At 48.4% G+C, this 144179-nt stretch overlaps 1 protein-coding gene across 1 annotated transcript; it reads left to right on the top strand.

The window, feature by feature from the left end:
* The first annotated feature begins 70446 nt into the window (after positions 1-70446).
* Tspan11 (tetraspanin 11) lies at positions 70447-143878 on the top strand. The gene is made up of 8 exons (XM_076852551.1): positions 70447-70728; positions 99617-99711; positions 112337-112528; positions 128452-128526; positions 129557-129661; positions 132358-132516; positions 132819-132905; positions 139325-143878. The coding sequence occupies exons 2-8, from the start codon at positions 99628-99630 to the stop codon at positions 139382-139384; spliced, it is 762 nt and encodes a 253-aa protein (XP_076708666.1). The 5' UTR covers positions 70447-70728; positions 99617-99627; the 3' UTR covers positions 139385-143878.
* Positions 143879-144179: the final 301 nt, after the last annotated feature.

The raw sequence follows: 144179 nt of genomic DNA, 5'->3' as shown, positions 1-144179 counted from the left end.
AGCTGAGGGTCAGGGGATCAGCTCTGGGAGCCCTCAAATCAAGCCATAGCGTCCCCCGAGGGAGCTGGCTGAGGTCCGTCCTCCCTGACTGTGAAAGGATGAGCTCATCTCCTCAGGATGTCCCTTGACCCTGTGCTCACCGGTTCCTGCCCCAGACATGTCATTCCTGATCCTACCTTCAGGTCCCATTGGCATATGAAATGTTCCATCTGTATTTCCCCCATGGAAGGAAAGCAAGGCCTCTGGGGTCAGAGCTGTGGTCCCCAAATGACACACTTGGACCTGGGCAGTGGCAATTTCCAAAAACCTCCAGGACACCAGCTGCCAATACCCAGCCAGCATCAGCAGCCACGGCCCTTGGGGAGTGTTTAGGAGGGCTGGGGTGACCTGTGACCATACCAAGCATGTGAAAAGAGGCCTGAATTAGAGAGTGAGGACCCTGGGGAGGGAAGGAACCGTGACCTCCCCCTTACCCTTTCTCAGCTTCTGTCTCTCCTGAAGACATTTTGAACCAGGAGGTGTCCCCCTCTGTGAGGCTTTTCCTGGTTAACACCACGCCTGTCCCAGTCCACCTGCATCCCACGTTCAGTGCCCTCTTGTCATCCTTCACTTCAATCATGTTTTCGATGACCTCATCCGAGGGTCGAACTTTTCTCCCCTGCCAGGTTGGAAGCTCTGAACAAGCAGGTATATTTTCTTTCTTCCACAGGCCAGCTAAAACTGCCATTCCGCCTCTTGGTCTTGCAGACAAGCCTCTGATTAACTTTTCTTACACCCTCCCCACCCTACATGCTGGCTTCTCAGTCCTTAGGTACTTCAGCAGCAGCCTCCAGGGGAGCCAAGACTTCCCCCTGAGGGGTCGGGGGGTAACCGGGGCTATGGTTTTGCTTCTCTTCTGCTTTGGACACTCTCCAAGATCAACCAGTTTTGAAATCCAGGTCTTCACATCCTTGGGAGACCTTATCCAGGAAGCCCAACCTGGTGAGGCAGGAGTCCTGGGACAGCAGATCAGAAGAATCCCAGAAGATAGCAGACCCTGCTCCTGGGTCAGAGGCTCCAGGCAGGACACCCTGGAAGGAAGGATCACTGCAGGGTTTTTCAGGAAATAGGTCTTTCCAGGTGCAAAGCTGCCCTGGACCTCCCAGTCCTAAGAGTGGGGGCCTTAGTCACCAGCAGATAGATCAGAGTGCAAAAGCAGCCCAAGAGACCACCAAAGTCCAGCCTCTGCCCACCCCAGGCCAGTTTCTGAACAAATCACCTTGGCTATTAACTCTTAGATCTATCTTGTGGGGCAAAAAGAAAACACATGACTAGAAGAGGAAAAGGAGTCCCCATTTTCTCAGCTCAGCTGTCTGAAAGCCAAGCAGGCCTGGCCCTGGCTTTCAAAAGAAGATTACAGGCCACCAAGAAGGAGCCCTTTCCATTTTTCACTGTCATTAATAATTTTGAACTTATTGTTCTGCCACTTTTTTTTATTTAGAGAAGCCACAACTATCTTCTCTGCTCCCCAACTGCCAGAGAAAAATGGCCCAAGTTCTCTTCTGAAACACCCGAGGCAAAATGGGTAGAAGTCAAGAGCTGTGATCAAGGAAATGAGCAGCATCAAAACCACCCGGTTAAAGCTGATCCCATGGAAAATGTTGCAGAGGCTTCCTGTAAATGAGCTCGTGTGCAATAGAAACATGGACTCCTTCAGTCAGCATAGACGCGATGGAGACTGACCGAGGGGGAAACCCAGGGGGTGCAATTTGTGAATCAGCTCCATGGGTATAAGTACAGGGCACAAAGGTGTGACTAATTAGCACATCCGGTAGCCAGCTAGAATGATTGTAGGTAGGCAACTGGAGAAAACGGCCCCTGAATGCTGGGTGGGGCAAAATCAGCCTTGCAGACCAACAGTGACTACACCCGTGATCATGAGCCATCGTCCACCCTGAAGGACATTTCTGCATGTGTACTGGACACCACGTGGGATACTTGTGAATAACAGGGTGTGGTAGAAAGAGCACTGGACTGGGAATCAGAAGACCTGGGCTCTAGGAGTGGTTCTGCCACCACTAGCTACGACACAGTTCCTTCCTCTCTCTGGGCTAAGTATGCTCATCTACAAACTGAAGGGGCTTCAATGATCTCAAGGTTCCCTTTCTGCCTGAAATTTCTAATTCACAACTATTTCCTTGGCCATTTGTGAGGCAATTGCATACATAGAACTCCATATTCAACTGTCTGGCTCTTGCAGTCATTGCATTTCATGATCAAAGTGAAACCACATTGGAGTGGACCAGCAATGTGCTCTGTGCAACCCCCAGGGACTCAAAAGCCTTTCCAGGGTCAGTGAGGTCAAAACTATTTTCACAATAAAAAGATGGTACTATTTGCCTTCGACGCTGTGTTGACACTGGCACTGATGCTGCAAAAGCAGTGGTGGGTCCAGCTGCTTTTCCTTAGCCCAAATGGAGGCAGTTCGGGAACTAGGGGTCATTGCGTTCTTCAAATCTGGGTATTTGCAGAAGTCGGGGTTGGGGGCGGGAAGCTAACTTCATTTAGGAATGTCCTTGATGAAGACACACACACATTTTTAATTTTATTAAATCTCAACTTTTTTGGTGTACTTCTTACAATATTCTTTGTGAGAATAAGAGAAGTACATATAGAACTCTTGGGTTCCATATCAAAGAAGAGTGTTTGTCTTGAGATAAAGCACTGGGTGGTCGTTTTGAGTTGCAGACTGAACCAGTAAGCCACTTTTTACGTGGAACACTATTATTTTCTGCTTGAAAGAATAATTGATAGCCTACGATTATACAGATTTTGGCATTGGATAGCCATTTCCTCAAGACTGAGTTGATCAAGAGAGATGGGTGATAATATATTTTGCCAGTGATAAAGTCTCAACTTTCAAAGGGAAAGCAGAATTTTGGGAACCTACTATTCTGACCTGTACTTAAAAACCTCTCAAACAAGATTAACAAATGTCATTTCTTTTATATCATATAGTGAGATGCACTGACATTTCAAAGACCTGCACAATTTTTTTCCAATTAACTAACATAGGATGTTATGAAACCTCACATGGGTAAAAGACCCATTCAAAGTCCAAGGTAACATATTTTAACATTTAGGAAAAGTTTATTAATGTGGTTTCAGATTCCACATTACAATTGACCTTGAAGAAACCACCACTCCCTAAATTTTGGTGTAGTAGCAAAGAAGAAGAACAGAACTTATCTAAAGGTTATTAAAATACTTCTCCCTTTCCAACCATGTATCTGTGTAAGGCTGAAATTTCATCATACGCAGATTGAGCAGACTGAATGCAGAAGCAGAGGTAAGAATCCAGATGTCTTCTATTAATCAGCACATTAAACTTGCAGAATACTCAAACAGTGGTTCTTACCCATGGTGATGTTTTCTCCCTCCCAGGGGGTGTTACACAGCTTCTGGGTTATCTTAACTGGAAGGAGGGGGTGCTAGTAACCTCTAGTGGGTAGCAACAGACAAGATGTACCACGGGGTTTCCTGCGACAAAGAAGTAGCTTGTCCAAAATTTCAATAGTGTCAAGGTTGAGAAACCCTGACATTAAAAAAAATGCCACTCACTAGCGGGTTTTTTTTTTTTTTTTTTTTTTTAAGTATCAATGGGAGGGTACAACGGGGTGGCTATCTTTAAATAAATAGTTTAAAATTGTTGCCATGTTAATTTGTGATGTGATAACTACCAATAGATTTAACTCATATAAACAAAAGCTCTTTGATGTCCTCAATCATTTTTAAAAGTTTGGTTCCAGCACCAAAAAGTTTTAAGAGGTCCTGCTATAGACAGTAGCGCAGGTGAATTCCAGAACTACATTTACTGAGCCAGCCCAGCCCTACCCATCAGCCATTACGAAAATAAGAAAGCACCATGGTAGGCTCACCCAAGCGAAGGCTTCCAGGTTGAGGTAACATCAAGAGAAGAACAGCACTTATCTAAAGGTTATCTGGCACCTCGGGCAAATGCCAGATCATCGCTTGGGTGTCAGAGCCTGATTATTGCAGGAAATGCGACCATGACTTAGATTCATTTGCTACTGTCAAAAAGCTTACTGTCTAGAAGGGAAGAGAGACAACAGGTGACGTTTTCATCAAAATCTGAGTAGGAAGAAGGCAAACCCGGTGCACAGGATGCATGAGATCAACAGAGAGGGGCCCTGGGATTGGGGGTAGAGGGCCAAAAAGGACTTCTGGGAGGAAGTGACATCTGAGCTGGGTCTTGAAGGATGAGTAGGAATTTGGTCACTGAGAGTGGGAGAGGCACCATGGGAGACAGCCATTTTCCCCGCAGCTGTGGGGACAGCAAAAACCCCCAGAGGCATAAAACAGCATGATGTGTTTGGAGAAGGCATGAAAGGGAATGGAGAAAGCAGAAAACAGACAACCTCCCTCCAACAAAATCAAAGCAGTGTCCCCAGTAAAATCAAGATTTTTAAAATTTTTTAAAAATGCCTTTTTTTTTTTCCTTTTTAAGCTGAGAGGAGTCAGGCTCCAAACTTAGGTCTGCTGATACAAACTACCTGCTTTGGAAAACAAAGTGACTCTGCTCTCCCATCTCCACGCAGAGTGAAATGATGCCACCTTCCCTCCCCGGCTCTAGCACTTCCTTTTTGTTACACCAGTTCTTTCTCTGGCTCAGGGGGCTGCCTGGGTGTTAGTGACCTGCTGATCAGAGGAGGAGGAAGGCGCCCCCTGGGGGCTCATGGCATGAACCCCAGCCACGCCCCCTACATTTGCCAGAAAGGGGATGGGGTGAGCTCTCCGTGCCACTGCAGCAGATGACGTTGTCTTTCCCACCTGAGGAGTTGGTAGAGTTGGTAGGAGTTGGTAGGTCGCATGTCAATTTCGGGAGCAGGCTATCAAGACCATGTTGAAACACGGGCTTGCCGTGCTGCAGCTCACTGGGACAGGCGGGGGTCTTGCCCATCAAGTACAACGAAAGCGGAGAGAGAAGACAAAGGGAACATTTTCCAATAATAATGAACACCCACCTATTCCCACCAGTAGCCTTCATCAAAGGTCGAACAGATCCAAAAGATACTCTGGCATTTGCCCAGGGTCCCAGGGGGAGAACCTGCCCTTTCCAACAGGTATTGGTAGGTGGCGGAAGCAGCTTATCTGACACACAATTGGGAATCTGCTTCCCATACAAGTTGGGTTGAGATCCCTTGAATCGTAGAGCTCCCAGACCCCCCCACCCCACCATACAGCAGGCCTGTGCAGGCCGACAAGGACAGCCTCAGGAGTCAAAAGGGCGTGGTTTGCCCACAACAGCAGGCCGCCAAAGCAGCACAGTGGGAGCAAGAGAGCCCCGCAAGCTGGGCAAGCTGGCTAGGGAGCTGGCAGGTGGAAAGGACAGTCGGCTCACGCGAGTCTGCAGGTCAAGCTGGTTTTACAAACAGAAGAAAAGTCAGTGGCCTCAAGAGCAGTAAAGCTGGGACTGTCCTAGAAAATTGGGGCTAAAAGTAAAAAAGTGGGAATTCCAGTGGTGAGAGAGGGAGCCCCCTTAGCCTTCCATACCAAAGAGTTCATGGACAGGTCACCCAACATAAGGGTCTCACGTTTAGGGAGCTGGGCTGGCACCCTCTTGCCAGCAATCCAGCCATCTACTGTGAAAGACTGAGTGAGTGTCCATAGGCCCAGGCATGGCAGGGCAGAGGGTGCCAAGGAGGGACAGTGGTTTTCCATTTCTCACTATCCAGGACGGGCAGGAGGCATCCCTGACAGGGATGTCTTGTCAGTCATTCTCTGATTGGAACCATGCACACAGGCCCAGGCCCCATCAGTGGGGCAGGAGGCAGTAGCCTCAGAGGCAGGCCGTGCTCAGGGAGTGCCTCCTACCTGACCCGAATGACATCACATTGGTGTTTATTGTTTTGTTTATCACCGCAAACAAGCAGGTTCTTGTTTTACCAACATGCACAGTTTGCACACGGTATGCAACAGCTACACGTCTATTGGGGGCCATTGGGGTAGATTTCATTTAGGAAAGACACTGGGGTCAGATAGTCAGGACAAATAACTGTGTCCAGGAGCAGTCACCTTACCCTTTGGTCCCCCAGGCCATCGGCATTGTCTGATTACCTGGAGTTGCACCCACACCTGTCCGTTCACAGAGACTTTCAGGGTCAGCCACAGGGCTGGGGCTGTAGCTCAGTGGCAGAGCGCTTGCCTAGCATGTGCGAGGCACTGGGTTCGATCCTTATCTGTCTATCTACAAACAAACAAACAAAAATGTTAAAAAATAAGACGGCCGAGGACACAGCTGCAATAATTATCACCATTACTATCAGAGGAATAGCTAGCAGCATCAGGCACTGTTCTATGCACTGAGCAGGCCCAGCCCTCCCAGGAGGGGAGGCAGTGAGTAAGCCACAGGCTGCTCCTCCCACCCTCCCAGGGCCTCAGGAGGTGAGCCTGTCCCCGTCTCAGCACTCAGGACAATAAGAACACAGGAGACAAAGTGGGCGCCACTCTCAGGGTTCCCAAGTCTGTTACCTGGGCCAAGTGTTGTTGATACTCGGGCCACACTTCAGATCTGATTATAAACAAGAGTGGGAGGTCCCCATACACAGCCCATAGTTCCAAATAACCCTTTTCTGCTTCACTTGGAATCTCTCCTTCGAGTAACAGTCACTCCTGTTGGTGGCATGACGCCCTCCTCCTTCTCTTCCTGAGGAGAATCAGGAGACACACAGATGGTCGGGAGCCAGGGGGCCATGTGCTATGCTCATCAGACCCCCTCCCTCCAGTGCCCTCGCCACCAGGAGGAAAGTATGCAGGGCAGCTCCAATAGGCCTTGGGGCCAGCTTGCTCAGAGGCACCCACGTCGGGCCCCTTCTCTGACGCCGTGGGGAAGGTGAACCCACCTCTGAGCCGCCTGTTTCCTTCTTGCTCTGCTCTGGCATTGCATGTCTTGAGGCCAGGACAGTTTCTCTTCCCAGTTTCTCTTTCCCTTAAATGGAAACCGGGCTACCTGGCACAACTGAGATGCCTTTCCCTTCCCTTCTCACGTGGATTTCCCCTCCGCCCCAGACTCTCACTCAACATTGACCAGGCACAAAACACATCTAATGGAAACAGACTGCTTGCCTGAACAGTTCCTTTAAAAAAAAAAAAAAAAAAAGACTAGAAAGTGGGTGACTTTGGAGGGAAGCTTCTTGCCTCTCTCCCCAGGACTTTGCTCTAGCAAGGTGGATTCTGGGGCTGCTGAGGACAGGGTCCCAAGACTGTCCCAAGGGATGTGTCTTGTTACCCCTCCCCTTAGAGTCCTACAATCCAAAAGAGTGCAAAAGCAGGAAGACAGACCAAGAGTGGAGAAAATACCTGGATTAGAGGCATGAGGGCTGGAAAAGCCTTGCATTCAGGGCAGGAGTGTTCACTGGGCATTTGGGAAGAGGACTTTCCTTGATCCAGAATGACTGAAGCTTTAAAAGCTTCATAAGCACATCTGATAAGAAAGGAAATTAACTCAAATCCTTGTCTGGGCTCTCAGAGAAGAGGAAACAGGACAAAGGATGAGTCCCATGACTGCTCGTTTCTACAGATGTTTGGAAATGCACGGAGACTTTTGGATCACCTTGCACGTGACATGTTGAAAATAGAACAGGGAGATGTGGAATGAATGGTGGAAACCTTGGATTGGATCCGAAGAGATGATGCTTATGCTGAGTCTGACAATTAAAAGCAATTCATTGTCTTTTGGGGGGGGCAGGGGTACACATTGCCAGAGAAGGGGATAATGCAAGTCTCTGAGGCAGGATCAAATTTGGGGAAGAGACAAAGGGTGTTTGGGGCTGAAGCCTGCTGTGTGAGCGGGAGGATGGCCAGGGTAGATAGATGCTGGAGGGGTCAGCAGGGGCTGGCCCCATGCAGCCTTCCTGGGAAAGGAGTCTGGATTTTATTTCAAACCATATGGACAACCCTGGGAAGGTTCTAACCTGGAGGGTGAATTGATCAGTTTACATTTAGAAAAATTAAAAGTCTATGGGGCACACCTGAAGGCAACAAAAAGCAGACATGTAAAGAGACCCCGTGAGAGGCCTATAGTAACCCAGGCAGGAAGTGAGAGGGTGGCTTTGACCTGGTGGACAGCCGTGGATGTGGGGCGGCAGGGAGGACCACATCAACTTGGAAAGTGTTTCAGAGATCGTCTTGACAAGACTTTCTGGTGGACTGGATGTGAGTTAGACAGAAGGGGATGGAGGATGGATGCCAAGGGGACGGGGGTACCACTTAGATGGAGAAGAGAAGCCAAGCACTTTGGGGTGGATCATTACGAACCTTGCTTTGGGACACGGTACACATGAGTATTAATGGCTTATAAAATGTGATGCTATCATAGGACCCATTGTGACTCCCAGGAACTTTGACTCTTCCCCTGAGGTTTTAACCAATTATGTCCCATCATCCTATTTAAACAAATTGTCCCATAAAAACAAATTGACCAACAAAGATACCACTTATGGCCACTTTGAAATAAATGTGTTTTTAGAGGTTTTTTTTATTGATTTTTTTGAAAAAAGTAATGCATGAATGATTAGTGTTTGGAAATATATATATATGTTTTGTGGAACATATACAGAGGATATATAAGCTCTAGATTATGGTTTCCAGCATATTTCAATGTACCTGTGCCAGTTTTGTTGAAATAGTCACAGAATTGAAAACGTGGACTTGATGGGTTGAACTCTACTAGGAAACCATGGGCAGAGTTCATGAAGATCAGCAATGACCTTGTCTGGTCACTCATCCATTCATTCATTCCACAAACACACACATGTACCTCCCATAAGAAAGGTCTGCACTTTCCTCAGTCTTCATAATAACCAACCTACAGAGGCCTTTCGATCCAGAACCCTGTCATTGTATTTTTCAAAACTGATTTTTTTTTTTTTTTAGTAAATAAAAGCACAGAAAAACAAAAACAAGACCAAAGCATGGCTTCCCATCCTCACGTACAGGAAATGCATCCAAAGAGTGGCTCCTGCCCAGGCCCCCCAGCCTCATATCACCTCCAGGCCCAGTCCTAGTGTCCCCTCCACTGTCAACCTATATGGGAATTTTCTATTTCCTGCCCCAGGAAACAAGGAGAGCTAGGCTGATTACATGGGGTGGGGGGTTGTGTGTGACATTACATAGGAGCTGAGGGCTGACAGGTCCCGGCCAGGGCCAGTTGGCAATCAGGAGTCTGGACAAGAGCTGCCATCAGCCAGTTCTCCTTCCCTCCTCCTCCTCCTCCTCCTCCTCCTCCTCCTCCCTGCACAGAGTTCTGGAAGGCAGGCTCTGAATAGTTGTTTTCCTCTATGTCTTTGGTTTTCTATTTTCTCATTTTCAATTTTATCTTTCTGCCTCTTCTGTGTAACCGAAAAAAATAGTAGTCACCCTATGATTAGCTCTTCAATCATTCCATCCAGCTTTCAGGTTTTCATAGGCCTAAAACTTTTTGTCTCCGGATAATTTCCATTGCTCTGCTTTCCTTGTGATTCTTTTTTAACCACATGTGCAACTCTCCAGCTCACTTCCACATACCGGACGTGAATTATAAGTTATAAATGCTATAGTCCTTTTTGAGCAACATTAACTCTATGGCAGAGATTTTGATATGTGTTGTCTAATTTTTTAGGTTCAGTTTTAATGATCCTCTAACCCCCTGTGTTCATTTAGGGGAATTTTTAGACTTCCATGATAGCTATTTTGACTTTTGTTTTTTGTTGATCCCCATTAAAGAATTTTATTTTTCAAACAATGCTGAGGTTCTTTATAGTGTGAAGGGCAGATTTTGAGGAATGGTATGTGAATACCCAATGTTTATTTGTTAAATATTTTCAGTTTTACTGCACGAATATCCCACATTCTCAAGAGTTTTAAACCCTCCTGGCAGAATGCTCTGCTAAGCCTCAGAAGATTAGAGAGACCCTCGGGGAGTATCTCTCCCTCATTGGCTCATTCATTCATCCATTCATTCATCCACTGAGTACCCAGTTGGTCCCGGGGCCCCTTGTAGAGTCACAGGCTATGAGGTCCGGTGGGTCCGGTGGGCGTGTGCCTGCAAGTCGTCCCTGAGAGCCACTTTCCAAGGAGAGAGAACAGCTTACCCAGAGGATGGGGAGGTTGGTTTCTCAGGGCAGGACTGAGGCACCATGAGCACTTTGTTTCTGTCCTCCCTACTCTCTCCGGGCATGTTCTGCTCTAGCTTTCTGGTGGTCCTGGGATAAACCATGTAGAGCAATCTTCATGGTCTCTGTGACCCAGCAGGCTCTGGTGGCCACAAGGTGTTGGGTGGCAGCCTAGAGCCCTGGGGAGGAGCCCTACCTACCCTACTGTGGATCCTTCTGTTGGAGAAGCTGCAGAGTTTTATGGAAGGACTGCATGGTGGTGCGACCCAGGCCTGCTGGCCTCTCTGGGTGTCAGTGGGCCATGGCATTTCTTGTTAGCAGTGTTCCGGACGTTAGGCAGAATTATCCTACAAGTGAAAATTTTTCCATGCAGAGAGATGAATACAGAATTTTAACAGCTCAACACTAATTAGTTCTAGTAAATTATAAAGCCCTGCTAAAGTTTCATCCTTCAATGGAAAAAAACTCTAACCCAACAGTGCCCATATTTATGTCATTGGTGAGACCAATGTGGTAGAATTTACATGGTTTAAAAAAAAAAAAAAACTTGAAATTACACTTTGAGATACATCAAATATCTCAACTATCAAACTTCTGATACATCAATTCAAAAGTTCCCTTGATTTTCATGCTTTCTTTTAGTGACTTAGTGACTGTCAGAGCTGGAAGAGACCTCATAAAGACAGTGGGCACACCACGCAGAGTGTGCTGGTAACAAGAGGAAGGAAGTCCATATTTTTAAAGCTTGGAGAACTGGGATATTTTAAGTCAACTTCTTGTCTGATCCAATTATATCTTCATTGTTTTTAGTGCATAATGAATACTGACGGGGAGACTATTCCAGGCCCAGCACCAGGGTTGATTCTGCCATTTTCTTGCTGTTTCCTTGACCTTGCGTAATCACTGTGATCTTCAGCCCACCTGTTTCCTTACAGGAATCTTGAAGTTACTCATCCATTTTACGAAGGGTAACTGGATCCAGACCATGTTATGTTGTAATGGAGCTCACGTAAACTGCAAAAGGTAGCTTTGTGCTGAAGGCTAACCAGCTGGCCAGGCTAACGAGCTGGTCAGGACACCTGTGATGATGAACCTCCCTTCCCTCAGTAACATGCACGCCACGTGGGGGCCTGGCTTCACACCAGTCACTGTCCAGATTCTTCAGAGGATAAAATAACTACCAAATAACAGCGTTTTGCACCTCAGTGGTTTATGGGGTACCTCCATGTGGAGAACGACCAATTTGTCTTCCAGATGCCGAAGATGAGGCAAGACTTGCTCCAGGTCACATGCTTAAACATCATGGTCAGCATGAGAGCTCAGTGCTCCAGAGGCCCAGGGCTTGCTCCGCATTTCCAGGTGCCCAAGGGGGCTGCTCCACAAGACCTCTCTGCATTTCCAGCCCTATTTGAGACCCATGATCCCCAAGGGAAACAACAAATGCTCCAAAATGAAAGCAGTGCTGTGACCCAGGGGAGTCATGGAGTAGATGACAGCAAATTTACCTGTGGCAGCAAAGGCAATGTAGACGGCACCGGTTTGGGGTTACTATCAAGTTAAGGTTGGGTCTCCTAAAGTCACCCCCATCTGCTTTTCATACCAATCACTCTGAGTCAATGGGGACAACCGTTGCTGTAATTGGAAGTTTTAATGTTGAATTAGCGACTATTGAAAAGCACGAGTTATAATAGCAGCTGTTGAGAGTAAACATTGTGACCTCAAAGGAACAAGGGGATTTGATGCTAATGAATGGATCAGGAAAGACCCTGGTTTGTATGCTGAGAAAGAGAAGCCAAAGGGACTCAAGAAATAAGGAAGTTATTAGGAGACGCATTAGTTTGGTTTGTTTTTAATGGATCACGGAATAAAAGACGATATACCCAGGTGTGCCAATGACCTGTCTGGAGTTTCTATAAAGTGTGATAGGACAATGAACCTAGGCATTGAAACCAGCTGAGAGAAGCCATCCAGAACAGTATTCACCAGTCACTTGTCTTTTAAAGAAAATTTAAGTTCTAAAAAGTTCACCTACGGGGCTGGGGATGTGGCTCAAGTGGTAGCGCGCTCGCCTGGCATGCGTGCGGCCCGGGTTCGATTCTCAGCACCACGTACAAAGATGTTGTGTCTGCCGATAACTAAAAAGAAATAAATATCAAAAAATTCTCTCTCTCTCTCTCTCCTCTCAAAAAAAAAAAAAAATGTAAAAAAAAAAAAAAGTTCACCTACGTAGGGTTGCCTCTTTTTAAATTTATCATAATCGGGGTATAGGTAGGGGGAACCAATAAATTTAAGTCTTATTAAACATTAAGTGAAAACAAATTGTCTGAATTGGAGAAAAATGTAAAATGGAGTTAGATTTATTTTCATGGCTTTTATTATTTAAGTGGTGAAAAGAATTGAATGTGTATGCATGAAATAGCAACTATACATCAAATAGCATACACGAGATGTAAAATTAGTGATGCTTGTGACATTTCTGCAAATGTTTTTCTTAAGGGGTAATGCTTTTAATATAATGTATCTTGTTTTTTTTAATTTTTTATTTGTTATTTTTAGGTATACATGACAATAGAGTATATTTTGACATATTATACATACATGGAATATAACATATTCTAATTAGGAATCTCATTCCTGTGGCTGTACATGATGTGGAGTTAATACTGCTCATGTATTCACATATGAACATAGGAATTTATTCCACTGTCTTTCTATTCCCATCTCCCTCCCTTCCCATCTCCCTCCCCTTTGTCTAATCCAATGAACTTCTATCCACCTCTCCCTCCTTTACTATGTGTTAACATCCCAAATGACCAAAGTCCAAATGTTCTCTCTGATGTGCAGATGCTAACACATAATAAGGGTGAGGGAGCATAGAACTTTGTTGGATTAGACAAAGGGGAATGAAGGGAAGGGAGGAGGCACGGGAATAATGTATCTTGTAAATCAACATAAAAGACATTAACATTCATTGAAAATATGGATAGATTCATTAGCAGAAAAATCATAGAAATTAACTTTAAAATATCACTGAAAATTTAAAAATGTGTCCATTTGTAAAAGGAACCACCATCATTTTTTCCACCATCATTTTTAAAAGGACATTCCAATGCCCCAAAAGTCATCTCTAAATCTCAAAGGGTACAAGGGCAGCCTCATAAGTGGAATATGCTTAGCTTTCTGAAAACTCATCACTCTGTTCTTATTTTTCTCATTTCACCATGAACCAGTGTCTGAAGCCAGTCTGGGGACCACTGTTTGGACCATTGATCTGGAAAACTCTGAGCACGTAGCTCAGCCTGTGCCAAATGATGAAGAGGCCTAATGTGCACACACACACCAGGGTCAGCTGGGACGACTCCTGGGAGAGAGGAAAGACTTCAGTGGGATTGCCCACCTTGCCCGTGGACCCTAGTGAAGCCACTCTGTCAGATCTCCTTGACAGTATCTGGGTGGATGGGAGATGCCAGCTGGTAAAAGTGGGTGTGGCAAGAAGCAGCTCTGCCTAGGAGGGCTGGGGAGCAAGGTGAGCTTCATGGCACTCGAGGGCTTGAGTGATAATCCCAGAGACTCCAGGCAACCAGCCCTCAGGGACAAGAGCCAGTGGCTCTGGGCACTCGGGTGGTGGTACTAGCTGAAGCCTACCAGGTACACGGCAAGACCACAAGGTTCCTGAACATGACTAAACTGGAGAGGGTCCTCCACCAAGTGGCCTCCTCCACTTCTCTGAACACAACCCCCCCCCCCATAGGACAAGTAGAACCCTTCAAAAGTGGGCGGTTCACCTAATAAGCAGAGAGAGGAGACCTACCGCCTTCCTAAGGTGGCCTCGGAACACCTCCAGGATCCACCCCCTCTGAGGATGCTGTCCCTGTTTCTGCAGAGGATGTAGACTCAGGTCAAGCTGGAAGAACATTTCTCCAGTGACTTCTTCTGAGAGCCCCAGGCCCTGTAGAGAACTATCCTTAATGTACAACAGTGAGAATTCTGGCAAGATGGAGGAGGACTTCCAAACCCCAAGTCACCATGAGGGCTAACTGTTCTGTCTTACAGAGACCCAGCGCACATCATCTCCACCAATCCTCACCCTGTCACTGTGAGCTGGTGACTGCTGCCATTTTGCAGTTGAAGGCATTGAAGCTCGAAGAGTTTCAAGGAGGTCCCGAGGGTCACTCACTAAATGGCAGAAGTGGAATTCAAACTCAGTTCTGTCTACTCCCAAAGCCCCCTCTTAACCCCACTACATCCCAGAAAGAGTAGCTGAGAGGGAAAAAAAAGCAGAAAAAGAAAAACCCTAGAAAACAAGCTGAACATAGACCAGAAGAGGAATGATTCAATGCCTTATGTATATTCTGCTCATGAACGGTTAGGCAGGTATACAAAGAAATAAGTTACATTTATATGTATGAACCTAGAGATGTTTCATATATGGTTTGGGGGGAGCAGAATATATGTCCTATCATTCCAATTTTCTTCCTGTAAAAGTCCAACCTCTGTGAATTTGTTTGTAGAAGCACAGAACTTATAGAGCAGCCCCGTAATATGGACTCAACCTCAGATACCTCTGGGGAGGGTTGAAAGGGGAGGAGAGTGACCTTCCCACTTATCATTGGAATTGTCAGAACAAGCACATCTCAACTTCCTAATTGAAAAGAAAGAAAGAAGACCCTTGGTTTCATGTCCTCTATACAACCCAGTAAGAGGTGAGCAATTTTTTGCCAAAATGAGCCAAAGTGAAGTAGCAGAGCCCTCCCAGTTCACTGGGAACTCTCCACTAGTTGGGCAGGCTGCCCGGAAGCAGGGAGGTAGGACCAGCACTTCCAAAGATAAAGGGTCCCTCTGCCACCAAGCCAAGAGGGCCCATGGAAGGAGAGCAGGCTCCCCTGTTCAATCCATCCATCTCTCCCCCTCGACCCAGGCCTTGGCACTGTCGGGAAACGCTGCACTGATCACCTGGAAATAACTTCACCTTGACGTTGAGTGGATTCGGGGCTTTTGCATTTCCAGGCAACCCAATCGTATTAGCAGTCCCCAAACCCAATTATGGCCACACACAACCTCAAAACATCTCCCTGCAAAAGGGGACAGCTGAGCCCAGTTGGCTTCATTACTGGCTCCTCTTGGAAAAATCACTGGCAGCATGAAATCTTTAGTCTATTAATAGAGGTTTCCTATACCCTGACAATAGCAGCTCATAGAAAAAGAGAGCGAGAGAGAGGAGTGGCTACCGAGGTTCTGATGGATGGAACCGGAATTGGATCACAGAGGCTCAGCCCCTGGCTTACTTGAGGTTCCAGCCTTGAAGAGACAGAAGGCTTTTGCCTTTCAAAGGCATGGACTTGAAAGTGTTCTGTGGAAACTGTGGGAAGGTGTTTTAAAAGCGAGTGAACGTCAAAGACAAATTGGATAAAGATGTGCGGCAAGAAAGCCAGGTGTTTCTGTAGGACTTCAGATGAACTCAGGACATAATTGGATCCTAACAATCCTTGCAGAATAACCGAGGGGAGGGTGGCAGGCATGTGGCGTTTTTTTAGGTGAGGAGCCCCGTGACCTTCACTCAAAGTCACAGGGAGGAGATGGAGGCCTCGACTTAGACCAGGGACAGCAGAGCCATGGGCTCACCCTTCTGATCTCAAAGCGTCTCCCTTATGCCCCCAGATTACTTCTTTTAAGAAGCAATAAAAGGGGTATCAGGACTGACAGGGAGTCATCTGGGACCAGTCCTTTGACGTCCTACAACTGAAATATACCAAACATAATTCCCCATCCTACAAGGACCCACAGCCTGGGAGATTCGGAGAGCGAGCGTTTGGTTCCACACCCAGGCCTGATGGTTCTCGATAGCCAAAGGCACTTTACAGTGTGGGAAGCACTCCGCAGGTTGAACTTCACAAACCACCCTGGCCAGGCAGGACTGGCCTGACGATTCCTGTTTAATACACAAAAGCCTCAGACAGCGGGCTACAGGCAGAGCCCACTCTAGCAACTTCCAGTCCCCAACCCGACACTCTTCTTGTCCAATGTGAAGAGCAAAATCAAGCAGGGTCTCCACCGCGGACACCTTTGCCTGGCCATGGAGTGAGGTAGTCCACCAATCCTCAGCAGTCATGCACTGGACTGGGGACACTTCCTCCCGAGGGCCCCGCAGTCAGGCCATGGCTTCACATGCACAGTGGGAGTCTCAGCTGAAATCACAGAAAAATGAATAAATTAATTAAAAGGTGGGCAATTCATCCATCCATGTTCATCATCCCCTCAAACCCCTTGGCTTCCTGGCACACTGTCTAGGGACAGGCACAGGGATCTTTTCTCCAAGATTCCTTCTGTAACTTTTGCTGATCAGCCAGTGCCCATGGCCAGAGGGGAAGGACACCAAGGAAGCCGCGGAGCTTCTGGAAGCCGTGCCATTTTATGGCGTGTTTAAATAGCTTTTGCTCCCTAATTTGGTGTCGCTTAGGGTTATGTTAAAATTAGCATGTCCAGGAAATAGCAGCGAGGAAAGATGGCCCAGAAACCTTTTTTAGAATAGGAAAGAGAATGTTGGCCTGCTTTTAAGGGACAGACTACAAAGTGAAGGGGAATTGACGAACTGTACGTCTCCCTGCGCACTTTGTCTTGGTTGTGCCTCGTGAGTGGGGTCCACGGAGGGCCCCCGCCCCCGGACACCCCGGTGCCAGCTTTCCCATCCGTAAGCCACCTCGCCTGGGTTCCTCAGCCAGTCCCAGTGGGTTTTAATGGCTGCGGCTCCCTCGTGGCTGCCAGCTGCAGTTTAGATTTCCTCGGGCTTTCCGGGTCACTGCCCACCCCCTGGTCACAGCTCTGTGGCGGACCTCCCCTTCTTCCTTCGTCCTCCCTCCTCACTCCTATCTATAGGAGTGACAGCCCACTCACATGTCCTTGGAATTGTGTCCTCTTGCAGGAGGATACCTCGTTTTTCGTGAATATACGGGCTGTTATTATATAAGAGTGGTATCACACGGTGCATCTCACTCCTTCATTCAACGCTACATTTGTAAGATCTTGTCACTAAATCTAGCTGGTGGTTTCTGACTGCTACAGAGCATCCCTCCCCACCCCCTGTCTGCGGGAGATGCCTTCCAAGACCCCCGGCGGGTGCCTGAAGAATCGTGGATGGTCTCCACCCCGTCTGCTATGTTTTTTTTCGTACACATAGAGGCCAATGATAAAGTTTAATTGATAAATTAGGCACAGCAAGAGATAAACAATGACTAATAATGAAATAGAACAATCATAACAATATACTGTAATAAAAGTCATGTGAACCTAGTCTCTCTGTTTCTCTCTCTCTCTCAATATCTGACTGCACTGTGGCCACCCCTCTTCCTCTTCCTGTGTTGTTATGACATGGACACAAAGTCCCTGTGCTGAGATGAAGTGGGGTGAGTGACACAGGGTGGTGGTGTAGTGCCAGGCTACTAAGTAAGGGTCACTTGAACACGAGCCCTGGGAGAACTGTGGCTCATAAGTCAGTCTGATAACCCAGACACCTACCGATTGACTAATGGGCAGTGCAGGCAGCATGGACATGCTGATGATTCACATTCCCGGCAGGTCAGGGCAAGGTGGACCAAGATTTCATCACAGTACTCAGGACAGTGTGCAATTTTAAATTTATGAATTGTTTATTTCTGGAATTTTCCATGTAATATTTCCAATCAGCAGTTGCCTCAGGTGACTGAAACCTCAGAAAGCAAAACATCAGATGGGGTAGGGAAGGGAGTAGCTACTGCATTCCACTCTCTCACCCCACTGTATCACAGTTCTGCCTCTTGCTAGCTGTGTGACCTTGGGCAACTTACTTAACCACTCTGTGCCTCAGGTTCCTAATACATAAAATCAAGACAGCAAAAAGGGCCTATGTTACAAGATTTAATAAGTTTTAATATATCCTAATAGTTGAGAAAAACTTGGCACCTAATAAGTGCTTTAAAAAACTCTAGCTACATTATTATTTATTTCTTCCCAATTCTCCCAGTGAAGGGTGTGTGGGATAGACAACTCTCTGCAAACACAAATAATACTGCCATGGGCATCTTTGTTCATGTTCCCGCATATTATTTTCCATTAATTTCTCTGGGACGCATACCCAGCAGTGGGTTTGCTGAAATACAGGGCGTGTGAATAATTTCAAAAAGAGAGGCCAGGCTGCCCTCCAGGATGTCCAGTTTGCAGAAGTCTTGAGACCTCTTGCTCCCACAGCCCTCTGACACGGGGAGCATCCTGCCTTCCAGTGGCTGCTAACCTGATGGGTGTTGTCCCGTGTGTCTCTGGGCACTAAGTGGGTTTGCACATCTCTCCATAAGCCTGGGAGTCTCCTGGGAATTCATCCTTTGCCCAATGTCCTGAAGAGCTTCTTGTCTTTTCCTTCTTGGTTTGTGGTCATCCCGCCATATTCTCATCTCCTTGTCGGTTCTAAGCCTTATCTGCAATTCTATCACCAATCGGTTTCCTTGGTCTGCGGTGTCTTTTACTAAGCAGAAATTCTTAATGTGGTCACATCCATCCATTTTTCCCTTTGTAATCTGTACTATGTTAGTAATGCTTAAAAAGTCTTTTTAGAAAACACAACACACACACACAAAATCACCTTCATCTTCCCGTGTAGATGTACAATCCAAACTGATTCTTGAACATGACCGAAGATAGAGATCTGGATTGTTTTTCTTCAGTAGCAAGCCCGTTTCCCACCTAGCACCCGTGGATGCACACACCATCCATTCTCTGCTGATGTGCTTGCCACCTCTCTCAGAACGGAACCGATGCAGGGGACGAGGGATTCCTGTAATCCGTGGTGTTGTATTGATCTCATTGATCCCACACCAGGAATACACTCACCACATTTGCAGGCTCTTGTAGCACATTTGCAGCACCAGGCAGGGGGAAGCCTCTATTTCCTCTTTTTCAAAACTGTCTTAGGAATTGATGGATGTTTATTATTTCACCCGCATGTTAGAATAAGTTTGTTAAGCCAGTCCCCAGATTCTACCATTTACTCTGGTTGAAGTGTCGTGGCATTTATTTGAGGAGAATTTACATTTTCAGCATCCAGTATTAAACACTTATCTAAGTCTTATAATAACCTTTAAGAGAGTTATTTTTTTAAAAGGTCTGGAAGGTTCTTTGCAAGACATTTTCCTAGGTACTTCATCATGTTGCTTCTGAAAATAGTCTCTTTTCTCCTGTTCATATGCTAATTGGTTATAAAGATTACTACTGATTTTTGTAAGTTATTTTGTATCCAATAACTTTGCTAACATTTATTGTTAGTTCTAATGGTTTGCCTGTTGATTCCGTTGAGTTTTTCATGTCTGTAGATGAGTTTCTGTCCCCTCCCTCTCTATCTTTGTTCTTCTAATTCCTTTTTCATGAATTATCATATCGGTCAGGACCTCCAGTAATACATTGAAGAGTTACAATATTTTGTAGGCATCTTGTATTATTCCAGACTGTGAATTCCAGACTGAATTGTTTCCCTGTTAATATCATTGTTCATGGTAAATTCTTCATGCATACGCTTCCTCAAAGAAGTTCTATTCCCAGGGTGTGACTATTTATTTTGGTATATTTTTATGTTTTTGAGTGATCCTTGATTTTTCATGATCTTATTTCTGGATTAAATCTTCTGGCCACTAGACCTTTCTAAATACTCTTGGATTCAGTGAGTTAATATTTCATTGGGAAATCCAAATAGACTATAATCTTAATTTTCTAAAACAATTTGCTTTCTTTAAAGTTTTGAGTTTTACAGGCTCTTTTTTTTAAAAACCAATCTGAGCCTTTTTTATGACTTTAGTTTTCAGTTCCTTCAATGGTTATGGTTCTTTTCAAATTTTCTGTTTCTTGGGTTGTAATACACCCAACTCAAATTGTATGTAGGTTTTTAAAAGTCTTGTTTTCTAGAAAATTGATAATTAGAATGGTAACTCTAATCAATTATGTAGGCATTCACTTCCTCTTCCTGATGCTTGGAATATTATCTATTCATGGTCATTTTTTGCCAGAAGATTTGTTTTTCAGAGAACATGCTTTCAGTTTGGTTATTTCTCCTCTGCTGCATTTACATATGCCCTCATCTTTTTATTCTGTCTTATTTGCATCTTGTAATTCCGTCAGTCTTTTCTAAATACCCTGAGTTGGAGGTTGAGCTTGTTTGTTTTCAAACTTTTTTTTTACTGGATGATAAATGTAGTATTGGAAGCTCTACTCTTCTAAGTACCAGTTAGCTACATCTCCTAAATGTCACTTTATGGCACTTTTGAGTTTTGTTCATCACTATTTGGTATTTTCCTGTAAGTATTCCTCTTTAAATAGTGATATCACCAGAGAGGTGGGAATTCTTGTAAGCACCATTATTAGTAATTGCTAATTATTAGTAATTGCTAATTTCTTGGCATTGAGGTCAGAGAATAGTATCTCTCTTCATCCCCATAACCATGGGAGCATCCTCTACGGTCATATAGTTAGACCTCTGTCTTCTAGGTTTCTTTTAACACTTTGAAAATGCTATTTGGTTTTCTTGAAATCAGTGTTCCTGTTGAGAAGATGGATGTCAATTTGATTCTTGTTTTGTTTTCTGATTGTGTGTGTGTGTGTGTTGTTTTGTTTTTTGGGGGGGGGGGGGTTGTTTGCCTTTTCTCTCTGGAAGTACTGTACACTTAAATTGCACCACAGATTTGTCTACTAGTGTTTTATATTTTTACCTATATTGTCCAGCACTCTCTAACCCCATTCAATTTTAAGTCTTATATTTATCTTTGGTTCTTAGAAAAAAATCTCAGTGTACATATATTTGTATCCATAAATATACGCAAATATATACCCTTTCCTCCACTGTTTTCTGAAAAGGACGCCTATTTTTCTCCTGAGACATCTGGTATGGATCTTGACATTTATTCCTCTTCCAGTCCCCCATCTCCTAGGCTTTCCTCGTCTGTCCTCCTGGATCCTGTTTCGAGACTTCCCAGACTCCACCTTCAAGTTCGTTGATTTGATCTTCAGGTGCAATCATTCTGCTACTCAACCTGCGTGCTGAGCACTTTGTCAAGTGTTATACATTTTAAGCTCAGGAATTGCAGTTGGGTATTGATAACTGCTCATTTCTGCTTCAGGCTCCCAACATCCTATCCCATTTCCTCCTATGTCCATGAGGATATTTATAAGGTTCTTGCCTACTTGATGCATCCCGCTGCCCCGCCTAACTTAGTTCGCTCACCTCCTCACAGTTTTTCCTCTAATGATTATTCTGTTTTGGCAAGTGATAGACATTTGGGAAAGGAGTGAGGTCGGGGACCCCAGCTGTGCCTTTGACAATGAACTTGAAGGAGGAGGGCCTGGCCTCAGCCAAAAGAGCCCCCATCCAGCAGGACCACCTGGCTGGCTTTGCACTCTGCAGCCCAGCGGGGAGAATCTCCCTGTTGGGCATGGGAAGAGTTGCTCCTTCTGGTGTCTGTGATTACCCAGCCCCACTGCCCACCCTCTAGGGTCTTGGGGCTGCAGGGTTGGGGAGTGAACAGTCAGGGAGTCTGCAGTTTTCCCACCTTGTGCAGATCACTCAGGGCAACAGCACCGAGAGGAAAAGCCTCATGGCAAAGCCCTTCCTTTCCTCAACCCATGCCCATCAGTGGCATCTGGTCTACCTCCTTTCTACCTGCCATTTCCCACTTTTCTCCCAGCTGAGAAACCAATTTCCCAGTCTCCCCCTAAGTTCCTTGGACCCACCGGCCTCCCTCTGGCTTTTCCTACACCCTCAAGTTGGTTTGGGGATCCAGGGCCCGCCAGCATCTCTGCTGGTTAGCCATTTCTTCTGGGAGTGAGATGGTTCCTTCCACCTGCTGATTCAAGGTCTCTGCTCTGTTTTTAATCCATCTGCACACTTCCACCATCTTGCTTTATGTGCCAAGTCCCAAGTGGCTGCATTGCTTCAAAAAAATAAAAAGAGGACGGGTCATGTCCTGAACCTGGATCCTATCACCCAGCTGTACAGACGAGAGCCAGGAAGGGAAACCCAGGTAGGTGCCAAGACGGGCAGACCCTGAGGACTCTTTCTCTTCTTCTCCGTTGCTTTCTCAAGCCATGTCAGTCTCCTAAGCAGTTTCCTAAGCCTAAGGCTGCCAGTTTTCCCTTCCAGGAATCTCAAGGGCCCACGACGGCCTTGGGATTGCAGGCCTCGCATGTAATTCCCTCTGCTTTTCAACCCTATTTGTCTCTGCCTGTCAGATTTCTCTGAATCTTGGTTTCAAAGGACTCCACTCTACACAGGCAAATGGGTAGGTTCCTCAAGGGTGTCCCTTCCTCTGTAATCAGCCATGACACTGGGTACCAGAACCACTGTCCCAAAACTTCTCAGCAGGCTGCAGTGCTGGGCCAACTTATGCCTTCTCCAAGACAGACAGGGAAACGGGGAAGGCCGGGAGCCCCCTCTGATAGTGAGACTTGTGCTGAGCAGCCCTCCTGGGTTGCCACCCTACCCCTGCCACCACCATCATGTCCCCTGCCCAAAGTCCCCTTCAACCCGGGCCTCCTCTAACATCCTAAGGATGCCACCACCATCTCTCAGGACTCTGCCGACTGGCACTCATCCCCAGAGCAGCGTCAGTCTTCTTAAAACTCTGTGGCCTGTGCCAGACTCCACTCTCTCTGTAGAAATCCCTGCCCCTCTCATGGCCTCGCGTTCTGCCGGGAACATTCTCCGGCTCCTTGGGGCTGCCAGCCAGCAACCTTGTGCTCACTCGGCAGCAGCTTCTCCTGGTTCCTCACATTCCTGGAATGTGCCCAGCCTCAGCCCACTCCCCTGAGTGCTAGCTTTCTCTTGAGAGACCCAGACCTCCTCGGAGGTGCAGACTGCACACACACACCCCCGACTTGCTCACCTCCATCTGCCCACTGAGCCCCGCCCAGGCTCTCCGGGAAAATGGTCCAGGCCAAGGTCCTCCTCCCTTAGCAGGACATGGTACTTCTCCTTCTCGAAACTCAGTCTCTCCTTGGTTTCCGGGACGCCATTCCCTAGGGGGTCTGAACCCTCTCCAGAGCCCTCCCACTGGTCACCCTTTAAACAGGAGTGTTTCCCAAGTCCCCAACTCGGCCCTTCCCCTCTGACTTCTAGCTCTTGATGTCCCAAGCTCTCCCTCATGGTGACCTCATGGTGACATCACCTGTCATCCAGACCCAGAGCCTCTGCCTTCTGGAGGTCTTGCCGAGTCTTGATTCTGCCTCAAGCCCCACATGGAAATGGCCACCAGGGACTAGAAGTTCCACCTTCCTACCATCTCTGAGGTTGGCCCCCTCCCTCCATGCCTACTGTCACTGCTTTTGACAAGGACCTCATGCTTTTCAACTCAAACCGCTGATGTAACCCCCCATCTGCTCTCACTGCCTAGTTTCTCTTTCCCCCAAGCCATCCGCTAAAATGCGGGCAAGTAGAGTTTTCTAGAACAAAACTCTGTGCCAGCTCTTCTGTTTAAGGCTATCCGATGACTCCAAAATCAATCATAAAGTCCTTAGCATGGCACCCAGGGCCCTGTAGGATCTGGACACCCCTTGTCTGGAAAGCCTTCAAGCCTCTCTAGCTAACTGGAGTGTCAAGCCCCAGCCCCAGGGCGCCTTCCCCGCATCACCCCTACCTCTGGATAGGACCTCTTCCCAGGGCCCCACGAGGACCCCTGGGCTCACTGCTCACCAACACTGCTGAACTGCACTGTCTCCCCCCTGGGATACACACTCCATGTTTTTTCTTCTGTGTTTCTAGCCACTTGTGTAGTGCTGGGTCCTTGGTGATGGATCTGGAAATGGTGGTGGGATAAATGGGTGGATGAATGAATGAATGAATGAATGAATGTTCTACCATGGGGGCAAACTTTGCCTAGAGAATACTGTATTATGGTTAGTGAATTCTTGGCACCAAACTGGAAAGGTTTAGATGATGTCAAACAGGGCCATTAAGTGACTTTATGTCACTTGACAAATTTAAAGGGGGAGGGGAACAAGGTAAGGGAAAGGGACCTACTATTTATTGGGTAGCTCCTTAGTAGGCATTTTTTAAAAAATGTTCTCTCATTTAACCTTGGTAAGAATACTCTGGAATCAATATCTTGGTTTTCTAGATCCACAATTACGGCACAGAAAAATTAGCCTCAGGCCCCCATCGTATTCCAAAATCTGTGCTTCTTCCAGGAGATTAGCCTGAAAGACCACCCAGGTAACCCTGCAGGTTGGAGGCTGAGGAGGAGGCAGAGGGGCCAGTGGCAAGGCGGCTGCAGAGGTTCTGCCAGTGGGGATGCTGAGCATGGACCCGGATGCATGGGCTGCCGTGAGCTCTAGCTTGAGGTCCAGTTGGTTTGCAGATGAGAGAAGGTAGGGAGAGGGTGATGTCAGGGACGACTGAACACCCAGAGGTGTCATTTCAGAGATTTGTCTTCTGTGGACTCTAGAGCATTATGGGGAGTCAGATTTCTGCTCCCTGATAGGAAGGACTCTCTGGCCAAGGTGAAAGGGGGGACGGGGGGTGGGGGTGGGGACACTGGCAGAAGCGAAGGAAGACACCCTGGTTCATTACCCCTAGTCTGGGACAGCAATCAGTGGGCTAGAAATATTGGTAAAGGTGGGTGATTGGGAGAACAAGCCTCAACAGGTGCATGGCTCCCTGCAGCCTGGTTCACTGGAATAGGTGGTGGATGGGTGGCAAAAAAAAATGCCTTCTCCTTAGCACCTTCTCAACGTGCACAACGGTGACAAGGATGACGCTCTCCAAAATGCAGTTTGAGAGGACGGATTTTAAAGTTGAACTACTCACTATCAGGCAAATGTGGGTGTGGCTTCCTTCCGCTTCACAGTCACAACCAGTCTGGCACTAACAAGAGGTGTTGCATTGTTTATTTTTCTACTTGGAAGAAAATGTATGAACGTTCATACTTTAAATTCAATGGTATTCTGTGTGTGATCAAATAAACTTGACTTGGTTGAAATGAAATATTTTTTAATGGTTTCTAAGGTATTTGTTTCTGTTCTGGTCTGGGTTTTTTTGTTCTTGTCTGTTTGACTTTTTTTTTTTTTCTCCCAAACAAATTGCCTTCCTGTGCTGCCTTGAACTTCGATGGTTCATCTGGGATTCGTAGATGGGCTAGCTGTGCCCAGGTGCCCTAATCAGAGTGGGCTGGGACAACAGCAGGTGGCCAGTTAACTTCCAGATAGCATGCCCAGGGGCCGCTCCACCAGCTTCCCTTGTTTATGACTCAGACTCTCTCAGGGTTCCAGCAGGGCAGATCCCCCGAGGCAGCAGGACATTTGTCCAGTGGCCTGTTGAGGACTGCAGCTTTGAAAACGCCTATTGAAATGGCTGATGAAAGAGCAGCTATGGCCCAAACCCCAGAGCCCCAGCCTGACAGCCTGGCTTCACAGACGCTTGTGGGAAACAGAGACCCACCATCGAAAAGCCAGAGTTAGAAAGAAACTTGGGAGCCATGGGGTCTTTATCCCTCATTTTACAGATGAGGAAACCAAGGCATGCACCACTTTCCGTGCCCCAGCTCGGGCCTCTCCCTCCTCACATCCCCACTCCATCCACTGCCCCCCACAAAGAGGAACGCCTGCCCGCAGGCTGTCCTCTGAAATCCCACACGGGAAGGGAGCATGCGTCTCTGAACACACATCACGGCAGTGGCACGCTAGAGTCTGGACACAGAGACATTGTTCCCTGCAGATGCAGACACCTCATGGACTCTCAACAGCAACAGTCTCAGCGTGGTCCACTGGTTTGGGCACTTAGTTCTTCGGGGGGTTAATGGCTCTGCTTCCACATCAGTCAGCCCTGACAACTTGTTCTTTCAAAATCTTTAACCATAAAAAACTGGAATCCAACACTGTATCTGCAGAGGGCCTTCTTCCCAGACAGGGGAGTGAAGGGGGAACGGGTGTCAGGGTGGGTTCGATAGCACGTCCTTTCTATCCTCAGGGGCACATTTCAGGCTCTTGGACCTGAATATTTTCAGAAGTGCAAGAAAGAGTGCCGGGGCCATGGGAGAGAAAAACACATCCATCACATCCAGCCCAGACCCGTTGATGTGAAAAACCGGCCGGTGCCTGGCCTCACGCTGGCCCTGGCGCCTGTGTCCTGAGCACTGAGGATCTAACCAAGCAGATGTGAGCGGTGGACATCCTAGCAGGGGGACAGGGCTGGAGAGCTGGTCCCCGTGGAGCTGCTGCCTCAGGGGGAAACCCACCCTTCAGCTTTAAATGTTTCCACCCCTGGAGGACGCCTGGTCGGCAGCCAGAGGAGTGACTCCCTGACCCTCCAGACCACCAAAGATGACACAAGAGGCTGCAGACACTGGGCCCAGAAAGCTGAGAGCAGGAAATAAAAAACCTGGTCCTAGATGCCAGCAGTCTCGAAATGGACATGTGCCTTACCCCAGTTTTGTTGAGACAGTTTTTAAGCTAAATTTAAGACAAGGAGGAGGCGGAGTGGGAGGGCTCTGTATTGGTAAGACAAGGAGGGCGTCTTACATTTTCCTTATCCCTTACAAAGCATATTCACAATATCTCAGCTTCACCATGGGATACCTGATACTCCACATGATTGTTTGACTTGGTCACTTTGACCATTATCGTTTCCTCTTTATTTTAAACAGGTGTGCATTGCACGCAGGATCTGGACCCAGGGCTTCCCTTCCCGCCCCCACTGAGCTGCGCTCCGACTTCTCTGAAGTCCCATCTACCCACCGCCCTAGGAAGTAGGTGAGTATTTGGGCCGAGACCCTTGGTTCTGCCCACAGAAATTGACTCTGGCCAACTTGAGAACATAAAGACAATCTACTGGGAAGAAATCCAGCAGATTCCAGAATGGACCAGAAAAATGGAAGAAAGGAACCAAGTCCATGCTACAGGGAGAGTCTGATCTGGATGAGAGAGTAACCTCCACCACTGTCATTGTCACCGTTGCCTCCATTGCGTCTACGGAGATGATTCTCCGCGTGCCCGTCTCTCTGCTCTACCCTTCAGATGCAAAGGCCCTGGCCCAGGCGGCTCACCCTCCTGGCCAGGGACCGTCCCAGCACCTGCCTTCTTCAACTTCCCAGCAGGAGACAGTGCTCCCCTCCCCCACCGTGGAGGCACACACAGTGGGGATCCCCACAAACAGAAGGCCATCCACACAGTAGGTCAGCTATTATTCCCTTCTCATAGAAGAGGAAACTGAAAGTGCTCACAGCCTCATAACAGTAAGTGACCCACCCAGCATCACATAGCTGGTACGAAATGCCATGCCTCTTAAGGGTCATCACGCTTTACTCACCACATCAGGACTGTCTGGAGAGAGAGCTGTGAGTTTGCAGACTTTAATGGAAACCACCCACCTCTGAGCCTGACCGGTGCTCCTCAGGCTGAGAATCTCCCATAGGAAAGGGCCCTTGCGTGCAGGCGGACAGTTCTGTATGGCAGGGCTCTGAGCCTCTCTCTCCCTTCCTCCCTCTCTTTCCTCTCCCTCTCCCCATTCCAGTAAAATTCTTTTAGCGCCCCTGGTCCCATCACCAAAGTTCCTACAGTGCCACCAAGTCAGGGGACTGAACTTCATTCTGTCTGGTGAGTGGTGCATGAGGCAGAACAACAGATGAGTCCAGAGAGCCAGGCAAGAGCCTGTGACAAAGTATTTGGGCTTTGTTCAAGCAGAGGCCATTGGGAGCCTTGGACGGGTTTTCAGCAGGAGTGACCCAGTCCAGTTTTAGTAATTGGAAGAACGGACAGGCTGGAATGAGGAGGAGGCATGAAGAGACTAATGAGCAGGCAATCATGGTAGACAGGTGGCCACAGTGGGGACAAGGAACAGTGGAGGGAGTCAAATACTAAGCTGATGGAATTAAAGGTCGTGGTGATTGATTTGACACAGAGTGGGTGGGAGCTGGCAAAGATTTTTGAGCAGTGGCGACGTTCTCCAGGAGAGGGAATGCTGGTAGGTGGGCAGGTCACAGAAAGCAGGAGTCTTGGGGGCTGGGGACTCAGGAAGGACGTCTATAAGCTGTGTCTGTCAGCCTTCTGTTACTATAACAAAGTACCTAAGAGAACTGATTTGTAAAAAGAAAAGCTAGATTTTGTCTCACCATTTTGGAAGTTCTATCCATGACCAGGCAATCCCTTGGCTCTGGGGGCTGTGGTGGCATATCATGGTGGGGCGCAGGTGGTAAAGCAAAGCCACTCACCCTCGTGGCAGAGAAAGGAAAGATGAGAAAAGACCAGGTCCCACAATCCCCTTCAAGGGCACACCTCCCATGACCTAACTTCCTCCCACTAGGCCCCACCCCTAAATGTGCCCCCCACACCTCTCAGTAGCACCTCAGGCAGGCCAGGATGGAAGCCTTGATCACCTGGGACATTGGAGGACATTCTAGATCCAAACTATGGCAAAAGCTGAAAGGTTCAGGACGGCCTTTTTCTGGGTCAGTGAGGGTCATTCCCTCTCTGTCCCTCTACCTAAAGGCTGTGGCCAGTCAGCCTCAGCATTCCTCCCTGGGTGTTTAAGAGTGAATTAATCAAAAGTTCTTTGCAGGTGACAGCACAATACAAGGGGACCTGGGATCTCCTGTCGGCCCCCGCAAAAAGCAAACTGTTTTTGTGACCTTGACCAAATCCTCCCTGGACCTTGGTCTCCTGGCCGTCACCCACATTCCAGGGCTTTGTGGATGAATGTTAGGGGAAGTGAAGTGCTGTGTAAATGTTGACTGCTAATAACAAACCCTACACGAAATGTCTGTATATCGCCTGGGCAACCCAACGGCTTTAAAAATCTTAAGTGGCTCTTGTTCTTCTGATTCATCGCATTCTATGCATTTAACTTCCAGAACAAATTTAGCCCTCGAAATATCTTGGTACATTTTCTACCCACCCCTTAACATTTAAATCCTCCATCTTCCATGCCACTCCACCATTCCTGCATCACCTGTTTCCCTGGAACACTCTTCTCCCTGTCCTCTTCAAGAAACCAGCCCAGCCCACCCCAGAGGTGTGGCCTTGCTGGGTCTGCTCCAGGCACATCCTGAAAGAGGAAACCAGCAAAGCATGGCAGGAGCCTGGGGAGACATGGGCAGGGCAGGGGAGAAGTTAGGACCGAGTGAAGGGCTAGAGTCCAAGGCAGCAAGCAGAATAATCCCCGGCCACCCACACACTGTAGGCATATAGCCTCAGGACTGGGGGAAGATTGCTGCAGGGTACCAACTTCTGAATCTGTTTGGAGCCATTCCAGTCCCTGGCTAGAGACCTAGCCTCATCAGGGGTGGGGCTGGACCAGCCTGGAGTCCCAGTTCTTTTGGACCAGAAACCCATCAAGGGAAGACTGAGGTCAGTGCTGTTCTCTCAGAACCATCTGCCTTAGCCACACTCAGTCCATACCTCCTCTTTCTTTAAAAGCAAAAGTTGTCTCCGTCCCTTCCAAGATGTTAAACACGAGGTTTAAAGTGAGCCTTGAAGGCGGCCAAGGCAAGGGCTGGAGAGACTTTCAAAGTGTTTGCAGCTGAGCAAGGCAGGGCAGAGCCCAGCCCTAGCTGCCGGCTCTTCTGCACTGGGCTGGGGCTGAGATGGGAAATTCTTTCAGAACAGCAGGTGCCACCACCCTGAAAGCTAATAAGAGTGATAGAAAAGATTTATTGAGCACTTGCTATGCACCAGAAGCTATTCTAAGTATTTTCACATGAATTTACTTGCTTAATGCTCACAACAGCCCTATGAAGCAGAAAAGATGATTTTCATTTGACAGAAGGGCAAATCCAAGTACAACGAGGTTAAGTGACTGGTCCTAAGTCCACAGGCTGGCAAGTAGGCAAACTGCATTTTGAAACCAGGAGGTGGTGGCATCAAGTAAGGCCACATGGATGGGATTTTTGTCTTGTTCCCACCTCTCTCTCCTCTTTCTGGGTGCTGTTCTAAGCCCTTTGGACAATGGGAAGAGGAATCCCATAAGCCTCCCTCAAGTACGATCTAAGCCACAAAATGAAACGAACACCTGATGCTGAAATCTCAGGAACTGTGGCTCCGGAGTTTGGTCATATTTTCAGCTGGGTTCAAATTACCAGCCCCCTTTAAATTGTACGATGCTGCTTCAATGATACACAAAGTTCATCTTGCCCTAGCTTCTCTTCCCTCACCCACCCCAAACATATCACAAAAATGAAACCCTTTGTACGTCCTTTAAAAACCACTTGCAAAACCCACAGGGTCCTTATTCTTTTGTAAATAACAGGAGAGCTGGAGCTCTTCAGTCCCTTGAATTAGCTTCTGGTGAGTGACCAGCTTTTCTGAAAGTTAACTCCTCCGAGCCTGGCCTCTGATAATCTGCCAAAACCCCCAGCCACAGAGAAGACCAGAATCTGTCTCTCCCCCCATGCCCATGCTGCTGTCTGACATTTGACTGTTAACACAGTTAATTCTAGCATGGTAGGCTTCAGATCCTTTTCTCCAAATAAACCTCAGTGCTGTAAAGAGATCCCCATCCCACCCAAATGTCTGAACTCCAGGTCTCTCATTCAAACGTCCTTGGATTATAAACCTTCTAGGCTTCTCCATTCAATTACACGCCTCTGCTCAAATACCTAATGGAAGCCATCAAAGACCTGAAAACTCTGGCTTCAGATCAATACAACAGTTCCCTTGATAAGGTTCCTTCTGGTAAAGAACTAGAAGTACCCTCTCAACACCCCAAGCACACTGGCTTATTATTATTTGCCACTAAAAATCTCACAGACTGTTTGTTCTCTGCCCAAACTCATGTTCCAGTTTTTTTTTTTCCTGAGACCAGTCCCCCCACCCCACCCCCCATGCCTGAGAAACTGTGCTCAGGTCTACAGGGGCCCCACCCCTTTCCGGGCAGATTCCATCTCCCCAGACCTGGGCTTCCGTTCATGCAGCTTTGTCCCCGCATTCTCTCTACCTCAAATGGCACGACTCGTTTTCCTCCTTTCCCTCCTGACTCAGGGTCCTTGTAAGTCTCTCTGAAACTGACACTAGAATCAAAAGAGGAAGGGGGAAAAAAATAGCCACAGAGAACCTTAGACAGTCTCCTTTAACCAGCTCTGAGCTGCATGCCCCTCTCTTGCCAGTTCTTTCTGGATGGGCCTCCGCCTCTCCCAAGCACGGCTACTTCAAACAGCCCCCCAGTCTCTCCACAAGCATCCACTCAGCCCATTTGTCAAGTGCATTTCGTGCAAGACGTCATCTACCGTGCCGGGGAGCATGGTGCAATGTGGAAGAATGGATTCCTGCCTTCCAGACCTTAGAGTCTCTGGGAGGGGACCAGACGCTTTCTCCAAAGTAGATGCAACTCCCGGAGAATCCTTTCTAAATGACAGCAGTGACAGCCACAGACTCCATTAGCTTGAAGAAGTTGCACCTTGAGGGGTGTATAGAATTCCCAAGCAAGAGGAACAGGAAGGATGCTTTGGAAAGGGATCAAGGGAACAAAGACATAAACTTATTTGGGGACAGTAGATTCATGACTCAGCACCAGATGACCAGAATAGGGCTGTGGGAGTTGAGAGGAGGTGTGGAAGTGGACAGATGTATGTCCCAATGCGGAGACCTGGGCAGGCTGGGAAAGGCTTTGAATGCCAGGCTAGCAAGGTGACCTGTAGGCAGTGCCATCCCTGAGGGAACCAACCTCTCCCCAACAAAATGGAAATAGGGCAAGGAGGAGGTGGCAGGGCCTCCCACCAACTCTGGTGACCCAACCAGGCTGATGCTTCACTTTTAGCTCTGGTCCTAAGTTGCAGTCCCAGCTCTGCAGGAGAACCACCTCTGACAGCCCACATTGATAGTTTTTTGTTGTTGTTGTTGTTTGCTTTTTTCTGGAAAGAGAGCAAGCCTGGGAATTGAGAGACCTGGCTCCTGCCCCGGAGCAGCCACTGACTAGAAGACAATCCATGTTGCTTTATGAGCCTCTGCTTCTTCATTTGTAGAGTGACAATGAGGGATTTGAACCAGTCCTTCAGCCCTCAGATGATATTTTACAGTCTCTCTGTGGGGCCACTTCTCTCCGCTACCCTCTTTTAAGGCTCCAGAATATATATATATATATATTTTGTTGTTGTTGTTTTAGTTGCTGGGGTATCATCTTTTTTTTTCAGTTTTCTCTCTTCTTCTATTTCCTGACAGATGTCTTTTTCTAAAAAACTTTTTTTTTAATGTGAAAAAAATTATATTTACTTTGAAAAATACAGAAAGCCTGGAGATGATAAGAGAATCTCCATCCAACCGTTCACAGAGAACCACCATGAACAACTTGGCATATTTTTCTGGTCTTTCTGTTCATATACATAAACACATTGCCATGGTTCAGATTCTGGATGTCCCCCAAAGCTCCTGTGTTGGGCAATGCAGCAAGGTTCAGCGGTGAAAAGATAGGGTCGGGAGAGCTGTGACCTCATCAGTGGAAAAATCCGACGTTTAATCATTTGAATGGACTACTGGGTGGTAACTGCGGGGAGGTGGGGTAGGACACTGAGGGTGCCCTTGGGGATTGTATCTTGTCCCTGACGCGCCTCTCTCTCTCTCTATCTCCCCCCACACTCCTCCCACACTCCCTCCCCATCCCAGTGACCATACCTGAGCAGCTCCCCTCAGCCAGGCCCTTCCACCATGATGTCCAACCCCATTTCAGGCCCAGAACAGTAAAGCCAGCCGACCATGGACGTCACCTCTGAAACTGTAAGCCCAAAATAAACTTTTCCTCCTCTAAGTTGTTCTTTGTCAGGGATTTTGGTCACAGCCATAAAAAGCTGACTAACACATACAGTTACCTGTTTTTACTCTGAATTGAGTCAGTGCCATACAACATGTACTGCTTCAAAACCTGCTTTCTTTTTTCATTTAAAAAATACATTTTGTGGAAGGATGGGGGCCGGGCTCAGCAGTAAAGTATGCACAATCAGCAATAGAAGGCCCCGCATTTGATCCTCAGAACTGCAATAAATGCATATATTTTTGAGTTCCACCTCCAGTATTGATTTTTTTTTGTTTGTTTGTTTTTGGACAATATATATCATATATATATATATATATATATATATATATATATATATATATATATATATATATATCAAGATCTTCTTGAAGATATCCAAAAGATTATCAAGGCAGTGAAATTTTGTGATGCTATGATCTGAAAGAGGAAAGAAATCAAGAAAAATGAACCCAGAATTCATTCCATGGTGGACCTCTTTATCCCTCAAAGCCACAGCTCGACTCCATAAGCAAAAACAGCACTCGAGAGGCTGAGAACTCAGTGAGCCCCAGCAGCCTTGAGAGGCTGGTGGACCCCAGTTGAAGTCCAGGGTCCACTAAGGAAGAGGAACCTGGTGAACACCCCAGGTCTTCAACCAGAACCCCAAAGGGCTTTGCCCAACTCACCAGAACTCCCAGGACCTCACCGAAACTGAAGCCGAGCTTTTAATGTGTCAATTCCTCACCGAATCTGGGTGACACCCCCACCCCCCAGGATTAGCTGACAGCCAGCCCAAATCCCCTAAATCCTCCCGGGAGGAAGATAACATCAACTGGAACCCCAAATCATCTCCACAGTTTTTCAAACACAATGTTCGGCTTTCACTACTGAACAGAATAGTTGTCACAGGTGAATGTCCCCATGGAATGCCACTAGAAAACCAAATAAAATGCAGAAGTTGTAGATGGATGGACGGAGAGCTTGAGGGACAATGAGGACCACAGAGGATGGGATTCTGGGGAGGCGAAACTGCGCAGAGAATGACCTGCAGCTGCTTGTTTTGAGGTCGCTGTCAATTCTGTGAACAGAAGAAAACACACACACACACACACACACACACACACACACACAGAGAGCTTTGCCCAGGCCATGGGGCACTGCTGGGGCCTGAGAAACCATCAGAGTTTCACGCTTTTATGAGGCTTATGGGATGACAACTGGAGACCTGAGAGGTCTCAAAAATATGGCTGGCTCATAAAGAAAATGGCAATTATGTCATCTGCAGGAAAATGGGTGGAACTTGAGACCATTATGTTAAGTAAAATAAGCCAAAGTCAGAGGGTCAAGGGTTGTATAAAAAAAAAAAAGGTAAAGGTTAAACAAACAGAAAACAGAGAGAGATAGGTAGAGCTGAGGCAGGGCACTAGGGGTTAGATATAAGGAGGAGGGGATGTGCAGGGGAGGCACACTGGCCAAATTACACTGATCTATTGTGTGCGTGTACTAATATGTAACAGTCAGTCCCAACACTGTGAACACCTGGAATGCACCAGGAACAAAGGGAAAAATATGGATGAGTTTTGCCCCTGTATATTCGCCAAAGTCTGCAACTATCCAAGAGAGAAAGCTAAAGTTCCAAACAGAGGATATGGACAGTTTAGGGCTCTGAGGAGATAAATGTTAGAATTTAGGACCAGCCAGAGAAAGGGATCTCAGTGAACTTTCCAGAGACTCGAGGGGGAAAACCTGAAGATTTATGCCCCAGTATTAAAAAAAGAAGAAAAAAAGAAAGAAAGAAAAACCCAACCAGAGGCACACAGAGCCTTGCCAGACGGCAGAGTCAGGGTTCAGCTCGGCACCTGAATGACTCAGGTGATCAGCTCCCGCTCCACCTGCCCAACTATAATGTAAGTCTGATTGGTATCTTTAAGGAAATACAAGGAAGATGGTGAAACAAGTGAAAGAATAAAGTATTTCAACTGAGAACTAGAATCTATTTTTAAAGAACCAGATAGACATTCTAGAACTCCAAACTTCAACACCTGATATTATCAGTTCAGTATCTGACATCAGTAACTCAACAAACTTTTTCCATCAAGAGCCAATGCAAAATGTTCAAACAAGATCATTTTTAAATGAAAAATACACCAAACAGCATAAACACCCAGAGGAATAGTTAGAATATTTATCTTATATGAAGTCCCATGGTAAATTAAAGAAAAAAAAAAGCAATTTTGGAAAAGAAGATGACTAAGAATTTTCCAGAATGGATAAAGAATATTTGCTCACTTATACATAGAAATATACATAAAATCTCAATGAGGTGCATCACAGGACAAGTACTGAAAGAAAAAGCAAAAAAATAAAAATGTTCAAAGAAATGTCACTAAGAAGCCCGGTGCAGTGGCGTACGCCTGTAATTCCAGGAGCTGGGAGGCTGAGACAGGAGGATTGTGAGTTCAAAGCCAGCCTCAGAAACAGCTAGGTGCAAAGCAACTCATTGAGACCCTGTGTCTAAGTAAAATACAAAATAGGGCTGGGAATATGGATCAGTGATCAAATGTCCCTGAGTTCAATCCCCCCCTTAAAAAAATGGCACTAAGATGTACATGTGACTTCTCACAGAGAGGACAGAGGCCACAACACAATGGAATACTCACTGTTAAAGTCCTAAAATGACATAATCTCCAACCTAGAAATACATGCACACCAAAACCAGTCCTTAAAAATGAAAGCAATATACAGGCATTTCAGACTAACAAAAACAGAGTTTGTTGCCACTAGGCCTGCCTTAAAAGGAACATGGAAGGTATTTATTCAAATAAAAGGACAACAGTCTCAGGTGGAAATACAGATACTTAAGAAGGAATGACTAACAGAAAAGTAAAAACATTTGCAAATATAAATGAAAATTGACTTTATGAAATAAAATAATATTAACATACTGTGGGGGTTGAGATATATATAAAATTAAAATGCATGAAGACAACAAGAAGTAAGGTTGGGAGAGAGAAAATGAAGATAAAATATTCTAAGGCCTTGCATTAGACAGAGATTAGTGAACATCATAGTTTGTATCAGAGCATAAGGAAGTCAAGTGTGCAAAGTAATCACTAAAAGAACAGTAAAAGAGCATATATCCATGAAGTTGATACAGGGGTAAAAATAAAATAATCAAAATATTTTTTCCTCCAAAAGGTGGTATGACCAGGCACTGTGGTACACGCCTGTATCCCAGCGGCTCAGGAGGCTGAGGCAGGAGGATAGCAAGTTCAGAGCCAGCCTCAGCAAAAGCAAGGTGGTAAGCAAATCAGTGAGACCTTGTCTCTAAGTAAAATACAAAAAAGGACTGGGGATGTGGCCCAGTGGTTAAGCACTCCTGAGTTCAATCCCCAATACCAAAAAAAAAAAAAAGGTGGTATGAAAGGAAAGAAAAGGTAGATAAAACAAACAGTTGAAATGGGGGGGGGGGGATATGGCAATTGGTAGATACGCAATCAAATACCACAATAGTTACAATAAATGTAAATGGACAAAACATTAAATATATATTAAATATAAAATTAAATCTACAAAGATTATGAAAGTGGATTTTGAAGATCCAGCTATATACTGCATATAAGAGGCACTCTGAATATAAGGACTGACAGAATGGCAATTATCAATAACACAAGCAACAATAAATGTTAGTAAGGATGGGGGGGGTACACTCTTACATGCTGGTGGGACTGCAAATTGGTGCAACCACTATGGAAAGCAGTATGGAGATTCCTCAGAAAACTTACATGGAACCACCATTTTTTAAAAAAATATATTTATTTTACTTTTAGTTGTAGGTGGACATAATATCTTTATTTCATTTTTATGTAATGCTGAGATTTGAATCCAGTGCCTCACATGTGCTAGGCGAGTGCTCTACCACTGAGCCACAACCCCAGCCCCATGGAACCACCATTTGACCCAGCTATCCCACTCCTTGATTTATACCCAAAGGATTTAAAATCTGCATACTATAGTGACACAGCCACATCAATGTTTATAGTAGCTCAATTCACAATAACTAAGCTATAAAACCAACCTAGGTGCTGTTCAACAGATGAATGGATAAAGAAAATGTGGAATATATGCACAGTAGAATATTACTCAGCCTTAAAGAAGAATGAAATCATGGCATTTGCTGGTAAATAGATGGAGCTGGAGACTATTGTGCTAAGCAAAATAAGCAAATTCCAAAGAACCAAAGGCCAAATGTTTTCTCTGATATGCAGATGCTAATTCACTATAAGGTCAGAGGACTAGGGAAGAATAAAAACACTTTGGATTAGACAGAAGGAAGTGAAGGGAGGGGAGGGGGTATAGGGATAGGAATGAATGATAGGATAGAATGAATTGGACATTATGACCTATGTGCATATGTGATTACATAATCTTACATCATGTGCAACCAGAAGAATGAGAAGTCATACTCCATTTGTGTGTGTGTATGTGTGTGTGTGTGTGTGTGTGTATCAGAATGGAAGATATCCAAAGACTAGACAAATGAAAATTGGTGTAGATAGCCAGATAGAAGAGAAAGCAGACTTTAAGGCAAAAACAAGAATAAAGATAAAGAAAGATGTTTCATAAAGAGATCAGTTCACCAAAGACCTACCACAATTCTAAATGTATAAGAGTGCAAAAACATGGTTTAAAATATTTAAGGCAAAAAAAAATTGACAGAATTAAGAGAAACAAGAAATCCAAATTCTTAGTGGGACAGTTTAATACATATGTAATAGTGGATCCAATAAAATCAGAAAGGAAAGAGAAGAACTAAAAAACAGAACAAATGAACTAATTGGCAAATATAGAGCACTGCATGATTCCTTCCGCATAATGTTCAAACACAGGGAAAGTGATGTCATTACAAATTGTGACAGAGGGGGACAAAAGCAGTTGTCAGAAGTGGCATGAGGGAGAGTTTCTGGAGTGAAGTAATGAATGTTCTAGAATGTTCTATTTCTTGACCTGGGTGGTAATTAGGTGGGCGTATTCTCTTAGAGATGACTCATCAAACTGCTATAATTCCTTTTTAAAGTTTATTAAGCATACTTGTGTAATTAGAATACCACATAGAACAAAACAGTGTTATCTACATATATCAAGATGAAAATTGAAGTGTGTTGGATGGAAACAGAGCACTGAAGGAGGTTAGAATTTTTTGTAAGTTATAAAAACACTACCTATTTAAATGGATCTACTACCTATACAAGCCCAGTAAAGGCAGAACTCCCGAACAGGAAGGGTAGATGCTAATCTTATTAAAATAGTTATCTCTGGGGAAGTAGAGAAGGAGGTTTGCAAAAGATGTCTCGACTGTGTCTGTCAACTTCTATTTTTTTAAACATTCCAGTAAATATGGCAGCAGGCCATCACTTATTAGATTCAGCTGGAGGGAACAGAGTTATTTGTTGCAATTGTCTGCATAAAATATTTCATGATTTTTTACTTTTTAAAAATTGTCAATGTGTTCTCATGGCCTCAGACATTCTGAAATAACAATTTTCAATGACAAATGTTACTAGGATAAACATCCTTATCTTAGATCCTTGTGGTCTCTCTGATTTCTTTGGAGACATTCTTAGGTTACTTGGATTACTAAGTCAAAGTCATGATTACTTTTTAAAGGCTCTGAAAGTGACGGCCACCCTAGCACCGTTACCCTCAACCCTGGTGGGAGAGTGGAGACCGCAAGGAATCTTCCTGTCTGGCCTGGAGTACGGTCAGATCCACTCTCTTCAGACTCTGTGGCAGCACGGCTGCAGAGGACGGAAAGTTTATTTGAGGGCTCACATTTTCAGAGGTGTTAGTCCACAGGAGGCTGGCTCCACTCCTGGGGCTCTAGGTGGGACTGAATATGGTGGTGGGAGGGGGCGTTGGAGGGAAGCAGCTCACATGGTGATCAAGGAGCACAGAGACCCCACTGGCCAGATACAGGAATAAGTGTCCCCAGCCATCACCCCAGTGCCCACCTCCTCCAGCCACACCCTAGCTCTTCAGTCACCACTCAGTTCACCCCATCAGGGGAATAGTTCACCGGATGAAGACACTCACAACCCAGTCATTTCTCCTCTAAACCTTCCTGCATTGCCTCACACGTGAGCTTTTGGGGAACACCACATCTAAACCATAACAGACCCCCATGTCCAGTCTAGCTTGTGCCCTCCCCTACACCTTGTAGTTAACCTTCACGTGATCTTCATAAAAAGTCTTCTTCATAATCTTCACCATGATCTTCATGGTGAAGGTTCTACTGAAGGTTCTAGAAGGAACAAATAGGAAGAGCTAGGTAAGCTCACCTCCTGAGCACTCAGATTGCCTGGAGACAGTGAGCCACGGTCATAGGGGACCTCCCAAGGCAGCAAGGCAGGCGATGCTGCCATGGTTGTCCCTAACTTTAATGTGAGAGAGAGCAAGATCCAGGGCCTTGGTTGGTCCGAAGAGAGCATGTCAGGTAGAGCGCTGCTCCTCATGTGGTTTTCTGTCCCCGCATGGTCATGGTGTCCCTGGGGCTCCTTTCCCTTCCACCGTGTCATTTCAGAACATTGCAGCTGAGGAATACTGCTTTGCCTTCCCCGAATTCAGGTGAAAGGAAGCCGGGGATTGCTATTAGAGATTTTTTCTCCTTCCACTCCCCTAGATCCTGGTGACTACTTAAACCCCCAGAAAGCTTGATACAGGGGTGCTCTGAGCCATTCTGCGCCTGCCTCATTCCCCACCCTTGAAAGCTATGCACTATTTAAAGCGTTGCTCCTCTGGACCTGTCCTGTGAAGCCTAAGGAAGCTCTCCAGGGACAGTAACCCTAGGTCAAAATCTCACGGGTGAATGGGGGGCGGTGGCACACGCCAGGAATCCCAGTGGCTCCCAAGGCTGAGGCAGGAGGATCCCGAGCTCAAAGCCAATCTCAACAAAGGCGAGGCGCTAAGCAATTCAGTGAGGTCCTGTCTCTAAATAAAATACAAACTAGGTCTGGGGATGTGGCTCAGTGGTCGAGTGCCTCTGAGTTCAATCCCAGGTACCCTCCAAGAAATCAAAAACAAAAAAATGTCATGGGTGAGCTGGGCTCAGGTCTGCTCCATACAGAGCAGGAGATGTGGGGTGGGGAAAGCCAGTGGGTTACCTCAGTCTGCACTGGAGCGGACAGTGACCATGTGGGACAGCCTGAGAGGTGCCATCAGGGCAGGACTGCAGGAGCCTTAGGCTGCAGCCTGGAAATGAGCCCATGGCTGCCAGCTCTCAATTAGACATGGACTCTCATCTCCATTTTAAGAGGGCCTCCCAAAGGCCTTTCCCTACCACACAGGCCACAGACTTAGGACCAGGACAGTACAAGGAAGACCTATCCCGTGGCCCCCCCTGCATTCATCCTACCTGGTGAGACATGGAAGCCTCCTAAAGCCACTCTGACTAGTCCCTGGCTTCCAGACTAGGTAGCAGTGGCGCTCCAGGCCACATCAGAACAGAGCAGAGCACGTCCCAACTCTCCACCAGCCTCCTCCAGCTCAGGAGGAGAAATCGAATAAACCCAGGAGCCTCCTGGTGGATTGACTTTACATATAGGCAGTATGGCTGGGTGAGCAGCGTAATGAAATCGTAGTTGCTCCTGAGGGGGACACAGGTGTCCATCGGAAGACACCTGAGCTAAACTGCCGAATCTCTCACAGCACCACGTCAGAGGGCTCCACAGAGGAGAGTCCCTTTGTGCCACGAACTGATAGACAGGCTCTTCCCTTCTGTGCACAACAGTATCTCCAGAAACACAATCGGCACGATGCTCAGGGCTGCACCGTGGCCACAAGGTGAGGTCCAGCCTGCCCATGTGCAGCAGCATTCTCGGCACCCTCTGCTGTCCTTGTTGGCCACAAGCCAGATCTGACTGAGCCCAGCTCAAAGGGCCGAATCCCATCCTCCAAAATGAATATACCTATGAACTCCTGCTGTGGCTCCCCACGGTCTGTAGCATGAAACCCAAACTCTTTACATGGCCAGCGAGTCGCCCCGCGCTCTGGCTCTGGTCTGGAATTCCGGCCTCCTCTCCCCCAGGAACATATCTGCCTGATTGGTTTCTTAGTTTTCTCTGCACCTTCATGCCTCCAACCCTGTGCTGCTCTTCTGTGCTCGGTCTTTGCGTTCTCTCTCTCTCTCTCTCTCTCTCTCTCTCTCTCTCTCTCTCTCTCATTCTTCCGAGCCTAGATTAACAGTCACCTTTTCCCATAAAACACATCCCTCATTTCGGAATTCACAGGTCCTTCCTCGGGGGCTGACAGTGCACCCTGTTCAATTTGTGTCCATTCCTGCATTTTTCCTGTGTCCGGTCACATTAGAGGCATGTCTGTCCCATACACAGCCCTGGGAACACATAGTGGACCAGGTTTGAGAACCTCACAGACCCTGTGGGCAGACAGTCAGGTCATGTCCCTTCTCCTCTGCCAAAGTCCCCCAGTGGCTCCCTGCCTCTCTCTGAGTGGAAGCCTACAGGACCTTCCACAGCCTGGCTCTGTTACTCCTCTGACACTTTGTCACTCTCTTTTCTCACTCTGGTGACCTCTGACTTTCCCCTGCTCCTCTAACTTCCAGCATGGTTTTGCCCCCAGGCGCAGGGCTTGGCCATCCCATCTGCCTGGACAGCTCCCTCCTCAGGTACCTGCATGACTGGCCCTTTTATTTCCTTTGGTCTCATCAAATGTCACTGCTATGGTTTGGATATGGCATAAGTGTGTCCCCAGGGGTTCATGTATTAGAAGATGGATCCCCAGTTTAGTGATGTTAAGAAGCAGTGGGGCCGTTAAGAGGTGGAGCCTTATAAGAGATCACCAGGTCACTGGGAAGGTATTAACGTAGTTCTCTTGGGACCCCTATCTTTCTTCCTATCTTGCTACATGATCTCTCTCTTTCCATGAACTCCAAACTTTGTGATGCTACCCACTATGAGGTCTTTGCCAGAACCGCTGCCAAGCTATTTGAACTTTTGGCCTCCAAAACTGTGAGCTAAACAAACCCCTTTTCTTTTATAAGTTAGCCAGCCACAGGTATTTCATTATAGTAACAGAAAATGGACTGATAATTTGCTGGCCATCTATATTCCTACCCTTCATATCCCTCTTTCTTAGCATTTTGTATGCATTATATATTTACTTACTTATCATTCATTGTTTGCTCTTCCACTGGATTGCAAATCCCATGTCAGAAGACATCTGTATCAGCCTTGACATGCCTGGAACAGCATCTGACATATAATAGGCACTCATTAAAGGTCTGTCAAGTAAAGAAATCACAGAATGAGTGCATGCTATATAAAATGCAAGTCAGGGCAAAGAAAAGAACAACTCAGTAAGTCACTCCAAACCTCTCTCCCCAGAGCCCAGAGAGCTGTCATAACTGAGAACACAGATCCAGGGAATGGCCTATATTCATTGGTTCTCATGAGCAAATTATTAAACAGGCAAAATGGCCTGATTCATGGCTTCTCATTCAGTCCAAAATATGTAGGAAGCACCTACTATGTGCCAACGATGGCGCCAGGCTCTGGGATCTCAGGGGTGAACAAGACTGGCTGGCTCCCTGCCCTTATGGAGTTTATATTCTAAATTGACCACGAAGTGAATTAGCAACATAATTAGGAATCATAACAAATGCTAGATCTCCTGTCTCAACCACATCCTCCTGAAACCGAGAGACAATTTTGCTTAATGAGTAGGAATGCAGGTTCAAAAATCACACCAATCAATTGGTGAAGTCCTGGTTCCACTATTTATTAGCTGTGTGACCTTGGGCAAGTGACATACGTCCTCTGAGCTTTGGTTTCTTTCTGCACAAAACAGGAATCTCCATAGCACCTGATTATTTGGGTCACTGTGAGGATTGAATAGGTAATCTATAAATAGTCTGGCACAGCAAAATGTCATTCGATTGTCACCGATGTTAGGGTAGGAGAAGAGCTCACTCGGAAGGTCAGCAGAGCCCAAAGCCATGCTGGGTGAGGTCATCACTCGGACTCACTGACAGGTAAGCAGATGTTCCCTAATTGGTCTGAACTGTGTAATCGGTCAACAGCAGGCACAGAATAAAAGCAGCCAGAACTTTTTTGCCTGGGTCTCATCAGCCCAGCGCACTCCTTCCTACCAGCTTGTGATGTGATTATTCCCCTGTGCGGAGCAAGATTCGGGCCTAGTTCAGATCCCGTAACTAAGGTCCATTATGCAGTGTGCTGAGCAGCCAGCGGGCAGATCAGAGGACCTCCCACGGCTGGAGCTGCAATTAGCGCCCCAGGACAGCCGTGTCCTGGCTTCTCTGTGCCCTCTCCACTTCTCCCCGCTGCTCCCGCCCCTGCCCACAAGCACAAGCCACTCTGGGCACCAGGCAGCCCTGGAGGAGGCTCTGACTGGCCCCTAAACCTTTGAACCCAGCCGAGTCAATAGCCAGGGGTCTTCTTTTGCCTCCTACCTCTGTGCCTACCATGGGCTCGGTACACAGTAAAAGGAAAACAGATGTTGGTTATAAAGAACAAACAGAGGGAAGGAAGGGAGGGGAGGAAAGGGGAAGGGAGGAGCAAACGCCTTCAAAGGACAAATCTGGTCAGGGAGGGGGTAGGTCAGGGCAGCCGAAGGACCAAGGGCGGGTTGGTTTGCTTGGACTTGGGCAAGGGCTGGACCCGAGCATAACCTGAGTGATTCTGTAGCATAATAAACGTGGAGTTCATGGTTCCCAAATCTGCCGGTCACCAACTATGACCTGGACAGTCCACCTAACATACTAGGGCTTAGTTTCTTCACCTGGGGAGTAGGGCTCAGGTGAGCTCTTTTCCAATGTTAATAGGTTCTGACTTGTTGATCCAATTCTTGGCTGGTAAATTAGATTCTACTAGAAAAATATATCCCCTGCCCCCCATCTCTGGGTCCCCCAAGTCCCCCTCTATGAAAGAACCCAGAAAAAAAAGTTCAGTATAATCAGACCTATGGGTCACATCGTGGGCTTTCTCACACTTGAATGAACCATGGCCAAGTGTAATTACCTCACTCACAACAAGACGCTGGCCAGTACTCAGGGTCCTGGACACTGTGGGATCAAATCCAAGCGGGACTCTTGAGCTCAGGAGCCGTTGGGCAAAAGCATAACTTACTGTGCTTCAGGTAATAGGGGTGAATTGAGACGCATTAGGCTTCAGGGGGAAAATATAGTGCTTAGGGAATAAGGAGAAGATGAAACAAATTGTGTCTTATGTGATCTGAAATACAACATTTCTCTTGTCTTGCCTGGAGCAAAAGAGATGAGAAACTCTACCTCCAGATAGTCGAGTGTAGTAAGTACTAAGAGGACAGGTGGCAGAGGAGGCCAGACCTGGGAGGACGCACAGCCCCGTCCCTTACGAGCAGTGTGACCCTGGTCAAGTTTCCTTTCTCTCTCTGAGACTGTTTCCTCTCAGTTAACCACTGACTGAGTACCTGACAGGGGTCCCATGAGAGGGTGTCACTGAGCGATGGCATAGCCATCCCCGTCTGTTTGAGTTTCCTCTATCATGGTCCCACGATGAGGTCATTGCCTGCAATTCATTGCTCAGAATGTGGCCCTGTCACAGGACACACGCAGTATGTGGGTAATTACAGCCTCTAAATCACAGGGTTATGGTGAGCCTCTAAAAAAATAATACATAATCATCATCAGTGGATACTGAAACTCACGGGATGAAAGACGGATGGGGTATATCCACACAACCCCAAGACCTCACTACACGGGCTACTTCTTTTTTTATTGGTTCTTTTTAGTCCTACATAGCAATAGGATTTATTTTGACATAATTATAAGAGCATGGAATAGAATTTGTCCTAATTCAGTCCCCAGTCCTTCTTCCCTTCCCCTCACCTCCTCCTTCCCCCGTTCCCTTTTCTCTACTCCACTGCTTTGTGCTATTTAAGTAAATAGCACAAAGCAGTGGAGTAGAGAAAAAAAAAAAAATATATATATATATATATATATATATATATATTATATAAAACTTATAGTTGTTTTTTTAATTAATTACATGTGGATGTCTGCAGTGGTGAGATTCTCTGTGGCATATTCATATAAGTATGTAGGAAAGTTAGTCAGATTCATTTCCTGTCTTTCCCTACTTATTAATGACAAAGGAAAAGGGCACCTCAGCCACGTGGGAACTCGGGAACCCTACCTCAGCCAGGCAAACGAGCCTCCTCAGTGAGGGACACACCGACGGGAGGAACTGAGAAGAACAGGACACTCATGCAATTCTCTTGCCAACAATATTTAACTTGAATCTTTCCATGAGGAAACATCACACAAATCCAAATGGAGGGCATTTTGCAAAACAACTCACTTAGACTCTTTGAAAACTGTCAACGAAAGGAGGAAAAATAAAAGAGGCTGAGAAACTGTTCCAATTAAGGGAGACTAGTGTGCTATGAAAAGCTAAGGCAGAGTGTGATTCTTGATTAGATCCTGGGTTGAAAGAAAAAGGAGAGGGAGGGAGAAGGGAGGGAGGGGCTGAGTGAAGGAGGAAAGAAAAGGAAGGAAGAAGGAAGGAAGGAAGGAAGGAAGGAAGGAAGGAAGGAAGGAAGGAAGGAAGGAGGCAGCAGGTGGGAAAGAAGATGATTATTAAGAAAAGTAGGGGGGAAATTTCAGGAAGGATGGCTCTGGTTTGGATTTGTCGTCTGAACTTCGTATGTTGGAAACAGTCCCTGATGCAGCAATGGAGAGAGGCAGGACTTGGAAAGGTGGTAAGATCGTTACTGCCATTATCCCAAGAGTGGCTGAGGTACTGCAGGGGCGGACTCCTGATAAAAGGATGAGCTTGGTCCCCACCCCTCACCTGTTGTCATGGGTGACACAACAAGAAGATACTCTCCAGATGGTACCTTGATCCTGGACTTCCCAACCTCCAGAACTATGAGAAGTAGATGTAATTTTCTTTATTAATTACCCACTCTGTGGAACAGACACACACACACACACACACACACACACACACACACACACTGAGAAAGACAGAAAAAATGTGAAAAGTAGGTATAAGAAATGAGGTGTGAGAAATACCAGCAAATTGTGAAACAAGAGGTTTTGTCATACAATCTTGCAACCTTTGGCAGTTTTTAAATGTTTTCAAAATGCAAAGTTGAGGGGCAGGATAATGCATGTGAAAATCTTTGGCACAGTTCAATAACTAGCAAATATGATATGCTGGTGATAATGATATTTTGATGTGACCGAAATTATGAAAATCTAACAATGCCCATCTTGTCCCCACATCTGGGTTTCTGCCATGCCACACACGGTGGCTCAAGCCACAGGCCAGTTCTGGGGTTCCCCTTTCCCATCTGTAAGCAAAGGAGATGTCAGAGCCACATGTGGAGAGCCAGGGAGAAAGGGGGGGGGGGGGGCTAAGGGGATGAAGCCTACGGTGCATAATGAGGAGATTAGACTCCTCTCAGGGTTGGGGTCAATCCCTGCACTTTATGGTAATCACGATAGTGACACCCTCTGATTATTCGTATGAACTCTATCCTGGTTTATTTTTCTCTTATTGCATCCTCTGTCATACTCTGATGAAATTATTGTCTCTCTGTGCTTTTTAAACATCCTAGCAAGGGCATTTCCAAGGAGAAAAGTGATGATAGTTTTAAAAGGCTGGAGGAGAAGACAGACCCTGTTGGAAAGATAACATAACTCTATAAACACCAGTAGGATTCCTTTCTCTTTGTCAGGCACTTGGAAGGCAAAAAGGAGCATTTTCTCTCCCTCTTGGAAGGGTTCATAAACTATCAGAGGGAAAACAGAATCAGGAAACCAAACAATCAATCAATGAGATCTCCTTGCTAAATATTGTTTGGCATGTAAAGCAGATATTATAGTTTAAATATAAGGTGTCCCCCCAAAACTCATGTAAAGATGATGCAAGATGTTCATAATGAAATGATTAGATTATGAGAGTTGTACCCTCATCAGTGGATTCATTTACTGACATGGACTAACTGCGTGGAAACTGTAAGCAAGCAGGGTTTAGTCGGAGGAAGGAGGCCACAGAGGGCAGCTGTGCCTTTAGGGTTTCTTTATTTTGTCCCTGGTGAGTAGAGCTCTCGCTTTCTCTCTCCTTCCTGGTTGCCAGGTCTTGAGCTGCTTTCCTCTGTCTTGGCCTTCCGCCACGATGTTCTGTCCCCTCAGGCCCTGAGCTACGAAGTTGGCTGACTGTGCACTGAACCTCTGAAACCAAGAACCAAAATGAACTTTCCCACCTCTCAGTTGCATTTGGTCACAGGGATGCAAAGATGACTAAACAGCATAATAAATTCATGGTAAGTAAGTATTCACTAGGGGCTGGGGCTGGGGCTCAGCGGTAGAGCGCTCACCTAGCATGCGTGAGGCCCTGGGTTCAATCCTCAGCACCACATAAAATAATGGATAAAATAAAGGTATTGTGTCCATCTACAACTAAAAAAGAAAATAAAGTATTTACTGAATCATTTTTTAATGAAATAATAGTTGAGTGGATGGATGGATGGATGGATGGATGGATAATTGGGCAGATAAAAGAATGGAGAGGACCATATGAGGAAAAAGAGAGAGAATGATTCCACATGAAGACTTGAGAAGTTTGGGGAGAGGCCACTAGTTTTTGGTATTTAAACAGCACCTCAAAGGACCAGGAAAATTTCATCTGGGATGAAAAGCATCTTAGGGGAATGGTGTTACCTAAGGAATCATTTTTCGCTTTTCAATAAAATCTGTCCCACTTAGAAGATGAAGTCAGATGAATACAATGTTAGCCATGTAATCACCAAGATAAATCTCCTCTGAATCAAAAGAGAATTACAGAACTTTCTAGAAGAAGAACACCAGTTTTTGTCCCACAAGCATTTCTGAGCCTGCACGTTTGCTGACACTGTTCATCCCGGAGACACAAAGGCAGCATGACATTGCCATGTACCTGAAGGTGCTTGGAAATAAGATCTTTTCTGTAGATTTTCCTGTCCTGCTCTACAAAAGTCCAAGTCAAGGAAGGAACCAGAGAAAAGCATTCTAAAACTAAAAACACACTTTGAGGTCAAGGTATTTTCTGCTCCCTGTGTGGCATGTAAAACGTAGTAAGTAGAAGTCAATGAATCATTGTTGAATGAGTGGATGATGGGTGGACGGACAGACAGAAGGACAGGTGGAGAGCAAGCAGATGAAAGGATGGAGAGGTTATGAATGACTCAGAATACAGGCAATGTAGGAATGCCCAGAGAATTGCCTTCCTCAGAATGAGTCTACACCCAAACTGCCAGGGGCTGTTTTGGTTCCTGGAAGCCTGGCACATTGAAAAGAGCATCACAACGCCTGGAATCACTAGAAAACATAAAAGAGTAAGGAAAGCCAAAGCTTAGAGACGGAGCCGTTGAAAACAGTGCTTGAGCGAGACAACTTATACTCATTGCCATATTTTAATTTTGCCCTAATCATATCTTTTCTTCAGAACTGCAAAACCTAGGTTATAATTAAGACATAGCCTAATAGTTAAACTGTTGATCTAATAATGAGTTTTCTTGAAAAAAAAAAGCAAAATAATATGGCTGAGTCACGCTTTTCATCTCTTACCCCTTCTCAGTCGTGGAGAACTGGAGCAGATTTATTCATCTTCCGCTGCGGTTCCTCCAATGGGCCGGGAGGCAGCGGGAAGGACAGGACCAAGCTAGGTGGAGGCACCTGCCCTCTGCAGAAGGCCTTGCTACCACCCACAACAAATGGCAGAAAAAGACAACCAAAGCTTATTTTAATCAGTACAGTGCAGCAGCCAATTTTGCTGATTGTGAAATTCAACGGGGAGGACAATCCTTAGTCTTATTTCTTAGTCTGCAATACGGGGACAATAGATTAACTATCTCATAAAGTTGTTATAAGAATTGAAATTATAAAGAATATCAATCAATGAGCATGGTGTGTCTCATAGCAAGCCCCCTCCCCAAATATTGGATATCACTGAGACATGATAAATAAAAGCCCATGGCTGGGAACCCAACCTGCAGGGTTCACTGAGCAGGCCCTGTCTCAATCGCCCCACTGGCCACCCATGGGCAGTATCCTCGCTATTCTGGGCTTCAGTGTCCTCATCTCTAAGATAATCTTCCTGATCGCCAAGGACCCTTCCAGTCTAAGCTTGTTGAGTGTTAGAACAAGATCTAACAGAGAAAGAAGGGAGCCTGGGGAAGACACCTCCCTCTCCCCTGGTCATCTTGCTCGCCACGTAGCTGGAGTTGGTGGGAAGTCGGGGTCCCTGTCGCCCCCTGGAGCTGCCCAGGGGGTAGAAAAGTAAGCACCACTGATTCCGAGGACCTGCCGAGAACACTGGGGTCTCCTGGATCTCACTGTGTCTCAGGCTCCCTTGGAATAGGCTTCCTCCCCTCCAGGAGCTAACACTGCTGGCTGGCCACCCCACAGCCAGGTCATCCTTCTTCCTTGAGATCTCACGAGGCTAAAATGGGCCCATCCCCTGGGGCTGTATCATGATTGGTCTACACTGATGGCTCTCGGTGGGAAGTGGCAATGCTCCCCAGGGGAACTTGGAAAGAAGTTGTCACCCTGACTAGAGGACTCCACTGGCTCTGAATAAGAGAGGGCAGAGATGCCAACCGTCCTGCATCAAGCTGGACAACACTGCTGTAGCAAAAGCTTGTCATCCAAAATGCCAAACGCACCCCTACTGAGAAGTGCCTTCCTAAATTGTTCTTCCCCTTGCCTTTGGCTTAGCTTAGACGTGGGCCTAATTTGACTAATAAGAATTTCTGAGAGATTTTCCTCCTGATTAAAAAAAAAAAAGGGGTGACCTTCTACTTCCTGCCTATGTGTGACACTTGGAGTCTCATCAGTCAACCTGCAGCCATGAGGGGAACCAAGAGAGTCCTGGGGCACCCAGAGCTGTGACGTCACTAAGGGTCTGAGCTAGCCAGCCTTAGGACTGCTGCCCTCAGGCCTCTTCCATAAGGGCACTTATCCCACTAGCGGGGCCTCCACCCTTACAGCCTAACCACCTCCCAGAAGCCCCACCTCCTAACACCATCACATTAGGAGATTAGATTTCCACTATGAAACACAAACATTCAGAATATATAGTTAAAAAACACTGTTGAAAGAAATCAAAGATCTAAATAAATGGAGAGACATACTGTGTTCGTGGTTTGGGAGACTCAACAGAGGAAAAATGTTAATTATCCCTCCACTGTATATACAGGTTGAATATAAGTCTATCAAAAATTCAAGCAAACTTTTAATAAATATAGACAAGCTTATTTTAAAATTTATATGGAAAGGCAAAGAAACTGAAATAACTCAAACAATTTTGAAATGAAAGAATGAAGTGGGAGGAATCAGTCTGCCCAATTTTAAGATATGATATCAAAATATACAGCTACTGTAATCAAGCCTGGATGGTATTGATGGAGGAACAGACACACAGATCCCTAGAACATAATGGAGAATCCAGAAATAGACCTGCACAAAATATGCATGAGTGATTTTTGAAACAGGTGCAAAAGCAATTCAACAGAGGAAGATAGCCGCTTTAACAAACAGCTCTGGAGCAATTGGACATTCACAGGGTAGAGAGAAATAACTTGGCATGCAGAAATTAACTCAAAATGTATCATGGACTGGTGCACAATGGTAAAACATTTTTTTAAAAAATGCAAGAGAAAATCTTCACAACCTAGAGTTGGGTAAAGAGTCTTTAGGCTTGAGACCAAAAGCCTAATCTATGAAAGCAAAAATTGCTTGTGCTCTGTGAAAGACTCCATTTAAAAGAAGATAAAACAGAAAAGCATGTATGAGGCTCTGGGTTCCATCCCCAGCACAGCAAAAGCAAAAACAAACAAGGAGAAAATATTTACAAACTATACAAACAAACATGACAGCAAAGGAGATCTGTAAATGGCAAATAAGAACGTGAAAAGAACTTCGATGACACTAATGACTAAGGAAGTGCAAATTTAAACCATCAGGATATCATACACACTTAGCAGAATGACTGAAATAAAGAATAGTGAACAAATGCAGGTGAGGAGACCGAGAAACTGGGTCCCTCACACATTCCTGGGGGGATTGTAAAATGGTCCAGCCACTTGGGAAAACAGTTTGGCAGTTTCTTTAAAAATCAAATGTGCAATTACCATATGACCCAGCAACTGTACCCCTGGGCACAGAAATGAAAATGCATGTTCACACAAAACCTGTACACAACAGTTCTTCACGTATTTCCATGAAAGCCCCAAACTGGAGCTAGCCCTCATGTCCTTCAATGAGTGAAGACTTAAACCATACCATGCCATGGATTGCTACTCAACAACAGAAAGAAATTATTGATACGTACAACAACTTGGATAAATCTCAAGGGAATCATGCTGAGTGACATGCACAGAAACAGAATTCTGTCCCAGAAGGTTGCATACTTTACTATATGATTCCGTTTGTATTGTGCCATAGTTTGGATCTTGAACGTCCTCCAGAAGCCCTTGTAGTAAAAGCTTGGTCCCCAAGGTGGCACTACTGGAGTGGTAGTATCTTTAAGAGGTAGAGCCTAGTGAGATGTCCTTAGGTCAGTGAGCTTATGCTCCTAAAGAAGATAAGGGGACCTTGGTCCCTTCCTCTTCATCTCTCTTTTGCTTCCTGGCCACAAGGTAAATGGTTTGTCTCAGTCACACACTCCACCCATACTTTGGGCCTGCCTTACCACAGGCCCAAAGTAATAGGGCCAGCTGATCATGGATTGGAAACTCCAAAACTCTGAGTGAAGATAAACTTTTTGCTTTTTAAGTTAATTACCTCAGGTATTTCATTATAGTGGCAGAAAGCTGACTAATATATATATATATATTTTCTTGAAATTATGCATTAAAGAAAAAGAATAGATAATGGTTGCCAAGGGTAATGGAGGAGGGTAGTAGGAGGGACGGAAGTCGGCATGGCTTTAAAAAGGCAACATTAAGGATCTTTGTAATGGAAGTGTTCTTTATCTTAAATATACCAACGTCATTATCCTGTTTGTGATATTTTGTGCTAGTTTTGTAAGCTGTTATCATTGAGGGAAATTGGATAAAATATGCATGGAATCTCCCTGTATCATTTCTTACAGGTGCAAACAAATTTAAATTTAAACTCATAATTAAATTAAATTAAAACTTATAAGTTAAATTGAGCCAGGCACAGCAGTGCATGCCTGTAATCCTAGCAACACAGGAGGCTAAGGCCAGAAGATCGGCAGTTCAAAGCCAGCCTCATCAACAGCGAGGTGTTAAGCAACTCAGTGAGACCCTGTCTTTAAATAAAATACAAAATAGGGCTGGGGATGTGGCTCAGTGGTTGAGTGTCCCTGAGTTCAATCCCCAGTACAAAAAAAAAAATTTAATTTAAAAAATTTTGCACAGTGTGTAGTCCACAAGTCTGTTGCACCTGAAGCCCGTAGGAGTATGGTATGGACTTAAGAAACAGAGACAAGAACAGGCTCTACAGAGGAACGAGAGGGGAAAAGCCAACAGCCCACATGGGTCAAGATAATTGTGTGTTGATATTTCACTTGCAGGGAGAAGAAAAGAAAGAAATTACCATGCAAGCTGATCTACAAAAGAAACCTCTTGCAGCCCGAATCTATTCGAAGCCAGAGGTTCCATTCAACCTGGCATGCATTCAAATTGCAAGCCCCCACCCCTCCCTGGTGCAGAAGGGGCCTCTCCAACACAGACTGAGTAATTTGATCCATTTACTCCGAGTCAGCGGTTTGGACATGTGTTTGCAATCTGAAGGCTTCCTGTGAGGTACACAGGCCCTTAATAACATTTCTTACAGGAAATGTTTGGCTGGGAGGCCAGGCCAAACTGGAGTTGGACTGAAGTCATGGTCATACATAAACAAGGGTTTTAAAGGTCAGTTCTTCAGCCAATGAGCTGGATTTGAGAACTGTGGGGGCAGGAGTGGGGGAACTGCTCTCAATGGGTTTTCTCAGAAAATGACCATTTGCACGCATTCCTCTTGTATCAGAGAAGAGAAGCCCTGGGGTGGGCAGGGACTGACTTTTCTGGTTCTCCACAACTGCTCTGATGGGAGGCAGAAGAGAGGGCTCAGAGCCCCCTCCCTGCCCGGCAGCCCACTTCTCCTGGTCCAGCCACACCTTAAGCAAAGCCATCACCCCTAGTCCTCGACCCCAGAAGGCTGCCATACCCGGCTCACCCTGGCTTTTGCATGGGGACCAATTTATATGAGTCATACCGCTGTGCAGGCGTTTCAGGTGGTTCTATAAGCACACGCAAAAATAATGTCACAAATTAGTTCGACCAATATTCCACCAGGTCTGCCCCTACTGTTCTCAACTTCTTTTTTTTTTTTTTTTTTTTTTTTTTGGCCAGGGTGGAGATGGGGAGGTACCAGGGATTAAATTCAGGGGCACTAGACCACTGAGTCACATCCCCAGCCCTAGTTTGTATTTTATTTAGAGACAAGGTCTCACTGAGTTGCTTAGTGCCTCTTTTGCTGAGGCTGGCTTTGAACTCAGGATCCTTCTGCCTCAGCCTCCCAGGCATCTGGGATTACGGGCATGCGCCACAGGCGGTCTGGCTAGTTTCAACTTCTTTAACCAATTAGAGAACAGAGATTTGGAACAGCCCATTCCTCCTCACCCCACACTAACATCCATTTAACAAGTTTATGGCCTCCTTCCACTTCAGAGTTGGACGGGACACCTCCCTTAAGCTGCAGTGCCAACAATGCCCCATCCCTTGGTCTCTTGGAGACTGTCCTCAAAGTCCAGGCTCCAGGGCAAAGGAAAGTTGACTCATTGGCAAGAGCCACTTGACCTGGGATTCCTTTTCTGCAAACTTCTAACTTAGTGGCCCTCGATCTGAGAGCTGTTGGATCATGGGAAATCAGCATGACTATATTCTCCTTCCACATGGAAACTGATTCTTCTCATCTCTTGTGCTTTGCTCCCCAGGGGCTAGGGACGGGCACAGAGAGGAGAGGAAGAAGCAGGACCAGAAAACCGACTACCCAAATGACCAAGAAGCCTGGGGCCAGAGTGGTTGTTGAACCACTAGGCTCTGGGCCCACAGGATTGACTCTCTTGTCCTGGTGAGTCCCCAGGGGAGTATCCTCCTGAGCAGGGGGACAGGCAACAGCGTGGCTATGGACTTGCTCATGGATCCTCACAACCATGCTGTGAAGGTCACCAGACACAGGAAATGCAAGGGAGCATAAAGGTACAGGGTCAAGAACTAGATTTGGGGCTCCTGAGTCTTAATTGTGGGCTCAGCTCACATTTCTAACCTGCACAATTCTTCTGTGCCTCCATTTGCTCCAAATACAGACATTAATACCCATCTCAGGACATGATGTGACAAGTCACGGTTAGGAATGTGTTTTGCTGCAAGTAACAGAAAACCCAAAAACTATGTCTTTTAAAGAATTGGGAGTTTGTTGTTGTCACTTACGAAATTCAAAGATAGCTCTTCCAGGGTTCAGACACCTATTCATTTCTTATGGATTCTAAGACCCACATTTTTTTTTTTCACATTTTAACATTCTATATGTGTATTACAAACATCAAGTTGTAGTTTAATTAGTGGTATTTTTTTATTTCCTAATGATACTTTAAAAATGGTTTATCATACAACATTGTGTTTCCAATGAAAAACAACAAGATATTAGAGGCTAGACTCTTAAATATCCTCTGTCCTTAGGCTGGTGGATGTTTTGCCTTATCCTCATGCCTTGCCTCATTGTTGCAAAATGGCTGCTGCATCTTCAAGCATCGCAAATTTTACAGGCAGGAGAAAGAGAGAAGTAGGAAGGAGACAAAGGGTTTTCTTCTGTTAAAATTCTGTCTTTGTAGTTAGACTAATACACTTTCACTTTTATACTATTGGCCAGAACTGTGTCATATGGCCATCTGCAGAGTGCTGAGAAAGTTGATTGTATAGATTTCCAGGGTCTATAAAAGAAAAAAGTAGGGCTGAGGGTGTAACTCAGTGGTTGGGAGGTATAGGAGGCCCTGGGTTTGGTGCCTAGCCCTGGAAGAGAGGGAGAGAGAAGGGAGGGGAGGCAAGAGAGAAAGAGGCTGTTGGATGGTAAGTGAGCCAACCTATTGCATCTGCCACAGTATTTACAATAACTAGCACTCTCTCTGGCATGTGGCAGAAGATCCACAAAGAACAGCCCTGTGACTCCACACACAAACAAAAATCCAAGTGGTTTGTGTTGGGGATGAGGTAAACCAGCCCACCAAACAACTTCTCTTCTTGGAGCAGTGCAATCAACACACTACAGGAATGCAAATTAGCTTTCCCAAGAAAGAGTGATAAACACACTTCTCTCCCTTCCAGCTCGGCACAGCCACTTCTGTGGGCTTATGCACCAGAAGATTCTAGTGCAAAATGAGTACACAAACTTCTTTGCTTTTCTCACAAATGGGTTCTTTTGGTTTCCTTCCACCACCACTAAGCCTGTCTCCTACTTCAGCTCTGGGGTAGACACAGCCCACAGCCCCTGGTGACTTTAGGGGGAACAATCCACAGGCTGGCACCTGTGACCCAGGCATTGGGCACTCCTGAGGGCATGCCTGAGCTTTCTAAGATAACAGGAGGGGAGCCGACAGCTATTCTGTTTTATTTATATATATATATATATATATATATATATATATATATATATATATATACACACACATACTCAGGGCATCGTCACTGCAAACTTGTGGTCCTTATATAAGCTAAGCAGTCCGACTGGCCAAAGCTAAGAGAAATTAGGAAACTGTTCCCGGTCATTCTGCTGGTAAACAAGGGACTGAGACACAAACCCAGGCCTGTCTGGTGCTGCCAATACCCATCATTTCCAGAAGTATTGCTTTCTGTTTGACTCTCAGTTTTAGGCCAGGAAAAAAAAATCATGCATCTCCTCCAACATCAGGATCCCATAGAAAGGTTGTCATAGTGACCATGCAAATAAATAGAGGAGCTACAGACACTGTTGCCCCAGAACCTCTGGTCCTCAGATGGAAGCTGGCCTCTTCTATGCAGCTGAAGGGCAGTGTGTCCTGGAATCTGACCTGAGAGACACCCAATCCAGTCCCCTCCCAGCACAGCTGGGGAATGGAGATGAGAGAGAGGCTAATGACCACAGCCAGCAAAGTACTAGGACTCAGTCCCCCTGGCTTCTAGGCCATTGCTGTTTTGCACACAACAGTCTTCAGCTGGCTTTTGGTGCTCAGATGGACACTTCCAGTCATCCGGCAAGCCAGGCTGGGAAGCCACCACGTCCTGGTGGACTTTCGTCTATTCATTTAACCCGTATCCTTGGAGTGCTCGCCAGAGGCCTAGCTCCATTCTGAGAACCAAACTGAAACCAAGGGCTATAATGATAATGCCCAGCTTTCACGGAGCCTCTTGTCCAGTGGAGCAGACAGATGAGAAGTGAGGAAATGTAGAGATATGACATGGCAGACATCAGCTAGGGACGTTAGGGTGGCATGGACTTCAGAACCAGGTCAGGGTGGCATTTGAGTGGAGACGCGAAGGATGATAAGAAAGTGGTAAAGGGAGTCGAAGACAGGAATCCATGCAGGAAGACGGGACCAGGCAGAGAACACCACAGGTCCAAAGCCCCCCAGTCAGGTGGAGGGTCGGCCGCAGGAGGGACAGGAGGAGATGCCTGGGACCTGAGCCCAGGGGCGAGGGGTGGGGAAGCCACAGGTGGGAGATACAGGCCGAGGGCAGATCCCGGGGGCCAAGCCCCTGAGCCAGGACAGGGGGTTTCATTTTGGTTCTCAGCAGTTAGAGGTCAGCAGAGGGTTTTAAGGAGACTACAGCTCAGTGAAATACGTCATGCTCTCACAGGAGCTTTGAAAAGACCATTCTGGATTCTGCGGAAGGAACCAAAAAGAGCAGCGATAAAAACAGGGAGATGAGTTGCCCAGCAATGCTGGTGGTCCACGGGGCCTGTCACCACCAAACAGCAAACCCCCCGGGTCCTCACAAGCCATCTGTGTTCATATCAAAGAAGCAAAATGAAAACACCTTTAACATCATTTTTCTACAAAAAGGTAAGGCAAACGACAAATCACTGTATCCTAAATCTGATCCCTAATAATGTAGTAATTACTATAGTAAATATGAAAAACAGTAAGATCTAAGATCGTCTTGTTATTTCCATTAACTCACATCCCTCAAAAAGCATTTTGACCCTTTGGTCATCTGGCTCAGCATTGGAAGAAGAATCACAGGTGATCAATAAAAATTGTTTATGTAACTTACATTCGGTGTGAACTGGTACCTGAGGATGAGTACTCAAAGGCAGATTGCAGCTATTTAATGGTCAGTGATATTTTGGTTCAGATCATTGTCTAAACTGAATTACGAATGTTAAAAATAAACATCTTTTTCAACAAATCTTTGCTGAGTGCCTGTTGTAGGTCAGGCCTTGCTGGGTCCTGGGGCAAATGAAAGCCAGTTTTTCCAGCATGTATGAACTTTATAGTCCAGTGGCCTGGAAAGACATTAAATAAGAAAAAACATCCTAAGAAATTGCAGTTAAAATTGTAATAAGTAGCTGAGCGCAGTGGTGCACACCTGAAACACTAGCTCCTTGGGAGGCCGAGATAGGAGGATTGCATGTTCAAGGCCAGTCCAGACAACATAGTGAGATCCTGTCTCAAAAAAAAAAAAAAAAAAAAAAAGACAAAGAAAAAAGAAAAAAAGAAAGAAAAGAAAAAGGCCTGAAGATATAGCTCGGTGGTAAAGCATTTGCCTAGCATTGGGTTATGGGAGCCTTAACCCAATCAGTGAATTGATTCCCTGTTTGGATTAACTGAATGGTGACTGAAGACAGGTAGGGTGTGGCTGGAGGAGGTGGAAATTGGGGACATGCCTGTGGGGTATATATTTTGTATCTGACAAACTCTGTATCTGAATCTCTCTCTCTGCTTCCTGATCATCATGTGAGCCACTTCCCTCCACCACACTCTTCTGCCATGATGTTCTGCCTCCCTTGAGCCCTGAGGAATGGAGCCTGCTGCCTATGGACCTAGACCTCTGATACCAGGAGCTCCCAAATGAACTTTCCCTCCTCTACAATTGCTCTTTTCAGGTCTTTGAATCACAGCAGTGAAAAAGCTGACGAAAATGTCCTCCCACCTCTTTCTCCCCTCCCATCTCTCTTCAAGCGGAGCCTAGGGCTCATTGTCTTGCCTCCTCTCGTCCCATGACCTCCAAGATGAGTCCTACATTCTCTCCCCTACAAGTGCAAGCAGATAACCCCAAGAGCCAGCATCTTCAATGAGAGAAGAGATGGAAGCCAGAGACAGCATAGAATCCCTGTCCGTTCCTCACACAGGGTCCACTGCTTTTATGAGCGTTGGGGAATCATTTCCTCTTTCCAGAAGGCTCAACTTCACCCATCTATCGAGTAGAAGGAAGCACACAGGCCCTGGAGTCCCCAGATGAGCCACCAGAGATTGACTCTGCTGCCCAGCTGTCCTTGGAGGGTCCCACGGCAGGCCAGCAGACCCCCCAGCCAGCCTGGGAGTGTGACTGAAAACCCCTCAGTCTCATCAGATGCCCCCAGGCCCTGAGCTGGCACAGGGCCAGACCCCATGCGCAGGCTTCCCAGCCTGTCTGCTGGCCCCACCTGGTCCCCTTCAAGTCTTCAGAAGCAACATTTCTGAGACAGTGGGGTGTGTGATGGAGACTGTGTGTGTGTGGCGGGGGGGAAGGGGGGGGTTGCTTCTGGATGCTGCACTTGACCCACAGCCAGATGTTAGTGGCTCCCCCTCCGTGGCAGTCCTCTCACCCAGCCGACACCCTCACCCCAGCCTCCCTCCTGGGGAGAATCTGGTGAAGAGTGCTCACAAAACCCAGCAGCACTACGTGATGTCACCAGACAGAGGCTCCATCTGGCACCCGGCTCTGCAGGCTGGGGAGGAGACCAAGCACATGGCCATGCGCTGTCCCCCTCTGCTGGGGCGTGGCTCTGCCATCTGAGAGTAGGACTGGGAACCATGGAGAGCAGCTCACAGGGAGGCTGGGGAGGGAAACTGCTGTGGGCCAGAATGAAAGGAGGGACTAAAGGCGGAACAAGATCCCAGGAGGGAGCGGCCTTGCCTGGGGATCTGGCTGCCATTCTGACTCATCGGTGACGTCACTTCCCCTCCAGGTCTCCATCTCCTGATTGTCGATGGGATTAGACGAGCTGGCCTCTACGCCAACATCCAGCTGGAGGATTTCAGATTCTCCGTGGGGCTGGTTTCTGAAACTGTGCTCATCTCACATGCACCAGGAAGGAAACCAGGCAGGGAGCCAGAGGGCGGATAAGCAGGAGGCACACGGCTGCAGTGGTGCCCAGGTCCTCTTTCCATGGCAGCCACTGGATGAATGACTCCTAGAGCCTGGCACATTCCCAAGGAGTTGTGTGAACTTCAGCACAGATATGCAGGATCCAGGGCTCTGAATGAATGGGGTGGGGTAGGCAGGACAGCTATAATTTCACCACATTATGCCAGTGAATCCCACACAACATTTAAGAACCAGCAGACCATACCAGGCACAGTGGCGCAGACTGGCAGTCTCAGCTGCTCGGGAGGCTGAGGCAGGAGGATCAAGAGTTCAAGGCCAGCCTCAGCAATGGCAAGGCACTAAGCAACTCATTGAAACCTTGTCTCTAAATAAAATACAAAATAGGGCTGGGGATGTGACTCAGTGGTCGAGGGCCCCTGAGTTCAATCCCCAGTACAAAAAAAAAAAAAAAACAGCAGACCAGATTGGAACATTTATGTTAACAACTTTATAGACCAGCCCCAAATTGTGTTGCACACCACCTATAGAGCCTCTTGATTCTTTCATAATTTATTCCACTTTTATTAAGTCCTGATACTGTTCAGCACTGGACCAAATACAGGAAGTAGAGATGGCTAGAATCCATTCCTTGCTCTCCAGCAATTCCCAACAGACCTGCTACAGCACCCCAGGAAGCCCAGAATCAGAGCATCATTAGTCCAAATGGTACCTGTTGTGTAAATTCAGAAAATGTATCCTTTCTGATCAGATGCAGTCCTGGGGGCACATAGTCTAGCAAGCACTGATTTCTCTTCCCCTTTAGCTGAGCAACGTGGTGCAGTTAACAATCTGTGCAACTGATCTTGGTGATCACAGTGGGCTGCCAAATTTCAATCCAAGCCTAATATATATTCATTTTTCTAATAGAATATGCATGTTAGCTAATGTCAGTACAAAGCAGCACAGACCCAAATGAGTCACCTGACAGTGGAGAACAGGCACACTGGCTATGAGAGGATATTAGAAATATAATAACTGGCCAACTTGGTGTTCATTGGAATATAACAAAATGGAACACGTGAGATATACCAGAGCACATATTCGGAACAGAAAACCAGTGTTAAAGGGAGAACAAGGCATAGCACAGCAACTACGATATTTTATAGTCACCGTGAGACCCCGTTACACTGCAGCAGTAATTGCATTGTAATTATTCCTGACTTGTTTAATGTGTTTTTAGTATTTTAAGGCCTTTGAGTGTGCCACAAAAAAAATATTAAAGTAAACACATACAAAAAACATTGGGAACCATCCATCTCATGGAAAGGGGGTGTGTAAAATAATTTCCACTCCACGATTAAGTTCTTCTTGGAGATGTGAGATTCAAAGAGCTACCTAGAGAGGCCAAGAAAAGCTTCCAAATGAGGTGATAACTGAAGCAAATTTTGCAATGGAGTAGGAGTTGGGGGGAAGGGCATCGCAAGCCCCCAGAGCCAATTGGACGAATATGCAGAAAAAAGAACAGGCCTTACATATCGAATGGCAAACTGTGGTGCGGACTGAAGAGGAAGTGGAAAGAGCGTTAAGAGGTGAGAGAGAAGCCAGCTCACAAAAGAACACTGGCAAGCCTGGCTCTCATCATCTCCTTCCCCCAAATCCATCCTCTTGCCCCACCCGCCCTGAGGAAAAGGCCAGAGTGTGCAGAGGCACGCACCACAGAGCTGTCTTGGGTTGTCTGTGAGGGAATGCCGCACCTCTCATTCTTTTAACTGGAGTGGGAAACGCGTAACACTAACCAAGAATTTTTAAGCAATGCCAAGACCAGGATCTGCTGAACAAACCACATTCGGAGTAGTTACTCAGTGCAAAATGAAAAGATGGAGCCTCTTTTTGTTCAAAAATCATTAGGAATTTCAAGATTGCAACAGAAAAGTGCTCAATGGAGTGCCAGACCCACCTGTGGATAGGTCCCTGTGGGACTGCACAGGATGCACACCTGGGAAGCCAGCATTGCCTGCAGTTCAGGGAGCCCAGGAGGCTCCAGCAGAACATCTCATCTCTATTGGAATGGAATTTATTTATTTGGGTAAGAGAGAAAGAGAGGTTGAGAGATCAATTCAAAGCAGTCGAAATCCTCCCCAACCCCCGTTTTTTTAGCTACACTTCCAAAAATTTGTCCTCAAAATATCCCTAATAACAAAAAGGGTCTGTGCACAGCATAGCAACCTCCCACAACCACACAATTTGTTTGAGTTCCTAAGTCATTGAAAAAAAAATACACACATATTTTGCTTTCTTCTTAATGATATATCAATGTTCATCACCATATGAAAAGTGTTGTTAGTAAGGTCACTGGTTATAAAATAAATAAACAAAACTTGACATCTGATGATGGACCAAGATGTCAGACAAGACACCATACATCCTTACCCTTAAATAGAAGAAATTTTAATTAAAAAAAAAAAAAGGATAAATTAATAATGTTGCTGGAAATTAAGGAAGGATGCTATTTGAAGACTAGAAATATTAAGGATGATTGTTTTAAGTGGGATTCAATAGATGAAGAAAAGAGAGGAAAAACAAATAAAACTCAAGCAAAAAATGAGTAGGATAAACTATACAGGGTAAGAATAGTTTCAGAGCACCCCCTAAGTTCAAAATGGTGAAGTTTGTGTGGAGAAGAAAGCTCAGGACCTCAGGAATATCAAATAATTCAGAACAGCCAGGCCAGTCGTCAGGCCTGACCCTCCTAGTCCCATACACACAGAGAAATCTGGAGACAAGGGATTCCCTCCAAACCCAAAGCTATTAGTGCTGCTTTCCAAAAGGGGAATTCTAACTGGTCAAATCTTGTGAGCTGGGACTATGAAGCAGTGCAGATCCTCAGGTAACTTGTGCCCCCAAGAGAGACAGAGAGTCCCTATCATGAAGTTCATGCTACCCACAGATTTTGCCCTGCACAGGGACCTCCCTGCTGCCACTAGGGAGGGCAGCAGTAATTAGAATAGGCAATTATTTCCATTTGCGCTGCAAAAAAACCCAAAACATTGTGCTTAAGCCAGGTGTTGTGGTACATGCCTATAATCCTAGCTGCCTGGAGGGCTGAGGCAGGAGGATCTCAAGTTCAAAGCCAGCTCAGCAAAAGTGAGGCACTAAGCAACTCAGTGAGACCCTGTCTCTAAATAAAATGCAAAATAGGGCTGGGGATGTGGTCAAGTGCCCCCGAATTCAACCCTGCTGCCAAAAAAAAAAAGAAAGAAAGAAAGAAAGAAAGAAAAAATTATGCTTAGATAGCAGCCTGTAAATTTTTGAGGTCTTTCTATGATCAGATAACTAATCAATTATAAATATTGCATGACTGAAAAGAATGTAAATTCAAATAGTTAAAAAGAATTTAAAGTAAAAATGTTTCTTTTATATAGTCCATATTCTATATAGTCCCTATTTTATTTGGTTCATATTTGTTATTTATAGTAATTTAAACCCTCTCTAGCATCGTCCATTAACAATATAGCATAAACCACGTGTTATTTGAAATTTTCTAGTAGCCACTTTACAATAAGGACTGTAAGAACAAAGGAGTAAGATTAATTTTAATAGATTTTATATCATATCTAAAATAAGATCTTTTCAACACCTAATCGATGTTTTAAAATATTAATGAAATGTTTTATATTTTTGCACCAATTCTTTGAAAATCAATGTATGTTTTCCCTTATAGCACATCTCAGTTTGGACTAGCTCTATTTGAAGCGGTGCATAACCCTGTGACTAGTGGTCATGCTGGGCAGTAGTGACTACTGTATTGGAAGTGCCCCTCTAAGTCCTTTGTGTTTTTGGCCTACTTGTGCTGTCATTTCTGCTTTGCACATTTTGAAGCCATGCACAAGGGTGCAGAGAGCCTGCCCCCACCCCCAGTTGTAGAAACAGGCTGTAAAAACTTTCTAAAGAAAACTAGAGAGGATTAGTCGCATGTTTTACATGAACCCAAATTTTCCAGCTGCACATTTTAAAGCATCTATTTTCACGTTATTTATATATTTGCTTAGCTGTCTGTATTTGTTTGCTGTATCATAACTGTGTTTTTCTGTGTTTTGCCTTAAATAAAGTTCTCCTGGGAAAGAACCAGGCTGTGAAGTCCTTCACACAGAATGTCAAGAGAGCCTGGCAAGCAATGGGACATTTGAGCAAGGCTTTCAACACTGCTGATAAGATCAATAATTATTTCAAGCACTAATTAGTGTAACTAATGTTCTTGGTGTCATTGGAAGTGTGCCTCAGAGCAGCTGAAAAACTCTTGCTTCTGGTGTAACAGCTGTCTCCTGGGAATGAGACTGAGACTGATTCCACAATCAGTTCTTTCCTTTTAATCACCTTGCAAAAACAAACAGCCTCGGCCATCAAGTTCATGGTTAAATACAGGTTGAAAATTGAAGCTAGTCTTCACTGATCAATATTTAATATCTGGTAATTTCTCAGTCCTTCCAGAAGAGGAAAAGGTGCCAGCCAGAGGCTATTTACCCATATTTCTAAGACGCATGATGAAGCCAAGGCCAGTCTCGTCTCTGCACAAGGGCAGAGACGATCTTGGGAGGCGTTTCTCCCCAGCTTTAAAGATGAAGAAACCAGTCGAGTCGGACAAGCTGTCTCTGACGATGTGTATCCAGCGGAGAGGGCTACCTGGGTGTTTCCATCTCCTAGAATGTGACTGGTTTTTCCTAGAATGGCTCAATGGAGAGTCTATACAAAGAGTCTCCCTGGGCCACTTGACGTGGCAGCAGCTTAACCAAGCAGGGCTGGCAGGCAGGAGTCGAGGTTGCCAAGGGAACCTGCATTGCCTTGCAACTCTCCTAGAGAGTGACTGGAAATCGTTCTGAAACACAGGCTTATGATCCGGGAGAGAGAATCCTGCTCCTGACCTGGGAGGACTCCTAGTACAACCTGAATGCTAGTGGGCTCTGTATCCCGGGCTTCAACAACAAGAGATCACAGTCCTCAGTGTCCCAGATGTGTGTGTGACCATCCACAAAACAAAAGCAGCACCACTATAGCCCTTTCTATGACTCCATCCCTAGAATGGATATATAGACACCATGGCTGGGGAGAAAGGATATCACCCCTGTGTAGGTATGGAGGGGTCCCACACAATCTGCCTTGTGCCTCCAAGTAGCAATACATGTGAGCCACTTTAGATAAAGGAAGGAAGTCTAAGAATGATTATTATTTCATCCCTAAAAGAGGCTCTGCAATCCAATACTCCCACATCCCGTGGCAGATGTTAAGGTTTGAATCTTAAATGTCCCACAAAGGCCCATGTGCTGAAGGCTTGGTCCCCATCTGATGGCACTAGTGGGAGGTGGTGGAACTTTAGGAGGTGGGGCCCAGTGAGAGGAAGTCAGGTCACTGCAGGCCTGCCCTTGAAGGGGATATTGCATTCCTGGCTCCTTCTTTTCTCTACTTATTCCTGATTGCCATGAAGTGAACAACTCTGCTCCACCACGAACAAGCCATTGCAATGTTCTTCCCCACCACATACACAAAAGCAATGGAACCAGCCAACAAAACATCTGAAACTATGAGCCAAAACAAAATTCCCCCTTTTAAGTTGACTATCTCAGGCATTTTGTCATAGCTTCAGAAAGCTGATCAACACAGTACATCCCTGTCTGATATTTTTAAAAAGGCATGGGATACACTGGCTGGGGTTGTGACTCAGTGGTAGAGCGCTTGCCTGGCATGTGTAAAGCACTGGGTTCAATTCTTAGCACCACATATAAATAAATAAATCAAATACAGGTCCATCAACGAAAAAAAAAAAAAAAAAAGGTATGGGATACCAGAGAGTAGACTGAAAGCAAAAATTGCAGGCACCAAGTCAGTGATGGAAGACGGGCTATGGGCCTCCAAATATGGGGTGAATATTTCTCCTTTACTGTATCTTCATATTTGGAATTTCATTGGCTACACACACACACACACACACACACACACACACACACACACACACGGGACTACGCTCTCTCTTTTGCATATGCAGTAAACCAGGTCCAAATTAAACAGCTACATCCCCATGTTTGCAACCCAGTCAAGGCTCAGAGCTCAACAGACACTATTAAAAGGGACATCACATAAGCAAGAGGGTCCTTCCTGTGTATTACTACAGTGCCCGATTCATTCAATCTCTGGAGTGTCCAACTTGACAAAGAAACCACGGTCCTCATACAAACACTAACAATCAAAATGAAATTCTTCCAACTCATCTCATTTTCCTCACTCTTCTTCTAGACTGGGTCAAACCCTCTATTCCCCTTTCATAGATGTCAGATTCTCAATCTTCTCCCTCCTCTTCTTCAAGCATGTTTGTGAAATAACATGGCACAGGTTAGGTTCTTGTTAATGGCGCAGTATTCTGGGGGAGTGGAGGCCCATTCCTCCTTGAAAGGTGAAGACAGAGCCATGACCAAACCCGGAAGTCTAGGAATTAATGGTCTAGACCTGCCCTGCTCCATTATGGTAGCCACCAGTCGCAGGGGTCCACTGAGCACTTGAGATGTGCTAAGTGCAAGTGAAGGACTAAAGTTCTAAATTTCATTCAGCTTGACTATGGAACCAGCTAGGTGTCCCTCAACAGATGAATGGATAAAGAAATCATGGTTTACATGCACAATGGAGTTTTATTCCGTCACAAAAAAAAAAAAAAATGAAATTGTGTTAATTTACAGGAACTAGAGACCGGATGTTAAACCAAATAAGTCAGATTCATAAGGTCAAGGGTCATATGTTTTCTCTGATATGCAAAAGCTAGAAAGGGAAAAGGTAAAGAAGGATGGGTTAGTCTCATAAAAATGAAAGGGAGATCAGTAGAGGGAAGGGATCTAGGGATGGGAGAAGGGAAGGGAGGGGGAAGTGCGGAGGAGGGATACTGACCAAATTATGCCTTGTGTACATGTGCAAATATGTAACAACAAATCCCATCGTTATGTACAACTATAATGCACCTATAAAATGTGGAAATTTTCATTCAACTTGAATTAACTGGAATTTAAATTCAAACACTGATCATTCAATTTAATTATTAAAAAACTCATGTCTGGAGCAACTTAACAATTTAGTAGGTTTGTAATTCTACTTCTTGTCTCTAAATGTTATGAAATCTAAATACAGATCTGGTATTCCGAGTGAAAATTCAGTGTATCATCTTAGATGAGTTGTTAATGTAAAACACTCACCAGAGTTAAAAGACTTAGGTAGGGGGGAAAAAAGTGTAAAATTCTCATTATTCATTTTTTATTTGGGCACCTAACAAAATGATAATATTTTAAATACACTATTAAAATTAATCTCACTTTTTTACATTGTGTTTTTTCTATCATATTGACAAATTGTAGTTGCATATATTTATGGGGTACAGTGATGTTATGATTTTTAATATAGCATGGAATGATTAAATAAAGCTAATTAACCTACCCTGTATCTTAAATATTTGACTTTTTGTGATGAGAACATTCAAGCTTTACCCTTAGTAACACTGAAATGTTCAGTGCTCAACTATTTGCTGCTATGGTTTGAATATAGTTGATCTTCAATAAAAGTCAGGTTGAAATATGGCTGCCAATGTAAAGGTTGGCAGATGAAGCTTCTAAAAGGGATGAAGGTCTTTCTTAAGAGATGAGATTAGTTCTTCTGGAATGGACTTGAGAGAGCGAGTTGTAATTGAGTGTCTGGCCCGGTTTGTTCACTCTCTTTTTCACATGCTCAAATTGCCTTTTGTGTTCCACCATGAATTGAAGCAGCATCTCACCAGAAACCAAGCCAATGTAGCCACTCAGTCTTGGGCTTCCTGCCTCTAAGGACTATAAGCAAAATAAACCTCTTTATAAATTATCCAGTCTCAGGTATTCTGTGATAGTAACAGAAAACTAAGACATTAGCTGTACTCATCACACTGTGCAACACATCTTTTAAAAATTTCAATGTATTCCTCCTGAGGCTTTGTACCCTTCAATTATCATCTCTCTACTGCCCCCCAACTTCTATTTTCACATTTTAAAGCATGACTCCTGGGTAAATTTTAGTTACATATTATATTTCTACTGGTTCACTACTCTAGATGTGTAATGTTACTAGGGATAGTACTAGAGAGGGAATATTATGGCCCAAAAGTTCATTTTTCACTTGCTCTCTCACATGACAAAAAAAGTCCCTTTGGGCCTTTTTCCAGCTCTCTCTTTCCCAATTGCTATTTTCTTTCTTTTAAAAAAAAAAAAATATATATATATATATATATATATATATATATATATATATATATTAAGTTTTTAGTTGGACACAATATCTTTATTTTACATTTATGTGGTGCCAGGATTGAACCCAGTGCCTCGTGCATGCTAGGCAAGTGCTCCACCACTGAGCCACAATCCCAGCCCCCCAATTGCTATTTTCAAATTATTAACTTTAAGGAACACCAATGTACCCTCATCCTTGCTCCACCCCAGCGTTCTTCCCCTGCACAAGCCTACTACCTTCTCCCCTTGGCTTCTGAACACCCATAGCCTACCGCAAATAACACCCTCTATGCTGCCCATTTCTCAGTCTTTCCTGTAACACTGCCTTCCTTGATCTTTTTTAACAACCCTTGTCTCCTGAAATGGCTTCATTACAGTTTCATCAAGGGGAAGAGCCCCCAGTCCAGGGGTTTGTCTGGCCTTCACTCCCTGGTGCTCATGCTAGGGTTATCTCACCTCTGTTTTTACTGCTATCCTACTGTTTTTCTTTGGGCCCCTCACCCTCTCTCAGTGACCCTATCTCTCAGGTTGAGTTTGTAGGACAGGGACTCTGCATGGGCAGGAGGCCAGTAGGTAGGAGGTCTACTGAAGGGTACTTCCGGGCCTAACATCTTCAGAGAGAGGAAAACAAGATTAGACAGAGAATGAACTTGAACTGAGATGAGGTTTCCACACAGGCCTCGACACATCCTTTGGGAAGCTGTGGGGTTGGGGTGACCCTTCAGAGTCCTTTGAAACTGAAGCAAGTAGATGTACATTTTTATCCCTGCATCAACCAAATGGATCCAGGATCCAGATATCCCTCCAAGGAGTGGCAAGTTAGTCCTTTCCATCACTGTGAGAAAATCTCCGAGATAAATCATTGATGAGGGAAAGATTTATTTCTGGCTCACAGATTTCGAGGTTTCAGTCCACGATCCCTTGGCTCCATAGCTCTGGACCTGTGGTGGGGCAGAATATCATGGCGGGGAGTCCATGGTGGAGCACAGCTGTTCACACATGGCATCCAGGAAGGAGGGAGAGCGAGGGAGGGAGGGAGGGGCTGGGGTCCCAATGCCCCCTTATAGGACATGCTCCTAGCAACCTGACCTCCTTCCATTAGGCCCTGCCTCCTAACGGTTGAACCACTTCCCGGCAGCACCACTGGCTGCCACCGAGCCTCCAACGTATGACCTTTGTAGAACACGTAAGATTTAAACCATAACCAGTGACCGTCTGGCTAATGCAACCCACCACTTAGCCATTATTTGGAAAGTCTGCAAAGGTCTTCTCATTTCCAAATCTAACCCCGTTTTCATGAGCCCCCTGCTCCTTGGTGTTCCTGCAGTGTGGCCCCCTGTTGAACACCCCTTCTTCTCTTGAGTTCTGTGGCCTCCCCTAGTCCTGAGCCTCCTTCATCCTCTCTCCTGAAGGATTCAACTCTTTTATTGACTTTGTTTCTTCCTTAGACCTAGGTCCTATTTTCAGTCCCTGTCTTCTCTTCCTTTTCCACATTCCATTCATCTCACCTTCTCTCATCAGCTCAGCTCCATCTCAGATGATTCCAAAATCTCCACCTTTTGCCTCAGCCCCTCTTTTAAGACCTCCAGAATCACCTGCTTCTCCAACTCAAGTAGCCACCACCGAACTCAGCTTCAGGCCAGCCAGGCCCTCCTCAGACTCCCCCAGATTACAGCACCACCATGGCCCCCTTCCTGAGATCCTGAGACACCTCCTCGCCAGCCCTCCTTCCACAGCATACTTAGAGAGGTCTGCTGACTCCCTGCCACTGTGTCTTGAGCTTCCATTCCCCTGTTCAGATCTTCATCACTCAGGAGTTATTGCAATCATCTCCTCTGAGATTCACATTGTCTTAGTCCATTTTCTGCTGCTGTAACAAAATACCTGAGACAAGCAGTTTATAAAGTTTATTTGGGTCACAGTGCTGGAGACTGAGAAGTCCAAGAATGAGCAGCCATGGCAGGGCTTCATGCCATGTCACAGCAGGAAAGGGGAAAAGGAAACCATTACCCTCAGGAGGCATAGAGGTACTGTGCTTTACAACAACTTTCTCTCCAAGGTAACTGATCCCATCCTGTAAGAACAAAAATGTTTCCAGAAAATTAGCCCAGCTCCTTGGAAGCAGCATTAGAGCCCTCATGATGCAAACACCTCCAAAGGTGCACCACTTCCCAACAAGTCACACAGGGGCCAAAGTACAACGTAATTTTTAGAGAGAACAGACCAGAGCATCCGCCTAACACTCGGTGGTAACCCTCTCTGGGCAGCTAACTGGGGTATTTAGGACACGGGTACTGCAGTACCCAATGACTCTCTCTAAGTTCCCTGCCTTCAGTGGCTTCCCTGACCTAGCAAGCTGGGGAATGGGTACCCTCGCCCACTGCAGTTACGTTTCCAAAGAGCATGGCTGGGTCCTCACCAGGCCCTGGTTCACTTGGGAAATGACACAAAATGCATGCCCCACTGCCAGAAAGCTCCCTCTGCACCTCCGCCTGGCAGGGGACCCAGGAACTCTGCTGGGTGCCCTTCCGTTTCCTTGAACTCTAGGAAGAGATCTTGATTATCCCCAGGCCAGGGAGTATAAAGGATGGTCCACAGGACTCTGAGAGGGACAGGGCAGTCCGTGGTGGAGTCTTTTGTGTGTCTGGGGTGGGGGGAGTAGAGAGGCTCCATTTGTGATTTAAAAGGTTTATCCCTAGGATGCCTCGGGAACCCCAAGAACCAACTTCTCCCAGGACGGCGGATTTCCTCACTCCACCAGGGGGCCTGACCTAAGTAGAGGACCTGGGAGTGAGAGCCAAGAAAGGGAAAGGGGTGGGGGCTGCGGGGGGCAGGGAGACGTGCACACACACCCCCATCTCTTCCCCCTGCCCCACGCCCACCCCGTAAGCTTCCCCCAGGCAACAGCACAGCTGCCCCTGATCGCACTCCGTTGCCCTGTGTGCTCTGAATGTAGAAAGGCAAACTCCCGAACAAAGAGCAGGCCCCCGCCCCCCGGGCTCTGGGCGCGTCCCGCCGGCCAGTGGAGGAGAGAGGGGCGCCTGGGAGCGGAGCCTAGCCGGGCGAGGAGCTGCAGCCAGCGGCGCGGAGCACGGGGCAGAGCGGGGCCCGCAGCAGCCGGCTCCAGGTGGAGGGAAGGAGCGCGGAGCCGACGGGCAGTGGGCGGGCGGGCGCTGGCTACGGCGCTCTTGGTCCCTGTAGGCTCGCGCTCCCTCGCGGCGTTGAGAGCCCTGCGCCCTCGGGCCTGGTAAGTCAGGTGGCCGCTGGAGAAGCGCGCCCTGAAGGGGCTGGGGAGGGGGTACCCTGGAGAGGCGCCCCTGCGGCTCCTGAGCGGGACCCCTGCGGGGACCAGGGTAGGGGCTGGCGGCAGGGGTTTAAGGTGGCTGTGGATGAGAAAAGCGGGCAGGAATCCTCCGGGCACTCACGGTGGATGCGTGCCCACATTGGTGTCTGTAGGGGTGCGCAGCACTGGGGTCCATAACTGTGTTCCGAGTCTGCCTTTCTGCACTTGTCTTTGGAGGGTAGCCTGGGCCTCCAAGGGCCTTGTGTAGTCCAGGGTTCCCCGTGCATGACTGTCCCTCCTCAAAATGTCACTCTCTTTGTCCACTCTTAATGACAGTAGCTGCCTCTTCTGTGTTAGCTGAGGCAACAGGCCCAGAGTCATCTTAGCTAGAAGTGTACAGTCCTTGGCTGCAGTACCCCAGGCAAAACAGGGTCTGCTAAATGCTGGCAGCTGCTGGGTCTGGCACAGACACAGGATTGTTCTCAGCAGTCTGTCTCCCTTCCCGGGCATGCCTGTGTATTTGTGGGTGCATGGCTCTGCAGGTCCTGTCACCTGGATCTACATGCCCATCCTCCTGCCTGCAACTGGGTGGCTCTATGGAAAGAAGGAAGAGCTGGGAACGCTCTGAGATGTGTGGTTTTCACCCACAGAATGTGCAGGGTTCACATGTGTGAATTGGCTGGAAAATAAGAAAGGAAGGAGGGCCCAGTTGGGGTGGGTAGGAAGGCATCTTAACTTGGGTCCAGACTGCTGCCAACGCAGGAAAAAGTGTCCAGAGGTCTCTAGCACATGGCACCTCTTGGGGGAAGGGAGATGTGGGAAGAAGGGAGCGGCTTCTGGAAAACTCCTAAGCATACACTAGAGGACGTAGGGTGGAAGCCGAGGGATGGGGGGAGAATGAGGGTGGTATTAGGCAGGCCTGTGTTTAATTAGTGGGCAGCTGGATTGTAATGAAAAGCAGCCGTTGGAGTCTGGAGACCTAGGTTTGAATCAGAACTTAGTGTTCATCCCTACATCATAGCACTGTTCCCTAGACAGGTCCTCTGGGGCTCGGTTGCTTTGTATAGTGGGGACCAATAATCAGGATCCTTCCTATCTCCAAGGCAGCTGGAGTTACACATTAGCAGGGCCTGAGAAAGGGATTTGGCCACAGTAAGGCTCCTGGGATGAGGGGCACTGCTGGGTGCCCAGATGCCAAGTTGGCGCTCTGGGGAGTCCTTTGGTGGTCTGGGGTTGTTTGGTCTGTGGGTGGTGGAGGGATCCATTTGCATCTTGCTTCCTGAACACTCAGCATAACAGTAGTGTCTGCCTAGAGCCCCTTTTTGTACTTTTGTTGTGGAAACTATGTGCAAGCCTGTGTGGTTTCCTGTAGTTTTTGTGCAACTGCCATCTGCAGCCAGAGGAAAACTGATGGCCTTGAGGAAAACCTTCCAGTTGCTCCCAGCACCTTGGCTTTCTACATGAACCCAGGGGACTTTATACTCTTCATCTGGCTTTTATCTTTCACACACCAAATGAAGCAGTAAGGAGCACTCCCCACAGTTTGCAGCCTGGGAGACAGGAGAAGCAGCAGCTTTCTCAACCAAAGTCACGGGTCCAGATGTCAATGTCAGGGTTCAGTCTTTTAGGGTACAGAGACTTTAGATCCAGGGCCAGTCCCCGTCCCAGCTGAGGAGAGGCAGAAGGATATTAGCACATAGGCAGCACCCCCAACACCAGGACATCATGGTTGGATGGCTTGTCCACCATTACTGTCTCCTATCACAGAGACCTTTTTGCATGTAGTAGTGTTTAGTCAACGTTTGTGGAAGGAAAAGCCCTGGGCACAGGGTCCTGGAAACCCCAGGTCAAGTGCTGGCTGGGCTCCCTGCCCACTGTGTCCTGGGGAAAGTCCCTTCACCTCTTTGGGTCTGCTTCCTCATTGGTCAAAATCAGGACATCTCCAAGATTATCTTTCTGATCTCAGCTCATGAGTGTTCCCTTGAAGCCTTTCCTGACCACTGCCCTATCTAAAGCTAGATCACAGCATCCTGATCTGTTCTCTTCATAGCACTATCTCCTGAACTTGGCTTTGCTCGATCCCACACAGTGTGAGCAGAGTGAAAGCAGGGACCACCTTTATCCTGAATCCTGCTGAATCCCCATCACCCAGTTCAAAGAGGGGCTCAAAAACTACTGTTGTGCAAGGGAGAGAGTGACCTAAGTCAATAAGGGAGATGCCCTCATGCTTTCCTGATATGTGCTGAGGAACTTCAAGTGGAAGAGCAAGCCCCACAGGCAGGGCACCAAGGGCTCACAGTTCATCCAAGTTACATGCTGGCTTCTGGGGAGGATTTCCTTTAACAAAAGTATTCTCCTACTGAGACCAAACTAGAAAATCACTGTATCACAAGACCCACAGGCATCTTTTCAGCTCCAATCTGAAATGCTAGTACTTCAACTGGAAATAAGACCTTCTTGGCCCTCCATGAAGAACAGTGATTCTGATGCCCAAAGTAGTTATTCCACAAATCATTTCTTCTTGGTCATAGAATTCATCCTATAGTTGTAGGCAACTGATTTAATATTCTGAATTTTTGGTCAAGGTCAATATCAAAATACTTTTGCATATAACACAGCATGTGGGAACTCTGGTCCATGTGTAAGACAGACACTAGACAATCAGGAAACACTGAATGTGCACAAGGTGGATAAGCCACACGTGGTTATTTGAGAACTACCTACTTAGGGTGACTTATCTGCCGTTGTCCTCCTTGGGTGTGTCCCCAGGCAGACTGCCCCTGATGTGCCTTGTCCTCAGAGTACGCCCATCATTTTCCTGAGGAGTTGGTGATGGAAGGGAAGCATTTTCTCAGTGATTACTGAGCATAGAAGGGAGCCCCACTCAATGGAATAGCCCTGACCTGTACTTACAGCAGCCACACTTTGGGCATTTCCAAACTGACCTCCATGTAAGACAGTCTCTCTTTCTATAAATACAGTTGCAAATGGAAGCATAACTGCTGGGTCTAACCTATGCCCGAGTTTTTGGCACAATGTATGTAAGGTTAGCACTGCTTTTTCTTAACCCCGTCAAAGGAGTTGGAATGACCATCCCTACAAGGGAGGAAAAGGTTTCATTATTTCACTTAGTTTGCTATAGATGGGTGGACTTGACAGGAATAGAGAGCTGGACTCTTCTGTAATTTCCCTCAGAGTGCTGTTTGTTTTTGTTGTTGTTTTGGTTTGGTTTTTGAACTGGGGATTGAACCCAGGGGCACTTAACCACTGAGCCATATCCCCAGCCCTTTTTATATTTTATTTAGAAACAGGGTCTCACTAAGTTGCTTAGGGCCTTACTAAGTTGCTGGTTTTGAAGTTGCAAAAAATCTTCCTGCCTCAGCCTCCAGAGCCACTGGGATTACAGGTATGCGCCACTGTGCCCAGCTGCCTGTGCTTCTTGCCCCTGTCTCTGCTCTGGTTGACTCTTGTAGGTTCCTGGGTTCAAACGATTTAGACTTACAAGAAAGCACACCACAGTGCAGACAGAGCTGGGCAGCGGGCTGACCATTACCAAGTGCAGGTATTCACCAAGAGTCTGCAATGAGCCTTGAACTTCCAGGTTCCTGAGAAATAATTCATAGGACCCAGCGCCTGCCCTCCAAGCTCTAATTGTTGAAATTAAACTCAATCCCAGGAAGAGATGAGAACACAGCAGAGCGCAGACTGCATGGCACACACCCAAGCCACAGCTGGAGCTCAGAGAAGCAAAGGGCGGGTGCAGGCCAAGAAAGCAAGCAGCCGGCAAGCAGAGCCCACACGGAGGCCTGCCCTGGGCGCCCTCAGCCCCAGCTTGCATCCCGGCTCTGCCCCTTCCTCTCCATGTGACCTTCCATGTGGTATGTGACCTGCTAAGCTTCAGTTTCCTCATTGTAAATCGAGGAAATGATCTCTAACTCTTGGCGGGGTGTGTGAATGCCTGGGTTCAGCCCGGAAAGCTCCACTCAGCAGAGGGGCGACAAGCCCCAAAGTATGACACCAACACCCTGGAACAGCTTGAAAAAGGGATCGTGCTGAGGAGGAGACTGCTCTCCATTGTGTCAATCTCCCCTGTCAGTCCTCAGGGAGGACTGCTGGATGCCCAGGCCAGTCAAGCACCCCTTCTCTCCCTTCAGGTCCCTTTCCAACTGGGCCATGCCCTCTCTCCACACACCTGGCCGGGCTGGGGAGGGTGAGGGGATGCAGCAGTTCTGACTTTTCCACTGTCCCCTAAGTAAGCAGATAGCCTTACTGAAAGGCTTCAGGGTCCTTGCTATAAAATACCAAGAATTTAGAGACTTTACAGAGGTTCAGGAAAGGTTACAGAAAATAGCTTTGATGGTCGAGTAGGGGTCCCTATTTGGTGAGGATGTGGGACCACCCCTCAGTGGTTTAATCTCATCCCAACTCAGGGATTCCCTCTCTCTTCCCCCACCCTCTCTCTCTCTCTCTCATATGGATTTCATGTTTTGAAAGAGGTTTGCCTGCCAACATCACATCAACACTAATGAAATTTTTGTTTATATTAAGCAAAATAATAAAAAACCACTGACTTTACTCTCCACAGTCCACCTTTCTGCTTCATATCATTTACTAACAGATTCTAGTATGTTTAAAAGGTTCAGAAGGAAAAAAAAATAACAAAGGACAGAAGTGGGCCATGTTGTCCATTTTGTTTGAAATTGGGAACACATGGCGAAAACAAGCAAAAAAAATTAAATCATTCTATTTAATTGTGTTGCTGGTATGGTAGTAGACTATCAAGCCTTCCTGGCCAGTAAAGATCCAAGTTTCTTTTTCTCTCTCTTTCTTTCTTTCTTTCTTTCTTTCTTTCTTTCTTTCTTTCTTTCTTTCTTTCTTTTCTTCCTTCCTTCCTTCCTTCCTTCCTTCCTTCCTTCCTTCCTTCTTTCTTTCTTTCATGTACTGGGGATTGAATCCAGGGGTGCTTTACTACTGAGATGCATTCCCAGCCCTTTTTTTATTTTTTATTTTGAGACAAGGTCTCACTTTGGTTGCCCAGGCTGGCCTCAAACTTGGGGTTCTCTTGGCTCAGCCTCCTGAGTAGCTAGGATTACAGATATGCACCACTATGCCTGGCTAAAGGTCCAAGTTTCTATAAGTATTCCTGAAGTATTATAAAGAGATTTCACTCTCAAGAAAGAAATTGAGATTCTGCCTTTTATAGATAGCCACTAGACTTCTGACATTTGGAGACGACTGTCCTGGTTTTTAGAAGAACATTCATTGCTACTACTTAAGGATAGAATTATATTTGTTAAGTTTTTATTCCTAACAACTCACCCAAAGCTTGGCACACAGTATGCATTCAATAAATTCTCACTGAATGGACATTTCAAGAAGGAGCTCATCAGTCATCACTGAGATTGTGTCTTAGAAAAGTTCCTCTACCAGAGCCAGCTACATAATTTGCAGACCCAGTACAGCATAAAAAAAAAAAAAAAATGACTAGAAACAACCCAAACAATCTCCGTCAAAAATCAAGAGGAGATATAAATAAAAGTACTGAAAAATAAAGCCTTTTCCTTTCTTCCCTGGTCTCTCTTGACTTGACACACTGTTTTTATCTGCTAATGTTTAATGGCATTCTAGGTAAAGAAAAATTAAGATTTTAAATTACTAACCTGACTTTTACTTTATATGGTGAAATACCAGCTTCAAAGGCAAATACAGAAGCATTTAACTCATATGTGGAATCACCAAAATTACACAATTCATATTCCATGATCGTTACCAGAAACAATGCATGAAACTAACTTGGCTGCTTTTGGTTCCCTTCCTGCTACACACATATTCCATCAGCACTCTGCCTTCAGCTAATGAGAAGGAAGGGGGAAGGGAAGAAAGGAACTGTGGACCTCTCCACCAGCCTGCCTTTTCTTTCCTTCTATGTCAGCTGCATTTTCAGTGCCAGTAGTTGGCTAATACGGGAAGTAACACACATAAGAAAGGACAGGCTATCATCAGCTGTTTCTCAGAATGCATAACTTGCCTTTTGCATTTGAACTGAGCTCTGCTTCCAACATAGACTGTGGCTTCTCAGGGCTGTCATGACCCATTTACTCTGTCACAGATGAAACAACTTACCTAGCACTAGCTTTTTTTGTTTGTTTGCAGATGCAGGGAATAGAACTCAGGGCCTCACATATGCTAGGCAAGCACTCTACCCCTGCGCTCCACTCCCAGGCTCCAGTACTTGCTTAGAGACTCTCTGAGTTTCTGTGCGTCATGGATTCCATGGAATCCTGTGTTTATGGGGAGCATGAAACTATATGCAAATGGGACAGCATAGAAGAGTGGACGCCTATATGGAGAATATCTCCTCTGCTCACATAGATATCCCACTGGTCCACTGGACTTTACTTATAAAACACAATTCAAAGTTAAAATTATTTCAAAATGCCAATGGGCAGAGCATTAAAACCAAGCTTCAGGACCCTCCTAAACTTGAGGTCCTCTGAGCCATGAAGACAACATGGCTTCAACCCGTGGCCTCCCTGTTTGGCTACATTTTTGAATGGTGACCCAGTCAGGGGAGAACAAGTCCCGTCAGTGTGTTAGAACCCTAGGATTCCAGTTAGTTGTTTATATCTTTGTAAGACAATGGAAACTTCCATTTCTTCCCCTAGGTCTCCACTCCTCTGATTCCATCATTTATATATTGGAAAAATAGCATGGGTTGTTTCTAGTCTGTTTAAAAGATTCAGAAGAAAAGAACAAAGGGTAGGAATGGAGATGATCATTGTCCATTTTGTCTGAGGTTTGCGACAGATTGAAAAGCAAAAATCTTCCAAGAGTCCTTAGGCCTGTTCAAAGATGTTCCCACGCTGTCCTAGCTAGCCCTGATCATTTTTATATCAAAGCTGAGCAGAAAGGTGGGGATGAGAGAGAGAGTGATTTAGTTATTGTGTTAGTCAGCTTCTTATTGCTGTGGCCAGAATTCCTGGCAATAGAGTAGAGGAGGAAAAGTTTCCTGGGGCTCAGAGGTTCAGGCAATGGTCAGCCGACTCTGTTGCTGTGAGCCCCAGTGAGGCAGAACATCATGGCGGAAGGGTGTGGCAGAGGAAAGCTATTCAGCTTATGGCAGCCAGGAAGCAGAGAGAGACAGAGAGGAGCCAGGGACAAGACATAGTGCCCAAGAGCATGCCCTCAGTGACCCACCTCCTCTAGCCAGCCTCACCTGCCTAGAGGTACCACCCAATAGTCCATTCACGTTATTAATCCACTAAATGAATTAATCCACTGATGAGGTTACACTTCTCATAATCCAGTCTTTTCCCCTCTGAACATGTGCATTTCCTAACGTGAGCTTTTGACATGACTTTTACTGATTCCTAGATCCAAACCATAACAGTTATCAAAGGAATGTTCTTTGGGTTAGAGAGAAGACAGACACAGGGAAGAGGGCATGTGAAAGTGCCCTCCACATTTGAGGGTGATTTTTGCACGCAGAGGCCGAGGGCAGCCACATCTTCCAGAAGATAGGAACTCCTCTGTGTCTGAGAAGAAAGGGGGAGACAGGAAGTTAGATCCAGAAGCACTGGGAGAGAAGGGAGACATTAAGGGGGCAGTTAGCACTTTCTGATTCCTCTGAACAGGTAGCTAAGGCTTTTAACTCGGCTGGAAACCTCAAGTTCCAAGCAAGTTCTGGGAAGCGAGTACTAGTATAGAAAACGGGGAAGAGAGCAAGAGATGAAAGTAAACACTTCTCTCCTTTTAATGTAGAGAAATCAAGTTAGAAAGAGCAGTGACAGATCACAACTGTAAAAATTTGTCAAGGAGAAGCCACATTGACACTGTCCTTCTGATTCCTTTAGTTCTATCTTGGTTTTAATTTATTGTGTAAAACCTGCTAGTTTTGAGTAGCTGTTTCTATCATTAAATGGGTAGATGCATGACTGGTTGATACAAGTTCCCCAGGGGTCTGTGCACTGACAACCTGCGAGCTGAAAATGAGTTTTACATATTTAAAAGACTGAAAGAAACTAAAGAAAATGTAGCAGAGGATGTAGGTAGCCCCCAAATCCTATATTAACTAGTCCTTTACAAAAAAAAAGAAAAAAAAAAAAGGTTTTCTGACTTCTAATCTATCCAGCTCAGCCTGGGATGATAGCAAAGAAGAGTCAAGATGGTCTCTCTGGGTATCACCTTCCGAGACCACAATTTAACTCACCTGAGGAGCAGCCGGGGAATTGGGTTGTTTTCAATCCTCAGAGGTTCCAGGGTGCATCTAATGTTGAATGGCACTCCCTGAGGCTGCCGGTCCCCAGTGTGAGGCGGGGACCAGCAGCATCCTCATTGCCCAGCTTGTCAGACATGTTTAATACTGTGAAAGGCAGGAAGGGCAGGAGGGTGAGGAAGGGAAGAGAACAGAAGGGGAGAAAGAAAGAAAAGGAGAGAAGGAGGGAGGAAAGAGAGGAGGAAGTAAGAAAAAGAGAAAAAGAGAAATCTAAGGCCCCACCCCAGCCTCGGCATTCTGAACAACAGTCAAGTTCAAGAACACTATTCAGAGGCTTGGTCTTTCAAACCTAAACCAGTTGGTGAAGACACACCCACTGATGGGTTTGTCTGAAGGAGAGGAAGGAAGTGAAAGTTCAAGGCCTCAGGTCTATACCTGGAGATTACTGAGACTGTTACCTTACACGTAACTGGGGCCCTGGGAGGTGACGCAGGCTGCAGGAGCCAGAACTTGGGACAAAGTAACACCACCAACAAGAGCTATAATGAATTCCTTCCCCAAAACAGTCATTTAGAATAATTTTAACTTTGGGCTGTATTTTCATTGCCACATGTATCTTAATCTTTTAATATATTAATTGCATTAACTGATTAGAAGTACCACTTTGGGTAAATGTAGGGATTTACATGCAACTTCTGAACTACACTGAAATAATTTAAACAAATATTATGCATAGCTGGGAAGTGGAGTTGGACTATTAGCTTTCACCTCACAACTGGGGAAGGACAGATTCTCACAGGATACTTCTTCCTAATTTCCTGTCCTCCAACACAGTAGAGGAGAGGTGGAGGATTTATAAGAATATAATAAGAATAAGAAGCTGTTGAATGTCGACGGTGTCCCATGCACTGCATGCGGTTTTAACATATAGTTGTCACAGCCCTACAAAGTCAGTGTTATTATCCCCATTTTATAGTTGAGGACCATACAAAGTTTGGATTGCTGGTATGCCCTTCTTAGAAAGAATTCAAGGACCAGAGGCACATGGGACAGCCAGAGATGAAGATTCCATCTTGAGCCACCAATGGCACATGCTAGTAATCCCAGCAACTCGGGAGGCTGAGGCAGGAGGATCATAAGTTGAAGACCAGCTTCATCAACTTAGCAAGGCCCTAAGAAACTTAGTGAGACTCTGTCTCATAATAAAAAAGGGTTAGGAATGTAGCTCAGTGGTAAAGTACCCCTGGTTAAACATTACTACCTTTCCTGTTAATAATGAGATCTTAAGAGATCTTCATGTCTCCAAAGCACTGTACATTCATAGCTCCTGATGTCCTAGCACTTGGCTTACAACAGAGGCAGTGGGAAATCAGAATCCAGGATGGTTGCGGGCAGCACTGTGGAGTCTGAAGCCCCTTCACACCAGTAGCATTGGACTGAGAACCAGAGATGTGTGTTCAAATCCCAGGTCGCCTCTGATGTAATCAACTTGAGAATGGAGAAATAGCTTCCACCTTCAGGATTTCTTTAGCCAAAATATGGGTATGGACTGATTTCTAAGGTTCTTTCTCCAACTGGGACATGCAGAGGGCTTTCTAAACCTTGGAAACAATGGCTAGTGATAATGGCAGTAATGATGCAATTAGTACAGGATTAGGAAACCAGTTTGGGTAATACATAGGGTATTCTGAAGCCAAATCATTTCTTTAACATCCTCCCTCCAAAACTCATGGAACCAGCCTGGCACCGTGGTGCATATATATAATCCCAGAGGCTCAGGAAGCTGAGGCAGGAAGATTGCAAGTTCAAAGCCAGCCTCAGCAACTTGGGAGGGCTCTGAGCAACTTAGTGAGAACCTGTCTCAAAATGAAAAATAAAAAAGGGCTGGGGATGTGGCTCAGTGATTAAGCAGCCCTGGGTTCAATCCCTGGTACCAAAAAAAAAAAGAAAAAAATAAGAGAAAAGAAAGAAAGTAAGAAGGAAGGAAGGAAAGAAGGAAGGATGGGCTCATAGAACTAACGTTCTTCCTCTTCTTTTGACAGAAATAGTGTAACAATGTGGGGGTTGTTGGCTAGTTGCCATGTGAGTAAAAGATTTTCTTGCCCCAAAAGGTCAGATATCTTTTTAAAAGACAGGCATCTTATGTGCTTTACCCACCTGTGAGAAGATTCTAATGCTTTGCAAAAGGGTTATTAAGTCACTAAAAAATATGTGTTCATTGACCTGAAATGAAGAAACATGATTTATTTATCAGGGAGTTTAACAGCTTCCAAGCTTTCTGCAATGAATCACATCACCTTCTAGACTTAAGACCTAACAGATTTACATCCAAGTCCCAAAGTGAACATTGGAATTTAAGTGTGAATGCCTGAGTGTTCTCTCCCTCCCCTTGGCACACACAGGCACACCGACTGGTCAGTCCTTGTGGCAGGGCAGACTGCAAGTCAAGCCGGGAGTCTGTACATGTGGGCATGAGGCTCCAGCTCTGCCTCCACCTCTGGTAGCATCCCTGGGCCCACTGGGCCTTCAACCCCCAGATCATGGCCCTTCTCTTGGGAGTTGATAGTCCAAGATTTGTCTGTGGCTACCCCAAAACAGATGTTTAACCATCAGAGTGGGGGAGTCACAAACCTCTCTAAGAATCCCACCTATGAAGCCCTAGCACATCACTGGTAAAATCTTTCCACACAACTTCCAGGGCCCCCCAAGTTACCAAGCTCTCAGGAAGGAAAGGTCTTTTAGGCTTACAGCTAAGCCATGGTATCTTGTTCCAAAGAAAAGACAGGCACTATTTTGAAAGCAAATGAGAAATTGTACAAATCCTGCTGTCTGGGAAAGGAAATGAGTTTTTATGTCATTTGGACACTTTTTTTTTTTTTCATTACCTACCACCTGGAAGGGAGTATCTATGCCTCCCTGATCCCAGCAGGCAAGGTGTGCCTATCCTTAAGCATGAAATGATGTGTACAATAATGAGGGCTTTACAGGGAGAGCCCCTCCCTCACCCCAGAGCAAACTCTCCTCCAGCCTGGCTCGTCCCTGCCAGAGCCACAGAGCTACAAACTGCCATCATTCCTCTTGCTGCTGCTGCTGCTGCCATGGGAAGGGGCAGGTATGTAGCAGGAATTCAGGTACAGGCTTGGGCCATGATGTCTTGGTGACCCTCACCCTCTTATTCCTGCTGGGCAGAGAAGGACATTGGCTCAAGTAGGTTAGATGAACTAGTGAAGTTCTAGCAGCCAGCGAGGATAACCTCAATGTATGTGACCCCCCCAACCAAACATCAGAGAACCAGGCTCATGTTAATGAGCAGGATGGAGGAGGAAGGAAAGCTCCCCTACTGTCTGTCCTCGGGGCTACATGTAAGCTCACCATACAGGAGAAATTCTTCCCTGAAGCTGGTAGATATCCTCTGCAGTCTCCAACCAGTGACATTTCTTACCCAACTCTCAGAAATCCAGGTCATTCAAATAGCTTAGCCATGGAGCTGGGAAGAGGCTGGCTTCTAGGATCCTGACCTTGGGGCTACAGAGTTGTTGTGGATCCTGAGTCAAGTCTGGTGGTAAGCCCTTAGTTCAGATGGAGTCTAAGAGCTGTGACATCATTGATTTGGGATCTGGAGTGGCTCCCACATGTTCTAGAGTTGCTCCTAGGAGCCATATCATATGCCTCTTCTGACCTCCATAAGCAGAGATGTCCTGTGTACTCAAGCCCCGGTCTGACTCTAAACCCAAACTTGGGAAGGCCCCTGGGCATGAAGTGTCATCTATTTAGGCCTGGCTTCTAGGGGAGTATGGATGTGGGCTCTCAGGGTCACAGTCACTGAGCCCTTTTGCCCCTCTTGGATTTCCACAAGGCAGTAGCACAAGCTGAGGGTGGACAGCAGGGCAGAACTGCTTCTGATGCTCCTGTCCTGACTCTTCACCTGCAGGGGTACAGCAGAACCAAGTGGAAAGGGCATCCTGCTCTGGACCTACCTGTAACTGTCAGTGTGATCTGCCTGGTCATGGTGACATGAAGTCAGATCCCAAGGCTCAAAGAGTGGTCCAGATCAGAGCTGCTGGACTGAGTATGGGGTCCAGAAAGCCATGACAATAGCATGAGTCTAGATGTCCAGAAGTTGCCTTGATAAGAAGGAAGTGAGCTAGGATCAATTCCTCACCCAGTGTCACCAGCGCCCAAGCTGAGGACGCAGAGCAGGGCTGGCTATGCCAGAAGCTTCCTAGGCAGAGGTAGTTCTCAGCATCAAATGAGAGCTGGGCTCCATCAGAGAAGCCTAATGCAATGATAGAAACTGGAAAACAGCCCACCCTCAGCACACAAACAAGAACGTGTTCCTGGGAGGCAGCACCAGGAGCCTGGGCAGACTGTCTCCAAGCCAGGCTCCTCCTGAGCAGTGCACAGAATGGTTCAGAGGGTGGATTCCATTTCAGACAATGCTGCATGTCCTTGAGTAGGTTTCCTCATGTGTTTAGGGGGATCCCAAGAGGGTTTACCTCTTAATTACAGTGAGAACTACCCAGATGCTGCTATTATTATTCCCATTTATGAAGTAACCAGCAAGCTACAGCCTGGAGGAAAGAAACTCACTGGCTCCATTGCCCAGCTCCCAAGATCTCCTGCCATTGTCTGATGGGGGGACCCACTGGGCCAGGGCAGAAACCATACTCAAAAAATGGAGTGAACCTATGGGATACACTTTGGCTCAGTAAATTAAACATAGAGTTACTATATGACCTAGCAATTCCATTCTGGAGTATCACCTAAAGGAGTTAAAAACAGGCGTCCAAACCTGTACGTGAACTTGTACTGTTCTTGGCAGCTCTGTTCCACAAGAGCCAAGGGTAGAAACAACCCAAATGCCCATCAAGAGATGAATGGATAAGCAAAGAGTGGCATGTGTGTGCAACAGGATGCTACCCAGCTGTGGAAAGGAGTGAAGTACCCATACATGCCACAAATGTGAATGAGCCTTGAAAACATGTTAAATGAGAGAAGCCAGACACCAAAGATCATATATTGCATGATTCCATTGATATATTAAGACTAGGAAAATCTATAGAGATTGAAAGCAGGTTAGTGGTTTCTAGAAGCTGGGGGGAGAGGAGGGAGGTAGGACTGCTTCATGAGGTTTCCCTCTGGGGTGATGAGAATTTCTGGAACTGGACATGGCAATAGTTGCACAACATTATGAACATACTTGATGCCACTTAATTGCACACTTGAAAACGGTTCTAGTGGCAAATTTAATGTTGTGTGTATTTTGTCAGGATAAAAAGGAAAAGAAAACATGAAGCGGGGTCGGGGCCAGGTGGGGGTCAGCCAAAGACTAACTGCCTATAAAATGAAGGCTTCTCAGATGACCTCAGAGGTTGCTTTGGGTTCTAAAAATACTTTGTGGGTCTGGAAGAGAGTCTCAGCTCTTCCCTGGGTCATTTTGACCATGGGCAAGTGTGGGGTGATGATATCCAATTGTAGAATAAAAAAGCTGATGTCTACACATGGATCTCTGAGTGATAGAGCGGGTTGGTTTTTGTTTGTTTGTTTTATCTCAGCTTTAGGGTGGGTGGGAGAGGAAGACAGTGATCAGAGGGACTTAAATAGAGGGGAGGGACTTCACATGCCCCTTCCACCAGAGAAGCTCTGCTTTATCTAACATTGTATAGACTGAGGGTGACATAAAACTTGAACAGCCAGAGTACCAACCTTCTCATCGTACCGGTAAAGAAACTAAGGCCCCAAGATGGACACTGACTTGCCCAAACTGAGGGATCTCCTGAATCTAGATGCCTGCCAACACCCTGACCTCTGCTTGACCTCCCCAAGCCCCACCCACCATGCACTGCTGCCTTTCTGAATGCCCCACGCACCTGTCAGGGGACATCCACCACATCTCTTTGCCAAGTCTCCTTTTTTGGGTAGCCATGGGATGGGAAGCGAGGACATCCCTCACCCTGGCCCTCTCCAGGAACACAGGCTGCCCCCAGCCAAATTCCCCCGCCAAGCACCAGCCCACCCCCTGGGTAGTGAGCCAGAAGGGAACAGGACCCTCTTCTGTGTCCCCACCAGGGCAAAGAAAAAAGCAGCTTTTTCCTTGAGGAAATCATAGATGTGTTCATTCAAGAGGGTCAGGGAAATTGTAATATAGATCTTCTCTGAGTGTAGGGAAAAAGCATAGACTCTATTCCTTATTATAATTAGCCTAGTGTTAGAAGGAGTGCTAAGTGTATCTGCAATGTGCTGACCTTTTTGAAGGGCGCTATTGAGAACTGGTGTGTCAAGATTAAATCCCCGTTAGCTCTTGGTTCTGAGACAGTGGTCCTTCTTCCTGGGGTTTCACTTCTCACATCAGCCCTCTGCTCTCTTACCTGGGTCCACTCCTGTGGTTAGGCAGTCTCAGGAACAGTTACTGGGGGACTGACAGTAGCTGGGCTAGATTTGAATGTCCTAGAGAACACGGTCCCTGCCATGTCGAACAGAGCCACAGGAAATCAATTAACAAGTGCCTGATTCTCACATCAGATAACTGGGCTCCTGGGTGTATTTTTAGAATTCATCTAAATGAATGCTCAATCCCCAGTCCCAGACTCTGGTTCCATAACCTGCTAAACCATTAGCATTATTTAATTTAACCTCATAACTGCTGAGTCTAATTCTGATGCTCTGGGTCAGAAGGTCTCGTGGTTTCCCATTGCTTACAAAGTAAAAAAATCTATACCTTTCTCGTAACCATTGTGCCAATTTCTGCTCATCCTCTCAAACTCTTGTCCATAGTTCCCTCTTCAACACTCCTATAAGCATCTTTATTTTTCTCCTTGAACTTCATAATTGTGTGAAAGTGATGTTGATCTGTCTCCCCAGCCTTGACCTCTTTAAGATTAGGAACTGTTTCATTCATTCTTTTCTCCATCTTTATTTTTAATCTCCAGCTCCTAGGACATTGTGTGCCACATATGAGACCTCAGGTGTTCAATGGATTAATAGAGTGATCAGTTAGTTCATCTCAGAGGGCAAAACAGATACACGGACAACTGTCCAGACCACTGCAGCAACATGGGGAGGGGGCCTTAGGGAGGCAGTAGGCATTGGGCAGACTCGATGATGCTGATTCGGGAGGCTGCAGAAGGGCGTGTCTTGGTAAAGTACTACAGGTCTGGTGGGAGCTGGTGACTGAGAAAAAGGAATATGCACTGGACAAAGGATGGAGAGTCACTTGCTGAGTTGAGGACCATGGGATGGGTGGGTTGCAGGGGAAACCCAGTTGGGACATGCTGAAGATTAAGGACGTGGAACCACATGAGGGAGCCTAGAGCTCCCTGGCCCCTGGTCATCAGGTTCTTGGCTCATTCCCCACCTTACCCTGCAGGGAGCCAGGCTTAAATGGCTGAGCCCAGAGGAGGGTCCGACTGAGGAGACAGGCAGAGAAGACCAAGCTATAGACTTTGGCGGTTCTGAGATTCGGTGTCTTCGTCTATTTTATGCTGCTGTGACAGAATATCACAAACTGGGTCATTTATAATGAGCAGAAATTTCTTTGGCTCATGGTTCTGGAAGTTAGAAGTCCAAGAGCATGGTGCTGGCATCTGTCAAGGGCCTTTGGGCTAGGTCATCTCAGGGCAGTGGACAGAAGGGCAAGAGAGAGCAAAGGAACAAGAGGGGCCCAAACTTGCTTTTAAAATAAACCTCTTCTCCTGGTAATGACATTAATCCATTGGCGAGGACAGAGCCCTCATGATCGAATTGCTTCCTGTTAGCCTCCACCTCTCCACACGGTTGAGATTGGGGATCTCAACTGTTGCAGTGGGGATTGACCTTCTAACACAGGAACTTTGATTTGGGGGTCATGTTCAAACGTGGCATTCAGATTAAGGCAATTGGAGACCCAGAAGAATCAGGAGATAGTGGCACTGTGAAGTAAAGCTGAAAGGGAGCTTCAGGAAGAAGGGGTGATCAGGGGCTGGGGGTGTAGCTCAGTGGTAGAGCCCTTCTCTAGCATGCAAGAGGCCTTGGTCCGTCCCTAGTACCGAAAAACAAATGTGACCCACGTTTCACGTTCAACAGAGGTGAAGCTGAAGGAGGTTGAAAGCCACCTTTGTCTTGGGCAAGGCGTGATTAGGGACGAGTGAAGGGGTGGAAGTCAGACAGCCATGGGTACAGAAGGACTGGACGGGAAGCTGAAGCTTCAGACCTTGGTGTGAAGAGAAGGAAAAAGATCAGGCCAGGACTTAAGAGGGACAGGGGATGGAGGCACACGTGGGAAGTTTAAGAACTAGCATGCATTATGATGAGATGGAGCCTTGGAATCTTACACCTGACGCTGCACCCTGGCTCTGTGTCCTAAGTCATTAAGAACCAAATCATTGCTTCTAGAAGTGGAACTGGAGTAGGAATTTTTTCTTCTTTTTTGAAAGGGGCATTATCTCTAATTCCCAGAGATACAATCCAGTTAGAGAAAAGACTGAGCTGCTTTGTCCAAGACTGAACAGTTCAGTGGCTTAAAGTATAAAGAAGTTTCTTTTTCTCTCATGTAGAAGTCCAGGGTGAGCACGGTTCTGCTCCATGCTGCATGGAAGGATCCAGGTTTCTGCTGTCTTATTTCTCCTCCATCCCAAGAGCAGCATGCATTCTCAAAATGTGGTCCCCAAACCAGAAGCAGCAGCAGCATCTGGACACTTGGAAATGCAGGGGTTCAGGCCCCACCCCAGACTTCCTGAATCAGAATCTCCAGAGGTGGGACCTAGCTCCCTGTGCTTTTGAGAGCATTCAAGGTGATTCTAAGGCACCTTGAGTTTGAGAACCATTGTCTGCATGGTTGATGGGCTTCAGACACATCTGTGTTTCAGCTGTTGGGAAGGGGAAAGATGGTGGAGATGTGTCAGAGCAATGCTTTAAGACCCAGGTGTGAAGGGACGCTTCCACTAATGCTTCATTGTCAAGGATTACTGTATAGCCAGATCTTTTAGCTTGGAGGGGGAAGTTGAGTACCTATGTACCCAGCTACAACTCCATTATAAAACAAGGGGACAATGTTTGTTAGATCACCAGCAGTCTTGCCTACCTTATGGATCAAACTTAATTAAGTAAGTTTAATGCTGCTACCACCCATCCCCTGCAAGACAGCAGAGGATGTCTATGTACAGATGGAAATTAAGGATACAGATGGATTCTCTGTTTAAGGATCCATTTTTTCTTTTAATCTCATGTACCAGCCCCCAAATGTCTGTTTCCCTCACAGGGCTTGGGCAGCCCAGACCTTAGACACCTGCCTTACCTGCTCAGCCCATTAGATATTGTACTATATATAGTGGTTAATCCCGGCTTAGCAACTTCCAGCAAAGGTCAGGATTTCATCCAGCTGGTTGCATCAGAAGGCGGGTACCCAGGCTGGGTAGGGAAGGGTGGGAAGCAAGGGGGAGTGCTGATTTACTGGAAATGAGGCCAGAAGAAAGATAAGCCGTTTGGCACCCGAGCAGCTGTGCACAGCTGTGCAGATGGCACCCCACACAGTTCTAGGGGTGACCATTCACATGGACCATGATGTGGAGCTCCCCCTGGAGTTGGAGGACAGAGCCACCTGTCTTTGTCTCATCCCCAGGTCCCCCTTCCCTCCTGAACCCAACACCCCGGGCTCTTGGGCCTTCCTGAGGTTGCTGCTCTGAACCTTACAGACCCAGCCTTGCGCTCACCCTGAATGAGCCACCTCTGAAACCTCCATCCTTCCCTGAGTGGCTTCTCGGAAGGGAGCTCAGTGCTTCGAAGATCAAACTTAGAGAAACCAGTTCTGGGTGGGAGCAAGTTTTCTTTGCTTCTCAAAGCCACCCCTTACAACCCAGAAACCCACAACCTGAGAGAGCTGGACTGGAACCTCCCAGCCCCAGGGCCTGATCCCCATGTGGGCCGGAGGAGCCTCAGCTTACTTGTATATAGAACAGAAGCCACGGCTCCTCCTCGGGCTTGTTGAGACAATGAAATGAGACCCCAGGACCAGGGAAGGACCCTCCCCCACGGCGGATGCTGTAGGGGCTAGGGATCCAAGCTCCTGACCAGGGAGTCTGGGAGAGCTGCTGGGGCCAGAGGTGGTTCCTTAGGGCCCTGGAACACTTCATTTCAGGAATGTATGATCCCCATCCTGGAAACAGAGGCAAAGTGACCTGCCTTCCTGGGATCTGGTGTTTGTGTATTTAACAAGCTATACTTCTCTCTCTCTTTCTCTCTCTCTCTCTCTCTCTCTCTCTCTCTCTCTCTCTCTCATGTGCATGCTCCATCTCTCAGCTCTGCTGCCTCTGCGAGCTCCGCAGGAAGAGGGGAAGGGAGCTCGTGTGGGTCAGTGCTAAAACCCCGCCTGTGGAAGGCCTCGGGGCTGCAGGCTTTCCCAGCCTGTGCCCTAGATCCAGTTTTAAGGGCTAGAGCAACAGCAACAAAAAGAGGGTGGGGTGGCTGGGAGGCGGGGCAGACTGCACACCCATTCTCTTGATCCGTCAAAGCCGGCCACTGCTGCTGGGCTTCCTTCTGCACTCTGGCCCCTCTGGGCAGTGCCTGATTGTCCTCACAGGTGTTTCCCATCCATGGAGGCGTCCTGTTCTCATTTGTGCCTTGTCAGGCTTATTTTCAAAAGGACTTTTTGCCTTGATGTGTGATGGACACAGGTCTGTGTTTCTTATCTGAGGCTGAAATTGAAAACCAAGGGGAAAAGAGGACACTGCAGGGAGAGCAGAGAAAGCTCAGAGAGAAAAAGACCAGGGGAACCCCCTGCAACGGCTTGAGCAAGACTCTTCCCACAGGCCCTGCTGAGAAGAATGGCCGTCGCCTGTGCTAACGCAGCTACCCAGAAATGCACAGGCACAGGCCACGACAGCCGTGGAGTGAGCTTTGCTTCTCTCCTTTCATCTTTGGCTTAGATTTCCTGGGGAACTGGCCGAGAGCTTGAGCACAGTGAGAAATATTTATGTAACTCTATAATAGAGTGCAAGAGCTTCCAGGTGATGCTTTAATACACTTGTTCCTTCCTTCCTTCCTTCAAATCCGTTGACATGCATGGCTCAGGCATGCTCTGTTGCATGTTCAGGACTCTGAAGTGAGCTCAGATTTTAGCCATTGATGGAGCTCAGGGGCACACCTGGGGCTTCATTAATGGGAGTTGGTGATCTTGGGATGTAAGAACAGGGAGTGGGTTGGAGAAACCTCCAGAGCTGGGGGAATGGCTTAGACAGATCCCGAGCTTGAGGAGTATTGACTGTTATAGACAGATGGCATGCCACAGTGGTGAAGGGCCAGGCTTTAACATCCATCTGGGACAATTTTTAGGTGAAAGGAACACAACTAATAATTAGGTCAAAATGATAGGTTTAAACTGGGGCGTTGTGTGGGAGCACCAGAACAGGTGGTCACCCTGCTGAGGGTTCACCTTGAAGCCAGTCCACCGGACTCCCACCCGCTGCTTACAAACAGCGAGACCACGGATGAGCTCTATAACTTCTGTCTCCCTTTCTGCATCTGTGACATGGGGACGATGTCCAGGCCTACATCATAGGTGATAAACACTAGCCTTTGCTATTACTAGGCACAGAATGGAGCCTTCAGTGACAGAAATGGTCAGAAATTACCACGTGGCCGTCAGACTTGGAATGGGTTAGCATTTTTACCCAGCTCCACTCTCATAGATGGGAAGAACTGAGGCCCAAGGTCACAGAGCAAGCTGGAAACAGAAGTGGGACCAGAACCCCGTCTTGGGGTGTAAATCCAGCCTTCCTTAAGTCACAGGAGGGTGTCACCCAAGCACCGAGGCAGGTGTCACCATCTAGACTTAAGGACATCATTATGCTGCTGGGATGGCAGAGGCCTCATGGGTGCTGCCCGCAGGAGCTCCAAACACAGGCACCCAGGCAATAGCCCTGCCTTTGGGCACTTCTTCCACCCCTGGGAGGAGGCGCTCCCTGTGTGCAGCAGGCTGCCGCCATGTTGAGGACAGAGGTGAGGCGCTCCATGCCCACGTCTCCGTCTCCGTTGCCTTTTCTCCCCTTCCTTCCAAGTGATCTTCCTGTCGGCACCAACTACTCTCATAAATTAAGGTCCTGATTTTTCACAAGTGGATTCTTCATGGCCACCTGAAGACAGGGTCTCCTGTAATGGACGTCTGGGTAGTGTCTGCTAGCAGGCAGAGTGGGCTGAAGTAAGAGGCCCTGAGACTGCAACCCCAGCTGTGTGATGCAGGGCCTTGGCTGACGTAGTATTTAGGATCACCTGCCTGCTCTAGTTTGATCTGGAATGTCCCCTAAAGGCCCACGTGTTGAAGGCTTGGTCCCCAGGGTGGCTCTGTTGGTAGGTGGTGGAGCCTTTAGGAGGTAGGGCCCAGGGGAAGGAACTTAGGTCATGGGGGGTGTGCCCTTGAAGAAACCCTTAGAACCCTGACCCCTTCCTCTCTCCCTCTTCTTCCTGACCTCCATGAGGTGAGTAGACCTCCTCCAGCACACTCTCCTCGCTGTGTTGTTTTGCCCCTAACAGGCCCAAAGTGACAGAGCCAAGCAATCAGGGTCTGAAACCTCTATAACCCGTGAGCCAAAATACACCTTTCCTCCTTGAAGTTGATTTATCTCAGGTATTTTGTCACAGTGACAGAAAATTAATGCCACAGGCTCTTTTTATTGTCCTTCATTCAGGAAGATCTTAGAGAGCTGGGTTTAATTGTTCCTTTAACATAACAATACAAAGGATTCTTGCAAATTCTCCTTCCTTTGGACTCTCACAGTCACCCTGCAAGGGAGAGAAACAGTCAGCTCAGCATTCTCCCCATTTGACAGAGCAGGTAACCGGGCCCTGACTTGCCAAGGGTCACTGTGATATCAGCGACAGGTGGTCTCCACACCCAGATGTTCTGACCTGCCTACCCGTGCTGTTATTTTGTCTGCTTGTTCACTGATTCTTGTCATATACACTGGGAAATCCTCATTTCATAGGTCAAACTGTAATTTGAAAAAAGGGAACCAGGAAAAACATAGCAAAAGGTGGTCACTGCCTAGAGGCAGAAGCTACAGGGCTCTGCCTATGTGTAAACAGATGTGGGACAAGGGAAAGGCCAACGACTTGCCTCAAGATGGGAGCAGAGTCCTGACAATACACACAATGCATGTTGGTTACTTGTAAATAAGTGAAAAATAGTCATGTACTTTGGAAAACAGGTCTCTCAGGGCATAGAAACTACGAATTCTTAGTGCTGGAATTCTACTTCAAGGTCTGCCTACAGCTCCATCCACATGACTCTCTAGTTAGCAGTCAAACCCTAGGTTTGACCCTAAAGAGCTGCCTGCATTCATCTACCTGCCTGCTACAAATAATGCTGATATAAAAATAAAACAAACAAACAAAAAAACCCAGTAGGTGTCCAGAGACTCACAGCTGCTGGATTCCAGGCCTCACAGTCAAGGAGACAGATGACCAGGAGAAGGGCATAGTTCCCTCCTGAAGGCTCCCCAGGGAATTGGTATCTCTGTAGTGCTGGTCATTGTGGGACTCCTGACCCAGGTCCTTCTGCCTTCCATAGCCCCCAACTGGGGTCTTTGCCCAGGATAAATCTTATCATTCTTAACTTCCACCAGAAACCACCAAGCCAAAAGACTCTCCAAGAAACCAAGCTAGACCAGCTAGGCAAAGCCAGGCCTCTGCACACTGCCCTGCAGATCTCATGTATCTGGCTCTCCACTTATTGTTCAGTGCCTCAGTTTTCTCTTCTGTAAAAGGGGATAATAATCCCACCATGGGATTAAGTAATAAATCTATTAATGCACATATAGCACTTAGAGCTCAGCATGCACTTAGCATCTAGTAAAGTTTATGGTGTTATTATTATATATCAACCAACCACAATCTTGCTGGTGGCCATGGAGAGAAGACTGGCCTGGGAGACAGGATACCAGGGACTGTAGCATGACCTGGCTTCCCCCTGCCACCCAGGACTTGGCTTCCTTTGTTCTCAAACAAAAAGGCTCAGCCAGGATCTCTTTGGCTTCCCCAGCTGTCACACTCAGAGGGTCTGAGGAAGTCCCACTTTTCTGACCACTTCAGAAAGACAGTCACATTGTCCACCTACCAGGAATGGGCCACACAAGTGGAAATTAGATAAGAGGAAAGGAGCTGGGAGCAGGGTGGCTCAGTGACAGAACACTCGCCTAGCATGTGCAAGGCCCTGGGTCGGATCCCCAACACTGCAGGAAACAAAATAAAGTCAGAGGAAGGCAAGAGCAATCGTCTGAGTGCAGAAGGAAATGCACCACGTGGGGACGGTAACCAAGTTTCATTAGAAGCCGAAATGAAGGTTTAAATTAAACCACTGAGGTTGTTTTTTCCTGTCCCACTGTGTTTGGCCATTATGCTTGCATGGCCTCTTTCTGGCCAAGAACTCAGAACTGGAAACTGGCACTTAAGTGAAGGAGTAGGGATGGGGCAGGATCTGGGTTTTCCCAGAGCAAACACACGCAAGAAGGTCTTTGTTTAACTGACAGAGAGTTGTGTAGATCGGCCACGTACCACACTGTGTTTTGAAGTGTATTGGAATGTCTAAATCTAAATACAACTTGCATAACCTCACATAGTTATCATTTCTGTGGTGACATCACTTTACATCCACTCTCTTAGCAATAGATTTCCTAAACTCAGTCTTCGTCACTAGCTGAATTTTTATGTCCTTTGGCCCATGTCTCCCTAATCCCCCCAGCCCCAGAAACCACCACTGTACTCTCTACTTCTGAAGTCCAACCATTGTGGATTCTACGGAAGAGTAAGCTCATGCAGTATTGATTCTCCTGTGCCTGGCTTATGTCACTTAACACAGGCCACTCTCAGGGACATGTCCAAAGGAGATGAAAGCAGAACGTCCAAGGGACATCTGCAATCCCATGTCCCTTGTAGCACTATTCACAATAGCTGAAAAATGGGAGCAACCTAAGTGTCCATCAACAGATGAATGGATAAAGAAAATATGGTGAGCAGACGTGATGAATAAGTCAACCATAAAAAAGGTGAGTCCATTGTTTGCAATAACATGGATGAACCTGGAGGTCATTGTGTGTTTTCATTTTAGAACTGCCAAGATCCCTGAAGCCCGCCCTAGGAATGGAGTGCTCTCCTTTCATAGAATAGAGTCAGGGCACCCCCAACCTGAGCTCTTGCTAATGGAAGCACACATACACTGGTGAGATCTTTGGAGTCAAGTAGGTGGGGAAGCGGGAGAGTCACAACTAAGTGTGGCCACCACTTTGCACAGGGACCCAGGCTGATTTCTCAGCCCAGGCCCAGGCCCACCCTCCTGGCCACCTCTAGGACTTTGCTCATACTGTCTCCCTCTTGAGTACCCTTCCCTCCTGCAGACCCTACAGAAACCCTGCCTGTCCTCAAGGACCAGATTAAATAACCCTTCCTTTTCCCACCCTCGCCCAACCTGGTAGATGAATGTCATTTCCTCTGTGCCTCCACTGGGCTTGGCCAGCATCTCTGAGAACTTGCTCCAGAACGTCAGGAGGTTATATCTGTGCCTTCACCCACCTTCCACAGTTGCCCAGACTCCTTGAAGAGTAAGGCCAGTGTGCCAGGGTGAACCAGTGAAGGGTGCACAGACCCAGGGCCTGTGCGGTCTACAGAGCCAGCTCTAGGCACTGCCCATCCCCGCTGCCCATCACATTAAAGGACTCAGCTATGCCCCCATCCAACAGCCCTGTGTGATCCTTCTGCTCCTGGGCGCTGGCCCTGGCTGGAACCTTGCCTTGCACTAGGACTTCAGATACCTCTGGGCAGTTTGTACAGGTCTGTTGTCTTCTCTGCCCTTTAAAACTCATTCACTTGGGGTGGGGGCAGGGCTTATAGTAGAAAAGATGAAAGCCCAAGTCTCACAGTCCATGATGTTACACATCTGTCCCTGATGAAAGTCACCAAAGAGCATCACTTCACCACCCAGGCATGTGCGGTTGCTTCTCTGAAAGATTCTAGGGAGTGGAGCCTTAATTTGGTATTACCAGCCTCTGGGTCTGACAGCTGCCCCTGAATCCAAGCTTTGTTCTACTGTCAGAACCATGGCCTGGAGGGGAAGCGCCCGAGGCTGCTGTGTTCTGGGAAATCTCTGGCATCTCAAGGAGAACTGTGTCTTAAATGTGGATTTTGTGTGAGAGGACACGCCCTGGTGCCCACCCCACCTCTGTCTCATGTCTGTGGCAGAATAGAGGACGCTTATATTGCGGGGCCCTGGAAATATCTGGGAGTAGGTGACCACCACCCTGGTTTGCCTGGAATGACCCAGATTTAGCAAAGTGCCATATTTAAAGAAATCCCTCTGTCCTGGGCCAATCTGGTCAACCTGGTTGGGAACAAATTCTCTACGTTTTCTCCAAATTCTCACCCTAAACCTGATGAATCAGAAGCCCCAGGTGTAGGGTCTGGCAACCTGTTTTAATAAACTGTCCAGATAATTCCAATGCAATGCATGCCCAGGAGAACATGGCCTCCCTCCGGATGCAGAAACATGGGAGGTGCTACTTGCCTAAATCCGTAGATGGCAATTAGAGGGCAGAGCCAGAAGCAGGGCCTGACTCCACTGTGCAGCTCCGCTGCCCCTCTCAGTCCTCAGGCTCAGAGCAGAGTTCCCAAGCAGGAATCAGCCTGTGAACGTAGATCAGTCACTAAGGTACTGAAATGACCCCATCAACTGCCATAGTCCAGGGCCACTGGGCCTTACCATGCGGGTCAGGCAAGATGGGGACTGCCAGCTTCCAAGAGGGTGGGATCCCTCTGAGCCTTGGCGCATTTAGATAAGCAGAAAATAGAGGAATTTCATATAAAGAAGAATGAAGTTATGGCATTTGCTGGTAAATGGATGGAACGGGAGACTACCATGCTAAGTGAAATAAGTCAGCCCCAAGAAACCAAAGGCTGAATCTTCCCTCTGATAAGTGGATGCTAACACACAATGGGGGTGGTGGGAAGAATAAAAGTGCTTAGGTTTAGACAAAGGGGAGTGAAGGGAAAGGAGAGGGGGGGTGGGAATAGGAAATACAATAGAATGAATTGGACATAACTTTCCTATGTTCATATATGAATACACGACCAGCGAATCCACATCATGTACAACCATAAGAATGGGAAGTGTTCTCCATGTATGTATGATGCTTCCAAATTCATTCTACTGCCACGTATAACTAAAAAAAAACAAAAACAAATTTAAAAAAAATACACTCTATTGTCATGTATATCTAAAAAGAACAAGTATTTTTAAAAATATTTATTTATTTTTAGTTGGACACAATACTTCACTCATTTATTTCTATGTGGTGCTGAGGATCAAACCCAGGGTCTCGCATATGTGAGGCAAGCGCTCTACCACTGAGCCACAACCCCAGTCAAGAACAAGTATTTTTAAAAAGAATATACCTGAGAAAGTATTTCATGGAAGGAAGGAAGGAAGGCAGGTAGGCAGGCAGGCAGGCAATTCAGAGTCAGGGCAGTGTGATCAAAGCCCAGAGGACACAGCATGGCCTCCAGGAGGCCCAAGGAGACAGCAGCAGCGGGGGACCTGGGGGAGCAGTTACCTCCTCTCTGTGCTCAGGCCTGGACCAGCAGGTGTCAATCACCATCCCAGGTGGGCGTCTCTGATTCGCCTGACCCCACTGCCCCCACTAGGGAAGTGACCCCACTAGGGACACTTCCTCCCATTGGCTCAGGAAGTCCAACTCCAATTCCTACGAACAGAAATAAACTCCACTTAGGAAGGCAATCTGCTTCCCAGAAATCAGAAGGCACTCCTCAGAGTTCAGAGAAAATGGCTCAGGTGGATTACCCAAAGCCCTGCTTTTCATTCACTGGCAGGGGAGATAAGACATTGGGGGGCTGTGTTTGCTTTCTCCCCTCCAGGAGCTGTGACAGCCATTACTCTGCTCTCCATGAATTATCCTCCAGCCACAGGAAAACCAGGGATCCCCTTAGGACAGTGGGAGTGGTTGCCCACTCGCCCCCTCCAGCCGGCCCCTTTCACTGAAGGCAGACCAATGCAGGGGCTGTGGACCTTCGCTCCTTTCCCAGGGAGTAAGCCTTCCTGAACCTTCCTTTTTTATAGCACAAAAGTGTTCCTTGGGCCTCGGCCTTCGGGATGCTTCCCTGGTGTTCTCATTGGATAATGTCTACTCCAGGTCTCCACTTACTCCACCCTCCCACAGGCATCCCTAACCCACCACAGGCTCCCACCAGCCTTGCCCTGGTGAAGGGTCGCTTTGCTAGTCCTCACTTGGCTGGCACCTCTTGGCAGATCTGCCGCTGTGGACGCCCCCTCTCCCCTAGCTTCTGGGACCCCACACTCCCAGGTCTCCTCTCACCCACTGCACATAAGCTTCCTCCTCACTCCTCCCTCCTCTTTTTGCTCCTTTCACGTGAGTCAGGGCTCTTGGGAGCCCCACCCTGCTTCTTCCTTGCCCAGACTACCCGCCCAGGGGACCTCCTTCTGTGCAGCAGGAATCTGTCCCCTGCTCACCCTTCAGAACTCCACCTCTTTCTTGGACTTGAGTGCCAACTTCCTAACAGTCCTCCTGTGCCCAGGGGGCCGTCCCTTTTCTTCCTCCACAGGGGACTCTTTATGAAATGTGCAGCTCAACTCAGGACTGCCTGGCCAAACACTTTCCTGGAGTTCAGTACTGGGGATTGAACTTAGGGCACTGGACCACTGAGCCACATCCCCAGCCCTATTTTGTATTTTATTTACAGACAGGGTCTCACTGAGTTGCTTAGCGATTGCCATTGCTGAGGCTGGCTTTGAACTCGTGATCCTCCTGCCTCAGCCTCTCAAGTCTCTGCACCACCTGCCCAGCCTATCTGAAGTTCTTTTTAAAAATGCATCCTTCCTTTCCTGGGTCCTGACCCCTGACTTGGAGTGAGTTTATCACGTTCCTTTTCTGTGGGTCTAGAGAAATGTCCATGGTGGGTCCACTGGACCTGGCTGGGAAGAGCCCACTGCAGGGAGACAACAGTCAGCAGCTGGGAGAGGCCAGGCCCCACAAGCTCTGTGGGGTCACTACGGGCCCGTGGGGTTCAGCAGGTCCTCAGACACAGTCTCACATCAGGGCGGATGCAGAGCACCAAGGTGTAGCTCCTACTCGGGTCCTGGCCGCCCCATCCATCGCCATGTTCACAAGCTTCCTTTTTCTCCTCTGTCTCTTTCAGTATTTCTTCCACTGCCTCTCAGACTAATTGGAGAAAAATGGGTTTTGTCTTCTTTTTGACACAAAGGCTAAAAGTCTTGAATTACCTTCTTCAAGATCTGCAAATAGAAATCCCAGAGAAGACAGCCACCTTTTTTATCTCCCTCTCCCCCTCTCTCTGTCTCCAGGAGCCTCAGAGCTTTGAAGTAAGAGACAGAGCCGTGCTCAGGAGGAAGAAGCCTGGCCTGGGCCCAGCCCCAGCCCAGGAGATGAGGGAGGGACAAGAGCAGGGCCTGGCTGGGACCGGGAGTGATGGAGGGTGACATGGAAATGGGCTCATTGCTTGTGGTTCTGAAACAAAAAGAGGTTCCCTGGAAGGAGACCATTTCTGAAGGAGCACCCACTCCGTGAACGTGGGCCAGAGGAGAAGGAGGAACCGTGGAGGCTTCAGGCTTGCTGAGGTCCAGTCTAGCTGAGAAGCAAACAGGAGTAGCAGGCATACTGGGCCTTCTCTACTTTTGTCACCACCAATGATGTCACAGCTCCCAGGTGTCCATCAATGTGTCAGAACAAGAGAGAAAGCTTGGTGCTAAAGACTGGCTATTTTAGGACAGGAGTCTTGATTTCTTGCCAAAACTCGGTGACATGGAATAATAATAGCTGACATTTATTGAGCATTTGCTTTGTGCCAAGGACTATACTAAACCCTTCACATGGATGATCCCATCTAACGTTCCAAACCACTCTATAATGTGGATATCATCATTAACTGCATTTACACATAAAGATTCTGAGGGATGGGAGGTCGTGGACTTGCCCAACACATCGTGTACCAGATCAGAGCATGAATCCAGGAGGCTGACTTCAGAGTCTCTTGTATTTCTTGCTGCCAAACCACTAGGCCCATCTGCACCTGCCTCCTCATCTGGAAGGTCAAGGTGCTGGGAACAGGCGGGGCAGACTGGGAGATCCCAAAGGCCAACTCCAGCATGGGTGCTCTGATGGGGCTTCTGCGATGCAGATGCACACAGAGATCTTCAAATGGTGCCTAGTTCAGCTTTCCAAGGCAGTGTGGCCATGCCAACAGAGTGAGCACCTGCATGGGGTAGGGGACAGGAAAACAGGTGCCCTGTGATTGTGATGAGATGGGAGGAAAGTACAAATAGCACTAAGCCCATGTGAAATTTGTAAAGGCCTTTAGGTTAGACCTGTGGTCATGGGGGGCAGGGGGAACCAAGATCCAGAGGTCTAAAAAATTCCACCCAGATTGACCTCCATTAGGTGTCCAATGGCCTTTGTGTCTCCCTAATTTTTGCTCCATGCTGCACACTCACAGCCTCAAACCCTCCTGGTCACGCAGGGGACCTTGAAGGGGACCTTGAAGGGGACCTTGTCAGGCAGCTCTGGCTCTGGAAGGATGAGGCAGGTCCGTATGTCCTCCCGGGGCCCAGCATGTGTGTGTCCTTTGCAGGTCCAGCAACCATGGCCCATTACAAGACGGAGCAGGAGGACTGGCTCATCGTCTACCTGAAGTATTTGCTCTTCTTGTTCAACTTCTTCTTCTGGGTAAGTGAACTCTGAACGCGCATCCCCTTTCCGAGCACCGAATGAGTCAAGCCACCTTGGTTTTTTGTGAGTCATCGCTTTCTTCCAAATGAAAGGCCCCCGAGGTGCAAGTTCTGCTGACTTTAAAGCAAGCATGTATGTTTTCCATGAAGGGGAAGGAAAGAACCCCTCTGCAGGCTGGCATGGGGTCGGCCACATGCATCTGACTAGAGAAAAGCGTAACAAAGCACTATGTGTGCCGGCCCCTCCCCTGCAGAGGGTCAGGGGCTCTCCTCCCTGTCACTGGTACAATGCCCTATGGGAAACGCAACTGCCTGAAATAAGGCTGGCTTCCACCAAAGCCCATTCGCCTGCCGTGGTTCATATGGTTCTTCAGGCCCTGGGCAAACATACGGATGCCTTGGGGATCCAGGACTGCCTCTCTTAGTGACTCCCCCAAGAAACCTGCCTGCTTGAGACTTTCCAGAACAGAGTAAAGGCTATCCACTAGGCGCCATTATCTGGTAACTTGAGAGCAGAATCCCATCAGTTGCCCCCAAATAGCCTGAATGTTTGTATTTTGTATTCCAGCTCACTAATTCTGGAAAGGCAGGTGACACTAAAGAGAGCAGGCTTTGCTCAGCCAGGCCTAGGCTGTGCTATCTAGCAATGGTGTGGCCTAGGCCACTTAAGTTGGATGAGTCTGTTTCCCCAGCTACAAATTGGGGATTATTTCTAGACTCTTAGGGTTACATTCAACAAGTACAATGTTTTGAAGATATTGAATGCATATGTCTGAAAATACCATCAAAGCAACAAGCAACTTACTGATTAGGAAGAGTTAAGTTTGGTTTTGTTTTGGTTTTTGGTTTTTTTTTTTTTTTTTTTGGTACTGAGGATTGAACCCAAGAGTGCTTAACCACTGAGCCACAACCCCAGTCTCTCTCTCTCTCTCTCTCTCTCTCTCTCTCTATATATATATATATATATATATATACACACACACACATACATACATATATATTTTAGAGTCTGGGTCTCACTGAATTACTTAGGCCTCACTAAGTTGCTGAGGCTGGCTTTGAACTCAGGATCCTCCTGCCTCAGCCTCCTAAGGCACTGGAATTATAGGCATATACCTCCATGACCAGCCAGAGCTAGGTTTCTTGCTACCCCAGGTAAGAGAGCTCTCTTTGAAAGAGTCTTAGGAGCATCTCAGAAATGCACACAAAGGTGGACCATGTCTTAGCTTTCAGGCCCTTTCCTGCAAGAGCCTGATTAAGATTGGGAAGAATCATGACAGAGTAATGTGGGGTGGATGGACACACAGACAGGCCAGAGTCTTGAAGAGTCTTGGAGAACAGACCGTCCTCATCATCGTTTAATGCTATCTATTCAAAAGCTGAACAATCTAATGTTTATTTAAATGTGTTTTGCAAAGTTCCTGAAATACACAATAAAATTATTTGCAGCTTTTGTCTCCCCGGGCAGGAGTTTCCTGGAACAGTGAGGGTGTGGTGATAAAGATGATGGGATAATAAAGCTGTGGAGCTGGAGACTGTAAACCATGTGGGTGTAGAAGGTTTCAGTTCTTAAAGGTAAATCCAGCCGGGTGTTTAAGATGCTTACAGAGCAGGCTTTTCTTTTTAAGAATGTTTTTCCTAATCATCCAAGTTTTATGTGCTCACTACAGATAATCCTAAAAAATTGAAAAATATAAAAAAACTTACCCACATCTCCCTGTCTTGGCTTCCTAGAGCTGCTTTCACAAATTACGGCAAATGGGGTAGCATTAAACAACAGAAATATTTTTTTTTCACAATTGTGCACACTAAAAGTCCAAAATCAAGGTGTTGGCAAGGCAGTGCTCCCTCCAAGACGCTGGGTAGACCCTTTCCTTGCCTCCGGAAGCTGCTGGAAAAGCTTGGCCTCCTTGGCATCACAGCTGCTGCCCTCCGGTCCCGCCTCTGTCCTCACTGCCGGCAGTCACATGCCAGTCTTCACGTGACATTTGCCTCTTCTGATGAGGATGAGGGGCATATTGGATTCAGGTCTCCCTAATGACCTCATCTTGACTTCACTGCATCTGCCAAGACCCTGTTTCCCAATGAGATCCCCTTCGCAGGAACCTGGCAGTGAGAATTCCAGTAGGTCTTCCAGGGTGCAGGGCACAATTCAGTCCATGCTGCCTGCCATCCCAGAAACATTCACTATTAACACTTCCTCCTGACTTTGCATGGGTCAAGGCGTGAGATGGTGGTGACCTGTACTCTGGGAGTGACGGTGGGAATAGAAATATGGGGGAGAGTTACGGGGTTGGAAAGGTAAAATTGACAAGATCAGGCTATTACCAGATGGACTGAGAAAGAAGAGGGCTCCGGGGAACGTAGCTCCTCAGTGGATGGTGGGGCTCTGCATTTGTGCAGGGGACCAGAAAGAGAAGCAGTTTGGGGTGGGGTGGCAAGGTCAGGGGTCGGCATGTGGGTTTGTGTGGCCAGGAGACATCTAAGTGAGACACACCGTGGGAAGTTAGTTCATGGCTCCAAAACTCAGGAACCAGCCAGGCCAAGGCCGCAGACTTAGGGACACCCCCACCTGGAGAGCAACTGCAGCCATGAAAATAGATGAGAACAGAGTGGACAGGGACTAGGTAGGGTGGGGAAGGAAGAATGAGGCCTGGGGACTCTCCAGGGGCCAGGGCTGAGTCTGGGCAACCAGAGGTTCTGGGTCGGCCTGACTGAGGGAGCCCCTGAGGTGGGGGGCTGTTAGTGCTGAAACCAGGAAAGCTCCAGGCAAATTGGGATGAGCAGTCAGCCTTGAGCAGCCAGAAGATGGGAGTCCACCATGGAAGCTGCAGAGGAACAGCCAGAGAGGGGGTCATGGAGCCAGGAAAAGCCCAGATCCAAGAAGGTGGAGACTGGGCCAGCCATCAGTGTGGAAGGTCCAGGAAACATGGAGCATCCTCAGGCCTAGGAAAGGCTAGGGGGCTTAGCAACAGAGAGCAGCAAGTGTGGGAACTGCCTTGTGGAGAGTCAGGGTGGAAAGAGTGGAACTCCGTGTCGACAGCTTCCCCCAGTGGCCGCGTGGTCAGGGGCCTGCTGGTCCTTTGGTACCTAGGGCTACTGTGGGATGCTCAACCCAAAATATTTGTGAAACGACTGAGGCCTTGCGCATCCTGACGGTGCTGAGGTCCCAGAGGAAGCAGTGGGCAGTAGACACGGTGACCGCCCCCAGGGGCCCCACCAAGCCAGAGTGGACTCGGCGTCCATCTGTGTTTGTGTTACTTTGGGGGTGGTAATGAAAAAGACATGTGGGAGGCAGCCCGGGCAGATGGGCAGCAAGCATGTCCCCAGAGCAGCTACCGATGAGGGGAGCCACCCCCACACAGCTCTCCCAGTTTTGAGTTAAAAATAGCCCTGCCTGGGGGCCTGGCTGGCCATGGACCAGTTTCCCAGGGGCTTGTCAGCTAAGTCTCGCCCCTCTTGTGGGGGTGGCGGTCTTTAGAAGGTTCTGGCAAGACTCCCCTAGACCTGCTGCACAGTCCTCAGAAGTAGACAGGGGCAGACGGACGTGTCCCATCTCCTGTCTTGCTGCCTCAAGGCAGAGCACGACTTTACAGAACCCAGGTCCCTGAGAACCTACCCTAACCCAGCCCCTTCCTCCTAGTGGGAGGGCATGGTCTAGGGAGGCCAGTGACACCTAGGTATTCTAATACCAGGTCAGTGATGATCATGACCATTTAAAAACTCATTCCACAATTTGTAATAAGTACCTACTGAGTGTGAAGCACAGTTCTAAGTTCACATCACGGAACAGAGTTCTCGGTTTTCCTGGAACTTCCTGTCGTGGGCTTCCTCTGTGCTTGCCTTTCCACCTGCATCACCCTATTCAAAACTCCCAGCCCCCCTTTGAGACTATGAACAGCTCTATTAGAGTCCCATTTTATAGAGTGTCAAGCAAATTTTCCAAAGTCCCACAGCTGGAGTTTACTCTCCTTGACCCTAAGCCTGAGTGTGCTGAGCCACTATGCGGGCCCAGCCCTGAGTCCTGCACTATCCCCCCCCCCCCCCCGATTGTCTTTGGGGCACACGTGGATTATCAAGGCAGCAGAGCATGCTGGGAAGTCACAGGCTCTAGTGCGGGATCAAATTCAGATTGCATTATTTGTTTGCCAAGGGATGTTCAGTGTAAAGAACTGGATTAGGTCTTCTCCAAATCCATATGCTAAAGCCCTAATACCCAATGTGACCATACTTGGAAATGAGGTTTTTAGGTCATAATGGGAGGGTCTTAATCCAATAAGGATGGTGACCCTGTAAGGAGCAGAGCTCCAAATGCAAACATTAAGTGAGGACAGGGCAAGAAGACACTGCCATCAAGCCAGGAAGGGAGCCTGCACCAGGGACCCAATCAATGGTTCTTGAACTTCCAGCCTTCAAACTGTGACATCAAGTTCTGTTGTCTAACCCACCCAGTCTACAGCATTATGTTATGACAGCCCAGGCAGACAGACTGAGACATCCAGCAAACAACTTAATCTTACTAGGCCTCACTTTTTTCATATATGAAATAAGAAAGGCAATACTTGTAAGAATCAGAGGTCCAAATGCAGGAAAACATTAAGCACATACTCAGTGCTTAGCTGTTATGCTGACTATTATGATAAGATGCCTTGTCTCTTCAACAGCTTTCTCCATCCATAGAACTGTCTCTAAGACTTCCAGCATCAAGAGACCCAAGGAAGCATAAGAAATGCTAATGCAAAGCTTCAATCACAGAACTAAACTTCCCCTCACAGTGTGTGAACGACTCTGAGATTTTCTCTGGTCTTTTCATGATTACTGTTAAGAGCACATTATATTTATTTCACAACCCTAATGGGTCACATTCCAAAGTTCAAAAAGCCCAGAACAGTGCCCCCTCCACCCAACCTGGTCAGGACTTGGGTGACAGCTCTTCCTTTTACCCCATCCCTGAAGCCCCTTTGGATCAGGAACCAAAAATGTCACCACTTTCCTGCCTCCTTCATGACCCTAAAAGCCAATGGGCCCAGGCTTTCCTACATGGCTGCCTGGGAAACGATCTTCTTCCTCTCCTTTTTCCTGCACAGCTCCCTATAGCTCCCGTCACCTCTGCAATGTTGTTCTCTAATTTATTATTTTAATTAGCTGCTTGGCTGTGTTAATAATCTACACTTTCCCAGCCTCCCAGGAGCTCTGCCAGGCTACGGGGAGAGACTGGGGAGGCTGCCTCTGCCTTGAAGCCCGGTCCTGCCCTGAGCCACGGCTGAGCTTGGCACTTCACGTGGGAATCCCGGGGGCCCCTTCAAGGAGATGTGAAGCTAGGACAGGTGGTGGAAAAGATAGAGGACTTGAATCCTGGCCAGAGCGGTGGGAAGGGCTTGAGGGCATCCCCTCTGGATGCAGGGAGAGTCCAGGAGGCAAAAGCCTCTGCTTGATTGAAATCTGAGGCTGGAAAGCCCTTCACTTCCTGTGTCATCCCCCATTGAACATGGCCTCAGGGGTCAGCTGAGGTGGGTGCATGTTTTGTCTGTGCAGGGCTGTGGCAGTGATGCCTGTCAGGATGAAGCCTGTGCTAACAGTCCTGCAGCACAGGACTCGGGCTTGGCTGTCCCCTGACCCTAATGCCAATGGCCTGCTTCTTGTGTGCAGCTGTGTCTGGTCAGTGGCTTAATTGATAAAATGAGCATGAAATATAACATCAAGGTTCTTGAATTCTTGCCCCACTCTTCCACTGACTAGCTATTGTGACCTTGGAGATGTCACTACTCTCTGGGCCTTAGTTTCTCCATCTACAATATAAAAGAGATGGATTCAGGCATTTTCCTCCCTCCCTCCCTTCTTTGCTTCCTCCTCCTTCCCTCCCTGTGGAGTCACGGACATCTCCCACATGGGGCAGTCTCCTGGGGATACTAAGATGAATGAGGCTTAATCAAGAGGCTAAAAGGGGAAACACAGGAGGTTGCAAATAAAAGAAATAGACTGCAATGCTTGTAACTATAGAGACAAGTACAAGACGTGGACTTATCGTGGAGGACAGAAGAATTTGCTGGATGTGGGGCAGGGGCAGCTCCAAGCAAGGTTTCTTCTGAGTTCTGAGCTGGGTTCAAAAGATGCACAGGTGACCTTCCCCGCCCTCCCAGCTCTCAGGCTCAGCATGTCTCATGAAATTTTGGTCTTGTTTTAAGTGTAGAAGAGATTAGGAATGAGAGCAGGAGGAAGGAGTATTCTGAATTGTTTTTATCAAAGGCTCTTTCAAACCAAAGAGCCATGAAAAGAAGGCCTCCCCGTGGAAAATGACCCTTAGCATGACACCGTAAAAATCTGCTCATGCAGAACAGGTGTGAAGCCAGCAGGAGCATGGGATGGAGCTGAGGAGATGCTTCTCTGGCACTCAGAGAGGAGATGCCCACTAACAGGGTGAATAGCAGCACATGATGCCAACTGCCTCGTGTCCTCCTAGAGAGCACACAGGCTCAGGTGTGGGATGGGGTGCCATTGACCCCCAAAGTGTGCATTGGCTGCAGGGATGTGCTGTCACGACTGCAGCCTGGAGTTCAGCTACCTTTGCAGATTGGGAAATGGGGAACCACTCTTTAAAAGGAACTCTGGTGGGAATGAGCCAGGCTTGGCTCACATCCAGCCTCCCAGTCCTCTCCCTGAGCCCCTAGGTTATGTCACCCCCCAAAATTGACCCATTCACTTTCTCCTTTTCAAGAGAATCAGCCTGGTGATTTCTGCACCAATGTGGAGCCAGGGTTTCTCTAGCTAGTAAGTGGCAGCATCAACCCAGTAAGTGACATGAGGGCAGGGCTGGGGCAGGCCTGGGCCCCACCACAGCACCAGAGCCTGCATTGCCACAGTTGGTGCATGATGGATGTTGGCTGAAAGAGAAAGAGAATAATGAACTGTGACAGGAAGACCTCCCAGGTGCCAGCTTGGGCCTTTCCAGGGGACTTCCTAATGACCTGGAGGAAAGACCAATCATTTCTGGGAATGCACTGTCCCTCTAAAATTAAAATTTCTCTAAAGTAAGGACAAGAAATGCTCCCTTTCCACCCAGGAATTCAGCAGACAGAGAGGTGTGGGGAGCAGATGTTATTTCCAAAGCCCTCAACCCAAGTCCCAAACGCAAGCCTCAGGCCCCCTGTGGGGGCTCCTACACACCAGGCCATGCTGGGCTTGGGGAGAGTGAGGAGAGCTTAGAAGGAGTGATCAAAGTGTCATTGAAGTGCAGGTGTCACACTTGAAAGGGCCCAGAAAGGTGTAGAGGCCTTCAGCAGAGGAAGTAAAAGGGCAGAGAGAACAATGGAGAAGGGTGGAGAAGAACAAGGGATGCGAAGCCTGAGGCCCGCCGAGGCTGCGTGAATTTATCCAGACTCACAGAGTCAGTCAACTGAGGAACTCGACCTCAGCCACCAGCCCTTTGCCAAGTTCACCCTCTCAACCACTCACTCTGTGGGCATGGCCTTAGTTAGTGGGCATCTACAGTATGTTCAAGAAAAGCAACTGCGTAGGTCATCTTGATTAAACCCAGGTATGGAGAAAGGAAAGTAGCAGCAGATAAAGCCCAAAACCAGGTCAGGACAGACCTTTTGGAGCCTTGGGGCCAGGCCAGAGAGTGTGGGCTTGGTGCTCTGGGTGTGGGGAGCCAGTGGAGATTCCTCAGCAGGGTTGCCGCGGCAGCTCAGCATGGAGTGGACCAGGAGCTGAGGGCTGACCCCACGGTGGGGGGCCACGCTGGGCAATGTGGTGAGGAGAAGCAGGGTGAGTCTGGGAGCAGATGGGGATCCCATGTGTCTGTCACTGAGGAGGGAAGAGACGTTGATGACCCTGCAGGGTCTGGTCTGGGGTGGGTAGGTAGGTGCCATTGGTGAGACAGCCCAGGGAAGGAGCGTAGGTGACAAGTGTGCTCCTAATAGGTGAACCTTTCCATCCAGCCCCAGACCTTTCTAGACCAGCATGGTGCTCAGCACAGAGTAGGCAGCCAGCCAACAAGTGAACTTCCCTTGTCACCCTGTGATTTTCTGCCACCACCACCATGGGCTGCTGGCACTAAAGGCAGAGAACCCTCCAGCCCAGGGTTCCTCCCTGACTGGGAGCCCCATGGTCCTGGCCCCTGCTCTGTCCCTGTCCTTCCCCCAGCACAGAAGCCCTACTGTCACCCAACAATGAAAAATCCTACAATTGCTTTTGTATCCTCTGCCTGCTTCCTTCAGGTCTGCCTGCTTCGTTCTAACAGTCCCAGGCATGCGTGGTTAATCCCAGGCCCCATGGTGACATGAGGACATTTTGGCAATATTTTTTTTTTCTGTGAACAGGCAGTTCCTAAAATTACACAGCATGAGTGACCTGCTCTGCCCCTCCTGGCTTGCTGCTGTGTCCTCATGGTCCAGCTTTGCCCTCTGCAGGATTTTTTTGGAGAATTGAACTTAGAAGTGCTCTACCATAGAGGAACTCAACCCAGCCCTTTTGATTTTATTTTAAGATGGTCTTGCTAAATTGCCCAGGCTGCCATATCCCCACCTCAGACTCCTGAGTAGCTGGAATTACAGGCAGGTGCAGCCACACCCAGCACTGGAGATTTTCTGGGTCACTCATTGGCCAGAGGCCATGGCTTTCTAAAAGGCAGCTAATACTCCACAGAAAACCAGCCCAGTTTCTTTAAGGAACCAAACACTGTTGAATCAACTCTATGTAAATGGCTATTGAAACTGTTCACTGAGCTCCCCGAGCCTAGCAGTTCTCCTCTGGGTACCTCTTCCACTGACTTAGACAGTTTCCAGATGGCTGAGTGACAGCCATGAGCCACTGGTCCGAGCATCTTGCTGGAGGCGTATTGGCAGAAGGTTGTCCCCCTAGTACTAACAGGGAAATTTTGCCCACATGAAAGGAACCGCAGAGATATCTTTATCCAGTGCCCTGATTTACAGATGAAGAAATGGAGGTTTAGACAGGCCGGGTATGACATGGCTCGTGGGGCCACAGCAGAACTAGATGCAGGCCTGCTAACTTCTACCCTCTGTGACACCCTCTGGGGACCCATTCCAACATTTAGCAATTTTATTTCTGTCCAGAGGAAAGGTGTTTTTCTGAAGAGCTGGCCAAGTCCCAAGTAGGAGATTCCCCCAAAGGAACTGAAACCCTTCCACTCCCTACGGCTAATCACACATTGTTTTCCCTTCAAAAGCCACAGATGAAGCACTCTGGGGAGGGGTGGAGGCCCCATGGACTCAGACTCATGTCCTGATTTCCTCTGGACAAAAGAATTACATGCTGTTTTCTAGGCCTTGATCAGGGTAGCATGTCCCTCCAGATGCCTCCCAGACTCTGCCCTGTGGCTGGGGACCCAGCTGTCACCTGGTAGGCCTGGGGGTTAAGCCTGCTTTGCAAATTCTCAAGTGCTCTGATAAAGGGCAGAGCTCCACAATGGAACCAACTGTGCTCCTCTCCTGGGGCTGCATCTCTCCTGGCCCCTTCTCCTCCTGGGAGCCCAGGCTTTGTTTTGTTGGTGGAAAATCCTGCTCCTCATAATCACACATCATACCCAAAGATGGAGGGAAAGGATAGCATTAAATCCCAAATAAATACCAACAGCATTCCAGGCAAATGCTCCCAGCCCAGGGGTCCAGAGCCTCAAGACACCAAGTCCCCAACATGACCAGGGAGCCTGGTGCGTTCTATGAGACTCAGCACAGCGCCACCTTCTGGGAAGAAATGGAAGGAACACCTAGGTCCCCTATTAATTATGAAAACTAGGCAGCAGTTCTTAAGGAGACCACTGGAAACTTTATAAAATATTCATGCCTGGGTCCCCCTCTTGGACATACTCATTGGCCCAGGTCGTGGCCTTGATTTTTCACAGGTGATTGTGCAGCCAGGAATAGGAGGACATAGAGAAGGAGACCATCTAGTCCAGGGTTCATTATGAGGTACAAGAATGGACTACAGACATGAATCTGAGAATTGTTCTATGTAAATGATCATTTCTCTAGACAAAGGATCCACAGATTCACAGTGGGTTCCATGTGCCCCAATACATTAATTGTCCCCAGGCCATCCCAAGCATACCCTTTTGGTGGTCCCAGATTCAGATGCTCAGCCCACACTCTGGTTTGGAAGAGACGGGGTTAACTAGATTAATGGGAAATGGATAATGTGTATATATCTATAAAGGGACTGTACCCATTAAAAGCCAAGTTTCTCATCTTTTTTGCTGGAGTGAGATCAACTCAGCATGGTCATGTTGACTATCTCATGCTGTTCAGAATCTCTTCCTGGCACTATGATATGCCTTTGATTAATAAAAAATGAGAAATGAATTATTACTTAATTAATGCACTATGTTTGGTAGGCAAAAGCCCTCAAAACATAATGTCCTTGGGAAAAAGTAATCAAAGGGGTCCTTAGTGGTTATAGATTGTGAACCACTGATCTAATTAATATAACTCCCTCATTTGAGAGATGAAGAAACTGAGGACCAGAGAGGTTAAGGAACTCTCTTTAGGTTGCAAATTATACAAAGTTGACAGCTTCACCCAAGCCTTCCAGAAATGCTCTAGGTGACCAAAGGCATTATATGTAGGATATTTTAGTCAAGGAGGTTAACCAATGGGACTTTCCATTGGTCATTCTCATCCATTGTTCAAGTCCATTGACCCAGACTCAGAAAATCCTTCTCTTATCATGGAGATTGTGTGGGCCAAGATAACCCACACCCACAACAAATTTAAAAATCCCATTGTAATCCCAGGATTTCACTGACTCTATGATATCAACAATTGTAAGATGCACCATTGTTTTTTGAACCACTAAGAAAAAGTGCTGCCAAGTATAATTGTAAGATACCATAAATCATAAGATGCATCCCAATTTTAGAGAGAAAAAAAATGTGCATCATAGAATGGAAGAAATGGAGTCGTATAGCTGCAGCCCTTGTATAATGTCCTTCCACCAAGTTTTCTTACCTGGTGAAGGTGCCAAGGAGATTAAAAAAGGCACTTGGAAGAAATTGCATCTATTTAAAAAGCTCAAGTATAAGAACAGGCCCGCCCACTCCACAGGATCCCAGGACAAAGTCCTGAATTTGCCCTCAGAAGACTTGGCTTTAGATTTCAATTCTGAAATGCTCCCTAATGGTGGTATCCTGGGAATGTTCTTATTATTGGCAAGCCTCAGTTTCTTTATCTGCAAAACAGAGATAATATACCCTTCCTCATCCTCACAGAGCAACTGGGATGCTCAGAAGAGAAAATGGCAGAGCTGTGAAAACTGAGCTGCGTAGGTGCCTAGACCACTCAGCTGAGGTCTGTGACCATCCAGAACAGAGAGTGGGGAAATGACGGAGGCGGGGGGTTTACAGAGAGTCACTCTGGGCACCTGGGGAACCCTTCACAGAGATAGGTACTGAGGAGTGGATGGAGCAGGGAGAAAGCCATTTCTTTCTACTCATCCTTAATAGGGGACAGGGAGCCCAAGGAGGAGTCCACCTTCCCAGGGTCAGATGGTGGAGATAACCAGAGATTTCAGGGGTCCTGGACCAACACCCCAAAACGCCACATCTGGCACCTGAGAACACTCATGCCTGTACACGTGTGTGCAAATGCACACCCATCTGCTCTGCTGGGTGTGACACAGAACTGGTTATTCAGCCTCTTTAACCAGGCAAGCTGAGCCGCCCCAACGGTATTCCCAGGTGCTCCTTCTGAGGAGGCAACTCCCAGACCTCCACATCGACAGTGTCCTTTCCCTACCCCCTTCTCGAGACCAAAAGGGAATGAGACAGTTGCAAAGAAATCTCTCCTCCTCCGTCCTCCTGAGAGGAGTGCGTGGAGCACGGTGGCCTTCCCGGGTGGAGGCGGTGTGATGGAGTGGGCAGGCCCTGGCTGTGTGCTCATCCTGGGTCTGCCCCTACCTAGAGGTGACCTCAGGCCGTTTGCCTTTCCTCTGTGGTCCTGTTTCTTCGGGGACAAGTGGCCCAGCTGTAGGAACTGAACTGGAAGGCAAGGGGACATGTGGACCAGAGCAGAGGCGTACCCCGAGGGGAAGAAAGCCCAGGGTGGGAGTGATGGGGGGAGCAGCTCTGTGACATTCTGATCCTTCCCACAGTTCTTCTGCCTCACGATAGGGGCACAATCGGCATCCGACTAAGAAGCATGGAATTAGGGGTCACACTGGGACTCAGAATCTGCCTCTACACCCCACAAGTCTCCTAATCTCTCTACCCTCCATTCCCTATCTATAAAACCTGGCACCCAAACTATTCTCTCAGGCTCTTTGGAGGCTAAGATGGTGCGTTCAAAGCATAGTATATGTTTTAGATGCTCCACTCTTGACATCATACTAGTATTATAGGCATCGGGACAATGATCACATTTGTTTTAGATGCCCTGGTATGTATATTATTTAGTTTAAAGGTCACAGTATGGCTATTATTAATTTAGATGCTACGGTAAGATTTTATATTAACGTAAAAGATCACAGGAATCTATGATCAGTTTAAGATAATAGAATATGAACATCATATTCATGTTTTATTATGCAGTGGGTATGTGGTGGGCACTGGATAAATGGCCTCCTGCCCCGGGGACCCTGCCACCACCCGCTCTCACCGGAGTCCCCCACAGGTGGGCGGGGCGGCGGTCATGGCCGTGGGCGTGTGGACCCTGGTGGAGAAGAGCGGCTACCTCAGCGTCCTGGCCTCCAGCACCTTCGCCACCTCCGCCTACATCCTCATCTTCGCGGGCGCCCTGGTCGTGGTGACCGGCTTCCTGGGCTTCGGCGCCATCATCCGGGAGCAGAAGAGCTGCCTGTCCACGGTGAGTGCCTGGGCTGGGGACAGGTCCTGCGCTGCCACCGCCCCCTGTGAGAGTGGCCTCAGCCCTGGATGAGAAAGGTGCTGGGGCCGGAAGGGCCAGGGACAGGGAGGCCCTCCAGGGTCCGGGTCGCCACGTTCGCCTGGGTCCCAGGACCCCCGTGGCAGCCGTGCTGCGGCCTTCTGCGTCTGCTCCCCTTTCCCCTCCTCCCCCCTTCCTTTCCCGCTTCCTCTTCCTCCTCCTCCTCTTCCCCTTCCTCTTCTCTTTCTCCTTCTTTCCCTTTTCTCCTCCTCTATTTCCCCTTCTCCTTCCCTTCCTCTCCCTCTTCCCTCTTTTTCCCCCTCCTCCTTTGGAAAGATAAGGAGTATGCTCACAGAACTCCATGATCCTCACCGCTCACCGGCTGGCCTCCCTGGCTGACCTCCTCTCTTGCGCACCATGACTGCCCTCTCCTCTGCCCGGGTGGCGTTTTGAAGGCCATGACCCCATCATGTCATCTGCACATATTTCATCATGTGACTCTCAAACTTAAGGATCCTTTTTTGTAGGAGGCATAACAATATTACTATTATCGTATCTTAAAACAATTCATTCTTCAATATCATGAAATTACTAGACGGTTTCAGATTACCCCAACTGACCGGGAAACTTTTCTTACTTTTTAAGTTTGAGTCACATCTAAACTAGGTCCATGTGTTAAAACTGGTTGATTTGCTTCCTAAGTCTCTTTCGGTCTCTGGGCTCCACCATCAATTTCAATCTCTGTCTCTCAATCTATGGGTTGAAGGAATGAGGTCGTTTGTCCTGTAAAGTTTCTGGATTTTCAGGTTACATCCCTGTGATGTTATTTTACATGTTCTCCATCCATGAGCTCAATCAGATCTAATTAATTTGGTTGTGTGGCTCGGGTGCTTCATGGCTGCTGTTCATAGGCACCGTGGGCTCCTTGACACACTTCTCCTGGGAAGCTGGGAAGAATATCCACACCTGCTTAGAGTCAGGAAAAAGGCCAGGTGGGGAACTTGCAGGAGAGCCAGAGTCCTGGTGTCCAGCTCAGGACTCAGGCGGACCCAGCTCCTTGGCACCCATGAGCTGCTTGGCAGTGGCTGGCTCCTGTGGCCCGGAAGGATCTCGGGTGGGGGATCCTCCTCACCTTACAGCTCCTCCTGGGGGCCAAGGCCCATGTGCAGAGGAGGAAAGGACAAGGAGGCTGAAAAACAGTCCAAATGAGCAAGGAACTGGCCCAGGTCTCAAAGAGAAACCAGGCCTCAGGAAGGGGCCTGGAGGGCCCTTGCGGTCCCCACGCCTGCTACCCAGAGTCCACTGTGGGCTTTGCAACTCTGTCTTGCACATGGTTCCGGGGAGTCAGCAGGGGAGGGGTGCTGCCCGGGAGCCCGAGGGTGGCCCTGCAGCCTCTCTCACCAGCAGCGACCTAGTTTCTCGCCCTGGATATAAAAGCTGCTGCATGCACACCAGCTGCATGGCTCGCCCCTGTTTTGAAGAATTCCTACATTTTATTCTGAGGAATAGCCCAGAGCCAGGGTGCTGGCAGGTGCACAGTGAAGTGCTGTAGGGGGTGAAACCCTATGGTACACCGGCCTCCAGGATATGGGTTTTGAGCTCCTTTCAGCAGTGGAGACGGAGTGCTTTGAGCAGCCTGGGTCTCCCTCACGTGGCCTGGAGTGAGTACAGTCGTCCTTTGGTATTGGTGGGGGATGGTTCCAGGACCCCCATGGAATCCGCAGATGCTCAAAGCACTTATATACATAAAACGGTATAGACAGTGGGAGAAAATACCGAGTATTTAAATTGACAACACATGCTGCCAGTGAGGGGCGTGCTGTTCCATCTCCCAAGACCATGTGACCTACCACACCTCCTGGCCTCCAGAGAGGTATTTTCACCCCACTTTACAGATGAGGAGACGAGGCTCAGAGATGCAGAGCTGGACTAAAAACCCAGGCTTCAGAATCCCCTCCAAGCATGCCCTTGCCCTGGGGATACTGATGGAAGATGGAGGCACAGGAGCTGAGTGGGGAGGATGTAATGTCGGCATACAGCACCCCCCATCCTGTGGAAGGCATGCAGATCTGGGGCACCCAGAGATCTGGTTGGATACAGAGGAGAACTTGGGACAGGGCCCAGCCCCAGACGTAGGGGGGAGACCAGGAGCCTGGCAGTAGGACCTGGACATCTGAATATCCATGGGCTTCCTTGCCTCCATTAGAGTGAGGAGATAACAGCACACCCAGGTCACAGCTGGCTCAGTTTGGAGGGGAACTTGAGGGCCATGGAGTTTCCAACACCTACCCAGAGATTCCAGGCTGCAGGACCCTGCAGGGATGAGCTTGCCCAGGCACTACCAGGGCATACTCTAAACTACTGGCTTTTGTGAGAAGGCTCATCATAATAGCTCTTCCCTTGGGCAGTCTCAGAGGTCAGGACAGCCGAGGGCTCAGCTCCTGCCCTTGCCCTGCTCCCCACACCTTCATGGCCCCTCCATCCTCACTCAGTTCTTACATAGTCCACCATCTGTCCAGCCATCCTGGCTGATCCATGATGAAATTCGTCTCCAGCCTCCCTGGGCACAGCCTATCCCTTGGTCTGCATGGACTGTTCAGAGGGCACCAAGCTCTGTGTGCCCAGGGCAGTGCAGGAAAGATGAGATGTAGAGGAAGGACAGGGCCTATGCTTGTCCTTAGCTCACCTTCTGAACTCAAGGGTTGAAAAATGGAGAGAGCTATGCCATCCCTCTGTGGCTTGAGGCAGGACTGGGGTACAGTGGCTGTTGGACAATCTGGTTTGAGATATTTCCTTCTTAGTTCTGCTTCTCCTGAAGAGATATGCCTGTGTCCATGCACACCCCACCCAGCATGGATGACCTCTCTGGCTCAGTGTCACTGAACATCCATATCAGGAAGCAACAGCTTGAAACTGAGGTCAGAAACAAGATAGAAGACACAGAGACAAACCCACATAAATACAGTCATCTCATCCTAGACCAAGATGTCAAGAACATTCATTGGCGAAAAGATAGCCTCTTCAACAATGGGCTGGGAAAACTGGAAACCCATATGAAGCAAAATGAAATTAAACCCCTATCTCTCACCCTGCACAAAACTCAACTCAAAGTGGATCAAGGACCTTGGCATTAGACCCAGAGACCCTGCGCCTAATAGAAGAAATATATAGGCCCAACTCTCCATCATGTTGGCTTAGGAACCAAATTTCCTCAACAAGACTCCTAAAGTGCAAGAAGTGAAATCAAGAATAAATAAATGGGATGATATCAAACTAAAAAGCTTTTTTACAGCAAAGGAAATATCAAGAACATGAAGAGAGAGCCTTCCGAATGGAAGAAAATCTTTACCACCTGAACCTCAGATAGGACATTAATCTCCAGGAATAAGTGTGTGTGTGTGTGTGTGTGTGTGTGTGTGTGTACACACACATGTGCATACACACATACACACACACACACACACACACACACAGGCACTTGTATAGGACAGTGGGATCAGGCATCTCCGGCAACAAGCTAATAAACAGCACACCCCACAGCCTAGAACCTTTTTTCTCTGCTTTGCCTCCCATCCCCCACCCCCAAAGAAGCAGTGACACAGCTGGTCCAAGGACAGACAAAGGGGCAAGCAGAAGGTCCTGAGTAAGCCACATCCTGGCCCCATCCCCAGCAATGAATTACTGGGCTCTGGATTGTTTAAACAGAGAAAGTCCCCATCGGCCACTGGTGGGCTAACACAAATAGAAGTTCTTAGAACCCAGGCTCCTGTTTAGACCAAGCAATGTGGTTCCTGGAGGCTCCTTCTTGGTTTCATCTCCTCCCCCCCGCCACGTCAAACTCCTTTTGAAATCTTTAATCGGGGAAAGGCTGAGGGAAACTGAAAGGGAGAAGCAGGGCGTCCGGCTCTACACAAAGTGATCCCCAAAGAGAAAAGGGAAAGATGAAAAGACTGGGTGTCCGAATGATGGGCATCCAACTTGGAAGGGGGGGGGACTAGCATCTCAAGTTCACAGGGAGGGGCTGTCCAGCCCACATGCAGGCACACTGTCTGTCCCAGGCTGAGCCCTTCATCCTAGGACAACTGCAGCCCATCAAAGTCACTTTCTAAGAAGAAAATGCTCATAGTGCATCTCTGAGGGTGCTGAAACCATCGGCTTGGCATTGGAAATCTGCAGAGGGGGAAAGGGAATGGGCTTTAAATTATTCACACCAGCTCTTCATTTTTAGCTAAGACTGCATGAGAGGGACAGATAATTCAGGCCATCTGAGCCTAAGGCCAATGACCAGGACCGATGCTACCAAGATCAAAAGAGAAGGCTATTTTTAGAGTCTGGGTTCTGCAAACTTTTATATCGTCAGTGCAGTGAAGATCAAGATGGATGGCTCAGACTGAACTGGGTCTTCATCGGGAGCTCTTATATTTTTAGGGGATGAAGGAAAAAGTAAAAAGTTCTAGAAACCAATTTCTAAAAATGAGGGGCCCAGAATGGCAAAGCTTCCATCCAGGATGCCAAGATTTGGTGAGCCAGGGAGTCAGGTCTCCAATCCAGGGCAATGATATCCAGGCTGGGGCTCAAAAGCAGATTTTATTGTTATTTACCCAAGTTTCTCTGGGACCCTGGGTAGGCAGGCCACTCAGCCTGTCCTTGCTACCTTGGAATTTCCATCTTTCTATGGGATGAGGTGTGAGGATAATGAAAAAGCATTTTAAGGTCTTAGGAAACGAGTCACCACATTATATAAAGATCATAAAAGGGTAGCTCTAATTAACATTTACATCACCATCACCATGACCAACCTCCTTTGAAAAGAAACCTAAATAAGCAGAGTTATTCTTAGGGCCATTTCTCCCAGGATACCCACATCCTGGGCAAGGCCACACTCCCCAAAGAAGCTGGTGATGAGATGAAGTTTGGAGAGAGTCTGGTCCCTGTGCCCTGGGAGTTCGCATCCACCCCAAATCTCATTAGGTTGTCTTGTTCCACTCACCATCTGGCCACAGGGTGGTCATCAACTACTCTGTTTGATGGCACTTTGATCTTTGAGTCAGCTGTTCCTAAGTCCCAAAGGGACAGATCCTACAACCAGGGATTTGGAAATCTGTAGTTCTTTTCCAACAGAATGAGACATCCAGCAAGGTTTCTTCAGTGGAGGAAGGGAAATGGATAAGATGACCTCTCTTCAGGTTCTTTGGGAAGGAGGGTTCAAATGTCCCAAATGCTGGCCTCAAGATGGCTACAGAGAGACCCACAGAGCCGGCCTGTCAAGGTCATCAGGAAAGGCCTGAAATTGGAGCTAAAATTGGTTCCAATATGAGATACATCCATACAGCTCTTTAGTGGAACATGACCCCTCCTCTTTGCAAGACTTTTCCACCAGCTCCTTTGCATTGGCCTTGCTTAGTTTGGGGGCCATGCAAAAGAATGCTTTGAGATGGCTCTCCACCCCGTCCTTGGCCAGAGAGAGAGTCTTCCCTGGGGACACACAGCCAGGGGCTTACAGAGCCTGTTGAGTGGCAATGCTCCCTGCAGGGCCTCCCCCCATACTCCTTCCCATGCCAGGTGGACTCTACCTGCTCTGCCTGAATGCCCCCCACCCAGAGAACAGGCTGTCCATCACTCAGGACCCCAGTTTCTATCCGAATGGAACAGGAAGCATGGAGGCGATGGTTGGGGGTCCTTTTCCTGGCTGCCTGCCCCCTGATCCAGTCCAAAGCTCTGGGATGCTGGAGGTGTGGCAGAAATCGTTCCTGATAGGAAGCCACAGGAGATGTTTGGCCTAGTTAGAAAAGGTCAACTCGGTTATGTGTGGGTGGATAATCCCTGTAGCAGGGCTCCTTGTCACCCCAGCCCAGCAGGGCCCCAAGCAAATCTCAGAACAAGCCTAAAAAAAGAGAGTCAAAAAGAAACTCTGTGTGTGTATATGTGTGTGTGCGCGCATGCACACGTGTACACACATACACACAAGTTTGTGTCAGGAGGGCATCCCAAATCCAAGAGTACATTTGGGGATTCTATACTGTCCTTCCATTATTTGGTTTCCTTTCCTGGGCAGATTCTGGAAACTGACATAAGACAGACCCTCTCCCCTACCTAGGCACAGTCAGGGCCCGCACTGGCCAAGTGAGCTGGTGTGCAGGGGAAGCCCCAGGAAAGACCATCTGAATGACGGCCATCCTTCAGCAAATGATTGGCAGCCTGCGTGCACATGCAGATTCTCCCTTCTTCCCAGTGACATTTCATCTGCTGACGTTGGAACCAATGATACTCTACAAGCACATACCTGCAAAGGAAGTTCTGGAGGTGAACTGCGGTCAAGGTTATTGATCTAGAGTGAGAACTCTTATCATCACAATGCCCTATCCGGACATATCAACATCTGTTGGGGACATCTGGAGCCCCATGACCATTCCACTCTGCTGGGGCCGACAGAAGGAGGGGGTCAACAGGCGCAAAGTGGTCATTTAAAGAACTGCATATCCCCACCCCACTGCACCTCACCTGGGAGTGTGAGTTGGCTGCATCCCTGTCATGTGCCAGGGACACCAGGAGAGAGAGGGACACACCTTCCTCTGAGTGTCTGATCCACACCTCCCGCCCATGTCTGCTGGGCATCAATGGCAAACCCTGGGGCTGCCAGCCCCCTCCAGCCCGGGTGGGGAATAGATTAGTGGAGGAAATGTCTGGATTCCCCCCTTGTATGACAGGTCCTGGCCTTAGCCTTGGGGAGTCTGTGCCCCAATTGACACTCAGTGCCTTACTTCACATTTAGGTTTTAGAGGCACATAGAATCGTCGGAAATATAAGACACAGGAGCCAAAGAGATGGGGGTCAAAGGATCACTGTTACTGCTACTTAGAGGGTGTGACTTTCCTTCTGCAGCCAAAAGCTTTGGTACCTCTCCACCACCGGTTAAGACAAGCTTTGTGCCCCATTAAGCCCACCGCAGGGCAGACAGGAGTGCATGTGGCATCCCCTGACTCCAAAGTAAAGGCAGAAAGCCTGCTCACTAACAGAGAGGAACAGCAGTGAGACAAGAACTGGGGAGAAGCCCAGGTGTTTCCATAGACATCCCTGCTCAGCAGAGAGGAAGCAGGAGGGAGGAGGCTTGGTCGGCTCTTCAGGGCTGATGGAAGTACTGCACCCAGACATCCTTCCCATCTAAGCTTGCATTTTATGTAGAAGACCTAGAAAGGGTGAATGCTTTGCCCTGGTCACACAGCATCTTGTCACAGAAGCAAGCTGATCCAGGACTCACAGGCCAAGGTACCTTCTGTGTCATCTCTTCTTCCTGACCAGCACCGTTCTGTGTCCTCGGGCTGCAGCGGATACACCTGGTCATTGCCACCTGCCGCAGCATTCTCTATATGGGCAGTTTTTACAGTCGATTAACTTCCTCCATCACCTCCCCTCCTGTGTAATGCTCCATATGACACGGATGGGGCTGCCTAATCCATTGACCTCAACAAGCGTTTCCAGCACATTCTCCCAGCCTGTCCTGCTCTGCTGGGCACTGGCAGGGTGAGAAGCAGAAGGAGGACAGGGGACGGGGACTCTGTCCTTGTCTGAAGTCTAGTGAGGAATACGAGATGCCTGTACTGGAAGATAAAGGCCCTGTAAGTGGTCTGAATTCATCCTTGGACTTGCTCAGAAGCTCTGACCGACGTACGCCCAGGACATTTCCTAACCTCCTGGCTGTCTGTTTCCTAGAGCCTAGTGTTTCCTGCCTCTCAGTTTTGTCTGGAAGTTCTCCTCCTCAGCCTTCCTCCTGTCGTTAGTCTCATCCCAGAATTGCCACTGCTATGGACCCTCTCCTGGGGTCCCTACCCCTGCCCTCTGCTCAGGCCCTCTGTTCCATAGCCGTACCTTCTCCCCACCAGCCTGTGAGAAGATAGCCACTGGGAAAGCTAGTCCCTTCCAGGGATCAGTTTCTCCCCGATGCCTGAGTCCACTGGGCAACAGCAGCCTCTGTGTTCCCCAGGCCATGTGTCCCCACGCAGAGCCTGGTCCTCACCCCAGCAGTCAGCTAGCCAGGCCCTGCCACCCACTGTGGACCCTGCTCAGCCCATTCAGATGAACTCTGAGTAGCCCCCACTTGAAACCTAGTGGACATCTATCTGTGGTTTGTATTTCTGGAACCATATTCTCCTTCCATATCTCCCACCCCCCCCCCCAACACATGCATTCAGTGTGATCCTCATGGACCCCCAGCATTTTGGCTTGGTCTTGGATGGCCATTTCTACAATTACTTGTACCTCTGGGATGCTTCCTGCCTCCCCAGGGCCCAGATAGTCCCTGCCCTGCCCTCTCCCAGCTGTCGTCAGCCCAGCCCTGGTCCACATCTCTGCTTCCAGCAGAACTTAGGAGAACTGGGTGTCAGGATCAGCCAGTGTCCGGGGCACACCTCGCCTCTTCAGTGTAGAACAGCTCCAGGTGAAATGGCTGAGGTCCAACATCCAGGGTGGCCGTGGCCCTACAGCCCAGCCTGTGAGTCCTGGGCTGGTGCCAGGATGGGGAGAGGTCACCTTCATCTTTCCAACTGCGACATCTTGTTCCAAGAATGGCTTGAGGCTTCCCAGTCCACATCCTCTGTCTTCTGCACAAATAGCGGACTGCCTCCAGTCTGTGGTTAATTGCCAGAAAAATAATTTGCCCCGAGGTCACTGCTGCTTAAACAGCTGGCTCCATCTTTTCCTGTTTGGCTGCTCTGAGCTCTCTGAGCCTCCCTCTGCCTGCTTCTGTAATCCTCTCACAGCCGGCTGGGAGCGTCATGGGCTCTTCTCCCTGCAACTTAACCTTGGCCTATCTGGATTCTTCTGTGTGCTACGGCACTGTTCTGAGAATAGGCCGGTACCTCCACCCCAGCCAAACCTACCTGGACACGGAGCCTCATTGTCAGGTTGAGGCCTGGCAGGAAACTTTACAACCATTTCTTTGTCTGATCATGCAGAACGGTGGGAGAGACAACAGAGGGACACTTCCACCAAGCTCCCTTCTTTTTGGCAAAATCTGTCCAGTGGAGAAAGTCTGAAATTCCAATTTTATGAAGTGCTTAAAACTTAACCACAGAGATGGCACCAGCTGAGGCTGAGCTGGCCTGTGTCTAATGCCCAGCAAATCTGTCCCAGAAATTAACCAGGGCTCAGCTTGCCCCCATGTGGCATAAGTCCATGCAAAGACTGGATTCCTAATTAATCACCTTAATGCCACAAGGAGAAATATTTCTGCATATTTCCTGCAGAGCCTCTGAGAGAATGTACTGATCTGGTCCAGAGAATGCTATACTGTCCTGGTTTCCTTTTGGACCTATAATTTTAGAAAGTATTCAATTCTGCTTCTAGTTCAAACTGTTCCATTAAAGAATTAATGAAAAAAAAACCACTTTGATATATAAAGCAGGAGGAGGGATTAATGTGTGGGGCTCATTCTGGGCTTAATACACTGGTTCCTTTTATGGTTTGGGACCAGTGTGGCATATTTTGAAATGGGATGTTTCTTAAGGAGGCCATGGAGACAGATGCTACATGACCTTTCTTTGAAATTCTCATTACCAGTTTCCCCAGATCTAGACATAGGTGATCACTTCTGGAAAGTTCAGGGCCACCCTGAGTCACCAGAAGCAGGCCAGTCACCCAAATCCAAGTGGAGCTGGACTTCGGGCTGGAGGTCAAAGTGGCAGGTTCAGGTCACCCCTGGGTTCACAGGGACTGGGTACAGATCAGAACCAGGAGAGCAAACAGGGCTCGAGTCCACAGGGTCCCAAGGAACCTGACAAGCCGTGAGATCCTGGACTCAGGGGGAGGTTCAGAAACGGGACACCAGCAAGGAGCTCACAGGTCAGAAACTTCCGGCTCAGGGCGGGCTGCGTGGAGGTGGTACCACAGCCGAGTGTCGGAGGCTCCGCTGCCAATGAGCAGAACAAGAGTCAGGCAGGGGATTCCAGGCAGTGGGACAGCAAGCGCAAAAGCTCAGAACTGGAGGCTTCTCTGGGGTCCAGGCTTTGTGTGCACACAGGTTTGTCCCCACAGTTACTGGCTTCCAAGATGAGCTGGCTGGGAAGGGCAGAGGGGGCAGAGATAGGCACGGGAGCCCAGGAGGGGTAGGTGGAGGACTTTTTTGCAACATTGCCCGCAGGGAGGAGGGCAGCCCAGCCAGGGGAGGACCACATGGAGCATGTTTGGTCTACCTCTCTGGCACTCGGAGCAGCTGGCAGGGGACTAAGCGGGGCAGAGAGAGGTGCACTGGGCCTGGGGAGGGCTTCCTGGACTTCCTCTTTTGTGTCTTCACCTTTACCCACCCACTTTCTCATCTGCTGCCACCCCCATGTCCACCAGAGCCACACACCCCCCCAACATGCAGAATTCTCCCTACACGAGCTCATCCATGTGCCCATCAGCTGTTTAGTGGGGACAGTACCACTCAGCCACCAGGAGACCGAGGTCTGTGCCAAAACTCCTGCCTACATTTCCTCACTCAGCCATGGACTTGCCGTGTGACCTCAGACAAGCTATTTAGCTCCTCCAAGCACGTGTCCTTGTCTATAAGATGAGCCTGAGACTAACGCTCAGGCGGCAGTGAGATGAGTAACACTAGTACTCATTCCAGGGTGGCGGGGAGATGGCGGGGAGCACTGTGGAGATGGGCTGGCACCTGGGGAGAGCTCAAAAGGGTTGGCTGTGATTGCTGGAGAGCACCCACTGGGGTACTCAGGGGCTGCTCAGATGAATAAGGCACTGATTCTGCCTAGGAAAGGTTAATTTTTTCTTTCTTTTAATGGAAGGGATGCCTCGCCACTGTTCCCACTGAAGTAAAACTGCATGCCCTCTGTTGGTGCCTACGCGTGCATGGCCAACACACCTCCTAAGCCATATGCCAACAATTCTGGGGGCCCCCTCAAGAGAACAGTGGGCTCTCCCTGGCATGGCTAGCTAGGAAAGCAGGACAGCAAAAGTTAAACACTAAGTTGCATTTAAATAGAGCTCACCCAAATGACAAATTAGCTGAAAGTTCCTTATTGTTTTTTGTTTAATAATTCAAAAACCAATACCAAACCAAATGTAAAAGAAGACAAGAAGTGACTCCAGAACCTTCTTCAGGCTTCCTAGAGTTAATCTCTTCCACAAATTTTAATGGAAGCACATCCCTTCTCTGCTCACTAAAAGCAACTGGGGAGATCTACAACTATTTCAGAAGAGAAGATTCTCCCCCGGGGAAACATTCAGCAGTTGAGGAATGTCCCTAGCCCCATGAAACTCCCTCTCCAGCCTCCAGATCCTCTGGGGATGTGAGCTGAAGCAGTTTAGACTTTCCTTACCCTTGCTTAGGTCAAGGTGAGCAACTTCCTGCCCTCCCAGGCAGGAGGATTGATTCTGTGTTCAGTTCTTGGCTTCTCAGAAGTTAGGGAACATCTCCAAGATCTTCTTTTTGTGCCTCCCAAAGTGCACAGAGACACTTATGCAAATCAGATCCCAGCATCAGCCTTAGAATTAGAAGTCAAATATCTATCTCAGGTTTTCTCAACCTTGACCCTATTGACCTTTTCGATCAAATAATTCTCTGTTGTGGGAAGTGCCCTGTGCGTGACTGGATGGTCAACAGTATCTTGGCCTCTACTTTTAAGGTGCCAGTAGTACTGCCTTCTCCCAGATGTGACCACAGAATAACGTCTCCAGACATTGCTGAATGGCCTCCAGGAGGAAAATCATGCCAGGCTGTTCTGGTGGGTTCTGTCCAGCTCCTGTTATCTCAGAGGCATACTTTGTAAGCAACTTACTTCTCCATCTAAACCAGGGGGTGTTTCCCAAGCAGATGTCTAGACCCAAGACCATTCCAGCCACTGTGGAGGAGCCAGAAGAATCTAGGGAGTGGTCCCATTTCCCAGAAGCTGCCATCAGAGGTGATACCTGCAGCCAAATCAACCGAGACCAAGCAGTGGGTACAATTGTGTGGTTCTACCAGGGAAGGCCAACCCCAGGGAGCAGTGTGGCGGGCAGGCAGGGACTCCCAGTTCAGAGGGAAGGAGCAAGCAGAAAGTGCTCGTCGGGCAGGAAGCAGGCAGATGAAGCACCGCGAGCATTGGCAGGGGCTTGGCACTGCCAACCAGGGATGGCTTAGTGGACCTAGCTGGGGAATTGAAGGACAGCAGGCACTGGAATTCCAGGCAGGGGGACCAAGGAGGCCAAATCCTCCAAGGCTGGACACTGTGGCCTGTATGGATGGGAACTGTACTCAGGGACACCAGGAATGCTTCTCAGATTTGCCCAGACAGCAGTTAGGAGTCCTAAGATAACTGGACATGCCTGGAAGGACTTCCACCCTTCAGTGGAAGGGCAGAGGTGAGGCGTTTGTTAGAACCCATGGCCACACAAGGCAAAAACCTCAGCAACCTAGCCTCATTGCCGGGGGACTTCAGTCAGCCACGGGCAGGGCTGCCAGGACCCTGGCGCCGGAGGATCTCAATGAGTACCACCCTTTGCCTCCTGGGAGCTGTCACACAGGGAGCTGTGACTCAGGGCCTCCCCCGCCCAGGTGAGTCACACACCTGAAGCCAATCTGCATGGAAGCTGCTGCCTGGAGCCAGAGGGCATGCCCACCAAGCACCCTGGCTTCCTTCCCCTCAGATCCCCAGGCTGGCCCTCACCTTCCTCCCACGGCATCTTCACACTCTGGAGCCCCTCACTCCACTCAGCACTGGTGCCCCTCCCCTCCCACTGTCGGCCTGTCGATTGCTAGTCCGTGGGATGCCCCAGACAAGTCTCTGGGGAGCTATCCTGCCATTAATTCGAGCAGTGTGTGTCCCTGTCTCTCCCTTTCCCTCCTCTCTCTTCCCCACCTGTCTTCAGCAGCAACTGCAGCAGTGGCTTCCCCAGGGGAGCAGCGTGACATGGCCACATCTTCAGGACGATCACGCGTGTGCCAGTTACAGCTGACAGCACTGATGGAGGGAAGGCGGGGGGCAAGGTGCTGCCTTGTCACTGCCAGCAGCTGTGGCTTCTCTCTGACAGTTACAGGCACTCTCCTCCCACCTCGGGGGGCCCACAGGTGTGCACCCAGGAGGCCTGGAGGTAGCCAGCCCTCAGGGCCCACAGGTCCTGTGTGACAGGTCCGGGCTGTCCTCAGAACCTCGGTAGGGCAAGGGGAGAGGAGGGCACTTGGAACCAGCAGGAAGGACAGCCACACCAGAGAGAATTTAGGGACCCAGTACCCAGGGGCCCCGAGGAACATGAGGTGGAGGAGAGGGAAGACCCTGAGTGACGATGCAGCCACACTCCGACACTGTCTGACGGGATGGGCAGCTCCACACATGGCCTGGGATGACCGCGCCGCCTCTGGCTCACAAGCACTGTTCACCTCACGCCTTTGGGCTGTGAGCCCTGGGAGGGAAGAAGGAGAGAAGAGCATCACAAAGCGCATTTCCCCTCCTGTAGTCCTCCCAACACTCAGGGTGGGCAGGGCAGGCCATAGAGCCATTATCCACTGGAGAGGAAAGGGAGGCCGGTCCCACAGTCAGGGCCACCATGCATGGCCCTAAAGCTTGAGTCCTCCAAAGGCGACCAGTCAAGGATGAAATCCAGCCTGAGCAGCTCCCACGGAGCCACTGTCTTCTTACTGGAGAACATTTTCCTAATTGACACTAAGGCATTCATGGTCACCCAACCAGAGCCAGAGAGTGGCGGCACCGGACTCAAGCCCCATTGGTTGATGGCCACCAGCCTTTCAGACCAGGTTTTGGGCTTTAGTTCAGAGGGCAGAGGGGGACCATCCACAGACCCACCTGCCAGCTCCCTGCCTGAGCTTACCCTGGGTCCCATTCAGAACCATCTGTAGACCATGGGGCCCAGGGAACATGCCCTCATGGAACCTGCCACCCTCTCCCATCCTCATCCCAGCACCCGGGAGCTTGGGATCCCCTGTCCAGATGGCCTAAGCCTCCACGAAGGGTCTGCCCTGCAGCTGGGGAGCCACTGGAATGTGGACCCCTGGTCGGCACCCTCTGCTCCACCAACCCAGCCCTCCTCTCCCCTCCTCCCTTCACCCCCCCACCTCTTTATCTCCCTCTCCCTGTTCCCTCCCAGCCCATGGGGGCCTGCCTTCTTGACTCCTGTAAGAACACGCCAGGGTCCAGCCATGTCCAGAGGCTCCTTAACAGTGCAAAGCCTGGTGGGAGGGGAGGAGGGCGGGCCTGTCCTGCTGTCACAGTGCACAGCCAGGAAGCCCCAGCAGGAACAGAGCTGAAGAGCTGCCCTGGGCCTGGAGGAGGTCGGCATGGTGACGGCAAGAACAGACCGCAGGGCTGCGAAGGCTGGGAGGCAGCATGGGGCAGGAAGGGGCCCAGGAGCCCCCTGGACATCAGCCTGGGCCTTCTCCTGAGTCTTGGTTGCACCGCCCAGCCAGCCCCTCTGGCCCCCCATTCTCTCTTTTTTTTTTAATTGATTTTATTTTTTAAATACATGACAGCGGAATGTATTATGATTCTTATTACACATATAAAGCATAATTTTTCATATCTCTGTATATAAAGTATATTCACACCAATTCATCTCTTCATACATGTACTTTGGATAATGATGTCCATCACATTCCACCATCATTAACAACCCCCTGCCCCCTCCCACCCCTCCCACCCCTCTGTCCTATCTAGAGTTCATCTATTCCTCCCATGCTTCCCCTCCCTACCCCACTATGAATCAGCCTCCTTATATCAGAGAAAACATTTGGCATTTGGTTTTTTGGGATTGGCTCACTTCACTTAGCATTATCTTCTCCAACGCCATCCATTTATCTGCAAATGCCATGATTTTATTCTGTCTTATTGCTGAGTAAAATTCCATTGTGTAGATATGCCACATTTTTTAAATCCATTCATCTATTGAAGGGCATCTGGTTCCACAGTTTAGTTATTGTGAATTGTGCTGCTATCTCTAGGGTATATAAAGAACTCAAAAAGTAAGCATCAAAAAAACAAATAACCCAGTCAATAAATGGGCCAAGGACATGAACTGACACTTCTCAGAAGAGGATACACAATCGATCAGCAAATATATGAAAAAATGTTCATCATCACTAGCAACTAGAGTAGCAATTAGAGAAATGCAAATCAAAACCACTCTAAGATTTCATCTCACTCCAGTCAGAATGACAGCTATTATGCATACAAACAACAATAAGTGTTGGCGAGGATTGGGGGGGGGGTGGGGAAGGTACACTCATAACACTGCTGGTGGGACTGCAAAATGGTGTAGCCAATATGGAAAGCAGTATGAGATCCTTGGAAAATTGGGAATGGAACCAGCTATTCCTCTCCTTGGACTATACCCAAAGGACTTAAAAACAGCATACTACAGGGACACAGCCACATCAATGTTTATGGCCCCCCATTCTCTAGCCACCTGGGCCCTGGCCACTCCCTGAGTACGCTCTACCCCTGCCTCCTCCTCCACCTGAAAATGCCTCCACATCCTCAGAGATGCTGCTCAGGCTTCACCGCCTCCAGGAAGCCTTCTCTGACTGCTCACCCCACCAGGATCCTCTCACCGTTTCTAGAGCTTTCCTTACAGTAGTATTTATAGCATGGCATTGTAACCACTTATTTGTCTATCCCCTACCACAAACTTTGAGGGCAATAACCACCTTATTATGACACCCGGCACCTGGAACCCGGTGGGCATTCAGTGGGGAGGCGGATGACTGGATCACAGCAGAGCAATGGCAATGGGTGGAGGAGTGAGTGGGGCACTTGGGGCCAGCAGAGGTCGTGACGTCCTGCTGGTAAGAGAAGGAAGATGGTAGGTGATGGGGGTTCCCAGCTGGTGTCTCTACTGCTCCCATTTTTTGGGGGGGGGGATTGTTTGTCCCAGGAATGCTCTGATCCCTGGTGGTGACTGTCCTCTCTCCTTGGTCCTAGTATTTCTGCCTGTTGCTTGTCATCTTCCTGGTAGAGCTGGTGGCAGGCGTCCTGGCCCATGTGTACTACCAGAGGGTAAGTGGAATCAGAGGCCCATTCTCTGCCAGTGCCCTGAAGAAACAATAGCCAGGAGGCTCTGAGGCTGTCCCACTCAGGGTGGTCCTGGTCCCCAGGCCCGAGGACCCTCTGCACATCTGGATCCCATCTTCCTCTCTGGGTTCCAGCCATTCTCTGCTGATGCTGATGGGTGCAACGTGGGAGCTGGGGGTGGTGGGAGTTCCCCGTGGGAGGTTGGGCCATCCCTCTCCCCTTCCAAGGATAGTTAGAGGTTGAATCCATCTGTCAAAGACATCCAGGGGAAGGGCTTGGGGCAGGGTGACATGCAAGACCATAAAAGGGAGTTCTGGGGGCTGGGGCTGGGGCTGGGGCTCAGTGGTAGAACGCTTGCCTTAGACATGTGATGCACTGGGTTCGATCCTCAGCACCACGTGAAAAATAAATGAATCAATAAAGATATTGTGTCCATCTGCAGCTAAAAAAATAATCTTTAAAAATGAGTTCAGACTTTTCCTGCCCAGAATGAACAAGGTAAAGTGATCAGTCTGGTCCTCTCCCCTGCTGTGACCTGGGAATCAGGGGTTTGAGGTCACGTGCAAGGTGATTTGGGGTTGCTAGAGGGTGTGCCACCATGCTGGTTAATTGAACCAGTGTCCACACAGTGCCCACAGGGTAGCAATTGGTAATGCTTTGAAGATAACCTTGTGATCAAATGCAGATCCACAGCTATTGGAAAGCAGCCGGTGCTAGCCTCGTAGCTCTGAGTGACCCTTGGTGACCCTTGGTGTCTCTTCCCCCACCTCTGCTCCGCTCTGCCCATCATGCCAGGGCCCTCACAGTGGCCCTGATTTTTGCAGCATCCTGTCTGTGCACGTCCTCAATGCTGTCTCTGTGGAGGGTCCCTTGACACTGTCTGAGGTACCCTACCATGGCAGCGCCCTCACCCACGGTGTCCTGGACTTAGCTGGCAGGACTTTGGAGCACACCTGGGCCCTGGAGTGTGAGTTGGGGTTCTCCTGACACCCACCTTGTGCTGCTCCCTCCTCAGCTGAGTGATGAACTGAAGCAGCACCTGAATCGCACCTTGACTGAGAACTATGGGCAGCCCAGGGCCGTGGAGATCACAGCCTCCGTGGACCGTCTACAGCAAGATGTAAGGTGCCAGGCAGACCCAGGTTCACAACCTGACTCTGTTCCTTCCCACCTGTGTGACCCCGGCAAGTTCCTCACCCTTTGGAGCTTCCATTGCCACGTCCCTAGGGGAGACTGACTGGAGGTAGCCAGGAAGCAGGGCAGGGCTGGCCTAGGTTGTTCCCCATGAACCTCATGGGGAATGCGAGCTGTAACTCTGACCACACCCAGCACATGAAAGGTGCTTTCTGAACCCTCGTTCCTTTCCTTCATCCTCCTCTGCCTTGACCTCTCCTATAGCTTTGCCTGACCTCTTCCTCCAAATCCCTCATGCTGACTTCCCACTTGGGTCCCCTGGAGCAGGAAGCAGGCCAGGCCAGCAGAACTCTATCTAGTCAGGACAAAGATAAGATGCTCCTTTCCAGGCCCTTCTATCCATGAGCTGCCTTTCTCCTTCCTCGGGGACCTGGGGGCCAAGACGCCAGGAGAAAGAGCTGTGACAGGCTCTCAGTGAGGTGGCCACAGAACTGCTACAGAACAGAACAGAGAGGGCATCTTTCCTTCCAAAAAGAGATGCAGCTGATCCCCCAGTGAGGCTCACAGTCCCAGCCAGAGGTAGGGAATGGGCAAGTGACCTCAGACCTGTGCTGTCCAAAATGGTGGCCACTAGTCATAGGTCACTTTTATACTTAAATGCAAAACTCAGTTCCTCTCATGCTTGTCACAATTCAAGGGCTCAATGACCACACATGGCTAGTGGCACAGATGTAGGACATTTCCCAATTCTATTGGACAGCCCTGTCCTACTGGTTCCATGATGGAAAATTCCAAGCAGCTCTAAGTGACCACTATGCTCCCAGTCCCCCTGCCATCCAGCCACCCCACCCAGGCCCAGGGCCTTGCTCTGGGACCCATAAGCATCAGACAAGTAGAGGAAGTCAGTGGGTCCTGAGCGCCCAGGTGCCATGGCTCAGCCCTTCCCCACCTCCTTCCCCTAAGGCTCAGGTTCAGCTCCCAGTCAGGGTTACAGGGAGGAGTCTCTTCTCTCAAACAGGGACCAGGGACAGATGTATACACACAGAGGCACACACAACACACTTAGCCAGGAACCAGGATGGGCACAGGCTGCTGGTCTGTCCCGAGCTCAGTGTGCACCTGCTGGGCCTCCCAGGGGAAGAACTGTATGAGACAGCGACTGGGACAGAATCCCTGCCCCGGGCACTTACTCTGGAAGCTCAGCTCACAGCAGATGAGGTGCCGGGTGCTTGGCTGGGGTTCCCTTGGACTAGAGGGGAAGGGAGAGGGGTTTACAGGGGAGACTGACCGGAGGTAGCCAGGAAGCAGGGCAGGGTTGGCCTAGGTGGACAGGGGGAGCCGCAGGTCAGGGTGGGGACGTGTGAGGAAGGGCTCCTCTGAGAGCAAATGCCATGTTGCTGACCAGGATCTGTGTGGACAAGGACATGTGGATGTGGGCCTCAGACTCACCAAGGATATGGCTCCCCAGCCCACATGGCAGGCAAGAGAGACCAAGCCCCAAGACAGCAGTGGCTTCAGAGCCGGCGCCACCATCAGGACCCTTCAGCGGCACCACATGTATGCAAATGACAGGTGCCCATGTACCACAGGTCACTCGAGGAAGATGGTGACTCCAAGTCCCTTGTTAATAGCTAGCTCTCCCCAGACCCTTTCCTAAGTGCTTACCTCGCAACCTGTCCTCAGAACAGCCCTGTTGGGGTGGCTTTTGTTGTCCCCATTTCACAAGTGGCACAGGAATAGCAAGGTATACGCACAACATGCAGAGACACACCATGTACGACTCCTGTGTGACTCCCCCTCGCACTGTCCCTGGCCCCCTTCCTCCTCTGGGCCACATACGGGCTTCTGTTATCTCTCCTACTAACAGTAATGAGAAGCTCCCCCAGGGCAGGATCCCCTCCTGACTTGTCTTTGAGCTCAGTCCCCAGCTTCAGTCCTGGCACATAGTAGGTGCCTAAGAAACTCTTGTTCCCTGAACTCTGAAGTACCTGCCTGCCACCCACCCATGCCAAATTGCAGAGACCACTTTGACGCAGCCATGTCCCCCAGCCTACAGAGGATTTAGCTCCCAGTGCCTTGACTCATAGGGATAAGAAGTGATCAGTGTCCATTCTTTGAATTAGATTCAGCCTGGGCTGGCATTTCCGTCCCCTGGGCACTGAAGACCACCCAGGTCCTGCTCAGCACACAGCAGCCCTGTGCTCAATGCTGAGCTGCCATATTATGCGTGGGCTCTGGGACACTCTGTGCCCCTGGGGTATGGGGACTCTGATAGCTTCAAAGCCAGAATGGGGACCCAGGAACCTCTGGCAAGGATGGATCCCTGTCCCCAGGTCCTGCCTCACAGATGACCAGGAAATGTCCCCCTTGTTGTTTTGCCCCAGTGGGTCCTGGCTTTGCCACCTAGTGGCCCACAGCCCCACCCTCCCAGGACCCCAGTCGCTATCTACCCCTAGAGTCCCCAACATAGTCTTCTTAAAGGACTGGGTGGCTTCCCAAGGTAGCAAACAAGTGTCCTGTGGAGAGGACCCCAGAGGGACCTGTTTCCTGGGGAAGGGGAGGATGGCAAGGAGAGGTTGCAGGGGTTGAATCTGTGGAATCCCGAGCCCTGCATCCCCGTGACCCGGGGGCCCATGGGGCCCACCCAAGCCCCTCTCACCTCCGGCCTCACTCTCCCTCTAGTTCAAGTGCTGTGGGAGCAACAGCTCGGCTGACTGGCAGCACAGCTCCTACATCCTGTCTCGGGAGGCCGAGGGCCGCCGGGTGCCCGACAGCTGCTGCAAGACAGTGGTGACACGCTGCGGCCAGCGGGTCCACCCCTCCAACATCTACAAGGTGGAGGTGAGTGCCCCAGCTCCAGTTGGGAGCACGGTGGGGGCCAGAAAGGCCATCCCAGGCAGATGGGAATGGTGCTGGGGCCTCCAAGGGTCTCAGAGCCCTAAGACAAGCAGCTCCTACTGGGAGAACCCCAGAAATCATGGCGTGAACCCTAGGGCCCCTCAAGAAGCCTGGGAGTGATTCCAAGGCTGGATCCCCGCCCTCTAATCTCTGGCTTTCTTCAGCCTCTGCTGGACCCAGTGGACAGCCAGCCCGGCCTCGCCCCTGCTGGGCCGAGGCTCGTGTAACCCTTGGCTCCATTGCAGGGAGGCTGCATCACGAAGCTGGAGCAGTTCCTGGCTGACCACCTACTGCTCATGGGGGCGGTGGGCATCGGGGTAGCCTGCCTGCAGGTGAGTTGCAGTGGGAATCAGCACAGGGGCTGTATGGAAGCGCTTGGGGTCCCTCTCCCATTGACCAAAATAAGTGGCCCTTTATGCACCCATAGCCTGCCCTCCCCTGCCCTACCTGTCTTCTCTCCCCTTCCCTTTGCAACCAAGGATGAACCACAAGGTCAGTCTCTTCCCCAGGGAACACTGAACAACTTGAACTTAGAAGGAACAGGGACCTGGGAGGAGTCTGAGTGTGGGCTCAGGTATGTGTGTGCACCCTGCGCGTGTACAGCCTGCGTGTGGGTCCTTGAGTGTCTGCATGCACCTGGGTCTGCCTGGTTGGGATGTGTGCCGCACACGTGCTGAGATGTGCTTGTGCATATATGTGTGTGTGTGCATGTGTACCAGCACTCCCATGGTATGTGTGTGTGTGTGTGTGTGTGTGTGTGTGTGCACGTGCTCTCCTCTTGTACACCCAGCTGTCTCTCCGAGGAGGGCAATGCCCTTGGTCCTGTCGCTTCCCTCCACACCACCCCCAGCCACCACCCAGGAAGCTGGCATCATTGACATCAGTTGCTCCAGTCAAGGGCCCAAAGAAGAGGAGCCAGGAGGGGACTCTTAGGGGCTAGGCAGATACAGTGAGCTCAGGTCCCTTAGGTCCCCACCTCACCCTCACCTGGCACTTGTACCCTGATGGAAGGTCCTTCTAGAGGGAGCGTCACATCCTGCAGTCCTGCCGTAATAGCAACTAGGGAAGGCCAGGGGCTCTGGAGTCAAAACACCTGATCCAGTCCTGGCTCTGCTCCTGTGGGATCTTGAGTTAAGCTGTTAAGCTGTCCTTCAACTTCATGCAGAATGCAGGTCATTTCTCCAACCTTGTAAGTTCTAAATAAGAATTACAGGTTGCATGTCACCCACTCAGTTCTAAATAAGAATTACAGGTTGCATGTCACCCACTTACAAAGGCCTCCATAAGTGGAAGCTGTCTTCTCCAGTTACCTGTGAACTTTAGAATATTTTCAGTGGCTTCCTTTCATCAGAGCCTCACAACAACCTGAGACCAAGCCAGGTGGGGAGGAGATCAGGAATTGAGATCTGGAGAGGCCACGTATGTAAGGTGTCACACCCTGACCGGACACAGAGATCTCCTGGATTTGGTTCTTTGCTCTCCCAAACCCCTAACCCCCACACAGAGGTCTATGAAAAAGAGACATTTAGAGTGCCAGTGTCACCTGGCTTCAGGAGACTTCCGGTGTAGGATCCTTCCAGAACAGGTGCTATCCATACACAACAGTGTGTGGACCTCGAAGACCCAGCTGCAGTCTTTCAGGCTGAGAAGAAGGTCCCCAGCCTTTGGAGGAAGACCCTTCTTGGTTCTGCCACCTACAAATCATGTGTCCTAGGGCCAGTTATTTCATCTCTGAGCCTCGGTTACTCATTTGTAAACTGGTGTACTTATTCTTTGGCTGGATCACGAGAATTAGCAATATGCATGTAAATCACCAGAATTATTGCCGAGCATATAACAGGTGTTCAGTAAATGAGGCTCATCATTCTCATTATTTCTACATGGACATATTGTTTCAAAAAAAAAAAAAAATCTCCAGTGGTTTCCTGGCAAGAGCAGCCTGCCTCTATGTGCCCATTTACCTGCGTGGCCCAGGGAGCCCCAGATGGACTTTGGTGCACTCCCCAGCACAGGCCTTCTGTCCCATTTGCTGAAACCAGAAGAGTTACCACTGGAACCCAGGGAAGGGGCCACTCTGTGCCCAGATCTTGGCTCAGCTGAGGTTTTCAGAAACCTGTTACTCCAGCAGTTGGGGGGAGCCTGCTCTATATGGATACAGACCAGGCCTGGTCTACTTCTGACCATTTCTTCATGATCCATCTGTCCAGAGAAGCCATAGCCAAAGGTACAGAAACCAGGGACGTCGAGTAGGACCGCAAATGCCTTGAGCCCAAGGTCAAGGTGGAACTTTACTGGGCAGTGCATCACAAGCCCACTGAAGTTTCCTCCCACTCACAACCCCCAACCTGGAAGGTTGAGAGGGAGTTTCACCTGGCCGGGGCTGTGGATCTCAACCCCTTACCCATTGTTCCCCTCTGCAGGCCACTGAGCCTACTTGCAGCAACCAAGCCTCAGGTTAGAGCTCCCTCTGCTGGCCAGAGCTGGGCACTAAGCTGCCCCAGTCCTCTAAGTGGGCTGAAGCCTCTTCCCCAGACCCATATCCTCCTCAGAGCCAGAGCAGACACCAGATACCTCCCACACACACTCATCATGGCACTTTAGAGACCCCCACATTTCAGGATGTCAAGCATAAGATGGTTTCACAATGTTTCCTGGTCCCCGGAACTGGAGGAAATCATGTTTGGGAGTCAGAGGGCCTGGATTCTACACATAGCTCCACCTCTTGCTGTGTGACCTTGCTGTGTGACTGAACACCTGTTATATGCTTGGCAATAATTCTGGTGATTTACATGTGTGATATTCCATTCCTTCTCTGAGCCATATAGAATTGAGGGATTGAACATTTTTTAGCCTTTATTAAGCAGCAGCATCCACTTTTTCTTTTTTTTTTTTAAACATTCATTTCCTAGGACACAATACAATGCCTTTATTTGTATGTGGTGCTGAGGATAGAACCCGGGTCCTGCCCATGCTAGGCAAGCACTCTACCACTGAGCCACAATCCCAGCCCCAGCATCCACTTTTTAATGGAGTTTCCACATAGGACCCCACTCTCCATTAAACACAGACGGCAGAGCAGCTGATAGGATTGACACAGGAGACAGGACTTTCATGACAACCCTCTCTGTTCTCATGACCCTGAGCCACACTTGGGATTTCTGGTGCAGTTTAAAAACCATTGACCCAATCCATCTCTCAGGAACCTTCTGACTCTAATGTGTGATTTTTGGGGGTAAGATTCCCTTCTCAGTAACCAGTTATCTTGGGATTGATGTCCTGCAGCATGCAGGAATGTTAAAGCAGATAACTTGTGAACACTCTGAAACCAAGCAGAAAGTTCACGGAGTGTTGCAACCCTGACTTCAGCCAGGTATCGGGCCACGTGTGAATGTCGCCTTGCAGACCAGACACTAGGCACTTATAGGTTTAGGAGAAATTGTGACAACTAGATGAGCACGCTGGGAGAGAGAAATGAGATCAGTGTCAGCCTGGCCTTCAGCCTCAGACCATCTCTTCCTAGTTTTCCTAGTGATCTCAGGGATGGCCCAGAGTTGCCAATCAACTCTGATAATGGGCCACATCTGCAGAGAGAGCCGGTCTGTTCCTGATAAAGCGCGCAGGGAAGAAAGAGCTCGGTGGGTGGAGAAGATGGACTGAAAGGGAGTTCGAGTCCTCATATTTAAGTCTGTCTTGCTTTGCATCCAGCCTATGACACAGAGCGGGGGCCGGTAATCTGCCTGGGTTGTCTGATGCAGATGCAGCCACTGGTAGAAATCAGGAAGAGAGCCAGGATGCTAAGGTGCCAACTCAAGCCACACCAAGGCCCCATGCTTTGGTTCCAGCCCCACCTTCCCAGTGTGATGAGACCTCTACAGAGTCTCCAGGGTGGTGGTCCTCAACTTGTCTGCACATCAGATCCCCTGGCAAGCTTTAAAACCCCCCAAGGCCCAGATCACACCCCAGCACAAGTAAATAAAATGGTCTGAGACTGGCCCCAAGGTCTCGGTGTGTCCGCTAAGCTCCTTGGTGGTTCCTTAGTACAGTCAGGTCCAGAGTGAGGACAGGTAGGCTGGAAGTCAGGTGTGGGCAGTGTCAGGAGATGGGAGAAGAAGGCACTCTTCTTGGTGCCTCTAAACCACAGCAGTCATGTGGGGGAAGGAGGAGACTTTTCCCAGGTGGCTCCAGGAGACGGGCAGAAGCTGTAGGTGGAACTTACAAGGAAACAGATTGGAGACCTTTTTAACAACCGCAGTTAACCCACAGTGGTCCTTGCAGAGCCCTGAGTTCTCTGGGGCTGCCGACTGGGACAGAGGTTGGGGCCAGTGCGGATGCTAAATGGAAGAATGCTTTTCATCAAAGACAAGGCCTCCTGGGAGGGCACCTGTTCCTTCCAGCAGGACCCACGGACTCCTCTGTCTACCTTGGCCATGTAACTTGCCATACTGCAGGCAATGTTGGACCAGGTAGGGACCATGAGGCTCTTGAGGTGCCCCCACATCATAGACTCCCAGACCAAAGAAGACCCTGCTGACTGGACCACTGCTGTCAGTTCTGATTGCACATTTCTAAATACCCTTGCTCAGGTTCTGGGTACTCAGGTTCTGCTCATGTTGTCCTGCGAGGAGTCCCATCTATGGGGTAGAGAACCCCTAGGCCCATCTTATTCACAGAAAGTGACAGAAATGGGGAAAGAACCAGGTGAGGGAACAGCATGTGCCTGGCTGGCTGGTGGGGGTGGGGGATATGCTAAGGGTCCAGGTTAGGGGTGCTGTCTGGCTTAGGGGTCAGGAGGGTCCTAGTTTTTTGTTTTGTTTGGGTTTTTTTTGTTTGTTTTTTGTCATCCTGGCTTTTAAAGCGTCTTACTCTGGACCAGTGAACAGACTGGAAGCTTTTTTACTGATGGAGTGAGATTTAAGGCTCAGAGAGAGATAGAAATGTCCCCCTAGGTCACACAGCCCATCAGTGCTTACCCCACATAGAATGCAGCCCTCTACCACCCCAACATTCCTCGTGATTGGATGTAGGCATGTTCCAAAGCCCCGAAAACTCGCAGGACAGCCAACATTGGGATCTATAGGTCATTAGAAGGAAAACCAAAAGGTCCTTTGGAAATGACCTCCTAGAATCTTCCTGGCCCTTCCTCCCAGCTCTCTAATGAGGTGCTGGCTTGGAAATGTCAAGAAGGCTGAGAGCATGATGCCTGCTTGTTAAAAATATCCTATACGTGGCCAAGTGCTCTGCCCAGGCAGCTCCCAGAAGAAAGCACTGTGCCCACACAGGCCTGGCCCAACCTCCCCTCTGCCGTGTCCAGCTCCTGCAGTCAGCTTGTCCTGTGTCTGGGAGACGCTGATGCTTGTTCAGGACCCCTTCAGTTATTATTCTTTACCTCTTTGCATGATTCGGGGTGTGAAGTGTGTGCATGTGTGTGTGTGTGTGTGTGTGTGTGTGTGTGTTATGCACACACATCTTCGTGAGAGCATTGTTAACCCCTCTGCATGATTTGGGGTGGGTCCGTGTGCATGTATGTGTGTGCATGTCACATGTGTGTGCATGTGGACACACATTAATTAGTGTGTGGCCCACACACCTCTGCCTTACTGTGCCTGTCCTGGGAAGAACCTGGAAACCCACATCTCCTGCACAGATGTGTGTACCAGGGAACTCAGTTCGTTCATGCTCCTGGCCATGCACGTCTTCATCAGCCAGTCCTTCTCCCTTTGGCTAGAGCCCTGTGGCCACCCAGGTCTGCATTGCCAAGATTAGAGGGGTGAGGGGGGGGAGTGGGGAAATTCAGAGCATTGTTCCTGTATATAAGGAAATCTACCTTCACCCTGTGCTATGGAACAATCATGGGGCTGTTCAGACATAACACCCCTCTCCTGTGGACAGAGAGTCAAGATCCAACATGTCATTTTCATTATCAAAATCATGATGACCGTCACAGGGCTTCTTGGTCTGACACATCCCCATCTCCTTCTCCTTAATGCATCCTTGGTTAAGAGGAGGAGGAAGAGGGAGGAGGAGACCCCATGAAGAGCAAAAAGGAAGAGTAAAGGTCCTCTGCATTTTGGAAATGGGGAGCGTGAGACCTGGGGTGGGAGGCGACTTTTCTAAGACTGCGTGTGCCCCAGGCAAGGTGTTGTAGCCCCTTCCTTTTCGGTGAGTGCCTGCCCACAGAGGGACTGTCAGGAAGGACTCCTAGGCCCTGGGTCTGCATCCTGAGATGATTGACAGGACACACCGGTGCTCCTCCCAGCTTCCTGGTGGCTTCTGAATATCAGCCAAAGCATGTTTGATGCTCTGGAGTCCAAGAGCAGCAGACTCGAGGTGGACTAGAGAGAAAGACACTTCAGCTCTAAGGAGGGAATGGAAATATCACCACTGAGTAGCTAATTAAATCGGGCCTCCAGAGCAGACCTGGGATCACCGTGCCAGCAACATCTCCTGGGAGCACCTCACTCAGGCTGCTAGGGGTGTAATCTGCCAGGTAACAAGACCCCAGGTGATTCATGCCCATCAGAGTGTGAAAAACATGCTCTTGGACAGTAGTTCTTAGAGTGTGGTTCTCCCATACACACCAGCATCACCTGGGAGCAGGTGAGCAATGCAGGCCCACCCCAGGCCTTCAGAGGGGGAAGGGCCCTAGGATCCCATCATGCACTCCAGCGGAGCAGCCTGCTCAGGGCACTGCAGCCAGTGACCTCATGGGGTTCTGATTTCCCTTTGCTCTCTGCTCTCTCCTTCCTGGCAGATCTGCGGGATGATTCTCACCTGCTGCTTGCACCGGAGGCTCCAGCGGCACTTTTATTAATGGTCAACCCTGTCTCCTTCTGGCTGTCCCTCACAAGTACAAGGGCCTACATCTCCACATCCATCATCAGGCGTGACTAGAGCCATGGACTGCCTTTACCCTGTGCCCAGGCCCGGGGAGCCCACCAAGTGCCTGGACGGTGACTCCTGCTCTTCCCACCTAGGCAGGGACCCTCAGCCCCCACCCCTTCACTTCTGAGCATTCACTGCCAGAATCCTGGGCAGGGAATGATCCTACCGGGACAGAGACAGAGCCCCTTGCCAGGCATGGAGGACAGTAGGAAGGTGAGAGCCCTTCACTCAGTCCCCTTGTAGCTGGAACCTGGAAGGAAGGCTGGATTCTGGGTCCCTCTGGGACTCCTGCATTGCGTTGGGTGCTGAACAGCCTGCATCTGGCTCATGCCAGGGACATCCCGGTGGGGCAGTTAGGAATGGCTGCCTCCTAGTAAAACTAGCCAGTCCCTGGCCTGACTGTTTCCCACACTGTCTTATTGGAAAGCAACGTCCTCCTATCTGCATTGCTACCTGCAGGGCTGGGAAGGGAGGCTTGAGGTGGGCCACCTGGTAGTGCTGCCAGGAAAGGAGTAAGAGCCCTGCACCCTGCCACGCCTCCTTCGTGGAAGAGATTCCCCCTGGAGACCATGGCCCCAAGCTCCAGCCTCCAGTAATATGCACATAACTCCTGTTCCAAGGCTTATTGTCCAAAAAGCCAGGTTTTCAAACTATCTAACTGCTAACATCCATGGATTTAAAAGCCCTCCCCAAGTGGACCAAATCAGACCTAAAAAGTCAGAGCGACAGAGAAAGGGAAGTTCTGAGGAGGGGTGCCCTGCCTGGACCCCACTTTTCCTGAGTCCCTCCCTCTCTCCCTGACCACATGGTCATCACCCTGTTCCTTCCAGGGGCCTCACTTTGCTTCCTTTTCTACTGCCCCAGAGCAGACACAGTCCCTTCCTTTGGTTCTCTTGTGCATCAATGATTGAGTCAGAGTATTTTCAGGAAGAACTTTCCAAATGCTAAGGGAGACCAGAAAGAAGATTCTAGAAAACATAGGGTAGAGTATGTATCAACTCCTAGACCCCCATCGGGAACTGCCCAGGGCCCCATATGACTGTTACTTGAGCAGCTCATAACATAAGAATCCCACTCCTGGTTTCCATCCTTCCAAGGTTCTACACTTCTGCCCACATAGGGGACCCTCCTACTTCCCCAGCAAGAAGGGGTGGCACTTTGTTACACTGAGGGGGAGACCACCTTCCCTCCCACCCTATCCAGCCCTCATTCTGATGAGCACAGCTCTTGCTGACCCGGGCTCATCCTGGAGGAGGAACATTCTCTCCTATACTTAGGGGTGCCCTAGGGGCCACTCACTGCTGTCATCAATGTAGTCCTGAATGGTCCAGACACTGCATCCTCAGAACAGGAAGTAGCCATGTGGACAGAGTTTAGACCAGGCTCTGGGGGCACACTGCTTTCTCCACTCCAGATTCCCCAGGGGCTGCTCACAGCCTGGGCTGGTTTATCTCATCTGCCTAGATGGCTCTGGGGTTGCTGATGCAAATTCAATAAAAAGAAGACAAGCTCTCCCAGCAACCCCAGACTGCACCACAGCCAAGAGAAGTGGTGGTTATCTTAGCTGCCCTCCAACTTCCTGAGACTCATGCAGATAATCAAAACTTGTGGTGACTCCCAGGCTTGCAGAGGGAGGGTGGAGAAAGAGCGTGCTGGACTGGGACCAGTCCTTCCCCCAGAGGGGCCACAGGGGGAGACGGTAGTGGGCAGGGATATTCTGTGGCCTTCTCCATCTGCCCCTGTGGGCTCCCTTAATTCTCAGGGAGATGGGGCAAAGGTGACAGGTGGGCACCATTTGCACAGTCTTGTCACTGACACAGGTCAGGAGAGCCTGACTCATCGGCCCCTAGCCCAAAAGCAAGGCCAACCTTACTGGGGACAGGATTAGCTGTGATTCCTTCCCTGGGCACCATCCTGTGCAGATGGGGGCACGACTGGTTGGAGCTGCAGAGAGGAGAACAGCCCAGAGCTGTTGGGAAACATGACCTCCTTATTCATGCCAACAGGGTCAACATGAGACAGGGTCAGAGGAAGCAGAGCCCCAGAATACAGCACCTTCTGCCTAAGGGCACATAACGGCTGCCATCCAGAGCTGTAAGGTTATGATTCTCGGTCAGATGTGCCCCTCCCTCTGACAGGGATGCAGATCCATGCCTGAGATGTCTCCTCCTGTTCCTGCTTGGAGGCTGTCACAGTCTCAAGTTCCTTGGAAAGAGAGAGAAATATGCCTGCAGAAAATCATATCCTCAATCCTAGGGAACAGGGACACAAAGTGTCCTGGGGTCCCTGAAGCTTGGGTTGGCATATTCTTGCCTTGAGCAGACTAAGCACCCTGCCCTAAGCTCCCAAGGGCAACACAAAGAGCAGAGCATATCCCCAAGTCCCCGGATGACCTGGGAGGGGAAGGAATGAAACCTGACCGTGGTGAGAGTTGAGATGTTTACACCAGTTAGCATCTTTCTCCTTCACTGTAGCCCTGACTCCAGGAGTCTCTCTGGCATGGCTATTTGAGGAATGTTTACTGAGGGTCTCCTGTGCACTCAGAATGTGTTAGTTGCCATTAAATACATTACCTTGCAGTGACCCCAGTGAGAGGTACTAATTTCCCCATTTTGCAAATGAGACAATTAAGGCTCAGCCACGTCAGGGGCCCTGCCTGTCTGTGGTGATGGCTGTCGTCATGGACCGCGGCCAAGTGGACCCAAGGAAGGCCAGGCCCCTCTGCTCAGCATCCCATAGTCCTCGGCCTCTGCAACAAGCTGTCAGCCTGGCACTCAGGTACAAAGTGTCCTTCAGGGACCTCGCCAGATAGCGACAGTCCCAACACCCCTCCCAGGTCGGACAGAGCCATCCCTGGCAGCTCTGAACGTTTGCAAGTTGGTGCAGAAGTCTGGCGTATTTCAAGGTGACAGCCAGGCCCCCCTGGCAGAGAGGCTCAGGCACACTTCCATGATAAGGTTGACACCACAGTGAGAGCTGGGACTGGCCCTCTGCTCTCAGAACCCTCAAACAGGGTGGGGTGGGAATCTCATGCCCATGTGGACATCAGCCTCTAGGACAGAGATGTCTCCCCCCGCCCCATTCTGGGGCCTCAGATCGTGTGCACCCTCAGAGCCACCCTGGGCAGGGATGGGCTCTATGGGGTGATGCTGTCCCCTCCTTTCTATTGAGGCCCTTTTCTGCCTTCTTGCCCTCTCCCGTATTGAGCACCCATTGTTGCTGGGCTCTAGGATGGACACAGTGTCACTTTTGTCCGCAGAGCCTCACTCTGTGCACGACCATAGGGATTCAGATCCGGAAGGGTTCTGTGACCCTGGGGGCGCAGGATATGATAGGTCACTATGATTGGCCCCAGGACCCTCATGCCTGAAAATCCACTTTGGCCTTGATATCTGCAGCTCTGGGCCCCTTTTCAGTGAGGTAAGGAGAGTGAATTGGAACAGTTACCTTCATCACCACGCAACCCACTACCAACGTTGGAAATACTCCCTAGGTACAGGGCCGTGGTCAGCCTGGGGAAGGAAGGGGAGAAGAGGTGGGCCATCTGACCGAGGAGGAAAGCAGTCTTTTGAGTGGCCGCTGGGTGGCGCTCATGTCTGCTGAGGATGGTACTGATCAAGCATCAAACCCAGCAATTCTCAAACTTGCTCTGGTGACATGATCACCTGGGGACTTTTCAAAACAGACTGCAGCCTCCCCAGAGTTTCTCATCAGAAGGCCTGGGGCCAACAATTTGCATTTCCAGCAAGTCCCTAGGAGGTGCTGATGCTGCTGGTCCTAAAACCACTGCTTTGGGCCATATCATAAAGGAAGACCTACTACCTTCTTTCAGATGTCACACCCCCAGGGGTCAAAAGCCCAGCAGGCTGTCTGGCTTGAGCTCCACCTGCTGCAGCCTGCGACTGTTCCCACTTGATCCGCTGGAAGAGGGTGGGATGAAGCAGCCACTGGTGTCTGTTCACAGCCAACCAGGAAAGCCCCTCTCAGCTCTGCATTCTTGCAGCCCTACCCTGATGGATCTGTGACCTTGGCCATGTTGCAGCAGTGGCCTAGGTACCTGGATCCTCTTTCTGGAGGGGGACTAGTTACATTTACCAGCCTGTTCTCCCACCACCTTCTATGTGCCTTGGGACAGCTCTGCTATATGCTCGTCAACCCCAGCCAGAGCACAGTACCCAGCTCCGTAGTATTCTAGGCCTCCCATGATCCCTGTCTCCTTCCTGCTTAGGCAACACCTGTCCCACACCCCGCCCTCTGCCCCAAGCAAGTGCCACTAGTAATTCTAAGCAGCCCAGTGTTTAGAGGCCACTTGGGCTCCTGGAACCAGGTGGCCCATGAATGTGGGTTACCAGAATATTCTAGAAACAGAGAAGTTGCCTTAACTTACTGCTTATAGGGAAGCTATAAGTATGCCTCTCTCCTTAGCTGATTTCATTGGAAGCCCAGCTTCATGTACTACAGGGCTTGACAATAAAGGAATTGTATTAAGGACTGTGTTCTGCTGATCTGTCTTTTGCTCCTATAAGGGAATCCCAGGCTATTGGCTCACCAAATGCACTGTGATCCTATAGAAGCCTCCACGCTGGTCATGGCTCCCCTATTAGCAACCCACTGACCACATTTGTTAGGGTCCTGCTCACCCTGCACCCATCAGCTCTCATCATTCGTTCGTCTGGAAGGACCTCTCCTGCTCACGGGTATCATTAGCTCCTGCTCTGGCTGCA

The sequence above is a fragment of the Callospermophilus lateralis genome, chromosome 4 (genome assembly GCF_048772815.1).
Source record: "Callospermophilus lateralis isolate mCalLat2 chromosome 4, mCalLat2.hap1, whole genome shotgun sequence".
Taxonomy (NCBI): Eukaryota; Metazoa; Chordata; class Mammalia; order Rodentia; family Sciuridae; genus Callospermophilus; species Callospermophilus lateralis.
Note: the sequence above shows the minus strand (reverse complement) of the source record. Positions and strands in the feature narration are given on the sequence as shown.

What these genes read in the sequence shown, in the direction of transcription:
- Tspan11 (XM_076852551.1), top strand. Translation starts at nt 99,628, where the DNA reads ATGGCCCATTACAAGACGGAGCAGGAGGACTGGCTCATCGTCTACCTG. An exon ending in TGGACCGTCTACAGCAAGAT is followed by an intron (nt 129,662 to 132,357) that starts GTAAGGTGCCAG and finishes CTCTCCCTCTAG; the next exon opens with TTCAAGTGCTGTGGGAGCAA. An exon ending in TCGGGGTAGCCTGCCTGCAG is followed by an intron (nt 132,906 to 139,324) that starts GTGAGTTGCAGT and finishes CCTTCCTGGCAG; the next exon opens with ATCTGCGGGATGATTCTCAC.